At 42.4% G+C, this 144,179-nt stretch overlaps 5 protein-coding genes and 2 non-coding genes across 9 annotated transcripts; 4 read left to right on the plus strand and 3 right to left on the minus strand.

Moving 5' to 3' along the window:
* Positions 1–17,350: 17,350 nt before the first annotated feature.
* ATP5PD (ATP synthase peripheral stalk subunit d) lies at positions 17,351–23,496 on the plus strand. The gene is made up of 6 exons (XM_075277270.1): positions 17,351–17,466; positions 19,547–19,677; positions 20,562–20,658; positions 20,740–20,811; positions 22,446–22,508; positions 23,316–23,496. The coding sequence occupies exons 2-6, from the start codon at positions 19,556–19,558 to the stop codon at positions 23,445–23,447; spliced, it is 486 nt and encodes a 161-aa protein (XP_075133371.1). The 5' UTR covers positions 17,351–17,466; positions 19,547–19,555; the 3' UTR covers positions 23,448–23,496.
* A 4,038-nt stretch (positions 23,497–27,534) lies between these two features.
* On the minus strand, positions 27,535–41,755 carry LOC142209702 (5-hydroxytryptamine receptor 3A-like). 3 transcript variants are annotated; one of them, XM_075278739.1, is made up of 9 exons: positions 41,674–41,755; positions 39,458–39,627; positions 37,035–37,079; positions 36,836–36,945; positions 36,396–36,565; positions 35,689–35,837; positions 31,055–31,265; positions 29,699–29,827; positions 27,535–28,242 (listed from the first exon to the last, which is right to left on the minus strand). In XM_075278739.1, the coding sequence occupies exons 1-9, from the start codon at positions 41,702–41,704 to the stop codon at positions 27,980–27,982; spliced, it is 1,278 nt and encodes a 425-aa protein (XP_075134840.1). In that variant the 5' UTR covers positions 41,705–41,755; the 3' UTR covers positions 27,535–27,979. The 3 variants fall into 3 exon arrangements, with proteins under 3 accessions (XP_075134840.1, XP_075134841.1, XP_075134842.1); XM_075278740.1 differs by lacking the exon at positions 41,674–41,755 and adding an exon at positions 41,240–41,360; XM_075278741.1 differs by lacking the exon at positions 41,674–41,755 and adding an exon at positions 41,214–41,360.
* A 17,323-nt stretch (positions 41,756–59,078) lies between these two features.
* Positions 59,079–59,151, plus strand: TRNAR-UCG (transfer RNA arginine (anticodon UCG)). The gene has a single exon. It is a non-coding gene; the product is annotated as a tRNA-Arg (tRNA).
* Positions 59,152–59,464: 313 nt separating this feature from the next.
* TRNAR-CCU (transfer RNA arginine (anticodon CCU)) lies at positions 59,465–59,537 on the plus strand. The gene has a single exon. It is a non-coding gene; the product is annotated as a tRNA-Arg (tRNA).
* Positions 59,538–65,558: 6,021 nt separating this feature from the next.
* Positions 65,559–69,394, minus strand: MRPL58 (mitochondrial ribosomal protein L58). The gene is made up of 6 exons (XM_075278743.1): positions 69,250–69,394; positions 68,385–68,418; positions 67,757–67,816; positions 66,885–66,967; positions 66,591–66,760; positions 65,559–66,135 (listed from the first exon to the last, which is right to left on the minus strand). The coding sequence occupies exons 1-6, from the start codon at positions 69,376–69,378 to the stop codon at positions 66,051–66,053; spliced, it is 561 nt and encodes a 186-aa protein (XP_075134844.1). The 5' UTR covers positions 69,379–69,394; the 3' UTR covers positions 65,559–66,050.
* A 2,184-nt stretch (positions 69,395–71,578) lies between these two features.
* Positions 71,579–86,951, minus strand: CDR2L (cerebellar degeneration related protein 2 like). Its single transcript, XM_075277234.1, has 6 exons — positions 86,092–86,951; positions 81,703–81,815; positions 80,148–80,296; positions 79,873–80,037; positions 78,582–78,852; positions 71,579–77,190 (listed from the first exon to the last, which is right to left on the minus strand). Exons 1-6 carry the CDS (start codon positions 86,168–86,170, stop codon positions 76,630–76,632), a joined length of 1,338 nt encoding a protein of 445 aa, XP_075133335.1. The 5' UTR covers positions 86,171–86,951; the 3' UTR covers positions 71,579–76,629.
* A 176-nt stretch (positions 86,952–87,127) lies between these two features.
* Positions 87,128–118,502, plus strand: HID1 (HID1 domain containing). The gene is made up of 19 exons (XM_075277236.1): positions 87,128–87,291; positions 94,891–95,040; positions 95,150–95,320; positions 95,693–95,809; positions 96,504–96,610; positions 97,004–97,123; positions 98,631–98,853; positions 98,928–98,984; positions 99,867–100,007; positions 100,102–100,192; positions 100,322–100,473; positions 101,708–101,786; positions 103,536–103,700; positions 103,926–104,153; positions 105,159–105,292; positions 106,514–106,585; positions 113,511–113,602; positions 114,546–114,704; positions 116,593–118,502. The coding sequence occupies exons 1-19, from the start codon at positions 87,226–87,228 to the stop codon at positions 116,654–116,656; spliced, it is 2,388 nt and encodes a 795-aa protein (XP_075133337.1). The 5' UTR covers positions 87,128–87,225; the 3' UTR covers positions 116,657–118,502.
* The last annotated feature ends 25,677 nt before the right edge of the window (positions 118,503–144,179 follow it).

A 144,179-nucleotide genomic window follows, 5' to 3' on the forward strand; every position in this document is an offset into this window, starting at 1 on the left:
ATAAATATTCGAGCACATTTGCCCTCAGATAACTACCATGTATATGCGCGCACATAAATATGCACGCACATAACTACCAGAAATATGCGCGCACATAAATATGCGCGCACATAACTATGCGCCCACATAACTATGCGCCCACATAACTATGCGCCCACATAACTATGCGCCCACATAACTATGCGCCCACATAACTATGCGCCCACATAACTATGCGCCCACATAACTATGCGCGCACATAACTATGCGCGCACATAAATATGCGCGCACATAAATATGCACGCACATAACTACCATATATATGCACGCACATAAATATGAGCACACATACATATGCGCGCACATAAATATTCGAGCACATTTGCCCTCAGATAACTACCATGTATATGCGCGCACATAAATATGCGCGCACATAAATATGCGCGCACATAAATATGCGCGCACATAAATATGCGCGCACATAAATATGCGCGCACATAAATATGCGCGCACATAAATATGCGCGCACATAAATATGCGCGCACATAACTACCGTAAATATATGCGCGCACATAACTACCATATATATGCACGCACATAAATATGAGCACACATACATATGCGCGCACATAAATATTCGAGCACATTTGCCCTCAGATAACTACCATGTATATGCGCGCACATAAATATGCACGCACATAACTACCAGAAATATGCGCGCACATAAATATGCGCGCACATAACTATGCGCCCACATAACTATGCGCCCACATAACTATGCGCCCACATAACTATGCGCCCACATAACTATGCGCCCACATAACTATGCGCCCACATAACTATGCGCGCACATAACTATGCGCGCACATAAATATGCGCGCACATAAATATGCACGCACATAACTACCATATATATGCACGCACATAAATATGAGCACACATACATATGCGCGCACATAAATATTCGAGCACATTTGCCCTCAGATAACTACCATGTATATGCGCGCACATAAATATTCGAGCACATTTGCCCTCAGATAACTACCATGTATATGCGCGCACATAAATATGCGCGCACATAAATATGCGCGCACATAAATATGCGCGCACATAAATATGCGCGCACATAAATATGCGCGCACATAAATATGCGCGCACATAAATATGCGCGCACATAAATATGCGCGCACATAAATATGCGCGCACATAAATATGCGCGCACATAAATATGCGCGCACATAACTACCGTAAATATATGCGCGCACATAACTACCATGAATATGCGCGCACATGAATATGCGCGCACATGAATATGCGCGCACATGAATATGCGCGCACATGAATATGCGCGCACATGAATATGCGCGCACATGAATATGCGCGCACATGAATATGCGCGCACATGAATATGCGCGCACATGAATATGCGCGCACATAACTATGCGCGCACATAACTATGCGCGCACATAACTATGCGCGCACATAACTATGCGCGCACATAACTATGCGCGCACATAACTATGCGCGCACATAACTATGCGCGCACATAACTATGCGCGCACATAACTACCATATATATGCGCGCACATAAATATGCACGCACATAAATATGCGTGCACATAACTACCGTAAATATATGTGCGCACATAACTACCATATATATGCGCGCACATAAATATGCACGCACATAACTACCATATATATGCACGCACATAAATATGAGCACACATACATATGCGCGCACATAAATATTCGAGCACATTTGCCCTCAGATAACTACCATGTATATGCGCGCACATAACTATGCGCGCACATAACTATGCGCGCACATAACTATGCGCGCACATAACTATGCGCGCACATAACTATGCGCGCACATAACTATGCGCGCACATAACTATGCGCGCACATAACTATGCGCGCACATAACTATGCGCGCACATAACTATGCGCGCACATAACTATGCGCGCACATAACTATGCGCGCACATAACTATGCGCGCACATAACTATGCGCGCACATAACTATGCGCGCACATAACTATGCGCGCACATAACTATGCGCGCACATAACTATGCGCGCACATAACTATGCGCGCACATAACTATGCGCGCACATACATAGGCGCGCACATACATAGGCGCGCACATACATAGGCGCGCACATACATAGGCGCGCACATAAATAGGCGCGCACATAAATAGGCGCGCACATAAATAGGCGCGCACATATATAGGCGCGCACATATATAGGCGCGCACATATATAGGCGCGCACATATATAGGCGCGCACATATATAGGCGCGCACATATATTGGCGCGCACATATATTGGCGCGCACATAACTACCATATATATGCACGCACATAACTACCATATATATGCGCGCACATAAATATGAGCACACATACATATGCACGCACATAAATATTCGAGCACATTTGCCCTCACATAACTACCATGTATATGCGCGCACATAAATATGCGCGCTCATAAATATGTGTGCACATAACTACCATATATATGCGCGCACATAAATATGCGCGCACATAAATATGCGCGCACATAAATATGCGCGCACATAAATATGCGCCCACATAAATATGCGCGCACATAAATATGCGTGCACATAAATATGTGTGCACATAACTACCATATATATGCGCGCACATAAATATGCGCGCACATAAATATGCGCGCACATAAATATGCGCGCACATAAATATGCGCGCACATAACTACCATATATATGCGCGCACATAACTACCATATATATGCGCGCACATAACTACCATATATATGCGCGCACTTAAATATGAGCACACATACATATGCGCGCACATAAATATTCGAGCACATTTGCCCTCAGATAACTACCATGTATATGCGCGCACATAAATATGCACGCACATAACTACCAGAAATATGCGCCCACATAACTATGCGCCCACATAAATATGCGCCCACATAACTATGCGCCCACATAACTATGCGCCCACATAACTATGCGCCCACATAACTATGCGCCCACATAACTATGCGCCCACATAAATATGCACGCACATAAATATGCACGCACATAACTACCATATATATGCACGCACATAAATATGAGCACACATACATATGCGCGCACATAAATATTCGAGCACATTTGCCCTCAGATAACTACCATGTATATGCGCGCACATAAATATGCGCGCACATAAATATGCGCGCACATAAATATGCGCGCACATAACTACCGTAAATATATGCGCGCACATAACTACCATATATATGCGTGCACATAAATATGCACGCACATAACTACCACATATATGCACGCACATAAATATGAGCACACATACATATGCGCGCACATAAATATTCGAGCACATTTGCCCTCAGATAACTACCATGTATATGCGCGCACATAAATATGCACGCACATAACTACCAGAAATGTGCGCGCACATAAATATGCGCGCACATAAATATGCGCTCACATATATATGCGCGCATATAACGCACATAAATATGCGCGCACATAAATATGCGCGCACATAAATATGCGCGCACATAAATATGCGCGCACATAAATATGCGCGCACATAAATATGCGCGCACATAAATATGCGCGCACATAAATATGCGCGCACATAAATATGCGCGCACATAAATATGCGCGCACATTTGCCCTCAGATAACTACCATGTATATGCGCGCACATAAATATGCACGCACATAACTACCAGAAATATGCGCGCACATAACTATGCGCGCACATAACTATGCGCCCACATAACTATGCGCCCACATAACTATGCGCCCACATAACTATGCGCCCACATAACTATGCGCCCACATAACTATGCGCCCACATAACTATGCGCCCACATAACTATGCGCGCACATAACTATGCGCGCACATAAATATGCGCGCACATAAATATGCGCGCACATAAATATGCGCGCACGTAACTACCATATATATGCACGCACATAAATATGAGCACACATACATATGCGCGCACATAAATATTCGAGCACATTTGCCCTCAGATAACTACCATAAATATGCGCGCACATAAATATGCGCGCACATAAATATGCGCGCACATAAATATGCGCGCACATAAATATGCGCGCACATAACTACCGTAAATATATGCGCGCACATAACTACCATGTATATGCGCGCACATAAATATGCACGCACATAACTACCAGAAGTATGCGCGCACATAAATATGCGCGCACATAAATATGCGCGCACATAACTACCATATATATGCGCGCACATAACTACCATACATATGCGCGCACATAAATATTCGAGCACATTTGCCCTCAGATAACTACCATGTATATGCGCGCACATAACTATGCGCGCACATAACTATGCGCGCACATAACTATGCGCGCACATAACTATGCGCGCACATAACTATGCGCGCACATAACTATGCGCGCACATAACTATGCGCGCACATAACTATGCGCGCACATAACTATGCGCGCACATAACTATGCGCGCACATAACTATGCGCGCACATAACTATGCGCGCACATAACTATGCGCGCACATAACTATGCGCGCACATAACTATGCGCGCACATAACTATGCGCGCACATAACTATGCGCGCACATAACTATGCGCGCACATAACTATGCGCGCACATAACTATGCGCGCACATAACTATGCGCGCACATAACTATGCGCGCACATAACTATGCGCGCACATAACTATGCACATATATGCACGCACATAAATATGCACATATATGCACGCACATAAATATGAGCACACATACATATGCGCGCACATAAATATTCGAGCACATTTGCCCTCAGATAACTACCATGTATATGCGCGCACATAAATATGCGCGCACATAAATATGCGCGCACATAAATATGCGCGCACATAAATATGCGCGCACATAAATATGCGCGCACATAAATATGCGCGCACATAAATATGCGCGCACATAAATATGCGCGCACATAAATATGCGCGCACATAACTACCGTAAATATATGCGCGCACATAACTACCGTAAATATATGCGCGCGTAAATATATGCGCGCACATATACATGCGCGCACATATACATGCGCGCACATATACATGCGCGCACATATACATGCGCGCACATATACATGCGCGCACATATACATGCGCGCACATATACATGCGCGCACATATACATGCGCGCACATATACATGCGCGCACATATACATGCGCGCACATAACTACCATATATATGCGCGCACATAAATATGAGCACACATACATATGCGCGCACATAAATATTCGAGCACATTTGCCCTCAGATAACTACCATGTATATGCGCGCACATAACTCTGCGCGCACATAACTCTGCGCGCACATAACTGCGCGCACATAACTCTGCGCGCACATAACTCTGCGCGCACATAACTCTGCGCGCACATAACTCTGCGCGCACATAACTCTGCGCGCACATAACTCTGCGCGCACATAACTACCATATATATGCGCGACCACATGTAAATATGCGCGACCACATGTAAATATGCGCGACCACATGTAAATATGCGCGACCACATGTAAATATGCGCGACCACATGTAAATATGCGCGACCACATGTAAATATGCGCGACCACATGTAAATATGCGCGACCACATGTAAATATGCGCGACCACATGTAAATATGCGCGACCACATGTAAATATGCGCGACCACATGTAAATATGCGCGACCACATGTAAATATGCGCGACCACATGTAAATATGCGCGACCACATGTAAATATGCGCGACCACATGTAAATATGCGCGACCACATGTAAATATGCGCGACCACATGTAAATATGCGCGACCACATATAAATATGCGCGACCACATATAAATATGCGCGACCACATATAAATATGCGCGACCACATATAAATATGCGCGACCACATATAAATATGCGCGACCACATATAAATATGCGCGACCACATATAAATATGCGCGACCACATATAAATATGCGCGCACATATAAATATGCGCCCACATATAAATATGCGCGCACATATAAATATGCGCGCACATATAAATATGCGCGCACATATAAATATGCGCGCACATATAAATATGCGCGCACATAAATATGCGCGCACATATAAATATGCGCGCACAAAACTACCATAAATATATGCGCGCACATAAATACTCGTGCACATTTGCCCTCAGATAACTACCATGTATATGCGCGCACATAAATATGCGCGCACATAACTACCAGAAATATGCGCGCACATAAATATGCACGCACATAACTACCAGACATATGCGCGCACATAAATATGCGCGCACATAACTACCAGAAATATGTGCGCACATAAATATGAGCGCACATAAATATGAGCGCACATAAATATGAGCGCACATAAATATGAGCGCACATAAATATGAGCGCACATAAATATGAGCGCACATAAATATGAGCGCACATAAATATGAGCGCACATAAATATGAGCGCACATAAATACCATATATATGCACGCACATAAATATGAGCGCATATATATGCGCACACATAAATATGCGCGCATATAACTACCAGATATATGCGCATACATAAATATGCGCGCACATAACTACCATAAATATGCGCGCACATAAATATGCGCGCACATAAATATGCGCGCACATAAATATGCGCGCACATAACTACCATATATATGCGCGCACATAAATATGCGTGCACATAACTACCATAAATATATGCGCGCACATAAATATGAGCGCACATATATATGCGCGCATATAAATATGAGCACACATATATATGCGCGCACATAACTACCATATATATGCGCGCACATAAATACTCGTGCACATTTGCCCTCAGATAACTACCATGTATATGCGCGCACATAAATATGCGCGCACATAACTACCAGAAATATGCGCGCACATAAATATGCACGCACATATATATGCGCGCATATAACTACCAGATATATGCGCACACATAAATATGAGCGCACATAACTACCATATATATGCGCGCACATAAATATAAGCGCATATATATGCGCACACATAAATATGCGCGCATATAACTACCAGATATATGCGCACACATAAATATGAGCGCACATAACTACCATAAATATGCGCGCACATAAATATGCGCGACCACATATAAATATGCGCGACCACATATAAATATGCGCGACCACATATAAATATGCGCGACCACATATAAATATGCGCGACCACATATAAATATGCGCGACCACATATAAATATGCGCGACCACATATAAATATGCGCGACCACATATAAATATGCGCGACCACATATAAATATGCGCGCACATATAAATATGCGCCCACATATAAATATGCGCCCACATATAAATATGCGCGCACATATAAATATGCGCGCACATATAAATATGCGCGCACATATAAATATGCGCGCACATATAAATATGCGCGCACATAAATATGCGCGCACATATAAATATGCGCGCACATAACTACCATAAATATATGCGCGCACATAAATACTCGTGCACATTTGCCCTCAGATAACTACCATGTATATGCGCGCACATAAATATGCGCGCACATAACTACCAGAAATATGCGCGCACATAAATATGCACGCACATAACTACCAGACATATGCGCGCACATAAATATGCGCGCACATAACTACCAGAAATATGTGCGCACATAAATATGCGCGCACATAAATATGAGCGCACATAAATATGAGCGCACATAAATATGAGCGCACATAAATATGAGCGCACATAAATATGAGCGCACATAAATATGAGCGCACATAAATATGAGCGCACATAAATATGAGCGCACATAAATATGAGCGCACATAAATATGAGCGCACATAAATACCATATATATGCACGCACATAAATATGAGCGCATATATATGCGCACACATAAATATGCGCGCATATAACTACCAGATATATGCGCATACATAAATATGCGCGCACATAACTACCATAAATATGCGCGCACATAAATATGCGCGCACATAAATATGCGCGCACATAACTACCATATATATGCGCGCACATAAATATGCGTGCACATAACTACCATAAATATATGCGCGCACATAAATATGAGCGCACATATATATGCGCGCATATAAATATGAGCACACATATATATGCGCGCACATAACTACCATATATATGCGCGCACATAAATACTCGTGCACATTTGCCCTCAGATAACTACCATGTATATGCGCGCACATAAATATGCGCGCACATAACTACCAGAAATATGCGCGCACATAAATATGCACGCACATAACTACCAGACATATGCGCGCACATAAATATGAGCGCACATATATATGCGCGCATATAACTACCAGATATATGCGCACACATAAATATGAGCGCACATAACTACCATATATATGCGCGCACATAAATATAAGCGCATATATATGCGCACACATAAATATGCGCGCATATAACTACCAGATATATGCGCACACATAAATATGAGCGCACATAACTACCATAAATATGCGCGCACATAAATATGCGCGCACATAAATATGCGCGCACATAAATATGCGCGCACATAAATATGCGCGCACATAAATATGCGCGCACATAACTGCCATATATATGCGCGCACATAAATATGAGCGCACATATATATGCGCGCACATAAATATGTACGCACATAACTACCATATATATGCGCGCACATAAATATTCGCGCACATTTGCCCGCACATAACTACCATATATATGCGCGCACATAAATATTCGCGCACATTTGCCCTCAGATAACTACCATGTATATGCGCGCACATAACTATGCGCGCCCATAACTATGCGCGCCCATAACTATGCGCGCCCATAACTATGCGCGCCCATAACTATGCGCGCACATAACTATGCGCGCACATAACTATGCGCGCACATAACTATGCGCGCACATAACTATGCGCGCACATAACTATGCGCGCACATAACTATGCGCGCACATAACTATGCGCGCACATAACTATGCGCGCACATAACTATGCGCGCACATAACTATGCACATATATGCACGCACATAAATATGCACATATATGCACGCACATAAATATGAGCACACATACATATGCGCGCACATAAATATTCGAGCACATTTGCCCTCAGATAACTACCATGTATATGCGCGCACATAAATATGCGCGCACATAAATATGCGCGCACATAAATATGCGCGCACATAAATATGCGCGCACATAAATATGCGCGCACATAAATATGCGCGCACATAAATATGCGCGCACATAAATATGCGCGCACATAAATATGCGCGCACATAAATATGCGCGCACATAAATATGCGCGCACATAAATATGCGCGCACATAAATATGCGCGCACATAAATATGCGCGCACATAAATATGCGCGCACATAAATATGCGCGCACATAACTACCGTAAATATATGCGCGCACATAACTACCGTAAATATATGCGCGCACATAAATATGAGCACACATACATATGCGCGCACATAAATATTCGAGCACATTTGCCCTCAGATAACTACCATGTATATGCGCGCACATAACTCTGCGCGCACATAACTCTGCGCGCACATAACTCTGCGCGCACATAACTCTGCGCGCACATAACTCTGCGCGCACATAACTACCATATATATGCGCGACCACATGTAAATATGCGCGACCACATGTAAATATGCGCGACCACATGTAAATATGCGCGACCACATGTAAATATGCGCGACCACATGTAAATATGCGCGACCACATGTAAATATGCGCGACCACATGTAAATATGCGCGACCACATGTAAATATGCGCGACCACATGTAAATATGCGCGACCACATGTAAATATGCGCGACCACATGTAAATATGCGCGACCACATGTAAATATGCGCGACCACATGTAAATATGCGCGACCACATGTAAATATGCGCGACCACATATAAATATGCGCGACCACATATAAATATGCGCGACCACATATAAATATGCGCGACCACATATAAATATGCGCGACCACATATAAATATGCGCGACCACATATAAATATGCGCGACCACATATAAATATGCGCGACCACATATAAATATGCGCGACCACATATAAATATGCGCGACCACATATAAATATGCGCGCCCACATATAAATATGCGCGCCCACATATAAATATGCGCCCACATATAAATATGCGCCCACATATAAATATGCGCCCACATATAAATATGCGCCCACATATAAATATGCGCGCACATATAAATATGCGCGCACATATAAATATGCGCGCACATATAAATATGCGCGCACATATAAATATGCGCGCACATAAATATGCGCGCACATAAATATGCGCGCACATATAAATATGCGCGCACATAACTACCATAAATATATGCGCGCACATAAATACTCGTGCACATTTGCCCTCAGATAACTACCATGTATATGCGCGCAAATAAATATGCGCGCACATAACTACCAGAAATATGCGCGCACATAAATATGCACGCACATAACTACCAGACATATGCGCGCACATAAATATGCGCGCACATAACTACCAGAAATATGTGCGCACATAAATATGAGCGCACATAAATATGAGCGCACATAAATATGAGCGCACATAAATATGAGCGCACATAAATATGAGCGCACATAAATATGAGCGCACATAAATATGAGCGCACATAAATATGAGCGCACATAAATACCATATATATGCACGCACATAAATATGAGCGCATATATATGCGCACACATAAATATGCGCGCATATAACTACCAGATATATGCGCATACATAAATATGCGCGCACATAACTACCATAAATATGCGCGCACATAAATATGCGCGCACATAAATATGCGCGCACATAACTACCATATATATGCGCGCACATAAATATGCGTGCACATAACTACCATAAATATATGCGCGCACATAAATATGAGCGCACATATATATGCGCGCATATAAATATGAGCACACATATATATGCGCGCACATAACTACCATATATATGCGCGCACATAAATACTCGTGCACATTTGCCCTCAGATAACTACCATGTATATGCGCGCACATAAATATGCGCGCACATAACTACCAGAAATATGCGCGCACATAAATATGCACGCACATAACTACCAGACATATGCGCGCACATAAATATGAGCGCACATATATATGCGCGCATATAACTACCAGATATATGCGCACACATAAATATGAGCGCACATAACTACCATATATATGCGCGCACATAAATATAAGCGCATATATATGCGCACACATAAATATGCGCGCATATAACTACCAGATATATGCGCACACATAAATATGAGCGCACATAACTACCATAAATATGCGCGCACATAAATATGCGCGACCACATATAAATATGCGCGACCACATATAAATATGCGCGACCACATATAAATATGCGCGACCACATATAAATATGCGCGACCACATATAAATATGCGCGACCACATATAAATATGCGCGACCACATATAAATATGCGCGACCACATATAAATATGCGCGACCACATATAAATATGCGCGACCACATATAAATATGCGCGACCACATATAAATATGCGCGACCACATATAAATATGCGCGACCACATATAAATATGCGCCCACATATAAATATGCGCGCACATATAAATATGCGCGCACATATAAATATGCGCGCACATATAAATATGCGCGCACATATAAATATGCGCGCACATAACTACCATAAATATATGCGCGCACATAAATACTCGTGCACATTTGCCCTCAGATAACTACCATGTATATGCGCGCACATAAATATGCGCGCACATAACTACCAGAAATATGCGCGCACATAAATATGCACGCACATAACTACCAGACATATGCGCGCACATAAATATGCGCGCACATAACTACCAGAAATATGCGCGCACATAAATATGCGCGCACATAAATATGAGCGCACATAAATATGAGCGCACATAAATATGAGCGCACATAAATATGAGCGCACATAAATATGAGCGCACATAAATATGAGCGCACATAAATATGAGCGCACATAAATATGAGCGCACATAAATATGAGCGCACATAAATATGAGCGCACATAAATATGAGCGCACATAAATATGAGCGCACATAAATATGAGCGCACATAAATATGAGTGCACATAAATATGAGCGCACATAAATACCATATATATGCACGCACATAAATATGAGCGCATATATATGCGCACACATAAATATGCGCGCATATAACTACCAGATATATGCGCATACATAAATATGCGCGCACATAACTACCATAAATATGCGCGCACATAAATATGCGCGCACATAAATATGCGCGCACATAAATATGCGCGCACATAACTACCATATATATGCGCGCACATAAATATGCGTGCACATAACTACCATAAATATATGCGCGCACATAAATATGAGCGCACATATATATGCGCGCATATAAATATGAGCACACATATATATGCGCGCACATAACTACCATATATATGCGCGCACATAAATACTCGTGCACATTTGCCCTCAGATAACTACCATGTATATGCGCGCACATAACTACCAGAAATATGCGCGCACATAAATATGCACGCACATAACTACCAGACATATGCGCGCACATAAATATGAGCGCACATATATATGCGCGCATATAACTACCAGATATATGCGCACACATAAATATGAGCGCACATAACTACCATATATATGCGCGCACATAAATATAAGCGCATATATATGCGCACACATAAATATGCGCGCATATAACTACCAGATATATGCGCACACATAAATATGAGCGCACATAACTACCATAAATATGCGCGCACATAAATATGCGCGCACATAAATATGCGCGCACATAAATATGCGCGCACATAAATATGCGCGCACATAAATATGCGCGCACATAACTGCCATATATATGCGCGCACATAAATATGAGCGCACATATATATGCGCGCACATAAATATGTACGCACATAACTACCATATATATGCGCGCACATAAATATTCGCGCACATTTGCCCGCACATAACTACCATATATATGCGCGCACATAAATATTCGCGCACATTTGCCCTCAGATAACTACCATGTATATGCGCGCACATAAATATGCGCGCACATAAATATGCGCGCACATAAATATGCGCGCACATAAATATGCGCGCACATAAATATGCGCGCACATAAATATGCGCGCACATAAATATGCGCGCACATAAATATGCGCGCCCATAACTATGCGCGCCCATAACTATGCGCGCCCATAACTATGCGCGCCCATAACTATGCGCGCCCATAACTATGCGCGCCCATAACTATGCGCGCACATAACTATGCGCGCACATAACTATGCGCGCACATAACTATGCGCGCACATAACTACCATAAATATGCACGCACATAACTACCATATATATGCGCGCACATAACTACCATATATATGCGCGCACATATATATGCGCGCACATATATATGCGCGCACATAACTATGCGCGCACATAACTATGCGCGCACATAACTATGCGCGCACATAACTATGCGCGCACATAACTATGCGCGCACATAACTATGCGCGCACATAACTATGCGCGCACATAACTATGCGCGCACATAACTACCATATATATGCGCGCACATATATATGCGCGCACATATATATGCGCGCACATATATATGCGCGCACATATATATGCGCGCACATATATATGCGCGCACATATATATGCGCGCACATATATATGCGCGCACATATATATGCGCGCACATATATATGCGCGCACATATATATGCGAGCACATATATATGCGCGCACATAACTACCATATATATGCGCGCACATAAATATTCGCGCACATTTGCCCTCAGATAACTACCATGTATATGCGCGCATATAAATATGCGCGCACATAAGTATGCATGCACATAACTACCATAACTATGCGCTTCACATAACTATGCGCGCACTTAACTACCATATACATAACTACCATATATGCGCGCACAGATATATGCACGTACAGAAATTTGCGCGCGCACATATATGCGCGCGCACATATATACGCGCGCACATATATACGCGCGCACATATATACGCGCGCACATATATACGCGCGCACATATATACGCGCGCACATATATACGCGCGCACATATATACGCGCGCACATATATATGCGAGCACATATATATGCGCGCACATATATATGCGCGCACATAACTACCATATATATGCGCGCACATAAATATTCGCGCACATTTGCCCTCAGATAACTACCATGTATATGCGCGCATATAAATATGCGCGCACATAAGTATGCATGCACATAACTACCATAACTATGCGCTTCACATAACTATGCGCGCACTTAACTACCATATATGCGCGCACAGATATATGCACGCACAGAAATTTGCGCGCACAGATATATGCGCGCACAGATATATGCGCTCACATATATATGCGCGCACATAAATATGCACTCATATATATGCGCGCATGTCACGGAGCAAAGGTATACGTCTTCCTCCGGATGGTCTTTTGAATCAACACGGACGCAAGAGGTCGGGAGACAACAGCAATTTATTGTAATCCACAAAGTTAGTAGCCGGCGGCGGTCACATCAACCGTAATAACAATAAGTCCACAGAAGTCACAATCCAATGATAGCTTTGGCTCCTTGGTCCTGTAACTAAATCCTGGCTCTCTGCAGAGCTGTGCACAGGCCGGCTAACACATACTAACTGCTGCTACATACATATACTAAGACTGTTACACCTATATCTGTGGGTGGGAAGGGCTGAGTCACAGATCCTTCCCCCCTCACCTATACCAAGGAGAGCAGACTCCCTGTCTACTATGGACAATGCACCATCCAACATCTTCTTGGAGACACTGATCAGATTATCTCCACCCATTGTCCTCACTAGTTAGAGGGATTTGCATACAATGTGCTAACACACTAGACCATAATCAGCCAACTGCACATTGATGTATACAATAGGTTAGAGAATACATTCCACATGAAATATATATTACACATTGCCTATAGTATAGACTCTAACCATCCCGTGACAGCGCACATATCTACCATATATATGCGCGCACATAACTACCATAAATATGCGCGCACATATATATGCGCGCACATAACTACCATAAATATGCGCGCCCATAAATATGCGCGCACATAAATATGCGCGCACATAAATATGCGCGCACATAAATATGCGCACACATAACTACCATATATATGCGCGCACATAAATATGCGTGCACATAACTACCATAAATATGCGTGCACATAACTACCATATATATGCGTGCACATATATATGCGCGCACATAACTACCATATATATGTGCGCACATATATATGCGCGCACATAAATACCATAAATTTGCGCGCACATAAATACCATATACAGTATATAACTACCATAAATATGCGCGCACATAACTACCATATATAAGTACCATATATATGCGCGCACATAAATATGCGAGCACATAACTACCATATATATAACTACATAAATCTGCGCTCACATAAATCTGCGTGTACATAACTACCATATATATAACTACCATAAATATGCGCACACATAACTACCATATATATAACTACCATAAACATGCGCGCACATAACTACCATATATATAACTACCATAAATATGCGAGCACATAACTAACATATACATAACTACCATACCTATGCGCGCACATAACTACTATATATATAACTATGATAAATATGCGTGCACATAACTATGCGTGCACATAACTACCATACATATAACTACCATAAATATGCGCGCACATAACTACCATACATATAACTACCATAACTATGCGTGCACATAACTACTGTATATATAACTACCATTGTCACGGGATGGTTAGAGTCTATACTATAGGCAATGTGTAATATATATTTCATGTGGAATGTATTCTCTAACCTGTTATATACATCAATGTGTAGTTGGCTGATTAGGGTCTAGTGTGTTAGCACATTGTATGCAAATACCTCTAACTAGTGAGGACCAGTGAGGACAATGGGTGGAGATAATCTGATCAGTGTCTCCAAGAAGATGTTGGATGGTGCATTGTCCATAGTAGACAGGGAGTCTGCTCTCCTTGGTATAGGTGAGGGGGGAAGGATCTGTGACTCAGCCCTTCCCACCCACAGATAGAGGAAGTAACAGTTTAGTATATAGTTGTAGCTTGCAGTTAGTATGAGTTAGCCGGCCTGTGAACAGCTCTGTAGAGAGCCAGGATTTAGTTACAGGACCAAGGAGCCAAAGCTATCATTGGATTGTGACTTCTGTGGACTTATTGTTGTTACGGTTGATGTGACTGCCACCGGCTACTAACTTTGTGGATTACAATAAATTGCTGTTGTCTCCCGACCTCTTGCGTCCGTGTTGATTCAAAAGACCATCCGGAGGAAGACGTATACCTTTGCTCCGTGACAACCATAAATATGCATGCACATAACTATGCGCGCAGATAACTACCATATATAACTACCATAAATATGCACGCACATAAGTACCATATATATAATTACCATAAATATGCGCGCACAGAAATATGAGTGCACATAACTACCATATATATATTTATATAGTTTATGGAAATGAATAAGGCTACAATGCCAGACACAACCTATGGACAGGTGTGGAGCTATTATGGAAGCCATGTTTTTCCTAATTCTCTACAACAACTTTAACACCTTGCTGAGGTGTCACACCTACAAGTGTAGGATATTTGCATCGACCAGATTGCAATTCAAAGACATGCAGTTTTCTTACAAGTGCATTATATAACCCATAAAGCATTAGTTTTCACTAGTGGAGTGTAATGTGGACTCATATGCAGAAGACATATTGTTGTCTGCGAGCCCTTACTCTGCATTACAGAAAGGCCACAGGTAAAATTTGCAGATTTTATGTCCAATTGTCTGCGGTCAAATCAACTAAATTACATGCAGCATATGAGACTCTTTCCCAAAACGGCAATCCCCCATATCCTGCAATGATCTTCATTCCTGACCCAATGCCACCCATTACAATCACACCATAATCATCACACAACCGGCAGCTACACACAACTACTAGACCCCGCCCAAATCCGCGGAATTTATAGCGCCAGTGCCTGACGTCATGACGTCGCCCTCAAGGTCATGACGGAATCTTACGTCCAGTTGTCGGTCTCATGGTATGCAGCAGCCAATCCCCGTTCCCGTTTACTTTGACAGCCCCTCTCTCATTGGCTGTAGCGTGTTGTCCCGGAGGACGTGATTGGTAGATGCGAGGAGTTGCGGGAACGTCACTCTCGGCGGTGGCCATTGCAGTGTCCCGGCAAGTGAGGTTGGAGGTCGGTGAGCAGGCAGGTGAGAGCGCGGCGGGGCTGTAGCTGGCGATGTGCTATGGTATCGGGGTGACTCCTACCATTGTATAGTGCTGCAGGCGGGCGTAGTGGAGCGGGTGTGAGGTTCCGATAGCAGGGTTATGGAGAAGTCCTTGAAGCCCCGTCTCCTCGTTGTGCCCGTGTTCTCAGCAGGCTGGTGCACTGTTCTTATCACATTATATGCCATGTGTGCAGAGTGGGCATAGGAGCCTGGGGTGAGGGTTTGTAAGCTTTGGGTTGGATGGTAGTTCTGGGAACCTTCACCTCTCCCTGCACTGACATTGTGTCCTTTAGGCCTGGGCTTCAGTCTATGTGCTAGTTGTCCTGCAGCATTACCACTCATAAGACTGTGCACACCGATCATGTGATCCCAGCACCAAATGCTACTGCAGTGGATGGGTGCAGAAATGGCTCTGCTCCTATCTATACTAATAGTCAGAGCTCTGATGTCAGGGAACTGCACCTCTGTGCCTATCACTTCAGGGCTGCTTTTGGCACAGGGATCAGCTGATCTGTGCAGGGGCTGGGTGTCACCAATTGGTTACTAATGACCTACCTGTGGATGGATCACCAATGGATCACAGTCGTGTAAACTCCTTTAGGCTGAGGCCACATAATGCAAAATGGCTGCTTTTTTTTCCTAATTTTTTTTGAACCAAAGCAATTAGTGAGTTTAGCAGAAGGGAGGCGTATAAGAGTTTCTCATATATTTCCCAATACATATGAAGCCACTTTTGGCTCTAAAAATTGCAGCAAAATCTGAAACTCAAAAAGCAACGTGTGTCCTCAGCTTTAAGCACTGACCTAGTGTGTGCCCTTGTCTTTCACCTTAGAGGAGTTTAAAAAAAATATGTATACATAGTTGATGGGGTTGGATAAAGATATTAGTCCATCAAGTCCAACCTATAACCCTACAATCCCTACAGTGTTGATCCAGGGGAAGACAAAAAAATGGCGGCTTTCTTCTAAAATAATGCCACTTCTGTCCACAGATGCCAGGTTTATGGAAATGAATAAGGCTACAATGCTAGACTCAACCTATGGACAGGTGTGGAGCTATTAATGGAAGCCATGTTTTTCCTAATTCTCTACAACAACTTTAACACCTTGCTGAGGTGTCGCACCTACAAGTGTAGGACATTTACATTGACCAGATTGCAATTCAAAGACATGCAGCTTTCTTACAAAGTGCATTATATAACCAGATTGGACATTCATCTTGGAGCTAAAGTTAGTGGACATGACCTATAAAGCATTAGTTATCACTAGTGGAGTGTAATGTGGACCCACCATAGCCTTTCACCATAGCTGTTCATGTGTGCGTCAAAGTGATTTTCCAGGACTTGTATGTGGATTACATCTTTGACCCTACTGATCAGCTATTTGAAGAGGTTGTGACCTTTAACTTGTGCTGATGATATAATGTATATCAAGTGAATAGGGCTGAGCTGCATTACCTATGCAATGTACAGCATTGTGCTAGGTATTCAGTGAAGAGATCCTAGCTCTCTTCCAAATGCTGCAGTCTCTTCAAGCAGCTGAACAATGGGTGTCCTGGGTGTTTGACCCTCTCCAAACACATATTGATGACCTTGTCTATGGATAGGTCATCACTGTGTAAATCCTGGAGAGCCCCTTTAAAGAGAGAGTCGCTTTTTGTGCTGTAAACCCCTCTCCCCTGGTCTTTTGTGGGTTCCTTGCTCTTGATTTTTGGACAGTATGCAATCTCTTTATTGACAGTTCTGGCAAGTCTCGCTGTGGTGACTAAAAAGGTTGTGCCCTTGATTACGGTAAAAGTATCGATAGTAACATTGGCATATAATAGTACATGCTGGACGCCTATTTGCAGTACCATAGAACAGCCTAGGAGAAATTGGATTTTATGTATCTGTGCAGTGATAGTTGTACACTTTGCTGTTGCATCGGTCTCCAACCTGTGGCTCTGTCAGTTGCAAGGTTACAATATGATAGCGACAGTAAATACTGTGCTTAAGATGACAAATATTAATGACACTTTTTTTTTCTTTATATTCATTCTGGTCTTTTGTGCTTTTGGTTTTCAGATCCTAATCATGGCTGGTCGAAGAGCTGCAATCAAGGCTGTGGACTGGTTGGCATTCGCAGAAAGGGTTCCCCCCAACCAGAAGGCAATGTTCAATGCGCTGAAGACTCGCAGCGATACCATAGCCGGAAAGTAAGAATTTGTTACCTGACTCAAAACCCTTATGTTATTTGGTGGTACTCGTAAAGGGAACCAGTCACTAACTTTTGAGACACTAAACCACCCACAAATACTTATGAAATGCAAATAAAGCTTTATACTTGTCTAGAAAGGAATCCAAGGAGTCTCTTCAAACTTTCTGATGCTCCAAATTTGGTCAGCCCAGCCAATTAGATGTATATGGCCTATCTTTAGAAAACGAAATTCTGGGACTGCCCCTTTAAGGATTAAGTGTTGTATCATCAGTCTCTTTATGATAAAAGTTGTTATCCCTGGACAACAGCCGATTTTCCCATTGGAAACCACAGCCTGTCTTTCACTTGCCAGGCTGCATATGTGGCAGTGGAAATGTAGCGTTGCATAGCGGCCATTCAGATAAATGACTCTTTGGACCATTCAAGCCCACCAGTCAGAGCTGTCTTTCCATTGAGTGCCAGAATCTTTTTATATGCACTTTGTCTGATCATGGGACTGCTGGAATCCTCTGCAGTCATGTAAATGGGGATTCCTGAGTTTTCTGTGTGAATGGAGCAATGGTGGGACTGCATGACCACTGCACTATTTTCAATGGGACTGATTTAGATGGCCAAGTAGTCGAGCAGAGCTCTGTCAGTCTCATATTTAGTGAATGGAGTTGTGGCCAAATATTCGCACTACTACACCATTTTCACAGGGGACCCTATATTGTGGTTGCTGATCCTCACAATAGAGCTAACCCATTGCAAAGTTAAGATGTACATATTGTTATGATAGGCACCAGCCTCTTTGGCATATCATTTACTTTCCATTTAGTGCTTTAACAGTCCTTTTTTTTCCAGTAATCAATATTATATAATCCCTTTGCTTTATCTTTTCAGATTGACTTCTCTCCCAACCAAGCCTCCTACCATTGACTGGGCACACTACCGTACTGCAATAGCCAAGGCCGGCTTGGTGGATGAGTTTGAGACTAAGGTATCGTGGGCACGCTGCACTGAAGTTTGGGTATTTTAGAAATGTGGACATGTGTTTCAATAGAATGTTTGTGTTTTTCAGTTCAATTCCACTACTGTGCCAGAGCCTAAGGATACTCAGACAGAGAAGATTAACGCACAGGAGCAGGAAGCTGTGAGTAACCCACATGAACTACTATGAAAACATTGTGTAGCCATGAGATGATGTAGCATAGATCATAAATATCAGATTGATGGGGGTCGACACCTGTGCTGACCAGCCAATATGGAGAGCTGCTGAAGCTGGAAGCAAATCGCTCTACCTGCAAAGATTGTGATAATGCAGCTTTCATTTGAATGAGAGCAAATCCACAGTGAATCATCAGGACCACAACATAACGGACAGAACACTATTTTTGTCCGCTATATAATTCTGTTGGGTTTCTAGGTGTTAGACCCGCATTGAACTGTACGCAGGACTTTTTCTTCCTTTACAAAAGTAACAAACATGACACAAGAAAGTGTCTGTCGTTTTTTTTCTTTGTTTTTCTAATGTGAACCTACCCTTAGGCTGGCCATAAACCTGTCTACCAAATGCGAGTGGCTGCAGCTTATATCCCTGTAAGCTAAAGCATCAGATATGTTAAAAGAGTGTTGTGAAAGTTTTGTATCACCTCTCCATAGGTTATGTTATCAATATCTGATGGGTTGGGGTCCGATACCCAGGATTCCCTTGAATTAGGAATTCTGTCACTAGTCTAGAGGTGCTTTACTGCTACAGACTGACCATGGTTGTCAGTCATTTATCAAGTAGCCTTGAGTCGGGTTGTGAAAAAATAGTCATGAGTTAGTAATTTACCATTCTGGCTACACAGTCCTGGTACATTTATTCATTGAATATACCACATTGCTCACTGTGGTCTCTTCAAGCAGCCAGGACCACTGCCAAACTGATAGAGATGACCTATCTTAAACAATACCTTTCATGTCCTCATAGATGTATGATGTAGATACTTTTAGAAAGTCGACAGTGCGCTAAATTCAGCACACTGTTGGCTTTCCCGGTATTTGCCCCAGTGCTGAAGATATTGGTGCTGTTTCAGCACTGATGTCTTTCCACTGTCAGAAGGGCAAGCCTTACAGCCTACAATCATCGCTGGGCTTTGAGGAATGCTACCCCTGACAGTATTCTTTCATAGACTTGTACTGTCTGGAAGGGGCGTTGCTCATGGCCCACCAAAGACACTAGACTGTAAGACCTGCCCTTCTGACAGTGGAGGGATGTCAGTCCCGAAACTGGCAACACCAATATCTCCAATGTGACACATACCGGAAGAGCCAACAGGGTGGCTTTCTTGCAATATATAATACCACAAATCTATGAGGACGTGAAAGTTCCTCTTTAAGGGTAGATCATCTTGTTGCAATCTCAGAAAACCTCTTTAAAATTGAAGATACCAGATGCTTCTCTTACCTGACCCTCCCACACACACGTTAAGCTGGGTTGACACATCTGCACTTTTTTTCCTAAATCGATGGACAAAAAAATGGACCCCATTATAGCCAATAGGATCCCTGATAGCTCAGTTTGTGTCCACAATAGGATGAATGTGTGAGCCCAGCATTAGATGTTTGGTTGGTCCCTCTAAAATCAGCAGGTACAGATAACATTCAGCTAATGTTTATGCCCACCCTAAGGGTAAAGTTTGTAAACGTAACTCAGGTTAATGTAAAAAAAGAAACTTCATTTAAAATCTCATGATTCATTGTACACTTTTATTTATTACTTTCCCTTATTTTATTTTAAAGACTAAAGCTGCTTTAGCCTATATTGAGGAATCGAAAGCCAGGGTGGCACATTACGAGAAAGAGGTGAGTAGTATCGCTTCATGTCTGCTGCGACATTGATGCCACCATGTGTCCAATGTAAAAATAAGGGGTTAATGGATAAGAAAGAAGAAATAATACTGATGTAGTCTTCTGTTTGGCTGTACATCTCTTGGTATGTTGTATGCTATCTTCCCTTTTCTATGGGTGGACACTAATGGGGAAACTCAGAGTTTTTTGGAAACTGTTTACCTCCTCCCAACATCTATCGTTATGGCATAGTGGATGTTCATATTTTCTGAGCACATGGATTCTTTGTTGTAGCCATCCAGCCAGCTATATAATGTCTATAGAGTGTTCTGCATCTTCCCTGACTGCACAGGTCTCTTCTCATTGGGGATAAGAGTTGTCTGGCTGCAGTTTATCCGTCTCTGTAGTGAGAACACGTCGGCCAAGCTAAATTTGAGAGTACCCCCGACTGCTATCTATTGTGTATGGTTAGCTGCATTAACCATGTTTCTGTACAGTATATGTTACAGCATTTGGGTTTTTATCGTCAGGGGAGGGATGTCGTTCGGTTTCTTTTTGTACAAGAAACACATGCAAGTTCAAGTCTGATGGTGCCAGCCAGTCAGAATCAGTAAAAATGTAAGAAATGGCAGGTGACTGAGAGATATAGGTAGACAGTGCTGTATTTTCAATGATATCCCATATATCCTTTTCAGCTGGATCCCAAGCACAAGATAAATGTGATGGCAGCGATAGATTACATATAGATAGATATTGCAGTCATTTTGTTATTGATTCTTCCGATCTGGAGTCTAGCGTCTGACCATGTCTCATATCTTGCAGCTGGCCAAGTTCAGGAACATGATTCCCTTTGACCAGATGACCATTGAAGATGTAAATGAGGCTTTCCCCGAGACCAAGTTGGATAAAGAGAAATACGTCTACTGGCCACACAAGCCCATCTCTGAGTTATAAACTGTACTGTACATCCATACTAGAAGTCAATAAAACCTGTTCTAATGTATGGAGTTCCATGCATCTTATTCTGTTGTGTTCATATACGAGTTTACTGTATATACTCAAGTATAAGCTGAGGCCCCTAATTTTACCACAAAAAACTGGGAAAACTTATTGACTCGAGTATAAGCCGAGGGGGGAATTGTAGCAGATAATGGAAAATTTCAAAAATTAAAATGGCTGGAGTTTTTGGGTGCAGTAGGTGCTGGGGAAGGGGAGGGGGTGTTTTGGTTGTCTGTCTGCCCCTTCTCTGAGCTTGAGGACTGAGATTTTTCACCCCCTTTGGAATTCAGCCTGGCTGAATATAGGGTATCTGCTGTGCTCCTATTAACCCCTTCCTGACGCAAAAGGAGCACTGCAGATCCCCTATATTTAGCCTGGCTATAGTCAGACTGAATTCCAAGTGGGGGGGGGGGGGACCCAGTCTCAGTGAAGGGGCAGTTACACAACTTTTTTTTTCCAGCTACGGCGTTTACTGTACAGGAAAAATATTTTTATAGATTTGTAGAGCGGGCGTTTTCGGACACATGGAGACCTAACATGTATGTGTTTCACAGTATTAGTTTTTTATATGTGTTCAAGGGGGAGGGGGGGGTGATTTGAATTTTTTTATACTTTTTTTTTTTTTTTTTTTTTTTGCGTTTATTAGACCCCCTAGGGGTCTGATCACTAATGCAATGCATTACAATGCTAATGCATTGCGATACATTACAAAAATCGTCTTTTCTTTTGTAGGCTGCATAGAGCCGGGGAGCCTTTACAAAAGCGCTGAGGGGAATCCCCGGCAGGAGCACTGAGGGGCGGACCTGAAGGGGAACTGTGGCCGGCCACCGGCAAAAGTGCTGAGGGGAATCCCTGGCAGACTCTGGTGCCTGGATTTCCCCTCAGCGCTTCTGCTGGCGGTCGGCCGCAGTTCACCTTCAGGTCCAGCGGCCGAGGTCTTCCTTCAGGTACGCGCTCCTGCCGGCAGCCGGGGATCTCCCCTTCAGCTCCCGAGGCCGGGGATCTCCCTCAGCGCTTCAGGGCCGCATTTGAGAGAGTGGTCGCGCCCGCTCCCTCCTCTCTCCAGGGGCATGGTGGTGCCTGCCACTTCCCCACAGCGGAGGGCAACTCCACTGTAACTCCAGTGCTCAGGAACTCCAGCATTACCACTGTAAGAATTACAGTGGAGGTGCCGATTGCAATGGCGACCGCTCAGGAGCAGAGCGGCGCCATTATAGCTACGCACCACTACAGATTACAGCTACCGTAGTTAGGTACAGGTACCGTAGTGCCGGGGTGGCAGCATCGTCATGGCGATGCTGTTCATTTCAAACTACAGAAGTACTTACGGTACTTCTGCTAGAAGGCCCTGGTACTTATGCCTGGAGCATGGAGATGCTGCGGCTTGCCCCCTTGTCTGTATGCTGGGTCTGTAACTACGGTATTACTGTAATGACTCGATTATAAGCCGAGGCGGACTTTTTCAGCACAAAAACTGTACTCGAGTATATACTCGAGTATATACGGTAATCTTTAAAAATGAAAAATTCCAAAACTCTTTCCACTGACTGATGATTAAAGCGGTTGTATCAAGTTTTGAAGATAATGCCGTGATTCATGATCAGACCCCCACCGATCATGAAGTTATCCCCATGTTCTGTTGATGGGGGACAACTTCAAAACCTTGTACAACCACTTTAATCCTTTGAACCAGGCCAGTTTTCACACGGTTAGCAACCAAATCCAGATTAAAACAAAACAAACAAACACCTCAGATTGTCAGCATTCATTGCATACTTGGGATAAGCAGTAATAGATTGTAGCGGAGGTGATCATAAAGGATTTGTCATTTTCTGAGGTTGAAATGGTCAGACTGAACCTTATATATTATGCATAGAGTTTGTTGTTATAGTGGTCAGCGGGTTTGATATAACTCGTGTATTTGGCCTGCAGTATATAGAAATAGCACACAGAAAGTATTCAGTACACACACAATGCCTTACTAGTGAAGAATTTTATTAAACAACACTAGTGCTCCAAATGACACATGTATATCACAGATTTATATGTAGTTAACGGAGATAGGAACAATATATGTACTGCAGCGGATGATGTCATCCACCAGAAACTCATATGTTTGCATATCTGGATTATATAGATAATATATATTGCATATATTACATTGCACTAATACAGTCCTATGAAAAAGTTTGGGCACCCCTATTAATCTTAATCATTTTTAGTTCTAAATATTTTGGTATTTGCAACAGCCATTTCAGTTTGATATATCTAATAACTGATGGACACAGTAATATTTCAGGATTGAAATGAGGTTTATTGTACTAACAGAAAATGCGCAATATGCATTAAACCAAAATTTGACCGGTGCAAAAGTATGGGCACCTCAACAGAAAAGTGACATTAATATTTAGTACATCCTCCTTTTGCAAAGATAACAGCCTCTAGTCGCTTCCTGTAGCTTTTAATCAGTTCCTGGATCCTGGATAAAGGTATTTTGGACAAACAATTCAAGTTCAGTTAAGTTAGATGGTCGCCGAGCATGGACAGCCCGCTTCAAATCATCCCACAGATGTTCAATGATATTCAGGTCTGGGGACTGGGATGGCCATTCCAGAACATTGTAATTGTTCCTCTGCATGAATGCCTGAGGATTTGGAGCGGTGTTTTGGATCATTGTCTTGCTGAAATATCCATCCCCGGCGTAACTTCAACTTCGTCACTGATTCTTGAACATTATTCTCAAGAATCTGCTGATACTGAGTGGAATCCATGCGACCCTCAACTTTAACAAGATTCCCGATGCCGGCATTGGCCACACAGCCCCAAAGCATGATGGAACCTCCACCAAATTTTACAGTGGGTAGCATGTGTTTTTCTTGGAATGCTGTTTCTTTTTGGACGCCATGCATAACGCCTTTTTTTATAACCAAACAACTCAATTTTTGTTTCCAAAATGAAGCTGCCTTGTCCAAATGTGCTTTTTCATACCTCAGGCAACTCTATTTGTGGCGTACGTGCAAAAACGGCTTCTTTCTCATCACTCTCCCATACAGCTTCTATTTGTGCAAAGTGCGCTGTATTGCTGACTGATGCACAGTGACACCATCTGCAGCAAGATGATGCTGCAGCTCTTTGGAGGTGGTCTGTGGATTGTCCTTGACTGTTCTCACCATTCTTCTTCTCTGCCTTTCTGATATTTTTCTTGGCCTGCCACTTCTGGGCTTAACAAGAACTGTCCCTGTGGTCTTCCATTTCCTTACTATGTTCCTCACAGTGGAAACTGACAGGTTAGATCTCTGAGACAACGTTTTGTATCCTTCCCCTGAACAACTATGTTGAACAATCTTTGTTTTCAGATCATTTGAGAGCGGGCTGTCCATGCTTGGCGACCATCAAACTTAACTGAACTTGAATTGTTTTGTAGAAAGAAATGTTCCAAAATACCTTCATCCAGGAACTGATTAAAAGCTACAGGAAGCGACTAGAGGCTGTTATCTTTGCAAAAGGAGGATCTACTAAATATTAATGTCACTTTTCTGTTGAGGTGCCCATATTTTTGCACCGGTCAAATTTTGGTTTAATGCATATTGCGCATTTTCTGTTAGTACAATAAACCTCATTTCAATCCTGAAATATTACTGTGTCCATCAGTTATTAGATATATCAAACTGAAATGGCTGCTGCAAACACCAAAATATTTAGAACTAAAAATGATTAATAGGGGTGCCCAAACTTTTTCATAGGACTGTATATGTATATATATCCCACAGAGGACTGTTTAAAGGGAACCTCACACATCTGCTTCAGCACCCAATCTGCAATGTCAAGGAGAGCTGGTTGTTTCATATTAGTAGTACTCTAGAAGTATACTCCATAATGTCTATAATAAGTTTCCGGCATTGTATGAAACTGACCAAGAAGGAGCCTGCTGGGCCTTTTTATATATTATTATATATATATATATATATATATATATATATATATATATATAATTTTCTTTTTTTTTATTATTTTTTTTTAACTATTTTATTAGCCTTCCCTAGTTGGCTTCAACCTGCAGTCATTTGATTGCAAGTTCCTTAGACTGCAATACATGTGTATTTGGAATTGTATAGCAATACCTCCTTTTTATGCTGGATGATGTTTTCAGCATCTGCCAGTAACTCTATTGTAGGTAAGGAAATCAGGCCCAATACTGGTGCACTTGCAGGCTGGGTTACATATCCATAAAAGAGAATTATCTCCACAGTGCTTCATCAGTTTGTTACCACAATGGTGTGTTTCTGCTCCTCTTAAAGGCCCCTACTCGGCAATATTATTGATTTGAGAGGCATTTTAGACCTGCAGACTTACTTTAAGGCTTTAAAGGTTTTGTTTTGTTTTTAGCTTGGTCATTGTATGGTGCCAAGCAGATTTCTAATGCACTTTGTATTCCAACAACTCCTTAACCTTGCTGTGGCATGCCATGTCCCCTTCTGACATTTTAGTCACCATTTCCACTTAAAGAAAACTAACATATAAAAAGTAATAACAAGCACTGTATGGCCATAAAACACAAACTTCTCTATCCTTTCCTGGAACTTTTCACGTTCTGCCTCCAGATTTTCCTTTCTTTGCAGAGAAAGGATCTGTTGCCTCACCATGTGCATATCTCTGCAGATCTTTTCTAGTGCTGAGGCTACTCCATCTTCTGGTACCGGCTCCTCTTCCTTTAACTCATCTTCATTGCAGCTAGACTTCAGCAGGAGTCCTTAGAAGGCAAAAAAAAAAAACCTTAAAAACAACAATCAGAAACTTAGACTTACAGGCCCTACTGTTATACATCACTGAGGAGGATACCAGCTTGTGCCTGCCCTCCATCTTACACTGCTTTCCTGGGTGCTGTCCAGACAGCTCATCCTCCTAGAAGAAAGCTTCTCATAATAATATGGTGTTTTCTGTGCCTTATCTAAAAGTTATGTGACAACTTTATACCCAATCATATTATGTCAGTTATACAAAACGCACCTTCTCTTTGTATATACATTGTATAAGCACAACTACAATATACTGTATAAAAACCTCACCCCTTCCTCCATTAAAGATTCAGGATCCATTTTAAAAACATTATTCTAAATGTGACTGTGTCATTCTCTAAGCCGGTTCATATACCACTTGCACTAATTTGGACTTCTATATGGTCATAGTTAGATACACAGTCCAGTCATATTAATGTGACCACTGCCTACTTTTGTCGTCAACATTAAATAACCAATCGCAGAAGGCACGTGTCATCAGCCATCTGGGTGCACTCATCATTGTGGAAGGCACGATGGATCAACACAAGTATGCATCTATTCTTGCAGACCATGTTCACCCCTACATGCGAATTGCTTTTCCTCAGGATGATGGCATCTACCAGCAGGACAATGCGACGTGTCATAAAGCTCGCAGTGTACGTGCGTGGTTGGAGAAGCACCAGGATGAGTTTACTTTATTCCCTTGGCCAGCAAATTCCCTGGACTTGAACCCAATCGAGAATATGTGGGACCACCTCGATCGGGTTGTTCGTGCCATGGATGCTCAACCGCGTATAGCGCAGCTGGTCACGTACTGGATTTGGCATGGCTCAACACCCCAGTGATCATCATCGCAACATCCCCTCTCTTCCTGCACGCCTCGCAGCAGTCCGCTCTGCCAAAGGTGGTTATTCTGGATTTTGACAGGTGGTCACATTAATGTGACTGGACAATGTATTTTATGGAGTTGTAAGAGGGACCAATGCAAAGTTATGGGTTAGAAGGAGGGAGCAGACTCCCTATGTCACCCCACTGGTACCCCACAAATTGATCATGGGGTACTAGTGTGGTTCCCCTGGCCTGCTATTGGTTTATTCTGGATAAGCTATGGCGGTTTATCACTGTACTGTAGTAAATTTTCAGTATTAGAAATTCTAAGATTTTTTTTTCTTCTATGCGCATGTACATTGCTCTGTTCACGTTACCATCATGGCTTCCTTTCCTTGCTGAGCCATTAGATAACTATGATGGCTTAATTTATTTATTTAATCAAATGCCAAAATCTATCATTTCCTCAGATTTCTGTCTTTTTTAATGTGTTAAAAAAATTGCTGCAGTCTGTGACCATTAAACTGTAAATGAATCCTTAGGCTGAAAAGTCCTTGACCACATCATTATCCTTATACATATGAAGTATGACTATAGTACCTTGATATAATGGGAATGTCCCAGCAGCAGTCTTATCTGACTTTTGGGTTCTACCTCCAATGTATGTAATGAATATGGTTTCTACGATCCCAATAGCCATGAGACTCATTGTACCGATAAAGAATATTACTGCAACACAACAGAGGAGAAATCTATAAATGCACAGATAACACAGGGATAAGCAGATCATAAGCCCATAATTCAGTCATTCTATGAGATCACAAATGATGAAGGTCATTGATATCCTCTATGGAAACTGTTAGATCAACTATGTTAATTTTCCTGAAGATCCTATTTTAAAGGATCAAGAGATAGGTGATTGCCAATTTTGCCGCCATTCACATTGAAAATACATTCATTGAGAAAAACAAGCATGCACCCAGGTAGAAATATTGCTGCAACTCAGTATGACCTCCATTAGAGAGGATTGTTTGATCCCCTTACAAGCATAAGTAGCTCCTACGGCTTCCTTCTCCAACATCCAGACACCGATGGCACCTTCATTACACACCCCTGTCTCTGTACTCACCAGTTTCAGGCACTTAACAGAAGGAAATTTGAAATCTGCACTCATTACGTGTCCTGCCTTTGACAGTCTACTAGCATCTCTTTTGATGGTAGCGGTGTCGTGAATAAGAAACTTGGATTGCTACAGTCTAGAATTGTTTCATCTTTAGCAACAAATCTTGGCTCTATATGGTATCTCAGGTCACATTAAATTTGAGATTGGTCTGGGAACTCATTCATTTTGTGGTCTGTTCTCAAGTCTGAATTAATTGTGGATTTGGTCTGAGGTTAGAGTTATTGTAGGGCTTTGGTGTGGAGTTTGATTAGTTTTAGGATCTAGTCTGGTGTCTAATTTATTTTCGTACTTTGTTGGGGGTCTGTTACACATCATTTTCTGCCCCTGCATTTATTTGTATCCTACTTCTCCAGCACTAGAATTTTGGTACTATAAAGCATTGGGCAGACATATAGGTACGTCAATGGGCACCTGGGAAAGCAGCAGGCTTGTTATTGGTGGTAGCATCTGGATAACGTGTTAAACAACTGGGGTTGTGTTGCTATAGAGAATGGGAATGGGATACAGAGAAGAGATGCCAAAAATGTCTGGACAGCAAGCTCTGCAGTTGTTGGGAGAAGCAGTCATGGCGAAAAAGAAGCAGTCAAGAAAGAAAAAGAAATGTGAACAATTTGAACCAGAGCAGATATCATCTGTGATCCCTTGAATGTAAGACATTCTTTTACAGCCAGAAGCTTTACTTGAGGACATACAAAATGTTTCTATGAAAATATAGAAAAGTGCATTTTACCTTTATTTTAAAGTATCAGTGAAAGCAGTCATGTCCCCCTTACCAATTATAGGAGGTTGATCAGAGGATGCAGGCAAGAAATCATTCAGGAGGAGCATGAGAACAGATATGCCCAAGAGCAAAGTGATCTTGAAGCCGATTTTTTCATTGTATGCTTTGGGAACAAAGTTACTTAACAGGTCCAGAACCAGAAGAGCCATGGAAGGTAAGATTAAGGCAAGTATGTATAGGCTCGATTCTCTCTGTATGGTCGCCTGGGGAGTTACAAATATATAAAATCCAAATGAAGATGATAAAATATGAACTTTATTTCCAAACCCTAACTAGTTCCTACATCTCTTTTTTTTCCCCCTACGCCCTACAGCAGCACAAGATGGGGTATTCCTGCCCCTGTGTGCTGTTAGGACAGGTGGAACTTTTAATTAGCTAACAGTTTTCCCCTTATAAGAAGCTGAGAGACCTCCTTCCCCCCTGTGTTTTTTTCTGTCCTGTGTGACTGGACAGGTGGAGGAGGCTGTGGCCTCCTCTATGGTTTAGAGTAAGGTGTCTTAGATCCTTTTTTCTCTTTCTCTTCCTTTCTGAGAGAAAGATCTATGTTTATACTGCAGTCTCTTGTCTAACGCTAGGTTCACACTAGCGCCCGGAGTCCGTTCTGAGCTTTCCGTCTTCTGCATCCAGAAGACAGCAAGCTGTCAGACCAGGTCCGGCCGTGTGCGCTGGTGAGCGTTTTATGCTTTCCATCGTGAAACCGTTTTTTTTAAACTGGACACAGAGTACTGCATGTCCGACTCTGTGTCCGATTTAAAAAAAAAAACGGTTTGTGGCGAAGAGCATAAAATCCTCACCGGCGCTCACGGCTGGACATCTTTGAAACCCATTCAAATGAATGGGTTTGAAAGAGTCCTGCAGGTTTCCATCTCCTGCTCAGTTTTGTGCAGGAAACGGAAACCTGCATGAACGGAGACCGGGCGCAGAGGTGAACGATCCCTAGGTAGTGGCCCCGGTCGTAGCCACCCTGCGCCTCCAAGGGATCTTTATTGTCCCATACCTAGATGACTGGCTCCTAAAAGCCCGGTCAAAGGAGGTTCTTGTCACACAGTTGGAATCCACTGTGGCTTTCTTTAAAAGAGCTGGGCTGGCTAATAAACTGGCAGAAGTCAGTAGTGGTTCCATCTACCCGGATTCAATTTCTGGTGTTTATCCTGGATTCTCTCAGCATGACTATCTCCCTGCCTCTTCCTCGGAAGGAGAAGATTGGTCAAGCAGCTCATCACCTGTCCATAGCCCAGAAGGTTATTATCAGGACTGCCATGAAGCTCCTAGGTCTCATGTCCGCAGCCATCAAGGCAGTTCTGTGGCCCTATGGCACATGCGCCCCTTACAGTGCGAGATCCAGAGAGTCTGGAACCACAGTCCTTCAGGGCTACAGAAGCCTATCCAGTTATCCATCAGAACCCGTCGATCACTGGCTTGGTGGTCCCAGCTCAGAGACTGGAAGTCCACGGTCCAGACATCCTGGACCCTGTTGACCACAGATGCCTTCCTCACAGGTTCACGGTTCTGGGGGAGACCCCGGTACGTGGGACCTGGAACCAGCTAGAGAAGGCTCATTCGTCCAACTGGCGAGAGCTCACTGCGGTGCACCGTGCGCTTCTAATGTGTGCACCCCACCTGCAAGGGAAAGCTGTGAGAGCGAGAACAGACAACTTAACAGCAGTCCAATATATCAACAAACAAGCGGGGAACCAGATCACCCTCGCTTCTGCAGGTGACGAATCTAATATTCTCCTGGGTGGAGAGGAATCTTTCACAACTATCAGCAGTTCATATTCGAGGTCGGCTGAATATCCTTGCGGATCAGCTAAGCAGAGGCCTGGTGACGGCAGGTGAATGTTCCCTAAATCCAGACATCTTTCATCATCTCACCGAGATTTGGGGTCTCCCCAAGGTGGATCTGATGGCCACCCAGTACAACGCCAAAGTGAGGAAGTTTTGCTCCCTCTACCGGGAAAACAATCCTTTGGCAGTAGATGCCCTGTCAATACCTTGGAGGTTCAAACTAGCATACGTTTTTCGTCCGATTCCCATGATTCCGAAGGTATTGGTGAAACTCAGGCACGACCAGACTTCGGCAATGGTGATCACGCCGTTCTGGCCAAAGAGGGCATGGTTTACCCACCTCATCTTGATGAGTCCAGGGACCTACTGGAGGCTTCCACAAGTCCAAAACCTGGTAACTCTAAACAGACAGCCCTGCCTGGACCTGGACAGGTTCAACCTCACTGCCTGGAGGTTGACTGCACCGTATGCAGAGATAGAGGATTGGCCCAGGCCGTTCTAAGAACTTTGGCCCATTCAAGAGCGGATTCAACTAACAGGAGTTACCAAAGGATCTCTCGGATATTTCAAGATTGGTGTGTGGATAGGTAGCTTAACAACTCTGCTATCGAATCGGTCTTGGAGTTCCTACAGAGTGGCCTGGATAAGGGGCTAACTCCAGCTACCCTGAAGGTTCATGTTTCAGCACTTTCCGCTCTTCTGGGGACCCGGTTATCACAAAATCCTCTAATAAAGCAATTCCTTAGAGGGGCCTCTAGGCTCCGCCCTCAGGTACAGCCCCCTGTCCCGCAATGGGACTTGGCTGCGGTTCTCCAGGGGCTTTGTTCTCCCCCCTTTGAACCCTTAACAGAAGTGGACTGGAGATATCTCTCCTACAAGGTAACCGTCTTGTTGGCAATTACCTCTGCCAAAATGGTTGGAGAATTACAAGCTTTGGCTGCCTTGGAGCCATTCATTACTTTTTTCCCTGATAGGGTTCAACTTAGGTTCATCCAGGGATTTTTACCTAAGGTCCCTACCTTTGGTAATATAAATCAAGTGATATCGCTGCCACTTCTGAGTTGGAGGAGAGGATGCACAAGTTGGACTTGGTCAAAGCATTGCGCATATATTTGGATCGTACAGCTTCCTTTAGAAAAACCTGCTCATCAATACCTATGGCCATAACAAAGGTGTTAAAGCCTCTAAAGCCACCCTGTCAAGATGGATCAGGGAGGCCATCGCTTGCTCTCTTCACGCTCAAGACCTACCAGTACCGGAATTTGTGCGTGCCCACGCTACCAGAGCTGGACCAACTTCTGGGCAGAAAGACGCTCGCTCTCCTTAGAGCAGATATGTTCCGCTGCTTCCTGGAGTTCTCATTTGATGTTCGCCAGACACTGCAGATTGGACTGGCGCAGCTCAGAGGCCGCAGCCTTCAGACATTCTGTCTTGGCATCTGTTTGCCAAGATCTCCCGCCCTAGTTGGTATTATACTTGCTAGTTCCCCATCTTGTGCTGCTGTTGGGCGTAGGTGGAATGGAAGATTATAAGGATAATCTGTTTTCCCTTAGCCCAAACAGCAGCACAAGCCTCCCTCCTATTGTTTATGGTAATGTTTCTATTGTTATATTGCCTTTTATACTAACACAGGGGGAGGAGGTCTCTCCAGCCTCTTATAGGGGGAAAAACTGTTAGCTAATTAAAAGTTCCACCTAACAGCACACAGGGGCAGGAATACCCCATCTTGTGCTGCTGTTTGTGCTAAGGGAAAACAGATTATCCTTATAATCTTCCATTCTATTCCTTATCCTTACTATTTTGTGTAGTCAGGGGCGTAACTACCACGGTTGTGGCTGCCACAGGGCCCGGGTCATTAGGGGGCCCGGTGGGCCTCTGATGTTTGTTTTTTTATAGTATGTTACCTGCTGGAGTAAATCTAGGAGGCAATGAGCTCTATTTACTAACCGATTCCCACTCCTGCTCACAGCGGCCTGCGCTTCTCCTTCTGTGGAGGCGACTGTGATCAGGAGAGGGGATCAGTAAGTGAGGCCTTGGGCCCACAAACCCTAACAAACACTGCTATAATTATACTTTGGGGTCTTTTCAAGTCCCAGAGTATAATGATTGGAGACCCAGGGGAAGTGAGGGAACATAAATATCACTGTAACTTACCTCTCCGCAGGCTTGTTTGGTGATGTTCCTAGACGTCATGTGGGTCAGGCCTGCGTCGCAACAAATAATGATGATTCCGTAATGCCTGTTCCAACATTGAACATCTCCAAAATCAGTGGGGAGTGTGCCAGAGCCAGGGAGAGGCAGGTAACATTGTTTTTAATGTTTGTATCCTCCCCTGGGTGGGGATTGGTTGGGGTCAGGGGGAGAGAGGGGGGTCCCCATGTCAAATGCTCAGCCATTTCTAGCTACACCACTGTGTGTAGTACTTGAAGAATTAGCTAAACCATCAATCGTATTGTTCCAGCATTGCCCAGATCTCTGTTTCCTGGTCCCATCTAGGCACAGAGGATGTGCCGGACAATGCCCTCTTAGCCAAAAACTGATTGTGGGCATTGTCTGTGTGTTGAAACAGGAGCTGGAAGTGGAGACCAGCTGTGAGCAGAGCAGTGTGAGAACAGGGACATACAGTAAAAGGGACTTGAGAGTATTCGTTGTTGTAAAAAAGTTTTACCTACTTTGGCCATTGCCGCAAATTTTATTCCCACTAGAATACCACTTTTACAATTAATATAACATCTACAACCAGATTTATAGATTTAAACTAATATATAATAAATAATATAAACATATTAACGCGAGCCAAAATGGTTTAGGGGAAACTGTAACTGTAAATCCCATTACCGTGTATAAGAGCCTTGAGTAGCCATCCTGTGGTTTATATTCCACCGTTACTTCCAGTGGATGCCACTCTCCATTGTCAACAAAGTACTTAAGACGTTCACTGTTCACGTCAGAGGAATTCTTCTGAGACGTCAATATAAGACTATTTTCTAGAAAGTACAAGATTGTGATACCTTTATATGATACAGGAAAGGAGAGTTGGGACAATATATCCATGTGTACTGTATATATACAAATAATCTCGGGAAATTAAAGGGAGTCTGTCACCAGAAGCCAAGATATTAACTGAGCCTTGCAAATAGATAAGTTAGGGTCACCTGAATCAAACAGTGTTTTCCCCTTGTGAATCTGTGTCTCTTTTGCAACATGCCATCAGCAATAGAGGCACCGATTTACAAGGGGAAAACACTGTTTCAGGTGATACTAAACTATCTGTGGGGTTGGATTTTGGATAGAGACTACTTTCAAATTCCAAGAAATTTACAGAAATGCTGAAATGAAAATCTTGAGAGTTTGAGCAAATAAAAATATGCATAAAAAGTATTTTGTAAAAGGACTTGACATACATGTTTAAGACACAAATTCTTGCATTATGGAATAGCAGCAAAGACACCTCAGCTGTGTATAGTAAGAATTTGGGATCTTATTTGGTATCCATTGAGAACATCTAAAATTGTGTTGCACAATGACTTAACAAGGCGACTCACCTTTATGCATGGCACTGATAAGGGTTACAGAACATGTCTGAACATCAAATGGAAAGTAGTAAAAGTCCAAAATACATGTGCTTGACAAATGCGTGGGTTTAACAGCTGTAATCGTGCCGTCATGGCTTAGGTTGGCATACTTCATCCAAGAGGTCGAATCCTCAATAACTCTGAGGACAGAAGTAGATTGAAACTAAAACTTTACAAAATTTTAATCCACAGATGGTTAAAGTTAAAGGGGTTATCCAGTTTCTAACATTGATGGCCGAGGCCGGGTTCACACAACTTTTTTTCAATATGGAAATATGGTGTTGTGAATTGCAGCAGATACTACTATGGATGTGTTTGTGTGCTCCATTATACAAATAGACAGCATATGAACCAAAAATATACTCATGTCAGATCGATTCATAATCGGGGTCTTAGAATACGTTTCTTACTGTTCAACGTAGTAGAGGTCCGGCACCCAGAAGTAGGACAATGGAATTGTTGTATGGCTTATATTACAGAATTGTTCAGGGTCCCATGATAAAAAATCATTTTTCCATGTCTACAGATAAATAGTTATATTTAGAAAGCAAAAAAGCAAATGTTTTTAACAAAGACATAATAAATCATTTGAAAAAAAAATCTATTTACCAAGTAAATCCAAAAATATGTAGTTATCGTCTGTGTCTTCTCAACCTGTGGAAGTAAAATGGACACATGATAACAGATTATTTACTACATGCTAGAAATCTTTGGGATTAAAGGAGTTCATAACCCTTCAATAGCATTTGGCCCAAATCTCATCCATTCTTCCCAACTTTCCAACACACATGCATATTTAGCTTGGTTGAGAGCAATGTGTTCTCAATGGTGAGATGGGAGTAAGCCACTGACCGCCAATGGTGGCCTCTTATCTAGCAGCCTACTACCTGCACCAAGTACAAAGGGTTGGGCATGTTGACAATGGAACATGGCTGATCCTTCTTTCTCCTGACACATAAAATTGTTGTCCAGTCTCACCAAAATTGTCAGGAGTTAGGGTCTCCCCAAATTGTCAGTGTCGACTGCCTTTAACGTTTATATAAACGGGACTATTTTGCAGACCAGTTGTGGGGATGACCACTAGGACCTGTACCAAACATGAGAATGGGGATCCCATTCCCCTGTCTGAATGGAGCACTGTGATAAAGTTGCTCTCTCAGGTAGATTGATTCAGTATAGCCAAGAATAATCCAAACACACACAGGTAGGGAGTTTAATGCAGATTGTTTGTCTATATTAAATGGCCTGGTCATTACCCTTGAAAGTAGCTATGAGAACTGCTTTGACTGGGTCAAAGAGCATCCAGTCAAGTGGAAAGGTTCTCAGGATGACTTTTGTGGTCTCAATATCTTCAATTTTCCAATATATTTTAAAATTAAGAAGTATATACTGTTCATACAAAATAGAGTGAAGTCATTGTACAAAATTGTGTAGCTTTACACTTTTTTTTTTCTTTTGCATCTACCGTATTATTACAGCAGATGTCTGGACTTTAATCATGGTGACCACTCAGATCCTATGGGGCCACCATACCTGTTGGGTTTCCGCTGTATAAACCCTTCTGATGCCTTAGTCAAACCTGACCTTCTATTACAGGCTGCCAAAGCAGCCTGTAATCGAAGTCTACAGTATATATTTTACTTTACATTGCAGTGCATTAGCATTGCAGTTATTACATTAGCAATCAGACCCCTTGGGGTTCAAGACCCCTGGGGAAAGGGGGGTCCAAAGATAAATGTAAAAATAAATCAAATATCTAATCTTTCCCTAAATAAGATACATCATCACATAGTTACATAGTTACATAGTTACATAGTTGATGAGGTTGGATAAAGACATTAGTCCATCAAGTCCAACCTATAACCCTACAATCCCTACAGTGTTGATCCAGGGGAAGGCAAAAAAAAAACCCATGAGGCTTATGCCAATTGCCCTATTTCAGGGGAAAAAATTCCTTCCCGACTCCAAATCTGGCAGTCAGTATAAAACCCTGGATCAATGTGTCCTTAAAATCTACACATAAACTACAATTATAATCTGAGGACCTCTTCAGACCAGCAGAGTAATATTAGCAGAGGCCACAGGGAGGTATCAAGCTTATAAACAGTGTTACTTAGCTGTCCTGGGGTCCGGTGCGGCTCCCCGTGCTCCTCTGGCGTACACATGGGTCACGTAGTGTAATGACGCATACCCTATGTGACTGCCTGATGTCAACTCTGTAGGCCAGAGGTCATGAGGAGCAGCACCGGAGCTCAGGACAGGTAAGTAACACTGTTTTATGTTTGTTTACTTCCCTGTGGCTTCTGCTAATATTACTCTATGGGTCCAAAGAGACCCTCGGAGTATAATTGTAGTTTGTGTGTAATTTGGATTTGGATGAACTCTAGAAAAATGTGGGTTTGGCTGAAGCCAATATTGTAAGAAAATCTCTATGTATGTGTGATTTAATTGATGTAGTTGCATGGGGGCCACTGTGTGACATTATACTTCATGCAGAGCCCACTATGGGGCCTTACACTGTATGGGGCCGCTATGGGGCATTATACTGTATTGGGCCTCTATGGGGCATTATACTGTGTGGGGGCCACTATAGGATAGTATACTGTATGGAAGGGCCATTATAGGGCTCTATACTGTATAGAGGGGCCTTCATGGGACAATATACTCTATGGAGGGGCCACTACGGGAGATTATACAAGTATGGGGGCCACTATGGGACATTATACTATATGGGGGCTGCTATGGCACTGTGGGAGGTTCTATTTTAAATGTGGAGGCCATTATATTACATGAGAGGGACACTGTGGGGGTCATTATATGATATGTGGGGCACTGAAATGTGAGGGCCATTATACTACATGAGGGGGAACTGAGGAACCTTTAAAGCAATGCATGGACAACCAGCTTTTGGACTCTAATTCTAATGTTCACCGGAGGTCCCAGCTGACACCTCCTATTGTGTGGATAGGGGAGTAACTGCAAATAAGCTGAATATTCCTTTAATTTTCTTGTTCCCTAGAATATGATCTTACCACAGCCAGGATGGAAATAAATACTATGTCCACTGTGATTATTAATGGCTTTGTCCAGTCATTTTTAGGCATTGTCATTAATAGCTGATGTTCACGTTCCGTTATATTGAGATACTCGATCACATCGTACTGCTTGCATGTCTGATGTAGCAATGCTCCTGGGAGGTTATCTAGATGGGAAGAGAGATAATGGATAGTATTAGCGATGACCGCAACAAATGTGGCGATTTTAATACATTTTTTGACTTAGGTTAAATGTGAACAAATATTTTCTAAAATAAAAATGTGCGATATCTCTAAAAAGCCGTATTGGTACAAACTGGCCCTATACAGCTAAAATTATAAGTACATTAACCACAGCCTTGAGAATGATAGAAATATCATGGTGGATCTGTGCCATTCCTCTAGTTAGTCTGTCCAGTCAGTGTGAACAGTGTCAGAATTTGTAGGGACACCAAAGAGAATAGTAACACCATATTTGACATCGGATATCAAAAAGCGGAGTAGAAAGTTTTTGGCCTTATGGTCCACCCATTTATATAAGATACGCCCCAACCTATAGCATTTGAGTCACAAATAGTAAATACAGCCATTACAGACTAATTAATACAGATTTACAGAGAGCCCCCCCCCCCCAAAAAAAAGACCTTTATTATAAAGACCACACACCAGATCCCCTTTAGTACAGACCCCAAACCAGGTCTTCTTTTAATTCAAAAACTCCCTTTATGCAGAGCACAGACCAGACAAGTATATACCGTATACAACCTCCAGTCCTTGTACCTTGGAGCACCACAAAATGAATAATACTACACCCACATGAACTGTTACAGATCAAAACCTATGAACAAATACAGACCACATATTGGACCCCATATAAAAATACAGACCATGTACATAACTGCAGACCCTGTACACAAATACAGACCCCAGACCATATCCCATAAATACTGCATACTAGACCAAACATATTCAGACCCCCTCAGTTGCCATAAAAAAATTTGCAGGCCCCCAAATAAATTCAGAATCCCTATACTAATACAGATGCCAGAACAAACTCCTTTAGGTAAACACACTCCCTACAGATCCCAGACCCCTAAGTAAATACAGACCCCCGATGAGACTTGTTAAAAAAATATAGAACTGCCCCGGGTGCTTGTGGGACTGCCCTGTGGTATAACAATTCTGGCACAGGGTGGTGACTTTTTGGACTCGGTAGAGGAGAAAGTAAAGTTGATCCTTCTTTCAAAAGTGGGAAAGTTTCATAACCGTATTGCCGCCCCAAAACATGGAGAAAAGACATCAAACAGTGCTTTGTCTCCATGACCTGGAGGTAGGTATAGAGCCCTCCAGGGCTGGGATGGGTTGGCGCAACTGTTCTGATTCAGACCAGAGCATTCATAGGTTTTTCTTTGGATTGTTGGTATTTACTAACACAATTGCACCCTGTAAACAATTGACACCATTGTAAGGAACTGGAATCCCACTTTGGGCTGTATATGGATCGTTTTTATTATCTACGTACCTACCGTCTTATTATATGATAAACATCACATTGTACTTCATTGTATGTTATAACATATCTCATGGATCCCACTGACTTGTACATAGTGTTTCTTTTTTTGTTGTGTTGTTTGGCTTATTGGAAAATCTCAGTTAAAAAACATACAAATCTCAGACCCCCCTCCCCTTATTGCAGACCCCCCAGACTGCCCCTTTATACACACCTCAAGCCAGATTACTCCATTATACAAACCTCCGAGTTGTCTTGTAGATACTCACCTTTCTTCATTCACTGCTCTGAAAACAATGTGCTGATGTTGGTCCATGTGTCAGGAGTGAAGATGGGTTCAGGAATGGTAAGGTTATATAACAGTGACGTCTTGAGGATTTGCCTGCTTTTTCTGAAGTCTGGAAGATTGCCCAGTTTTTGGTAGTCTCCTGGGCAACCCAGGAGAGCTGGCAAGTGTGGGTAACATTCCTTAGTCGATGTATTCATTCATTATCGGGAGGAATACCATAACGACATATAATTCTAATGATCCAGTATGATTATTACATAGAGAATACAAGCATTTGCTAGAACAGATGTCAGCAGATATACAGGTCCTTCTTACCAGATAATCCTGGCAGACACAATGTAATCCACACTGTCAAGCAGAAAACACTACATTGCTGCAGAAACCATATGAATACATAGAAAGCATTATACATACCCACAAGGAGATACAAGAGCAGCATCCACATTGCTCCTGGATTTCTGGCAGTCTTCAGTGAGGGAGTGATGGCGCATTTATACTGAGCAGCAGGAAGCCTCCTTAATAAGTGTATCACGTTCAGTCCCCTGTGTATTGTCTGAACATTTCCTTTTATGGATTTTGCTTATCAAGACAATTTTTTAATGTTCTGAAGATGTTAATACAATTTACAACCTCTTAGATTTTGAAAAATGACTATTATGGATAACACTGGACTGAAGGTTTTTTTCCCCAGATATTGCTCAGTTTGAAAAGACATAGACGTAGATTTACTATGAATAGATATGAATGGATTCTGGCATAAAAGACACCAAAATGTAACTTTTTTGATGCATCTTGGTGCATTTTAGTATCTAGTGTGAGATCATTTTTTTTCCAGACAAGCAGGTATGAAGTTACAGGAAAATTGACAGGGCTCTATTCAGAAAATGCAGTAAACTGCGGCAAAATTTTGGCTCCAAGTAAGCCAATTAAGGGGTGGCATAAATATATACCGTATATACTCGAATATAAGCCGACCCGAATATAAGCCGAGGCCCCTAATTTTACCACAAAAAACTGGGAAAACTTATTGACTCGAGTATAAGCCTAGGGGGGAAATGCAGCAGCTACTGGAAAATTTCAAAAATTAAAATGGTCGGAGTTTTTGGGTGCAGTAGATGCTGAGGAAGGGGAGGGGGTGTTTTGGTTGTCTGTCTGCCCCTTCCCTGAGCTTGAGGACTGAGTTTATTTTACCCCACTTGGAATTCAGCCTGGCTGAATGTAGGGTATCTGCAGTGCTCCTATTAACCTCCTCCTGACGGAACAGGAGCACTGCAGATCCCCTATATTCAGTAGACTGGGCACTTTCAGACACAGGGATACCTAATGTGTATGTGTTTCACAGTCATTTTCTACTTTTGTATGTATTCTAGGGAGAGGAGGGATTTAGAATTTTTATTTTCTTTAAATCTCCTTTTTTATTTTATTTTTTGGCTCTATTTTATGGGAGATTCTATATGCTGGTCATAGACCCCCCCCCCCCCTTTAAAAAAAAAATAAAAATTTTTTTTTTTTTTTGCTGACTTGAGTATAAGCCGAGGGGGCTTTTTCAGCACAAAAACTGGGCTTTAAAATTCGGCTTATACTCGAGTATATACGGTACATTAGATTTTAGACTGATACCCTTTGTCTCAAACAAATGTTCATCGATGCCTGTTCCAAACCACAAATAGCAATGAACATTCCATCAAAGTTCATTTACCCTAACACAGGCTATTTAGTAGATTAAAGTCTGACTATATAAGGCTGGGTTCACACCAGTGCTTGCATTCCATTCCAGAATTTCATCCCCAAATCCACTTGAATAATGTAGAGAGAAAAATCCTACATATAAAAAGTTCTTTTGTGAATTTTAGATGAGGTTTCTGAAAAACAATACAATACACAGGTCTGTCAGTTTCGCTTATATGCATATTATTACAGACTACGGATGGCCGAATAAATCCAACACATCCGATTTTGGTTGTGACCAACTGTAGTTGATGGTCGGATATATGGAAAGAAGATTTGTAGGCTTATGTACAAACAATTGTTCACCGAACGTTCAAAATTTGCCATGTCAGCAGTTTAACATCTAAGGGTGCATTCACACTACGTAACGCCGGGCGTGTATGAGAGCCGTACACGCCGGCGTTACAGCAGGGCTGCCGAACACTTCCCATTCACTTCAATGGGAGCGCTCGTAAACGCCGCTGTTACGAGCGCTCCCATTGAAGTGAATGGGAAGTGTTCGGCAGTCTGCCGTAATGCCGGCGTGTACGGCTCTCATACACGCCCGGCGTTACGTAGTGTGAATTCACCCTTAATGTGTAAGGCCAGCTACAGACTAGAGAGTCTAAAGCTGCACCAGATTTACACAACATTTTAGACTGCTAATGTGACATATGAACACTGGGCGAAAAATGGAATATTCCCCCCATACAGCCAACATAAACTAATTCGGTTGTAATGGTCTTCTTTGGCTGGCTGTCAGCTATAATAGTTTGTTAATGGGCTAGATTGACAAAATTATGCCCGATATTTGCATGACGGGCACATCCATAATTAAAGTGTATGTCATCATTTCATTGGCATTGACCAACTTTCACATGTGAACAAATGTTAACTGAAATGTCTGTTGTTTGTGTGTTGGGTTCAGTTCAGTTGGGCCAGTAAATGCGGCTGATACATGGACGATGGTCTGAAAACGGCCGTGTGAAGCCAACTACTAAGATTTTCTATCAGTCACACAGAGTTTTTGGGGGGCTACAGACACTTTGTTTGAGTCACAAGTGGTGCTTTGAGCCTGCTTATTCCCACAGACCACACAACTGTGATGTGTATAGTGTATGTAACCCCCTTAAATTGGACTTTTCACAGCCTTCACCAACTCCATAGGCATCTATAGTTCTTGAAATCCATTTGGAGGAACTGTGGGAGGTTCAGGATCGGTAAGCCACCTAAATGTATAACTCTGTAATGTATAAGGCCAGGCTTTTAAGATGATTTGATGTGGGAATAAAAGCGATGTAAGCAATTTAATGCTTAAATTGCTTGCATTGCTTTTACTAGGGATGCTATCAGTGATTTTTCAGGCCACAAAACTCTGGGGTCACTTCTCATATTAATAATTTAAAGCCCCGACCACAGGAGCCCTTATTGCTTCACTCTGCAACATCTAAGGTGTGTAATAAAGTTCTGCAGCATCTGAGTTGTAAGTTATGATGTTCTGCAGCAGCTGAGGTCCTTCATCTGTAGTGGTGTGTGTGTTATTATGCTCTGCAGTACCTGAGATGTGTATTATGAGGTTCTACAGTCTCTAAGTTGTATATTTTGATGTTCCACCGCAGGTAAAGTGTACATTATGAGGTTTCCTGCATCTTGGGTGTGTATTATAAGTGCGAGAACAACAGAGGAGTATATTATGATGTTCTTCTGCAGCAAAGGGGTGTATTACTATGTTCTGCCGCATATAAGGTATGTATGATAGGTTTATGTAGCTGTTGAGGTATGTACATTGTTGGCCAAAAGTATTGGCACCCCTGCAATTCTGTCAGATAAGACTCAGTTTCTTCCAGAAAATGATTGCAAGCACAAACTCTTTGGTATTAATATCTTCATTTATTTTGCTTGCGATGAAAAAAAAACAAAAGAGAATGAAAAAAAAAATCAAATCATTGATCATTTTACACAAAACTCCAAAAATGGGCCAGACAAAAGTATTGGCACCCTCAGCCTAATACTTGGTAGCACAACCGCTTCCGGTAACCATCAATGAGTTTCTTACAAGGCTCTGCTGGAATTTTAGACCATTCTTCTTTGGCAAACTGCTCCAGGTCCCTGAGATGTGAAGGGTGTCTTCTCTAAACTGCCATCAAGAGACCTCTCCGCAGGTGTTCTATGGGATTCAGGTCTGGACTCATTGCTGCCACTTTACAAGTCTCCAGTGCTTTCTCTCAAACCATTTTCTAGTGCTGACCTGAAGTGTGTTTTGGGTCATTATCCTGCTGGAAGACCCATGACCTCTGAGGGAGACCCAGCTTTCTCACACTGGGCCCTACATTATGCTGCACAATGTGTTGGTAGTCTTCAGACTTCATAATGCCATGCACACGGTCAAGCAGTCCAGTGCCAGAGGCAGCAAAGCAACCCCAAAACATCAGGGAACCTCCGCCATGTTTGACTGTAGGGACCGTGTTCTTTTCTTTGAAGGCCTCTTTTTTTCCCCTGTAAACTCTATGTTGATGCCTTTTCCCAAAAAGCTCTACTTTTGTCTCATCTGACCAGAGAACATTCTTCCAAAACATTTTTGGCTTTCTCGGGTAAGTTTTGGCAAACTCCAGCCTGGCTTAAGCAGTGGGGTCTCCCTGGGTATCCTACCATACAGTCCCTTTTCATTCAGACGCCAACGGATAGTACGGGTTGACACTGTTGTACCCTTGGACTGCAGGGCAGCTTGAACTTGTTTGAATGTTAGTCAAGGTTCTTTATCCACCATCCGCACAATCTTGCGTTGATTTTTCTTTTGCGTCCACATCTAGGGAGGTTAGCCACAGTGTCATGGGCTTTAAACTTCTTGATGACACTGCGCACGGTAGACACAGGAACATTCAGGTCTTTGGAGATGGACTTGTAGCCTTGAGATTGCTCATGCTTCCTCACAATTTTGCTTTTCAAGTCCACAGACAGTTCTTTGGTCTTCTTTCTTTTCTCCATGCTCAATGTGGTACACACAAGGACACAGGACAGAGGTTGAGTCAACTTTAATCCATTTCAACTGGCTGCAAGTGTCATTTACTTATTGCCACCACCTGTTAGGTGCCTCAGGTAAGTAACAGGTGCTGTTAATTACACAAATTAGAGAAGCATCATATGATTTTTCAAACGGTGCCAATACTTTTGCCCACCCCCTTTTTTATGTTTGCTGTGGAATTATATCCAATTTGGCTTTTTGACAATTCTTTTTGTGGTTTTCCATTGAAGACAAATTAAATGAAGATAATAATACCAAAGAATTTGTGATTGCAATCATTTTGTGGAAGAAAATGAGTATTATCTGACAGAATTGCAGGGGTGCCAATACTTTTGGCCAACACTGTATGATGATGTTCTGCAGTCATAAACTCTTTTGTGGCAGTAAAGTCTAAGTTCATGAGAAATAGGAAAAAGGAAATCCAGCTCCATTCCTTAGATCTCAGCAATATGGAAAGGATCTAGAGCGACAGTGCTCACTACATACTCTGGATTTTAACCAATGTAAAATAAAAGCTATGTTTTAAGAGGGACCTAAGGAATGGAGCTGGATTTCCTTTTTCCTATTTCTCTTGGACATTGCCCAGAGCCGATGGGTTCAACTTCCGTGCAACCTCCGTCCCAGTATATTTGGCATTTACCCAATGGAAATCACTTTATCCAAGAAGTTCAAGTAAGTGGGCTGTGAACCTTCCCCTACCCATTTCCCTTTATTACATTGTATACAAGTCTATATTCATATCTGTGTTGGAGATTCCTCTAGGAGCCACAGATTCCGATACACGATGGATCCCATTATAGTCAATGCAGTCCATTGAGATCCATACCATTATCAGTCATACAACAGATCTGTTCTTATTAGAAATGTAATTATTTATTTTTTCTCTTATAAAACAGAAAATTGTAAATCCCAATGGAGATGTGAACACAGACAAGTTAGCTTTCTTGAGAAAAGTTAGTGTTCTGTAAACCTTGAACTTTCTGAAGTTCAACATAGTTGAGCTAAGATGAGAAGTAAATGTTGGTGGGGGGAAATTACTGCTTTTTCTCTCTTTTGGCCAAATTCCCTACTCCCCTGCGTAATACTTCCACACATCCGCCCTAAACCTAATAGAAATATTGGTAAAGCATTGTTGAGATCTTGCTGTCTGTGTGGGGGATACCATAGGGGTTGGGACAAACATTTATCCACAGGTGAGCCCTATGATATTACTGAGTTGGTACATATAACGTCACAGGTGTTTGTAGTTTGTTACAGCCTACTTACCAATTGCAGTGACATATACACTCACCGGCCACTTTATTAGGTACACCATGCTAGTAACGGGTTGGACCCCCTTTTGCCTTCAGAACTGCCTCAATTCTTCGTGGCATAGATTCAACAAGGTGCTGGAAGCATTCCTCAGAGATTTTGGTCCATATTGACATGATGGCATCACACAGTTGCCGCAGATTTGTCGGCTGCACATCCATGATGCGAATCTCCCGTTCCACCACATCCCAAAGATGCTCTATTGGATTGAGATCTGGTGACTGTGGAGGCCATTGGAGTACAGTGAACTCATTGTCATGTTCAAGAAACCAGTCTGAGATGATTCCAGCTTTATGACATGGCGCATTATCCTGCTGAAAGTAGCCATCAGATGTTGGGTACATTGTGGTCATAAAGGGATGGACATGGTCAGCAACAATACTCAGGTAGGCTTTGGCGTTGCAACGATGCTCAATTGGTACCAAGGGGCCCAAAGAGTGCCAAGAAAATATTCCCCACACCATGACACCACCACCACCAGCCTGAACCGTTGATACAAGGCAGGATGGATCCATGCTTTCATGTTGTTGACGCCAAATTCTGACCCTACCATCCGAATGTCGCAGCAGAAATCGAGACTCATCAGACCAGGCAACGTTTTTCCAATCTTCAATTGTCCAATTTCGATGAGCTTGTGCAAATTGTAGCCTCAGTTTCCTGTTCTTAGCTGAAAGGAGTGGCACCCGGTGTGGTCTTCTGCTGCTGTAGCCCATCTGCCTCAAAGTTCGACGTACTGTGCGTTCAGAGATGCTCTTCTGGCTACCTTGGTTGTAACGGGTGGCTATTTGAGTCACTGTTGCCTTTCTATCAGCTCGAACCAGTCTGGCCATTCTCCTCTGACCTCTGGCATCAACAACGCATTTCCGCCCACAGAACTGCCGCTCACTGGATGTTTTTTCTTTTTCAGACCATTCTCTGTAAACCCTAGAGATGGTTGTGTGTGAAAATCCCAGTAGATCAGCAGTTTCTGAAATACTCAGACCAGCCCTTCTGGCACCAACAACCATGCCACGTTCAAAGGCACTCAAATCACCTTTCTTCCCCATACTGATGCTCGGTTTGAACTGCAGGAGATTGTCTTGACCATGTCTACATGCCTAAATGCACTGAGTTGCCGCCATGTGATTGGCTGATTAGAAATTAAGTGTTAACGAGCAGTTGGACAGGTGTACCTAATAAAGTGGCCGGTGAGTGTATAGTGCATAGGCATAGTTTATACCATACTTGTCCATATTTGTCAGATTGGATCTGATAGAGTGTCCCGTAAATCACCTTGCAAAAATTATGGGGTTTGTGCATGTCCCTTTTCGTGATGTGGTTAAGCAATGTGTTGGTTACACCCCTTTTATGGTCAAAGTCACAGATAGCTCAATGAATGTGGCAGCATTCCGCTTGGCCAAGGAGACTTGCCCACTCTTCCAGGAGTCTGGGACGCTTTTCAAGAGCCTCCTGAATATTTCTGAAGAATTGGCAAATATAGCTTATACGGATCTCAACCAAATTGTCCAAACCAGGCCACCCCGGCAGGTTCAGCTTGGGACCCGTATTTTCATCATAGAAAGTCAGAAGTTTTAATTGCTGGGGTCTGGGAGCTATGCCCACCATTAGCTGAAAAGAAGATGCTGATGTGCTTACTGTGGGAAGTACAGACTCATATACTTCCCAACTTTCAAGTTGTTAATATAGGGATGTGGAGGATGCCAGCTTGTGGCTGTTCTCCATTTTAGATTCCTTGCCAAGGCAAGCGTGTAGCCATCTTAAATTCCATTTCTTTGTTCTGCCCAGATAGCTCATCCTCCCTTAGAAGCTATAATGGGATATGGCTCCTATTGTGCCTTATCTAATAGCCATGTGCCAGAACTATGTTACAACTTTACAGCCAATCAACTTATGCTAATTATATTAATTCCACCTGTTCTTTGTCTATACCAGTGATGGCGAATCTTTTAGAGACCGAGTGCCCAAACTGCAACCCAAAACCCACATAGTGTTACAAAATGCCAACACGGTAATTTAACCTTAATACTCTGCGGATCTACAATTACACACAGTTATGGACCCACAAAATACAGTCATATAAATGGGGCTTTACAGAGCTTTCAATAATACAAACAACTTTGTACTGAAAGGTAATAGTTTGCATTTGGTACATTTTTGAACAATTTATGTTATTATTATTATTGTTTATTTATATAGCACCATTAATTCCATGGTGCTTTACATTTGGGGGTTTACATACAATACACAAAATATACAGGTAGATATAATACTAAGGGCTCGTTCACATCTGCGCCCGGTGTCCGTTCTGCAGGTTTCCATTTCCTGCATAAAACAGAGCAGGAGACGGAAACCTGCAGGAGTCTCTCTCACCCATTCATTTGAATGGGTGAGAACGCTGTCCAGCCGTGAGCGGCGGTGAGTGTTTTATGCTCTCCGCCGTGAAACCGGGTTTTATAATCCGGACACAGAGTCGGACATGCAGTACTCTGTGTCCGGATTAAAAAAAACGGTTTCGCGGTGGAGAGCATAAAACGCTCACCGACGCTCACGGCCGGACCCCGTTTTTAGTTTCCATCTTCTTGCATGCAGAAGACGGAAAGCACAGAACGGAGACCAGAACGCAGGTGTGAACCTAGCGTAACAGTGACTGACTGGCACAGTGGGGTAGAGGGCCACTGCATAAGATCTGTTTTATAGTGATTGTGCAATGTTATTACAGCTTGTACTAATATCATGTCTACTATAGAACAGATACTGAGATATTGTGATATCAATAGAGAATGGGTCACCAGACAGTACAATGCACTCCACAGTGGCCCCCGAGACGGTATTAAATGCTCCAGAGTGGCCCACACAGTATTAAATGCTTGACAGTGGGCCCCCACACAGTATTATATGCTCCACAGTGGCCTCCGCATAGTATTATACGTTCCACAGTGGCCTCCCATAGTATTATACGCTCCACAGTGGACCCCGGCACAGTAATATGTGCTCCACAGTGGGCCACCACACTCTATTATATGCTCCACAGTGGCCTCTTCACAGTATTATACGCTCCACAGTGGACCCCGACACAGTAATATATGCTCTACAGTGGGCCATCACACAGTGTTATACACCCCACCATGGTACCCACACAGTACTGTATTCGCCACAGTGGGGGACAGTGAAAGAAATTTTAGAAAATCGTACACTGCTTTTACTGAGGTTCTGATACCTAGCTGCGTGGTCCAGTCCTTTTGGTCCGTTGTTATCTTCTGGCAGAAACATGTGACCACCACGTGTGACCGCTGAGGGCAATCAATGGCATCAGCGAAGAGCATGTGATGTTTCACTACCTGTGACATCCTGGATCATTTCCTGAGGCCGCTGACACCTTGCAAATGTCAGACGTGAATTTTTAGGATTCCATGAGAGCTTAATGTTATAGGGTTGATGTAGGGCATCTATTGGGCACAGAGAGACATGAATGGGAATGGGCAGAGTGAATGGGGGGGGGGGGGGGAAACATATTGGGATTACAATACCTAAATGTGTGTGCTGCAGATTGTCCCTTTTTCAGTGCTTTGAAATTTGGAAGCTACATGAAACTTTTAATCCATAATTTGAAACAAACAATTATTAAAAAATGATTGTGGTTAACCAGAAATTGACTGAGGTTATAGTATTGCAATGAATCCATTGTGCCAGACTCATATAATTACATCCCTTCAATCAACATCTCTAGTAGGAGAATTAAAATAATTATACATGTGACATATAATTAACTTTATATTGGCAAAAAATAAGAGCTGTCTCCAAGTGTTTTGATTCATCTACCTAAAACAATGTCTCTCAGTCGCTAGGATCCAAGTAACTAGATCATAGGGAAACATTCTTGTTCACATCACAAGGATACAGGTGAAAATATCAGCAATAAAGGAATTATTAGTATACATATATTCCAAGGGATTACAATATAAAATCAATTTATTATTAGTAAAGACTATAATGATTATTTTTCTTCCTTTTGTTTAGTATATAAACACTTATATTGTTATCCATAAACCATACTGCTACGAGCTTCAGGCTGGATTCACACCAGCACTTGAACTCCGTTTGGGGCTCCGACCCCAAACCCGCTTCCAAAATGTGGAGAAAAAAGTCCTGCAAGTAAGGACTACTGGTAAGTAGCTCGTAAGTCACAAACCACTACAAATATCGTCCAACTGTCACAGATTCTGCGGGACAGTCCTGGATTTGGGGTTTTGTCCCGCGGTCCTGGTCGATGGGAGGTATGTCCAAGATTCAACTCATCTGCGTCTGGAAAAGACGAGGATGAGTTGAATACAGTGGTGAAGCAGGAGCAGACAGCCCCCGCCTCACCACTGTGCCCCTCTGCTCGGTTGTGTCCTGAACAGAGTAGCTCCTGGTAAGTATGATGTCATGGGAAGGGGCGGGGCTTCTCCAAGGAGGGCGGGGTCTCCTCCACAGCTCTGTGCTCTATAGAAGAAGCAGGAGTGGAGCACGTGTAGATGGAAAACAGAAGGCAGTGAGGTGTTTTGTGGTATTGGATGATGGAAGGGGAGTGATAGGATTGTTTTACATGGAACTGCATGTTGGAGGAGGCTGAAGGGAGGGAGTGATGTATTTACAAGGGACTGCATGTTGAGAAGTTGAACAAAGAGTGATGTTTTACATGGGACTGTAACCTGGAGGGTCTGGGGGATTGGATTGATGTTTAGCGTGAGATAGGAGTTCTTGGGGTTTCATTGGCATCGAGGGATACAGGGTCTTTTGAGTTTTGCTGGCATCTGGGGGGCAGGGGTCTTTTGAGTGCTGCTGATATCTAGGGGGTCAGGGATCCCTGTTGGCATCTAAAGGGTTGCTTTGCTATTGGCATCTAAAGGGTGTGGGTGGAGGCACAAGTCCTTGTGGTGCTGCTGGCATCTGGGGGGCAGGGGTTTTTGTTGTACTGCTAGCATCTAAGGGGGGCAGGGGTGCCATTGGCTTCTAAATATGGGGGCCTTCGACTTTAAGGTGGTTCTGCTATCTAAAGGGGTCCTTGTGGTGCTGCTGGCATTTTAAGAGTGGCATGGGTCCTTGGGGTGCCGTTGGCATCTATGGAGGATTCTGCTGGCATGGATAGGAGGCAGGGGTCCCTGGTGCGTTTCTGGCAACTAAAGGGGGTGGAAGAAGTGGTCATGACGTTCCAGATGGGACAAGAGACAAGAAATGTGAACAATCACAGTTAGTAACGTCACGTATAAGCAGCTACATTGTTCTTGTACTGTATTTACCTAAATGGTCTTTATAGATCTGTGTAGAGCCGGTATAAACCACTATATGGTCATCATATAATGATAATATTGGTATATTTGAGTTGAGGGCTCATTTAGATGTGTTTGCTCTCCCTGTGCTGACCCCTTAGTTACGCCTCTGGAGAACATACAAACTCCTTACAGATGTTGAATTTGGTCAAATATGAACCTTGGTCTCCCGATCTAACCACTGACCCACTGTTCTTTCATACAGTACCATTACCTATTGAATCCACAGACAACCACTCATCAACTTTGAGGCTACAAATGAAATATTAATTAGAGATAAGAGAGTACTGTTCGGATCAGCCGATCCGAACAGCATGCTGGCATAGAAATGAATGGACGTAGCCGGCACGCGGGGGGTTAAGCGGCCGGCCGCCGTCAAAGCGGAAGTGCCAGGTGCATCCATTCATTTCTATGGAGCGTGCTGTTCGGATCAGCTGATCCAAACAGTACTCGCTCATCTCTAATATTAATCATAAATTGGTTAGTGTAAAGAGGCAACGAGTTATCTGCTACCTGCTCAAACAGTGCAATTGTAATAGAGTTAGTAGCAAAGTGTATACAAGATCCATCTGCCATTAACAATATTGTAAATAGCATGGAGAGAGTTTATACCAAAGCCATAAAATGCAATCCATTTACAGGAATATCTCTTAATCTAGTCTTATGCGAAGCTAAACTATGACACATTTTTTGACATCTATAGTTTTACAATAATCTTGCCCAGACAATACCTGATCACACTTCAAAAGCAAAATCATTGGCATGCATGGGCTAGTTAGGACCTAATAGTGGCCATGGAAATTTTTTTTTTTTAAAGTGGCCCCATTTATGGGCTCAGTCCAAGTAGGTGGAGTCAATATAAATAGGCAGGGCCTGCACAAGTAACTCCTCCATGTACAGCAGTCCTGAGTTCATGTCTTTTACTTTGACATGATACAGCTAGAGCAAAGCTGATGAAGGCTGATGAAGGACAGTTGTAGATCTCACCTGTGTTACAGTACTTTTCACTGTCAGCTACGGTTAGTTCCTACGTTGGCAGATTGGTGGCACTTTATTATGGCCCATAAACCCTCCACTTTAACTTTAAAACAAATCAAAAGAAAATCCACTTACAGCAGGTGTGACTGCTGCAGATGTCTTCAGCGATACTTGGAAAGTCCTCTTCCATCTAGCTTGGAAGAACCTGGCAAGATGTCGCCTGACCACTAACCAATCACTAGCATGTACAGTAGACACTGGTGCAGATGCTGGCGTCCTGGTCTGGAAGTGAAGACCTGCTTATGTAAATCCGTTAGTATCCGATGTAACTGCATAGGTCAAAGGTCCATGTGCCTTAGACTATTGAGAAGAAAATATAATCCAGTCTTAGGGTCTGAAGCGTATCTCGAAGGGGGACAAGTTCAGAGGTTTGCAGGGTGTGTACTTCATATTAGTGCCAGAGTGAATCCTTAAATCCATTTTAACCCTGTCTGTTAGCAATTTTGTTCTTCACTGTAAAGTTATAACATTAACCTTACCACTTGCAGTAAGATAATAAGTTGTGTGCCAAGGGTCTGCCATATTCCACTGCATTACCTGTCCGGTGAAGTGTGGACACCGATCACTGACTGTTATCTGTCTCTGAGGCCCCAAATCTATAGATAATAATCTCTGACAGTAGATTCTTGGTAGTAGCCGGGGCTGTAGCCTTCCTCACAGGCCTCTACCTACTCCAATAACACATTCTCACACACAAGCACGTCTTCATATACGTCACACTTTAGTTATTGTATGAAATTGATTTACATCCTCTGGGATGGACACTCTGCTTTTGGCAAGTGCTTTTGAGAAGCTTGCACAGATTTAGGAGGGATGATGGATCTGTATTAGCTCTATCATCCCTCCTCTAGAGACATGTGTAACACCATAAGACTAGCAGCCAGGTAGGGGAACAAGGATGTGGGAGCAATAGGACGCTGGTCAGCTTGTCTCCATACTGAGGTCCCAAATAATTCTGAGTGGGAAACAGCCCTCCTGTTCTCATGATCTACATCCAACTGCCAAGACAGATGACTAAAGATCAGAGAGGACCTTGAGCGAGAAGACATGCTGAGTTACATCCTGTATAGTAAACAGGAAACAAGACCTGTCCTCCGAGAGTTTGGAGATGCGACACAAGTCTCTTTACTACCTCCTTAGCAAACACTTTCGCTTTATATTACACATAAGTTTGTGTAAATGTACAATAACAATGACCAACACAGTACCTAGAGCTGAAAGCTGGATAGGTAGGTGGCCACCGTCACTACAGCCTGGTCATTGACAACTACATAGGCTGGGTGAGGGACGCCCTGCTTATCATAGAGTCTACAACTGTCTATAAAGGATAGAAGATCATTGGAGCCGTGGAGGAAAGGAAGGAACAGTTCAATAATCTCATAGATGTCATATTAATGGAATACCATAATATAATAAATAAAATAAAGATTGTTCATATGTCATACAACTTATACAGTCATGTATCATACAACATATACACTCACGTATCATACAACTTATACAGTCATGTGTCATACAACTTATACAGGGTAAGGGGATATCGTCACTTCATAGGGAGAGACCACCATTTAGGTGCGTGGAGTCTTATTAAGCCATGAGCGCTCCACTGTGCAAAGGAACATGGGAAGAATATGCAAATCTGACTTCTATGATGTAATTAGGAAGCCAGTGCCTCAAGTATGCACACCAATAGAGGGCGCTGACTGAGACTGTGCATATTCTTCCCACAACGTATACATTCATGTATCATACAACTTATACCATCATGTATCATACAACTCATACACTCATGTATCATACAACTTATACCATCATGTATCATACAACATATACACTCATGTATCATACAACTCATACACGTATGTATCATACAACTCATACACGTATGTATCATACAACTTATACAGTCATGTATCATACAACTTATACAGTCATGTATTATACAACTTATACAGTCATGTATCATACAACTTATACAGTCATGTATCATACAACTTATACAGTCATGTATCATACAACTTATACAGTCATGTATCATACAACTTATACAGTCATGTATCACACAACTTATACACTGGTGGTTTACGCTGGGTTCACACCTGCGTTTGGGGTCTCCGTTCTATGGTTTCCGTCTTCTGCATGCCAGAAGACGGAAACCATAGACCGGGTCCGGCCGTGCGCGGCGGTGAGCGTTTTAGGCTCTCCGCCGCGAAACCGGATTTTTTTATCCGGACACAGAGTACTGCATGTCCGACTCTGTGTCCGGATTATAAAACCCGGTTTCACGGCGGAGAGCCTAAAACGCTCACCGCCGCGCACAGCCGGACATCTCTCTCACCCATTCAAATGAATGGGTGAGAGAGGCTCCTGCAGGTTTCCGTATCCTGCCTGTGTTTTAGGCAGGAAACGGAAACCTAAGTACGGAGTGCCGGGCCGCAGATGTGAACGAGCCCTTACTTGTCTTATGTAAAGTTTATCATAGTGCACAGTCTTTCATCCCTGTAAGGACACCCTCCTCCAGCTGCATTCACTCTCCCCCATGTCTGCATTTTTGTTATCTCTCATTGTACTGCAGATCCCAAGGCCAAATTAACCATTTACTTATTTTCTACTACAGCTGGCAAAACGTTCTCTATTCCATCCCACAAACCGACATTTAATATATCTAGTCCACTCATTATAAGATATCACTGTACGATTATCTTTTTTATTTCTCCGCTTTCAGAGCCATGTGAGGTCTTAATGTTTGGGGGACAAATTGTTCTTGATGATGCCACCATTAATTATTCTGTATAATGTATTGGGAAGTTGGTAAAAAAATTCAGAATGGGAGGATGTAAAAAAAAAAAAAAGTGCATTTGTGCGACATTCTTACGGGCTTTGTTTTACAGCGTTCACTGTGCAACCAAAATGAAATGTCACCTGTATTCTATGTTTCGGTATGATTCCGAGGATACCTAATTTATATGGTTTTATTTACAGTTTAACATCTTAACAAAAATCCAAAACTGTGCCAACATTTTTTTTTTCTAAAAGTTGCCATAATCTGACATGCGTAACTGTTTTATACTTCTGTGTACAGGGATGCATAGGGCGTCTTTTTTTGCGGGTTTGGGTGTACTTTTTAGTTATAGTATTTTGGGGAATCGTTATTGCTTTGATCACTTTTTATTCAGATTTTTATTAGAGGCAAAACAGTGAAAAAGCGTTGGTTTTGCAATTTTGCCTTTTTTTCCCACTTCAGCGTTTACCGTCCGGGAAAAATATTTTTATAGATTTGTATTCGGACAGAGGGATACCTAATGTGTGTGTGTTTCACAATATTTAAGTACTTTTATATATATACAGGGAAAGGAAGGGGGGGGAGGTGATTTGAACTTTTATTATTATTACTATTTTTTACTTTTAAATTTTTTTTTATTATTCATTTATTAGACCCCTAGAGGTCTTGCACCCCATGGGGTCTGATCACTAATGCAATTCATTACAATGCTAATATCTCCTGCGGGGTGGGGAATATTCTGGGTCGTGCGCCTGAATTGAAATCTACACTATCTCATAGCTGGAGCAGATTTCAAGGATCATTTGCACCAGTAAATTAGGGTAAATGATCATAAATCTGTTGGGGCCAGCAGCAGCCCTGCCCACAACAGACCCCTCACTATGCCCTCTTCAAGAAAGGTAGTAGAAGGAGCGAAATAACAGCATCGCTTCTGCCGGGCAGGAGCATAGCGATGTTGCAGGCACCTGTGCCGGCGTCTACACTCCCCGGCATCCGCCTCTCTATTACAGCGGATGGGATGCCGGGTCTTTATTCGCATTGTGAAGGCTAGTGACTGTTCTCACTATCTATGAGCGTGCACGCAGGGCCAGCGGCATCTCGCCGCTGGCTTTGCATATTTAACCCCGCCCACCAATGACGCAACAAAGCCGGAAGACAGAAGATTTTACAGCAACGAAGACTGGTGAGTATGCGACGTGGGACAACCCCTTTAATTAGGCGCGAATGACTGGGCCTAATTGGGAGTGAGTCTCTAACCGCGGACTCCGCCGCTCAGTCAGCCATGGAATCTGCGGGAAGGTAGGGCGTGTCGCTTCTTTTTCCCGCTAACTGAAAAAAATTCCTAGCAGGAAAAAAAAAGCAAGCAACTTCTGTTGAAATGAATTGGAGCCTTTTTTGCAGGTGGATTTTGCCTCAAAATCCATCTGCAAAAAACTTTGTGTGAACATACCCTAAGCGGCCATTCACACGGAGCAAAATGGTGCAGATATCGCGTGTATTATGGCGCTCTCCCGTCCAGGATTGGCGGCAGAGTCCACGTGGTAAAAAAGCCTGTCCATAGAGTTCTATGGGAGGCTGTTTTACCACACGGACTCTGTTGCCGATCCCGCACGGGAAAGCTCCATAATACACACGGTATCCGCGCAATTTTGTTCCGTGTGAATGGCCCCTAAAACTTGAGGCTACTCCTGTTGTGCAATCAAAGATCGTCAAGTCTCCTTGGTGCTCCTTCACTAATATTACGGAATGGAGTCGCATTGCGGCCCTGGGGGTGAACATGAGAGAGTCGCAGGGCGACACAGCAATGGGAGTTGTAGCAAACAAAGAGGAAAAAGTCACAAGTCTGGGAAAAACTGCAATTGCATCTTTTTCATGCCTTGTATTACCGAAAAGTTATGTACAGGGCATGATAATAAATTCCCTTCAATAAGATATTATGTGGGTGTTTTCTGACTGTTATTTTGATGGGGAAACCGGGCTACTAATCGGTGTACACTGTGGACTTGGTGCCCGCAGATACTGAACAAAAATCTGCATGTGAACATATCCCTAATCCTATCCAACCAACTTCTACAGAAGTATCAAATGGATAAAAGGATCCGCGCTTACCAACCGTAGTTCTTGTTGCATTCGTTTATTAAAGCCTCACACACAACGCGTTTCGAAACCGGAAGCTGGTTTCTTCTTCAGGTGCACAACGGACATAGATCTATGTCCTTTGTGCACCTGAAGAAGAAACCAGCTTCCGGTTTCGAAACGCATTGTGTGTGAGGCTTTAATAAACGAATGCAACAAGAACTACGGTTGGTAAGCGCGGATCCTTTTATCCATTTGATACTTCTGTAGAAGTTGGTTGGATAGGTCCTTTTCTGTATAGTACCATGCATACGTGTTTTCACGGTTAAGATCTGCCAGCTACTAGCCATTTTGTCTATGAAGTGATATTTGAGTGCTGTGATCACTTCACAGCGCTTAAAAGGTGATTATATGTTGAATAATACTTTGTGGAATCACTTTAAAAGGGTAATGCACAAGGTGCCGTGCGGTGCTCTCTCTTCTGTTTTCATATCCCTAATCCATCACCTCATGAACAGGCACATAGAGGCGGTGCTCGGGCTCCATACAGCTTGTAGCGTGCACTATCCTCACTGACCGCGTGGCCTAATGGATAAGGCGTCTGACTTCGGATCAGAAGATTGAGGGTTCGAGTCCCTTCGTGGTCGACTTTTTGCAGCATCCAGTAAATTGGTTGCAGCTTTTTTGTGTGCTTGCTCTTTTATGGAACATGTCTATAAGGTTTAACCAACGTCTTTCTTTTAGTTTTTCTATATCACATGCTAGTAAGTGAATATGAGCAGGGGACGCTTTCCCGGATCACTCACATCATGTATACAGTAGACCACTCACATCATGTATACAGCAGACCACTCACATCATGTTTACAGCGGGTCACTCACATCATATACATCCAGAATATACAATAGAACGTCCTGTTTGAATGTCAGATAGAGATTTGGTGACTCAATTCTATGTGCAGCCCCAGTGGCCTAATGGATAAGGCACTGGCCTCCTAAGCCAGGGATTGTGGGTTCGAGTCCCATCTGGGGTGGAAGGTTAATTTTCTTTGTCAAATTTTATTTTTTAATTGCATTCTATCATGTTTAGTTGTATTAATATGTTAAGATCCATCATTGCCCAATTTTACAGATTATTATATCGTTTACATTCTAAACCTCGAAGATTGTTGTGTATATCTATTGGGCTATAGCACTGCAGCGCCACTAGAGGGAGTCCATCACTCATACTAGAATTTTACATGATGAATGATGTGTACGCTGTGATGCCACTATATAGCGATAATGCAGGGATACTATACATAGTGATGTCACAGTACAGGGATAATATAAACACTGTGATGTCACAGCACAGGGATAATACACTGTGATGTCACAGTACAGGGATAATATAAACACAGTGATGTCACAGTACAGGGATAATATAAACACTGTGATGTCACAGTACAGGGATACTATACATAGTGATGTCACAGTACAGAGATAATATAAACACTGTGATGTCACAGTACAGGGATACTATACATAGTGATGTCACAGTACAGGGATAATATAAACACTGTGATGTCACAGTACAGGGATAATACACATAGTAATGTTGCAGTAAAGGGAAAATACACCTGATCCACCCCATTATACTCAATAGGGTCCATTTGGACTCGTAGGAACAGAGGTCATATTCTTCTGTCAGTGTAATTTGCAGTCCTGTGGCCTACACTGACAGTTTTCAGGTGTATATGCATTTGAATATACGGGAAAAATACAGATACATATTCACCATATGGCAAAAATATTTTTATAAGTTTGTAGAATGGGCATTTTTGGAGACAGGGATAACTAACGTATATGCACAGCGCTTCACAGTGGTTTTTAATAGAGATGAGCGAACACTAAAATGTTCGAGGTTCGAAATTCGATTCGAACAGCCGCTCACTGTTCGAGTGTTCGAATGGGTTTCGAACCCCATTATAGTCTATGGGGAACATAAACTCGTTAAGGGGGAAACCCAAATTCGTGTCTGGAGGGTCACCAAGTCCACTATGACACCCCAGGAAATGATACCAACACCCTGGAATGACACTGGGACAGCAGGGGAAGCATGTCTGGGGGCATAAAAGTCACTTTATTTCATGGAAATCCCTGTCAGTTTGCGATTTTCGCAAGCTAACTTTTCCCCATAGAAATGCATTGGCCAGTGCTGATTGGCCAGAGTACGGAACTCGACCAATCAGCGCTGGCTCTGCTGGAGGAGGCGGAGTCTAAGATAGCTCCACACCAGTCTCCATTCAGGTCCGACCTTAGACTCCGCCTCCTCCGGCAGAGCCAGCGCTGATTGGCCGAAGGCTGGCCAATGCATTCCTATGCGAATGCAGACTTAGCAGTGCTGAGTCAGTTTTGCTCAACTACACATCTGATGCACACTCGGCACTGCTACATCAGATGTAGCAATCTGATGTAGCAGAGCCGAGGGTGCACTAGAACCCCTGTGCAAACTCAGTTCACGCTAATAGAATGCATTGGCCAGCGCTGATTGGCCAATGCATTCTATTAGCCCGATGAAGTAGAGCTGAATGTGTGTGCTAAGCACACACATTCAGCACTGCTTCATCAAGCCAATACAATGCATTAGCCAGTGCTGATTGGCCAGAGTACGGAATTCGGCCAATCAGCGCTGGCCAATGCATTCTATTAGCCCGATGAAGTAGAGCTGAATGTGTGTGCTAAGCACACACATTCAGCACTGCTTCATCAAGCCAATACAATGCATTAGCCAGTGCTGATTGGCCAGAGTACGGAATTCGGCCAATCAGCGCTGGCTCTGCTGGAGGAGGCGGAGTCTAAGATCGCTCCACACCAGTCTCCATTCAGGTCCGACCTTAGACTCCGCCTCCTCCGGCAGAGCCAGCGCTGATTGGCCGAAGGCTGGCCAATGCATTCCTATGCGAATGCAGACTTAGCAGTGCTGAGTCAGTTTTGCTCAACTACACATCTGATGCACACTCGGCACTGCTACATCAGATGTAGCAATCTGATGTAGCAGAGCCGAGGGTGCACTAGAACCCCTGTGCAAACTCAGTTCACGCTAATAGAATGCATTGGCCAGCGCTGATTGGCCAATGCATTCTATTAGCCCGATGAAGTAGAGCTGAATGTGTGTGCTAAGCACACACATTCAGCACTGCTTCATCAAGCCAATACAATGCATTAGCCAGTGCTGATTGGCCAGAGTACGGAATTCGGCCAATCAGCGCTGGCCAATGCATTCTATTAGCCCGATGAAGTAGAGCTGAATGTGTGTGCTAAGCACACACATTCAGCACTGCTTCATCAAGCCAATACAATGCATTAGCCAGTGCTGATTGGCCAGAGTACGGAATTCGGCCAATCAGCGCTGGCTCTGCTGGAGGAGGCGGAGTCTAAGGTCGGACCTGAATGGAGACTGGTGTGGAGCGATCTTAGACTCCGCCTCCTCCAGCAGAGCCAGCGCTGATTGGCCGAATTCCGTACTCTGGCTAATCAGCACTGGCTAATGCATTGTATTGGCGTGATGAAGCAGTGCTGAATGTGTGTGCTTAGCACACACATTCAGCTCTACTTCATCGGGCTAATAGAATGCATTGGCCAATCAGCGCTGGCCAATGCATTCTATTAGCGTGAACTGAGTTTGCACAGGGGTTCTAGTGCACCCTCGGCTCTGCTACATCAGATTGCTACATCTGATGTAGCAGTGCCGAGTGTGCATCAGATGTGTAGTTGAGCAAAACTGACTCAGCACTGCTAAGTCTCTGCATTCGCATAGGAATGCATTGGCCAGCCTTCGGCCAATCAGCGCTGGCTCTGCCGGAGGAGGCGGAGTCTAAGGTCGGACCTGAATGGAGACTGGTGTGGAGCGATCTTAGACTCCGCCTCCTCCAGCAGAGCCAGCGCTGATTGGTCGAGTTCCGTACTCTGGCCAATCAGCGCTGGCCAATGCATTCTATTAGCCCGATGAAGTAGAGCTGAATGTGTGTGCTTAGCACACACATTCAGCTCTACTTCATCAGGCTAATAGAATACATTGGCCAATCAGCGCTGGCCAATGCATTCTATTAGCTTGATGAAGCAGAGTGTGCACAAGGGTTCAAGCGCACCCTCGGCTCTGATGTAGCAGAGCTGAGGGTGCACAAGGGTTCAAGTGCACCCTCGGCTCTCCTACATCAGAGCCGAGGGTGCGCTTGAACCCTTGTGCAGCCTCGGCTCTGCTACATCAGAGCCGAGGGTGCGCTTGAACCCTTGTGCACACTCTGCTTCATCAAGCTAATAGAATGCATTGGCCAGCACTGATTGGCCAGAGTACGGAATTCGGCCAATCAGCGCTGGCCAATGCATCCCTATGGGAAAAAGTTTATCTCACAAAAATCACAATTACACACCCGATAGAGCCCCAAAAAGTTATTTTTAATAACATTCCCCCCTAAATAAAGGTTATCCCTAGCTATCCCTGCCTGTACAGCTATCCCTGTCTCATAGTCACAAAGTTCACATTCTCATATGACCCGGATTTGAAATCCACTATTCGTCTAAAATGGAGGTCACCTGATTTCGGCAGCCAATGACTTTTTCCAATTTTTTTCAATGCCCCCAGTGTCGTAGTTCCTGTCCCACCTCCCCTGCGCTGTTATTGGTGCAAAAAAGGCGCCAGGGAAGGTGGGAGGGGAATCGAATTTTGGCGCACTTTACCACGTGGTGTTCGATTCGATTCGAACATGGCGAACACCCTGATATCCGATCGAACATGTGTTCGATAGAACACTGTTCGCTCATCTCTAGTTTTTAACTTTTCTATGTATTCTAGGGAGTGGGGGTGATTCATTAGACCTCCAAGGGTCTCATCACCAATGCAGTGCATTACAATGCATTGCAAAATATCGGCATAAGGCAGCCTGTCATACAAATGCATGTCAGACAAGCCTGGGAACCTTCAATAAAATCCAGGATATCATATCAAATGTGATGCTGGACCCGGATCTCGCTCCAGATGCCGGCGATCCCCAGGTACCACTGGCAAAGTGCGGGCACTGTTTGCTGGCATTAGTGCCAGGTTTCTGCCGAATAATACAGCAGAGATCTGTCAACTTTGGCGGCTGCTCAGCTCCATATTTAAATATCTGACATCCTCCATATTATTATATGAAAAATGGCCGTGTCCTTATGTGGGTTTAGAAAAAAGCCATCATTTTTTTTTTTTTTGTGCAACATAAGATACCGTTTACAGCTACTTGACATTGGGTAGCGTTATGTTACTATTAGGTTAGTTTAGTAGCTGCAAGAACCTGCCCCTCACCCTGCAGATTTAGGTCCAATGCACACGACCGAGTGTGCTTCTGATGTGGAGCCCAACTTGCAGTAGATTGCAGATGACACTCAGGTCTTCCGATTCATTTTGTTCTGATGGCACGGCCTAGGACAGGACCTGCTCGATAATCATCTGTGTCATCTAGTGGATATGCAAATGGATATGTTTGCTCAGTATTTTTTTTTGTGCATTTTACTTGCTGAAAACCATGTCATAAACTACCTGCATTAAAATTTCTTTATTTTCAATGGGAAACCACACCATTGGGAATTTTTTTTTTCTGTGTATGGTTTTATAAACCACATAAAAATGAAGGCGGTATGTCCAAGCTTGGCATAATGTCTGCGGTAAAACTGCAATGGGTGGTCACAGATTATTCATATTGAATGGGGCTACCCAGTGTGAAGACCCATGCCAGTCAAAGGGTATGTTCACAGAGTTTTTTGCAGACGGATTTTGAAGCGGAATCCGCCTGCAAAAACATCTTCCATTCATTTCAATGAGAGTCACTCGCATTTTTTTCCACTAGCGATTTACTAGCGAAACTTACCCAAACTACAAACCGCAGAAGGAACTCAAGGCCATTGTAAAAATACAGGTGTGTATTTCTGCCGTATGAACATATCCCAATACTTTATTTAACCACTTCAGTACCGGGCCAATTTGTGGTCCAGGACCAGACACATTTTAGGTTTATTTTGTATGTGCGGTTTTGAGGGCTGTAACATTTTTCCCATATGTCTCAGTCAACTAATTTTTGCGTCTTTTTTCGGGGACACATAGGGCTTTATTTTTATGTTATCTTTATTTTCGAATGTGTTTTAATTTTTTTTATATCTGGGAAAATATAAACAAAATAGGAGGGAAATTGTGTCTGGTTTTCAATTTTTTTTTTTTAAATTTAATAACACAAAGTGTCACTGAAAAACTTTATAATATAGTTTTTCCTCTCCGTTACGGTAATTTTTATTTTGTATGGTGTCGTCGGGGGTGGGGCTATAACCTTTAATAACGGCGTTTTATTAGCGTATTATTTATTTATTTTTTATTATTTTATTTACATTTTTTAAAAACTTTTTTATTATATTTTTTTTTCAGATTGTGTCCCCATAAGGTAATAAGAGACCTTTGGGGACATCTGATCACTTATTTTTTTGTACTTGAGGCTGATTTCTCCTAGAACTGGGGCTGCTACATTTAACCTCAGATACAGGAGGAATCCAGCCTCCTGCACGCTGTATACACAGCTTACTGAGCTGATCTGAGTCCTGTAGGACCCAGCAGCTCTTGTAAGACTCTGCTCCCGGTGGATCACGTGTCCGCTGGGTCAGAGGGCAGCTGAATTATGGCTGCGTCCATAGCTGTGTATACAGCGCTCATTGAGCGCTGTATACACAGCGATCGAGAAGGCAGGGGAGGTAATAAATCTGCCCTGTCTTCTCTCTGGGAGCTCCGGCTAAAGTTACAGCCGGCTCCTAGTGAAAGCAGCTGCACGATCTCCGTGCAGCTGCTGTGTTCTGACTGGACGTAGAGGTACGTCCGGTCAGAACTAGACAACCACTTCCCGGACGTATATAGTCTATGGGCGGTCCGGAAGTGGTTAATAAGCTTTCAGACTTGTCTCAGAAACTGCCAGATCTGCATGTTGCTGGTTTTCTCTGACATTTACAATATACATCATGCACACTTTTCAAAAATTTTGACACAAACTTTCCATATACATAGGTTTATTAATTCACTTTTATTGGCAATAAATCTTAGGTCTTAAGGTGTGGATACCACATGTTCAATCATTTTATTACCCAACAGTCCTTAAAGGGAGTCTGTCAGGTCCAAAATATCTTCTAAATCAATAACTGGACATGTAGTAGGCAGTAATAGGAGCAGGAACATATGTATGTAGCCACAAACCAATGAAGCCATGAAGAGATATTCATCTCTGATTTGCACAGCAATAAAAAAATATCTGCGCATTATTTTGTTGGTTTCTGGCCACAAAAATAAGTTTTTGCTACTATTAATTAAATCCTCAATACACAGCGCTATTGCTGTTTGGGAGACATACTGGACCTGACAGATTCCCTTCAACAATAACATGATGAAAAAAGGACTTCAGATTTGGGAACAAGACAAGGCTTCATAACTGTCATTTTCCACTTCGAGGGGGAAACCATGTCGCTGTAAAGTAAGAAGATGTGATCCTTGTCCAGCATCAGTCCAAGCTTACACTACGAGTCTGTTTTATTGAGGAATGGATTTTCTTCTGTCGCAGACGTTCTCTGTTCATAGATTCCAACCTATAGACAAAATACGATAAAACAATTACATACAGCAAACATAGCTGGGATCAAATTATCCCTATATCTCACAGAGCTCAGCTTCTCTTCCTCTATCGTATACTCCTATGTATCACAGAACTCAATTTGTCTCCCTCCATTATATAAACCTATATATCAGAGCTCAGCTTCTCTCCCTCTATTATAAAACCCTACATATCACAGAGCTCAGTTTCTCTAACTATCATATACCCCTATATATCACAGAGCTCAGCTTCTCTCCCTCCATTATATACCAGAACTCAGCTTCTCTTACTATAACATAAACCTATATAACACAGGTCTCAGCCGAATCCATCCAATGGCAAGTGACAAGTATCAGCTCTAAATGCTTATACGCAGTTAATTAAGAATGTTACCTATCTCTATGCAGAAAACAAGTGGATCCATATCTAGCCCTCTAGTAAATTACATACCTGGCTTGCCGTAGTTTAATATCTTCCTCCGACACAGGCTTCGGCTTCTGGCTGGCTTCAGAAATCATTGTTCGGATTTTCTCCAGACAGTCGGCCATGTTGCGCATCTGGTACCGGCTCACTTCCGAGGTTACAATTAGTTCTCCGTTCCGGTTTATGCGGTTTTTGTTCTACAGAATGCAGGAGCGGACAATGTAACACGCCATGAAACACAAGCATCTGATAGATGCAGCTTTTAAAGTGTTTTCTAATGTTCTGACCATTGTCTGAACACCTCAAGCAACAATCCATTACCTGCAGTGAGATCTTCTGTCTGACATCTTCTGGGATCCAGTCCGCTGAGGACAAGTGGAATCGGATTTCAGCCTTTGTGTTAACTGTGCGAACACAAAAAAAAAAAATAAGCAAACTGGCATCCTCCCAGGTATGTGATTATACATACATAGAGGCCAATCTGAACACGCAGTGTAAAGCATGGGGCAAAAGCCTGAGCCTCTGGAAACACAAAGGTTTTGTTTAAAGGCATTGCCCCAGTATAGAGAATTATCCTCTCAGAACAAATTCAGCAAAGGATATGCAAGTCCCTTATGCTCCATTCATTTCAATGGAACTGCTAAACACAATCTAGTAACAGCGTCCAGCTCACTGTGGCAGCCTTATACAGCTGAATGGAAAGCAAGGGACATGCACAACCCTAACGCCATTCATCTAGAAAGTAAGAGTAACTTCCATTTTTGAGACATTTACCAGTCAGACACAAACTATGGATAAAAGTATTGAGTCACAGGTGTTAAAGGGGTTTTCCAATCCAACCTGAGAACCCAGGAAGGGTTGGGTTCAGGATAAAATAAAAAAGGCAAAACTCATCTGCCCACAGTCCTCCATAGCGGCATGCACCTTCCCCGATTCCAACATCTCCTTCTGGTCCAGAAGTGAGGTGGCAAGGTGATTTCACTGCTAATACTGCACCAGAACCCTGTACATGACCCATGAGGCCAGAGATTGGGCACAACAGATACTTAAACGGCCTCAGTGTGTGCACAGAATGGAATAGGTGATTATGGCTCCCCTTTTTTAAATTGTATTGTTTTTTCTTTAAACTGATTTCCATTTTGAATTGAAAACCCCTTTAATCACTTCAGTCACCTTCATACACATTCTCTTACCTTTGTTGACATTCTGTCCTCCTGGACCGCTGCTCTTGCTATACGAGACGGTCAAACGATCTGTGGAAATATATATTGTTAATAAGTTACCAAGTAAATCTCTTAAACTTCAAATTAAATCTTAGTCATCTTGGATGTTCTCTTGGACCATGGCATACATTTTTCTTGTAATATGGCAGTTTTACTTCTATGTTCATACATGGCGATAGTTCTGTACTTCCATTTGAAGCCATGGTTGCAACTTCTTAATTAATTACATTGTCCCAAGATTGACACGTATTACCTATTCACAGTATAGATAAGTATGTGATTGGTGGGGATCAACCTCTGAATAACGGTCTTGGCTGCTCTCTTCAAAAACTATGCTTGGAGACTACTGCTCTTTTATTGCCAGCAGTCCCATAAAGATGAATGGAGCAGCAGTGCCCATGTATGAACGCTGCTCTATTCAAACAAGGACAGATGGATTTTCCCTTTGATCAAACATTCTTCATCAATTCTGTGGACTGGTCAAAAGCTTAAGTATTAGAACAATCCATTTAATACCTATCCTTTCGGTATAGGTATAGGTATACAACTACGGTATAGGAACAAACTATATAACAAAGGGTCACAAGGAACAACTCACCCACGGGAATGTCTATAAGATTCTGTCTTTTTACCTGTAGTAACAATAAATGAGAGAACGTTAGAATAAAATGATATATGTAAAAGTCATTACAGTTTAGATATCAAATGCACAGACAAGTAGAACAGTATTACCAACTACGTAGGATTATCTACTTATATAACAAACGTAAAGAGGGCCTTTTATGTCCTCAATTATGTGTGGTATTATTTGATGCTAGAAAGCCAATAGTGTACTAGATTCACATGCACAGTTGGCTTTCCCGGTGTGTACCCCGGTGCTACCGTTAATTTCGGCACTGATGTCTCTCCACTGTCAGAAGGTCGAGCCTTACAGCCCTTATAAGTAATTCCTATGTATTTCCCATTCCTTTTTTAGCCCATCAGCTAGACTGCAAAGCTAACACACCCGCATCAGGCTCAGCACCACTACCGGACCTACATACAGTGGGAACCTCCTAGGAGGGTTTTTTTGGTAAAATTAATAGACCTGGACAACCTCTTTAAATCTCTATAGGGTTCATGGAGATGGCCTTGTACAGCACTCAGCCATTTTACTTAGTCCCATACACTTTGAATGGCTAGCCTGCCCATATACATGTGACTATGACTCTATTCAGAAGGGGCCCCTTGTGATCAGACATTTATCACCTATCCTGAGGATCAGCTATTACCGTAGACAACCCCATTAATAATGTGGTGTCCTGTAAGTCTAACACCCTAATGTATAGCGCTGATCTCCAATGTCACCCCCATGTGAGCAGCTCCAGCAGGTCAATGACAGGCCGGAGGACGCTCCTCATTGGTGGAGCCAGCTGTCAGTCACACACCACACACAGCTTGTCCCTCCCCCAGCTCCTGCTCACCTCTGCCGTCCGGTTAATGCCGTCTGGATATAACTTCTCTAAGCTATAGACGCTCTGAAAGCCGGAGGAGTACCGGATACCGAGAGCACGAAACACCGACAACCGGGGCAGCAAACTGGCGGGTGCCATATTGGATGTAATGAGCTTCCTGTGTGTAGTGCAACACAATAATCTTCCGCCTGTAAACTAGAGCGCCGAGCACTTAGTTCCGCCCCTAGAACACGGGCTGTTGTATGGCTGCTCTGCGGGAATTGGAGAGAAGAGGCCTCATGTGAAGCAGTAGTCTATAGAAACCAGTCAGCCTATAATAGTCCATAGAAGCCAGTCAGTCTATAGCAGCCCATAGTATTCAGTCAGTCTATAGCAGTCCATAGAAGCCAGTCAGCCTATAACAGTCCATAGAAGCCAGTCAGTCTATAGCAGTCCATAGAAGCCAGTCAGCGTATAGCAAAGTTTAAAATAACAATGGTACCGCACACTCCCGTGTAAAAATGGAGGTGCAAGCAAAAATAGGGTCCTCCGACTGTCGACATCCAGAAAGAAAATTCTGCTGCGCACTCTAATTTTGCAGTGAAAGGCAAAGTCTTTTATTGTAGATATAATAAAAAATTGATGCGCCATGGACATAAAGACATATATATGTGCAAAGTAGAAAGACAGATCAGTTGGTAATGGGACGTTTCGGTCATCTGACCTTCCTCATGCCTGATCTATGTAGGAAATGCAAAGTGCTCCCATGGCATTAGTGGAGCACTTTCCTACATAGATCAGGCATGAGGAAGGTCGGATGACCGAAACGTCCCATTACCAACTGATCTTTCTTTCTACTTTGCACATATATATGTCTTTATGTCCATGGCGCATCAAATTTTTGTTATATCTACAATAAAAGACTTAGTCTTTCACTGCAAAATTAGAGTGTGCAGCAGAATTTTCTTTTTGGATGTCGACAGTCGGAGGACCCTATTTTTGCTTGCTTGCTTTCAGTGAATAGCAGTCTATTTCTTTGTTCCAAAACATCCTGGGTGTCCTGCTTCTCTCTGTACTTCTTGGTTGCTCTCACAGACATGTAACCAATCACGGTCAGGTCCACTACAGCTAGGTGGTCCCATTTCTGTGTCATGGTGGACCAGGAAGTACAGAAATAGAAGATCAGGAGCAGCAAGGAATGAGTAGATGTATTACTTCTTATTTTTAGCATATTAGGGTTTGAAAGCAGATGGCCAACCCCTTTAAATTTTGGTCGAGTCTATTTCAGCAACAATTCTGCAGAGCAGGTTATGTTCTGGTAGGAAGTAAGGTGTGCACCTGTGAATGTTATTTGGGGTGGGGTGGGCTTATAAGAGTCAAACACTTTAGATTGTATGTGGCAAGTATTCTAGACCAATGAACCTATGGGGTGGGGCAATCATAGGAAGAATTACTAATGGGCATTCTGATGTTGACCTATATACCGGTATAAAATAGTTTTTTTTCAAAACCTTTCGTTAAAGTTGACTAATGGGTTCTGCAAAACCGCATGCAGTACTATATAGAGACATACAAACTTGTGCGCAGCTTCTTCCATCGACCTACAGACATTGAATGGAAGAACAGGCTGCATGGTCTACTGTCGCTCCATTCAAGCTTCTCAATGCTATCGTACAGAGAGGAGAAATGGGACTGCTGGGATCACTAGTGATCTGACTTGTACCTCTTATTGAATGGGGCTGAATCCTGTGTGCATCCGCCACATGTGAAACCACAAATCTATGGCAGAAATCCGATTGTCAGTTTCAGATTTTGCTGCAGATTCCAAAGTGTCAGACATATTTGTCAGATGGACCTGCGATTATCAAGGCAAGTCAGAAAAAAATTCCCACTTTGCTTTAAAAATAAATTGATTATATTCCAAAATTATTAATATTGTATAATTAATAAGCAGTATAGGTTGTTGCATATTTACTTTCATAGGAATTCCATTTAATGAATGAGAGGATATTTATTGCTACTGACTGGCTCTGCATAGGGACCCAAAAACCATAAACCCAATCCACTTAAAAAGCGGTTACCCGCGGACCCATAGACTATAATGGGTTTCGACGTGAAAAACGCAGAGAGAGAAGTCTGCATTTTTCAAGCGGAATGGGGGACAGAATCTCCAAATGGAAACAGAGCGCTAGTGTGAACGCAGCCTTACCAAGGAGTTGGACTGTTTATAAATCGAGGAGTTGGAGTGAGTGGTTTGGCCTATGGACTCCACAGCCCTGGCAATAACTACTTGTATAGATTTGCTGTTACTACTGTACTTATTTATAACAAAGAAACACAGACACCATACTTAGTTATATTCTAGTATATTTATTACCTTAAAGCAACTTTACGTAGAAGAGTAATTAAAGTTCCCCTTTTATGGCCTTCATTTATATAGAAATGGCCTGTTTGAGGCTAATACTGAGATGTCACATTGTTCCAGATCATACAGTAGGGGCATAGATAACACTGACCTCCAGGAGGAGAATGTCACCCCAACCTGAGAATTTTGCACATACATATACAGTACGTATATGTAATAGTCTTCACATGCCATCTTTAGCAGAAGAGCGTCCAACACCTGAGCATCACTCACAAAAGCTACCGATGCCAACGGTCATATGGACTTCCCGTACCTTATAGAATACATGTCAAGAGGCAAGTGACAATATATAATAATTCTTACCTATATATTACAGAATAAATAATATTCAAACCCAGGACGCAATGTATATTAAAAAGTTTGGACTAAAATGGCTGACCAATTCGGTTCGAGTATGGTTTTCCATGGCTGTATAATGCCCTCCAGCAGGGGGTGCAATAATTACAAGCTGATAATACTGATGGGTACATCTGCCAACCTTCAACATTCCAGTGAGTGGTGAAATTCAAGGCCCATAGACATTGGCTAGGCATTGGTGTATATGAAATTTTGGGGTTGCATATTTTCCCCCAAGGTTATAGGGTAAGGTGGGATAGCTTAGATATTTCTAGTATAGTTTTTTTTATTAATTCCTTCAGGATGAGAAGTCGCTTTTCTTCTTTCCATAACATTTCCATACATTGTAAAACAAATCCAGTGAAAGCTGGAGCTTCCCATTGTAGTAAGGAGTCAGCACTAGGATATTGATTGCCGTGGCCTCATCACTACTTTCCACCACAGAGCCGTACATTATATGATGGCTGTGCTTGGTATTAGAGCTCAGTCCCAATCATTTTAATGTAGCACAGCCATCAAATGGCCATGTCACCAATGGACGTGATGTCACTGCCTGAGAAGAGGAAATGGAGTTTGGTATCAGAGTCCCAGACAACCCTTTCACGTTTGCATAGCCACATCTTCTGCAGCATGTGGTTGACTTGGCAGTGCCTTCATGGGCAAGGTGCTTTGCCAATTGCCATGTATTTCCTAGTTGTCCCGGCCAACAATTAGACTATGTCTATTGTAAATGGGAGTCAAGTATCACCGTGTGAATTGCTAGAAGTTGACAGATGTGAGCGGTTAGGCAAATATTAGTAGTCAGCTGCCTCTAACTGGTCCCAAGCAAAGCATAAAGGTACTTTCATACATGCCCTAGTTATAGGATTTTCATCCCTGCAGTTCTTTACTGCAATGACAAATATACTTTTGTCATACACGGAGTATTTAATAATGGGATTAACACAATGAGAGCAAAACTTTGTCAATTTCACAGCATGCTATGCAGCACCAATGAAACAAATGAAAAATAAAGCAACTTTCCAGTCATGTTGAGTCTACAGCGCCTACGTGTCTGCATGGTAACAGACTACAATCAAACTCTATAGTCTGATCCTGCAGGCACATGTACAATACGACATATCTATCCTATACTTCTTTCTTTTCTTCTTGTCCCCTGTGTTAGGCCCCGTTCACACGATAAGCAGATTTGCGGATTTTGGTCCTGAGAGTGACGCGGGAAGCCGCGTCAGAATAGGGCCAAAATGCACCTGCCACGACTGTTGCGACTTTCCCCTCCGGAGTAGGCTCAAATGAATGGGCCTAGACCGGAGGGTGCTGCCGCGAGGCGGACGCCATTGCTGAATCAGCTGCGGAGTCCGCCTGAAGAAAGGGCAGCTCGCTTTTTTTTTTTCCCCCCCGTGTGCGACATTGTGACCTCCATTGTGAGGGGCCGGATTATGACGTGGATTCAGCGCCATAATCCGCCCCCTCTTGCCCTGTGTGAACGAGCACTTAGGGTTCTGTTTTACTTGTACAGGATCAGACTACACCGTTTATTTGTAGTCTGTTACCAAGGAGACATCAGAAAAAAAAAAAAAAAGGGATTTTGATTCATTGGCCAAAGGTGAAGCTATTGTAGAATGCCACTTTGCAGATCGGCCATGTTTTTTGCATGATTTCATTAGGTAAAAAACAAAACACAGATAGCTTTTTTTTTTTTTTGCCTCGCACATGTACTGTATAAGCATCTTAAAAACTAGGCAACCATGTATCAAGCATAAGAAAATGTAAAAAGTTGTGAGGCACAACGCACCATCTACGCAAATGAGACAATATTTGCCAATTATCTATGGCAAAAAAAAATACACAAGCAACAAATCTCTGAAATATTACCTGATATTTCAATAAGTTTGTTGCCAACGATAAGTCATTTCTAAACATTTCTTGATACATGGCTCCCAAAGGCCAAACTTAAATGTCACTCTCAAAGGGACATTTAAGGGTCCTAAAAGGACTGTCTATCCTCACAAAAACTACAACAGAATAAAATGAGGAACAAAAGGAGGAATTCTCAATTAACCAACCCACTGCCATTCCTGTTCCAGAGTCCCCGACAGTCTCTGTTTACCCGTCTCTGTCAATGAGGCCGCTTCACATCTGCATTCGGGCCATTTCGATCCCACAAGTGCAATCAGCACTTTTCTCCCCGCATTTTTTGTGTGGAAACAGCACAGACCCCATTATAGTCTATGAGGTCCGCAGGTTTCTTAGGTAACCGCTTTTTTAAAAAAAAATTTATTCGGATAGGTTCTCGTTCAAGGGGTCCCCAAACGGAAACCCGAACGCAGATATAAACCAGACCCAACATTGACCACTACAATAAGTCAACATGTGTAACAGACCATATGCAACTACTACAGTCTGTGAATGGCTTTAGCAATCAGATATCAAGTCAACATGGAAGCACAGAGACCTAAGGGGGGGCTTGTAAAACATCACCAGATGAGCAGCTGGGGTTGGTACTGTACTGGGTAATTCCCTTTGTTATTTTTATAGAATTGTAAGCTGTCTGTAAAATTAAATGCATGGGGCAGGTCAAGCACTTTTAAGGGTGTGTTTACACATTCAGGTTTTCTAATGCAATTTTTGAAGTCGTGTGGAGTGCCGGATTCACTTTATACGTGTACATGTCAAAGTTTTTTGTTTTTTTTATTCAGACTCAGGGCACCCTTGGAACAAAACAATTTCCTAGGGGTACCCCTAACAAATAATTTTACAAAAGACGAAAAATAAATAAGGACACAAGGTTGCATGAAGTCATCCTCACAACCACAGTGTTGAGGCCCCATGGGAGGTTTTCAAGACACCACAGCACCCCTGTTTGGAATTGCTGGTATATATACTTGGATTCTATCCGAGCACCAGATTCACGGTTGGGTGTGCCGTTTCAAAACCAATATGATCAATAGGATGATAAGGGAAGAACACATAAGAACAGGTAGTAGTACTTTTTTGAATCCATCTACTCTTTGGACTTCAAAAACTGCATTTATAAAAAAAAAGAGAAAAAAAAAAAAGTCCATTTCTAGTAAATGAATCTGCAGGGTATTTGTTGGCAAGTGCAATTACATTTGTAAGAACAAAGCAGTGATGTGAGTATATTTGTAGTGAATGACGGTCAGCTAAGATGTGCGCACAGGGTCTTGGATAACATGTTCAGAAATACACAATAAACCGCCATCTTATTGCATACAAGATTGGGCTCCCGCAGTACATCTACGACATCTTTTAACTGCTTAGATGCTGGAAGCATGGCTTTAATAGGGTGATCACATGATGTTAATGTTCATATATTTCTGGTAGTCTGGTTAGCTGCTCGGCAATGTGTCACAGTGACAGGTCCAGGGACGCTGTGAATGTGGAGAGACAGGGCCAGGCCCTCTTCACCTGCAATACTAGGTAGATCACAGTTGTGGTACCTACCCTTTAAAGTTGTAGTTTTTTTTATTTTTTTTATAAAAAGTTATAAATGGCCTTATGTCCATGTCACTGCTGTTTTTTGTAGTTGCAATATTAAGTTCTACCTGGGTTTGGAAGGGAGAGACATACTCACAGAAACACAAAACGTTAAAGGAGAATACATGTAGCAGCACAACGCAGAGACAAGCCCTGCAGAGCTTTAAAACACTGATGCATATCATCTCTGCAAGCACAGCCAACGTTACAGCAAGAGACCTATCCAAAAAAACCTTCTTATACGAGATGTATGCCACACAACAGACATGCTGTGTATACCTGTAAGGGCAACTCCAGCCAAAAATACATGGGCTGACAGTGACATCATTGGATGCCATTATAGCGTGCAGTCCATTACGGCTCAATCACAGATCTCTCCCCCCACTCCAGTATAATATCAAACCCTAGCCCCTGTCCATGAGGGGACGCATTACACAGGGGAATCACAAGCCCTGGAGATCCCCCAGCAACAAAAGGGAGCATCAGCACAGTTAAGGCAAGTCATGTGATGAGAACAGGGGGTACACTGAAGACCAGATGACTGCCAGTGGGGTACGTGGAGGTGACACTATGCTTACGGCACGGTTTGTGCCTGACAAGAAGAAACACTGGGTGACGGGAGGGTATATAGCGTAAATGTCCCAGGAGACTGCACACTATAGTAGTGCCCACCTTTGTTTATATCTATAGTGTTGTATACTACCTGTAGCTACATGGTAAAGTAGTGTTGCTTCTATATAAAGTGAACTAATGCATGTTGATTTCTACGATATAGAGTAAGTAGTAGGTACTGTTCTATATTATGTACCAGACAATTCTTTCTTGGACACCTCAGACCACTTTATGGGGTGAGGGGGTAGCAGGTCATACCCACTACCTATAAGACAAGTCTAAAGTGAACCTGAGCTGCTGTTCCTTTTGCAGCTTTGCTATAGTACTGGTATTATACACATCTACATTAATAATGCATTGGCTGTGTATTACAAAGCTTATTCAGAAAACTGGGCACTGGATGATTCATATGTGAACACTTAAGGAGTGTGCCAATGTCACTTTGCGATGGGCAGTGAAAAAAGTGCTCCGCAGGCTACCATTGGGAGTACATAAGAGTGCAGGGGGTGGTTAGTGTTTACATTTGGACTCAACAGGCCTCACTTGCCACCAGGTCCCTTCTCAGCACTAACATCTTGCTTGGTTCTCTGGATGCGGTTAAATATCTCTTTAAACAGAGCCTTGTATTCTGGTTGGCTCTGTTCCAGCCGTCGGTCAGCGGCCTCCAGCTGCAGTGTAAGCGCCTTCTCTGGTTCTACATCCTCTGCAGGGAGGTCTCTGCTGGAATTGTCTCTGGACACCGGACGAGAAGTCTGCACTCCAGCATGGCAGAGATTGTCCTCATGTTTCCTGCATTTGGCCAACAGCTCCTCATAGCGTTCCAGCAGTGCATGATATTGCTCATCCACTTCTCGCAGAATAGACATGCCACGGCGTCTGGTGTTGTTGGCATGTAGGGTATAATTTCCTTCATGTCGGCTGGCGGCATCACTCAGTGCTGTGTCGCTGCAGCTTTTTCTGACATTTGGAGATGCTGGATTCTTGCTCATATCATCGTCCCCCTCTAATGGCTCAGGGTCATCAGTTTCTGGGGTCTTGTTGAGAGGCTCCAGTAATGCTTGTGAAAGGCTATCTCCCCGGCTTAGGAGATAACGCTTGACCTGTGTGAATATACAGTATATATGAAGTATACAGTATATACATTGCTGTAAAGGCAGAGAATTCATCTAGTGATCAGATATTCTAGGCTGCCGCCACTGCCTGCGCAGATGTTAAAAACAAAGACATCTTTGATTGCTCTTTGTCTTTGTACAATTGTCTTTCTAAGACACAATTACAGCTCTTGTTTATAGGCATAGACTGGGGAAGAATTATTAACCAATTACGTCATAATTGCAGGGAGGGAAAGAAAAGGCACTAGGACTGAAAAATATGTTCAAGGACACTTGTGCCAACATTGGGGGTAGCGCATACCCCATTGACTTGATACTGATGGCTGTATCTGGGCCCAGGAGTCTAAGTTCACACAGGGCATTTTGGTCAGGATTTTGAGGCTGTATCTGCCTCAAAATCCTGACCAAAAAGACAGCTCCCATTGAAATCAATGGGAGCCAGTCAGTTCTTTTTTCTGGGAGTGGTTTGTTCTGGCTCCCAGAAAAAAGAACGGGCATGCTCAATCTTCAGGGGAAGTCACCTCGCGAATCCACCTGAAGACACTCCCTTCTCCTGACTAGGCTCATTCATTTGGGCCTAATCCAGAGCAGAGTATTTTGGACCGGAACCTGAGGTGGCCTCCACCTCAGGTTCCGATACAGTACTTTTGACAGGTGAAACATATTTTATGCGTGTAAAATAACTAGATATATTCTTTTGATGCAGTTTCAGCTACAGTTTCTGAACATACTGTTAGGCTGGGGCCCCCTGTTGTGAATAGGTGGTGTTGTTGTATTGCAGTACATGCAAAGTGGATGGGATTCTGGGTAATCCCATCCACACATTGCAGAAAAAAAAAAAGCAGTTAAAATGCTGCAATTTCAAAAACCATTGCGTTTTTGTAAGTTGCAGCATGTCAATTATATCAAGAGAAACGCTGGCGGTTTCCATATAGGTATAATAGAGACAGAAAGTTTTCCTCCTGCAGTGTGTTTCAGTCGCAGTCTTTTCCACAATGTTTTTTTCGGCTGCAGCTTCCTATGTGGAGCCTAAGGCTAAGGCCCCACGGGCCGGAAACACCGTGCTAAAGCGCTGTGGGAACAACTGCGGCGTGAACGCAGAGTTTTCCTCCGCGGACTTTCTGTTACAATTATACCTATGGGAAAGCCACTGGCGTTTCCATAGATATAACTGACATGCTGCAATTTTCAAAACCGCAACGGTTTTGGAAATCGCAGCGTGTCCGCGCTGTGATTTTTTCCGCAACGTGGGCATGAGATTCACATGAATCCCATCCACTTTGCAAGTACTGTAAAACGTCACGATTTTTCCCGCAGAGTTTCCGGCCCGTGAGGCCCCGGCCTTATATCGATCTTTGCTTTCTACTGAATGAACGCACCTGCTTCATCTGCTGTAGTTCCTGCAGTTCATTCTCCAGTTCCTTTATTCGCATCTTGCAGTTTTCCATCTCACATGCCCTTTGCTCCAGCTCAGCATACTCCTGGATGACAACCTGGTACTCTTGTTCTGCTCTCTCCTTCCGTTGTCGTTCCTCTGCCACCTGTGCCCGCAACGCATTTACAGCCATCTGCAAACGCTGATTTTCTAGCTGTAAAGGTCTCTGAGACAGATCCAGACAGGAAGCATGCTTGCTGACTGTATCTTCATACCTGTAGACAAGAATGAGAAACTATCAACGATACTAGGATGACATTTCTACTGTGCAGAGGTTAATTATTTTTATGCACAGCCACACTAACTTGTATGGTCGGTTCAGGTGGTTGTGCATATGTTTCACTTGCTCTGCTATGATCCACAGTATGACGCTGATGTGGAAACTGATGTAGCAGAGCTGGATTTGAGTCAGCTTGCATTACATACAGAGGTAAGGGACCCCCTATCCCATCCCTTATCAGCCAAATTCAATTAAACTGGCTGATAAGTGGAAAAGCTGAAGATAGACAGCACAGTAATCCCAGAGCTCTCATCTCCTCCTCCCCTATATGAGGAGCTCCGTTGCTTGTCATCCCCCCCCCCCCCAGAGAGCAGGCAGCTACCTCACTTGACAAATGAGCAGATAATCCCAAGGGCCAGTGTCAACAATGACGTGAATAAATTAAGATAGCAGCCAAACAAAGCAGTATTGATAAAGCAATGTATTTAGGGAAAAGTCTTATATCCACATAAACTAGAAGTATAGATAGGATCCTTGTTATGGGACAACCCCTTTAATGCAAAAGAATAGGCCATGTTGAAATGTAAGATGCCCAAGCTCTTGCCTCCCTGAAAACATCTGTCAGGGAGACTCAGGAAACCCCATAAACATTAGATGGTCGCTTCATCCAGGTGGCATAATGTGTATGGCCAGCTTCACTTCTATGTCATTCTCTTCATGTGCTCTTTACTCATAGGCATTATCTCCATGCCAAGGAATGCGTTGGTGCTTAGTAAAAATCAGATCAGTTCATCTCATTGGGGTTATTTTTGTGGAAAGCACGTCAATTTCTACAGAAATTATAGGACAGTTGCAGAGATCCTGCTACAAACCTACCAAATATGAAAATATTGTAACAAGAAGGTCATGTGACACCAGGCAAGAGAAATGGGAGTTGTTGCATACTAAACACTCGTCCTGTCAGCCCAATGCTAAAGAAATGACCATTTTCTTGTAGACAGATCTTAGTACTTACCAGCTGCTGGAGCACAGTTCACGCACACAAGGAAAGGTGTGGATAGTGCGACGTCTTTCTCTTTTTTCCCTTCTGCTTCGTACCTTTTCCATGCCTTGCAATTCCTCAACCTGTCTCTGCAAATCTTCTACCTGCTTTTGTAGACCATCTATTGTATCTGTTAAACTAGAAGTAAAGGAGATCTAGAATCAGGTCTAGAATAAACAGCAATGCTTCCCTACACTCATGGTAAACTGTTCCATGAAAAGTTATCAATAGTCAGCAAACCTTCACACCTTTCTATTTTTTGCTGAGCCACCTTGTTTTCCTGTACAAGCTGGACATTGGTGGCTTCCAGGTCTCTTGCTACAGTGTCCAGTTGTTCGTAAACCTTGGCGTGCTGCTCATTCACCTGGCGGAGCATCTCCAGCTGTTTACTAAGGTACTGTGGAACCAAAGAATAGAAAAATTATTTTTAAAAAATCCTTTTGGTCTTGCTGCATACTGATGTCCTGGTGATGGAGATCCAGGACCTGCACACCTGGTCTTTACCTACATGCACAACTACCTCACAACCAAACAAGGTGAGCAATTATATATTACATATCTTCATTACATCTCCCCCCCCCCCCCAAAAAAAAGGAAAACTAATTTTTTGCTATTATAATGTGTACACAATGTGTAAGCAGAACTAATAGGCTACAATAGGGCAGCACTACATGCTAATCCCCAAATAGTTGGGGGCCCCAATATTGATGGCCTAGCCTATGCTGTGGTCTGGTGTGTTCCTGATCACATGGTAGCAACAATGCGGTGATTCATGTAATCACATCATGTTCCATCTGCCGGTCCGATCTCCTCAGACTTCTGATATTGTAGTCTGAGTGGGTGGGCCTAGCATGATAGCTGTTTTAGGGGGCTGAAATCTAGAGGACCGATCCCCTCAGGCATGTGCCTCCCAAATTCTAAGGTGCTGGGACTAGCAGGAGAGTAAACCATGTGATCAGCACATTAGACATCACACCATTCCAGGAAGCACTACATTGTTCCCGTGACATGACCGGAGGACATAGTGGTTCTTGCAGCCAAATCTGGTTTGGAGCTACTTCAATCATGCTCATAAAGATTTACACTTCTTTTTTGGCGAGTAGACAACCACATTAAGTGCGATTAACTATCTTTTTAGCCAAATATTTATTCACTAAAGCTAGGGCTACATGGAGATTTTGGCCATGATACCGGTCACATGGCCAAGAATTGAGGTGCAGCGCTGTCTTCATCGTAGCTAGTAAAAGTGAATGTTATGACTGATAGACTTCCACAATTTGAATTATTTGCAAGCATTGTGTTGCGGTAACTTGTGAGTAGCGGCGCTACTGCATACACTTTTACTAGCTGTTAGGAAGGCAGCTCTGCACTGTGCTCTGTGCGCCAAAGTCTGCATATAGCCACAGCCTTAGGGCTAGTTCACACGTGAGTATAAGGGGAGGTTTTTGACAGCGGATTTCGCGTCCAAAACCTCCCCTTATAATGGTGGTCTATGGAGACCGCCGGGCTTCTGTTCTCCGCTAGCGGCGAGCTGCTGCTAGCGGAGAAAAGAAAGGACATGTCCTTTCTTCAGGCGGAAGCCGCGCAGGTTCAGCCGCGCGGCTTCCGCCCCCGGCAGCTCCCTCCTATGTCGGCTCATTCATTTGAGCCGACAGCAGAGGGTTAAGGCGTGACAGCGATGGTCGCGGCGGGCAGGTTTTGACAAGAGAGAGACGCGGCTCGCCGCGTCTCTCTCTGTGTCAAAACCCGCGCGGGCAGTTCACGTGTGAACTAGCCCTTAGAAGTTTGGTATTCTACTGTTACCTCAATCTCTTGGACCTGGTCCTCATTGCTCAGGTACATCTGCTGCAGAGATACTTCTAATTCCTTGTTGCGCTCCAACAGCGTCTTCCCCAATTCTGCCGCCAGATGCAGATCTGACAAAGGGAATAAGAATTAATCACATCCTATTACTTGATATACTCCTGGAAAATACAAATATATTATTCATATTTCTAATACGAACGCCTCCTCCCGAGTTGTAGTCATATCTCACAGTCATGTGTTCTTGAAACAAAGAATGGATCGTTGTTGTAGACTGTCAGGCACCGCACATTCATAATTCATTAAAGAAACAATGGCTAGCTCTAAGGTAAAGATCGGCTGCAAGTACATAGCGGATATAGAAGGGTCTCCGGGAGCTCAAAGAATAAATGTGCTTTGAAGTGACGCCTCATCGTTGGCTTTCTTCTTTATAGCGTGCCGCCACTTACAATTCAAGTATACATTAATAATAGTACAGGTGACTATAACAAACGCTGGTAGAAAGCGGATTATTTGCTGAATTTTTTTTTGCTGGTTAGTTTTGGCACCGATATGTCCCCACCGTCAGAAGGGCAGGACTTACAGCCTAGCATCATCACTGGGCTGTGAGTAACTCCCCTCCCGACAGTAGAAGCCTTTGGAAGAATACTATGGAGTGGGAGGAGGCGTTCCTCACAGCCCAGCTATAAACCCTGCCCTTCTGACAGTGGGAGAAATCGGAATTGGCGATATCTCCAGCTTCGGGGTGCATACTGGGAAAGCTGACAGTGCTCTGAATTCAGAGCACTGATGGCTTTCTACCAGTATATAATACCACACATGGATGATACATAAAAGCTCCTCTAAAGAAATAAGATTTCTACTCCCCTTATCAGGCTGTTTTCCTCCTCCTTCCTTTTGTCCAGATTGTTATATGTAATAGCATCCCTATATGTATCCAGCCTATCACACAGAAGTCTATGGAGAAGGAAGAGGTTGCTGCCAGCTAGTAAGTGATTGATTGCTCCACCTGTATAGTAGTAGAGCATTATTGTAATAGATATAGTAAATAGAGGAGTTTATCAGTTGCAGTATGTGTGTCTCCTTTCCAGCAGTCTTCTCTTCCCCTCTCCATAGACTTCTAGGTTAGAAGTAACTTAACTTTATAGATGGGACTAAAGCATTTTTATTTAGCAAGATAGATTATAAAATTTCTTATATTCACCTGCACTACTAGTCTATAAAAAGTTGTTATAATTAGCTGTATACTAGGAGTATAAAAAGGTGATGCAATCCTTCCATGGTTTATGCCACTTGTCTAGTCAGTGCTTGTCCCTCTCTGGCAGGTCTAAATATGGTTGCCAGTAAATCCCTTGCAAGTAGTTACCTTAAATAAATATATTACTTTCTTAAGCACAAAGAAATCCTCACAACCACTTTTCTTGGCTTTGTTGTAAGGCTACATGCACACAAAGAAGTGCACGTGCCAGGTTTGTGATAAAACATCGAGGATGGCAAAGGCTTAGATTGGCCCACAGGAGTACCCTCTGAGCCTGGTGGGCCCCCAGCTCATGTAGGCATGGTACAGTGCACTTATTGTATTTCATACAGATACTCATCATACAGCATCTCAACCAGGCTATGTGTCAGTATAATATAGTGCTAGATTATTTCAGAAATTACCCAGTGTATTTGATTTACAGTACTGTAGACACACAGGGCAGCTAAGATGGCATCAAGGTCCAGAATCAGGCCAGCCGGGGCCCCAGTCACCGACCATCTTGCAGCATCTTTCTGCTACCTGACATCTGCTGCTGAGTGTGCACATATTCCCAGCTCACAATGCTAAGAGGGCCCTATGCAAGAGTCAGGCAGCAGCAGGGGCTAGGCTGTACGATACTACTGAAAAATACATTTATGTTGTGGATATTCTAGGAATTTGGGAATATTCAGGTAATACTTGCATGTAGCTGTACAGCGGGCCTCTAGAATTTTTAAATATTTTTTTTACTGGTGGGTCCTAGGCTTGCAGTATGACATTGAACCATGTATCTGTGCATATAGCGTAGTATATAATATATGCCAGGAAAAACTACAGGTGTATACTTTAACATTTTCATAGGTCTCCAAGCACCAAACGGATACCAATAAGTGTCTGGTATGTGCAGATTGCTTCTCTTGGTGACCTCCACAGGTAATTGTTATAATATCACCCCATGTGTGACAAATACTCCTGTATCCATCAGACACACGTGTCCTGATTGTATACGCCCGATGAAAGGCTAAGGCCGGGGCCCCACGGGATGTAAACGCCTCGATTTGCCCGCGGCAGAAACTCTGCGGGAAAAATCACAGCGTTTTACAGTGCAAGCAAAGGGGATGGGATTCATGCGAATCCCATGCCCACTTTGCAGAAAAAAAAAAACGCAGTGCGGACATGCTGCGATTTGCAAAGCCGTTGCGGCTTTGCAAATCGCAGCATGTCGATTATATCTACGGAAACGCCGGCGGCTTTCCCGTAGATATAATGGGAAGAGAAAGTCTGTGGAGGAAAACTCCAAAACTTTCTCTTCAAAGCGCTGCGGAAAGAACCACAATGCGATCACGCAGCGGTTCTTCCTGCAGCGCTTTATCACTGCGTTTACGGCCCGTGGGGCCTTAGCCTAAAACACAAATGGGGAAAATTTAATATCCCATTTATGCCAGTTTTCAGGTGTATGCCACCTCCCCTGTTCTGTGCCTTGCTCACCACCCACCACATGAGGTGGGAATGCTTCAGCCCAACATATTTGTTATAACTCATGCCAGTTTACATGAAATCTACGCCAGTCCCCGATAAGCAGAGATTCTGGCACATGGACATGACCCTGAATTATTAAGAGGTCGGAGCCTTTAGATAAATCAGGTATGCCCTAAACTTGTTGGGGCTTTGGTATGAAACACCAGTATTGATAAATCCTCCCAAACACAAAATAGAGGCAGAGGTGTAACGTATTAATGTAACATGACCGACCCCCTACTATGCCATTTGTGATTTGTCTTCTTATGTGCCAGATGGGTCTGCATACCCACCATAGCCCTGGTGTGACTGTGACCTCTGCACCCCTATAGCTTCACCCCTGAGCCAATGTATGCAGTAGAGGAGCTCGAGGTCTCTTTCAATATAGGTCATTGCTCCCCCAACCTTTTCTTCATTTGTGCTACATTCAACTTTATTGGTTGAGAGCCATGTTGTATTAATAAATGATAGAGAAGTAAATGATGAGACTGCAGATATCTTACAGTAATTATACTAGCGGTATTATATTATACCATCTAAATTGTCACTATGTTCAGATACAGATTTAATATTGCCAGTCTTTATGTCATATTTTAACCAGTGATTTTGACGACTACTAAGGGCTTCCATGGCAAGACAAACATGGGGGTCACAAGCCACCCGGCTCCCAAGCTTCTGGTTGTGGACCACTAGTATAGCAGCAAAAGGAATCTTCTAAGCGAAAGCCAAGAATGGCTACAAAAGGAATGAGAAGTATATAGGAAGCTCTTATACTTCTCCCGTCTGCTCAATCCACTCTTGCCTTTGGCTAAAAAAAAAAAAAAACCCAGCAAAATCTGCAACAAAAAAAAATAGCTGTTTCCACAACACGAGGCTTTAGCCTCAAAGAGGATAGACTCCCTCTCCACATACCTGCCAATACTTGTATTCTACATGAAATAACTCGAGCAAACATTTACATTGTATCGTCCCTTTTTTTGTTCCTCCTAGAAATTTATGAATATATTGACAACTGGGTGTTACCACTCCTGGTGTCTGTCAAAGGGGTGTGTCTTGTCTGATACTGTTATCACCAATTGGGCAGTGCAGGGACAAGCCCCAACTGTCAAATTATTCATAAACTTCTAGTTGAAATAACAGGACGGTACAATCCATACTTATAGAAAAAGAAGTTTTAGTGAATAACCAGATGTCAGGTGGGGGAGAGGGGCAGGTGTTCCTCACCTACACGGTGACCTAATAATTGATTTTAACCCTTGAGCTACACCTGCAGGGTCCACAGGAATACCCTTAGTTGCAACTGTCACTCAATAGTTAAAATCCATTAGTAGCGCTACAAAAAGTGGCAGTGTAGCCCCAGCCTCATAGGGAGAAACAGTGTGAACCTGGCCCGACTAGGGGGGTCCTCTGCTGGAGAAGCTCTTTTGATGGTCCGCAGATCTGGCTCCTGGAACCCTGGTAAACTCTTGCCCGGTGCCCACAGGAGTAAATGGACTACCAGGGGTTACAATTTATTGTCCCTCCCTGTGGTCCTAAGCTGGATAAACCTTCCATTATATCTGGTGTATGAATAGGACATATAGATGGCGGTTATACATAACTACATAAAGTGAATGGATTACATCTCTTACCTTGCTCCAGATCATGGTGGTCATACCAAGGCTCGTCCTCCTCACTATGGAACTCTTCCATTCTCCCTGCTCCCAACATTGGTCCTGCCGGATAGCTGTGACTAAGTACGTAATACTGCTGGGATGACCAAAGTACGAGCAGTTTTTACTTTATATTTTGTCCCTAGGATAACACTTCCTGTCAATCCCGTCAACCAGTGCTCTAGGTTATTACTGAGATCCGGCTACATATGCTCAAGCCTCTATCACTAGCCATACATGTCATAGGTGTGGATATCGCATGTAATCGTATGACTGCTAGTGGTCAGGAGATGACATGTTTCATGGTCTATTTCTAGATCAATACTGTGGAGGTGACATGTAAACAGATGACAAGGGCAGCAAATTGTTAAATTGCACCCACTACAATACTGGAAAGCCCCCTATGGCACCATGTAAATAGACTGCACCAGTGACCAATGCCAGCTACGTATGATGGAGGCCCTGGCACTGACTACAATGCCCAGCAGCTGGCTGCAGTGTGAGGCAGGCACTATAGCAGAGGAATACTACATGGACTGTACCATTGTGTTACAGGAGCCCCTCGCTCTCTGCCTCCCCCAGCTTCCTGCTGGTATCCCTCCCGTGCCCAGCTCTTCCCGGTCCTCGTCCTGTATCCCGGCTCCCCGTAGCATCCCGTCACATCCCTGGGCCTGGACCGGCTAAGCCCCGCCCCTTACATCCAAGCTGGCATCTGATTGGAAGCCACGCCTTCCTCCTTCCCGCATCATCATCCGGGCCTCCTGCATCCTTAACTCCTGCGTGCCCGCCGTGCTCAGCGACAACATACATGTCAGAGCCCAGAACTCACGTGACTACCACAGGGCTAGTCATGCACACGTATTTATATGATGAAGAGGGCGGGGCCTATACGTCAATGGGCGGATTTACGCCTGTAGGTGGAGTCTAACGAGGTCACCGTGACCAGCTGGAGCACAAACGCCAGCTAGGGGGGAGGGGCGTGTCTAATGACGTAAGGGGGCGTGGTATTGTGTTGATTGACTGATCCGGTTCCCTAGCTGCTGCAGGCGGATCTAGTAGAGATCCGGACCGGGCCGAGGACAGGCGGAGCTTACAGCCCCGGCCGGCACCGGGATGGGGAACACGGACACCAAGCTGAACTTCAGGAAAGCGGTCATCCAGCTGACAACGAAAACACAGGTACCGGGGAGGAGGGGCCGAGCGGGCACACCTATAGCTATAGGACAGCACAGAACAGGTGTATAGGAGTTACATATGGTGGCCTTACATAAGTGTATATCATACTGCTGCAAGAGGAATATACTGTGCAGTGTGTGTATAGTATGTATATTGTATATACCTATATATCATACTGCTGTAAGAGAAATATACTGACATCATATAGAAATATACTGTGCATAGTGTATATATCATGCTGCTACAAGAGAAATATACTGATGTTGTATAGAAATATACTGTACATTGTGTGTATATTGTATATACCAATATATATCATACTGCTGTAAGAGAAATATACTGACATATAGAAATATACTGTGCATAGTGTATATTTCATACTGCTACAAGAGAAATACTGATATTGTATAGAAATATACTGTACATTGTGTTTATATTGTGTGTATATATATCAATATATATCATGGGTGCAAGAGAAATATACTGTGTATAGTATGTCTATTGCATGCGGCATATATCAATATATATCATACTGCTGCAAGAGAAATCTACTGAATATATAGTGTGCATAGTTTTGCATATTGTGTATATCTATGTATATTGTATATGTGTGTATCCATATAGGTCACACTGCTGCAAGAGTAATATATATATATATATATATATATATATATATATATATATATAATATGCATTATATACGTAGGTGTATTACGTATGTATATTAGATACAGATATAATATATGTATACTGCCATCTGATACAAATGCAAGAGGTACTGACTGTGCAATATGTATGTATGTTATATACGTAGCTATAGTGGGACACTATATACAGGTTGCACATTGGAAAGATCAAATGAACCATGTAATGTGTACGCTTTGTGTGTGTGTGTGTGTGTATATATATATATATATATACACACACACACACACATTGTATTTGCTTGGATTTTAGGTGGATCTTCTATATAACAATGTTATAATATAAAGTAACAAAAGTAAGGTTGAATTCACACTGCATTTGGGTGCAGTTGTGTAGTTCAAAAAAGAACTACATGCAGTTTTTAAACGCATTTATTTAACTTGTTTTAGCTGTGAAATAAAAAAAAATCAATCTGTACTATAACTGCATGCAGTTTTTCTGCGGATTTTAACTGCACCCAATCGTACTGTGTGAATGCACACTAATACTCACCTTATTGATTTGGTCCTACAACCTCAATGCAGTTTATACGAATGCTGTTTTATCTGCATCCCAGAGCACTGTCTGAATGCGCCCTAAGGTTAAAACCCCATGCAATTGCTAACAAATGTTACGGGGGGAAAAAAATTACTGCAAAAACATGCTGCGTTTTTTTTTCAGCAAAGTTTTTGCTGCATTTTTAATTTTTTTGTGTTTTTTTTTTCCCTCCCCCTATTGATCTATAGGAGGGGCCAGGAGCCTTTGTGGTCCCCATAAGCACTGGTATTGAGATTGCAGCTTCCATCTGGTCCATAAACCAAGGAGACCCTCAGATTTCTCTAACCACATGGGGCAGATTTTGACAGCAGATTTCACCTCAAAATCTGCCTCCATATAATGGTGGTCTATGGAGACTTCTATTTTTTTTTTTTTTTCTGCTTGCAGAAAAAAGAAGCGATATGACCTTTCTTCAGGTGGATTCCGTCTGAGGAAAGCAATAATAGAAGTGAATGGGAGGCAAAAAACGCCTAGCGTTTTTTTGCAAAAATACCCGACTGAAAACGCCTAGCGTGTTTTTTTTTTTTTTTTTACAGTCCATTCACTTTAGAGGACGGGAAAACCACCTGGTGTTTTCTGAAGCAGTTTTTACCAAAACAAGACTTTAGTTACGCCATTGACTATCCCTTTAATAAATATTGCACTGTAATGGACAAATCCAAGCACAGATTATCTTAAAAACATTCTACATTTTCAGACTTTTTTGTTTTCTCTACAGAAAGTTCCAAATTCAGTTATATTCAATAAAAACCTTACAGTGAAGTCACACCTTGCAGATTTGCATGCAGAAAATCCGCAGCATCATACAGTATCTGCTAAATAGACTCTGTCAGACTTGCAGGACTTTTTCGCCTGGCGATTTTGAATGGAGAGTCCAACGGTGGTCTGAGCCAGGCCTTAATATAGTTTGTTTCTTGCCTTAATACATATATATATATATATATATATATATTTATTTAATTGGGGTTTTTTTCTTAGTTTTCACAAATGTTTTTGTTAGTTTTGCAAATAAAATGTAGATTTCCCGCTAAAGAAAAAATGAAGAAAAAAAGTTCTGGCTTTCATTCAAGTCTCTGCCTCAGAGCTGTCCCCTCTCCTAACATGCCTGAGGCCTGGTTCATATCTGCGTTCGGCAATCAGAATACCAAACGCATTGACAAGTGGGAAGCAATGACGGCACACGGACTCCATAGACTATAATGGGGTCCGTGTGTTTTAGGCACGAGTCATGCGGAGAGCAAAGTAGTTAAGGAAGTACTTTCCTCTCCCGATGATTTGTGCAGAAAACACATGGACCCCATTAAAATCAGTGGATTCCGTGTGCTTTCATAAGCTCACTGCTTGTCAATGCATTGGTTTTCTGTTTGGGGGGGTCCCCGATGTCGCTTGATCCATAAATTTCTAGGAGGAATAACAGAGGAACGGCCGAGTAATAGGTAACAGTGCTCCAGAATTGTTATTTCATGGTCAAATTCTAAAAAGAGGTGACAGATCCTCTTTAAATTTCTACTCGGCCATCTTTTACTAATATCTTGTTGGGCGCATAGACACATTTAGGTTTCTGAAGCTAAATCAGGTTCGGCTCATAGTGGGTGAAATTACAATGGACAGATGGTGGTTTTGGCTTCCAAAGCTGCATGCAAAAGACCGAACATGTAAATGCACCCTTACTGAGAGAAGTGAGTGATTATCAATCTGGCTGGCATATCGTCTCCCAGAAGAGTTGTCACCCAGCTTTTCCAGACCCCTGAATAAAAACTTCAGTGTAATATGTACTACCTATTACAGAAAAGCTTTTAGAAAAAAACAAAACAATAGAAGGTTTTGTTTTTTTTTACTTCTGTTTTGACAATGCTGCTACAATCTGCCATAATATAACCACTCAATACCTTTAGTGTGAATACGGCCTAACCTGACTTACGAGAATACTGCACTACGTTGTAATGCAGTGGGAAAGGCATGCTGTGAGTTGTAGTTTTGCAACCAGTGTTTTAACACCGTATTGGGTTTGATATGCGGCCTGGGTTTCTTTTTCTTGTCACACGTGTTCTTTTGCCTGTTCACCTGTTAAAGAGGGGGAAGGGCATTCACTTTCCTTATTACGCAGCAAAGGACAGGCCTGTAGAACAAGTTTCTAGCTCAGGACACCTCGCCAGACTCCATCATGATAGATCTTATCACACAAGCAGTCCCCACTCCTTTCTATTAGATCAGCTGTCATCCTAGGCAGGCTGGTACAGATGTAACATGGAGGGCAGTATTCATGTCCGCACACTTCTCTACACCCACACCTTTGTTTACCCATCTGCAGTGTTAAATGGTATGGCAGCTGCAGACGTCTGATACAGCATGTGTATTGTGTGCGTCATGTCTGCGTCACCGCTCTGAACGCACATTACATAGACGCCGCTCTGGCTTCTCATCCTGCTCACTGCTTCATTAAAGCACCAGGAAACATAATGGACATAGAGAGGGCTGCTAGTATCCCTCATATATTATGTATAACTAGATATATACACATATCTATAATGTATGTGTGTGCGATAATGGAAAGTTGTCCCTGTTTTGTGGCCCTTGCAGGACAGGATTCCTGGGAGATTGGTGGGATCACCGAGGTTCTTGTTGGGCCTCCTATGTATATGTATATTTTAGTGGTGGTGTGAGGATTCTGGCCTATGTGGGTTTGTTGCGCCTCACGGCAGTGCTAGGTGAGTTGTCGCTTAATTAGTGCACCTCTTCGGTTGTAACAAAATGCGTTTTTTGTAGGTGTTGTGACAGTACAACACCTTTTTATCTTTCATCTATGGAGGTGAAAGCATTGTTCACTGTCCTGGTTTTTGTCAGGACCCAGCCTTGTATGTACCTGTGTGGTTTCAGTGTGATGTCATGTGTTGCACCTTGGCCAAATAGTCAGTCAGATCCTGGTGATTTTATCGGAAGCACCTCCATTGTCTCCAGTCGGTCTGTTATACGCATACACCACAAGCCCCAGGCCCCAGACAATAACCCAGTCACCTCTAAGTAGATTCCCTTGGTTTCCCAGCGAAACATGGGTGCAAACCCATTGGGGTTCCCATGCAGACATGAGAGATGGAAACCCGAACATTAGTGTGAACCTAGAGTAAGGTTATTAACCCCCCCACCGGCTCATGCCTTGAGGCACCGTATCACCATGGCAGATATGGTCCTGGGCCGCAGCTACAAAAAACAAGCCCGTGGGCCTTGTGTCTGACATGTGATCTAAGATACGCCAGATTTGTCATCCGCATCAACATGTTTGCACTATTATTAAATCTGGGTCACAGGAGGAGGAGAGCAGCCTGAGAAGTGGTGAAGGAAACAGGTCTCCTTAATAAGATATATGTTGCAAAGTTTCTTATGTTCACCTGTACTAATCATTTATGAAAAGCTGTTTTATAGCTCTAGATATGTCTTTAAAGGGGCAGTAATTTGTTCCTGGATGACTTTGGAGCCATAATAATGCTCAGAAACAGCTTCAGAGGTTGAGCTACAGTATATTTCCCTGATATGTGTTTTAATGGCTAATGGATGAGATTTGGCACAGCGTATACAGTACATACCTCCCAACTGTCCCGATTTCCGCGGGACATTCATGATTTCGGTGACGTGTCCCGCGGTCCCGGTTGAAGGGAAGTAAGTCCCGATTTCAACTCAGATCCGCGTCTAGAGGACGCGGTGGGGGAGCGAGGAAAACGTGAGTTTAAGTGGTTTTTGTGTGTAGACATTGAGGTGGAACATGAAACTGGGGGCAGGTGAAGGAGGGGACGGCATGACACTGGGGGCAGAGATGGGGGAACATGATTCTGGGGGCAGAGATGGGGGACATGAATCTGGAGGCAGAGATGGGGGGACATGAATCTGGGGGCAGAGATGGGAGGACATTAATCTGGAGGCAGAGATGGGGGGACATGAATCTGGGGGAAGAGATGGGAGGACATGAAACTGGGGCAGAGATGGGGGAACATGAATCTGGGGGCAGAGATGGGAGGACATTAATCTGGGGGCAGAGATGGGGGGCATGAATCGGGGGGCAGAGATGGGAGGACATGAAACTGGGGCAGAGATGGGGGAACATTAATCTGGGGGCAGAGATGGGGGAACATTAATCTGGGGGCAGAGATGGGGAACATGAATCGGTGGGAAGAGATGGGGGGCATTAATCTGGGGGCAGAGATGGGGGGACATGAATCTGGGGGCAGAGATGGAGAGGACATGATTCTGGGGTCAGAGATGGGGGGACATGAAACTGGGAGCAGAGATGGAGGGACATGAATCTGGGGGCAGAGATGGAGGGGGAACATATAATTTACAGCTGACTGTAGGAGGATTATACTGTGTGGGGGCACATGAAAAATAAATGAGAATGGGCGGAGTCAACATAAAAGTGGGTGGAGCTAAATTTGCCATGGAGGTGTGCGTATATCGCTCCTTCTCTTCTACTATTTCTGTGCATATCAATGAATGTTGCTTCTCCATAGACTATAACAGCCATCTATGCATTTAAAGGGGCTCTATCAGCAAAATCATGCTGCTAGAGCCCCACATATGCGTGAATAGCCTTTAAAAAGGCTATTCAGGCACCGTAAATGTTATATTAAAGTACCCCCCCCCCCCCCCCCACAGTGCACGATCCGTAAGTAGACAACATTCTTTTTTAGGGTTTTATTTTAAAACGAGGGGGGGGGGGGGTAGTTTAATATAACATTTACGGTGCCTGAATAGCCTTTTTAAAGGCTATTCACGCATATGTGGGGCTCTATCAGCATGGGTATGTACATAAAGGTCTGTGAGGAGAGTTTATCATGTCTCACAAGGACAAAGGGTTTGCATGCTTTAGTGACTATAGTGCCTCGCACCCCATGTGAGCTTTCTTCTGGCTATTTTCCTAAGCTCATAATGGAGTTATTGTCATCTTAGTAGATACAGTTTGTATACTCTTTTTCTGCTAGGCATAAACAACATCCACCTTACTTTTGGCTTACTTTATGTCAGAACCATGGGAAGAATATGCAAATCTGTCTTCCATGATGTAATTAGGAAGTCAGAAGCTGCCTCATTGTTGCAAACCAATAGAGGGTGCTCACTAGAATGTGCAAGCCTGTCTTCCCTGATGTAGTTAGGATGACAGGATTCCAGTGAAATAACCCAATAAAGGCTGCTCCCTTTAGCATCATGCCCGACCTTCCTAGAGGCCTTTATTTTGCAATGACGCTGGGATTATTACCAGGTATACTCTCTCAATTGGTTTGCAACAATGAGGCAGCTTCTGACTTCCTAATTACATCATGGAAGACAGATTTGCATATTCTTCCCATGGTTCCTTGCGAAGTGGAGTGCTAAAGGCTTAATAAATCTCCACACACCTATATGGTGGTCTCTCCCTAAGGAGTGACAATATTTATGTCAGAAGAAAGTCTATCACCTCCCCAAGCATAATTTCCTGCTCAACACTGCATTACAGAGCACATTAGTGACAAACTGCATACCTCTGTTATGTTTGTCACTTTTGTAGATTTGGTAGCAAACAACTTTGCAGCTGAGGCAGTTTGGCGCACTGGAGGCGGTCCTTCGGCTCTGGGAGCACTGCTCTTGTTACTCAAGCAGGATAGGTGGTTTGAAGCCAGTGGGAAGATCAACTCAACTCCCACTTCATAGATGATGCAGGCAGAAGTTGGTAGGGGTCTGAGTAGCAAGAGCAGTGCTCCAATGAGCTGAAGCCACACCCCCAGTGCACCAACTGCCTTATTTCCTTAAGACTACAAAATTGTTTTTTTCTAAATCTACAAAAGTGACATGCATAATTTATCACTGTAATGCGGCAGTGCTACTTGAGTATGCTTGGACTTAAGCCACACCTAGTTCTGGTACATGATACCTCTTCTTGGATGAGTCCCAAAAAAGTGTCTAAAATACATGATAAATATGATGTTGGATACGGACATTGTTTTTTTAGGTGCAAGTTACACCAGAATTCTGCTGTATTTTCATTAGTTAATCTGTCCCACTGGATTCAAAGATATTTTTCTTATTACATTTTGATATTTTTATGGTATCAAAAGATGTGCATAGGATATATGTAGATCCTTTTTCTATACTTGTCAGGTGAGCTGGCACGTGCTAAATACAGCCCTATCAGAAATTCACTCTGTAGAATTTCACTTCAGCCATGACCTTTCTCATAAATCTGCTTTTTTTTATGTATTTGCTCAGAAAGTGACATTTGTGTTATTGAATTTGCACCCTTTTTGTACTAGGTGGGACCAGTCTTGCGACCAGTGTTTGTCAGACATGTTTGCAGAAGTATTGATTGATCATCCACTATATTGTTGTGTCTTACAGCCAGTCGAAGCTACAGATGATGCCTTCTGGGACCAGTTTTGGTCAGACTCGGCCACCTCTGTGCAGGATGTATTTGCGTTGATCCCAGCCGCTGAGATTCGTGCTGTACGAGAAGAATCGCCATCGAACTTGGCAACATTATGTTACAAGGTAATTGATGATAAAAAGCTAATGAAACCCTTGGCTGTCAGTCAGTATTATGAACATCTGAGAACTTTGGAGATATGTTCTTCACGTATTTACTGTCTGTGCCCTGCAGGCAGTGGAAAAACTGGTGGCGGGTGCCGACAGCGGATGTCACTCAGACAACGAGAAGCAAATGGTGCTGAACTGTGCCCGGCTGCTGACACGTGTACTACCCTATATCTTTGAGGACCCGGACTGGAGAGGATTCTTCTGGTCTTCAGTTCCTGGTGCTGGGCGTAGCCAGGTAACTGAATGAAATCTACCAGCAAGATGTTTCAATAACCATTGGCTAAACGCTACTCCAGACCCTTCTATGTGGGATATGGGTATGCATATGTTCTCAGTGAAGAGAGGGTAGTTAGTTGCTTCTAGGCGCCTCTGATGGCAGCTTTTTCCCATGAGAACAAAAGATCAAGTGTGTTGTATTTCATTTACTGGAGGAAAGTTTCCCCATCCCCATATCCATAACATAGTTGGCTGGTTCCATGGAAATGGGTGGGTTCGCCAACTATGTTCTTATATGTATGGACATCTTTATTTCTCTTAACCTTACCCTCTGTACATATTGGTATGTGCTATAATCTTTCAGCCATAGCAATGAGGATGTCTCTTTCAGGATGAAGATGATGAGGATGATGGATCGCGTCCATTAGCTGAATCCCTGCTCCTCGCCATTGCTGATCTTCTCTTCTGTCCTGATTTTACAGTACAAAGCCACAAGAGAAGTGGAGCGGTAAGAGCTGTCACCGTCTAGTTTATTCTGGCCATACGTAGTCTTGATTCTCCAGGTTCCCCTTGTATAAGAGTCCAACTGTCTCGGACCCTCACCTGTCCCCAGAACAGCGGCGCTGTTAGCCACCACATTCAGGCAGAGACTGAATAAAAAGGTGACCACACAGGTCCACAGCTCTTTCTGTCTTCTATGGCCGTCACAGCATGAATGCTTAGCTATCTCCCATTGAAATGATCAGAGAGAGTTATGCACATGCACAGTTATTTCTCCATTTATTCTCAGCCAGTAGCCACCTCACCAGGCTGAATGGACAATGGGGACCCCTATTTTGGAGCCAGAGGTGACTTAATCTATCAAGTATTTATGGCATTTCATATGTAAATGTTCTGCAAATTCAAAGCAACTCCACAATGGAATGAGCATGCCATGGATTTGATAATAATCGTCATGTTCTGATTAAGTGTGGAAATTTCTGTATAAATATGGAGGGGCTTTGAAAATCTCACCCACATTTATTGTACTGTAAACCGCTGGAGTTTCGCAGTATGGAATCCATACCATAAATCCTTTGCGTCTGGACCTGGGTGAAGATGTAAATAACCCTTTATGGAGAGAGGTCCAGGCAGGACAGTACTTGGATATTTTCTACTACAATTTCTTCATAAATCAGTGCTTGGATATTGTTTCTCTGTAGGATGCGGCAGAAGACATCCACACTCTTGACAGCTGTGAGTACATTTGGGAAGCTGGTGTTGGCTTTGCTCAATCTCCAACACCCAACCACACGCATGATCTCAACAGGTGAGCATCTCTCCATGAAAGGAGTCTTACCAATTTTACGAGTAATCCCATATCAATAGGGTAGGGGATAGCTTCATCATCTGATGAACCAGACCCCCACTGATCCCAAAAATAGGGGTTCAGTTACTTTACTTTAGTAGGAACAATGCATAAGCTGTAAGTAGAATTAACTCCAATGGGGTAATCTATGATTCATTAAACCCGAATACCATAGTCATTATTTTGATGCCCCTTATCCCCATTGGCATTCTCATTCCCAAAATAGTCATCAGGGGACACCATGGAAGACTGACTTCTGCCATCAAGACTTCTGCCCACATGGCAAAGGCAGAGACAGAGGGCTTATTCAAAAAATTGATAGATAAAAATAAATTGCCCATCCTTCTCTTTTAGGACCGAACTTCTTAAACTCCTCCTGACATGTTTCTCCGAGGCAATGTACCTTCCACCATCATCGGAGAACAGCGGTACAACCAACCCATGGGTACAGTTTTTTTGCTCCACAGAAAATCGGTATGTGAATGTAAATTCTGGAAAACTTTTTTGTTTTTAGATATTAGTTTATTATTTTATTGATTTGAATGATGAGTACTGGGGATTCAGAGCAAGGATCATTGTGATGCCCAAAATTGCCAATTTGGAGCAATAGGATGGGAGGCTGTGTGAACAAAATGGAGCTGGAGAGAGAGGTTGAGGATGTTGCTGTTAGTGGAGGATGTATGCTGGGAGCAATAGACACTGTAGTTTTTGAACAATAAGATGCACCCCAGATTTAGACAAGAAATATTTGGAAAAAATCTTATTAATCATATTAATGTAAGCTTCCCTAGTGCTATTTACTGCAGCTCCTATATACAGTTGCTTGTATATAAGAAACAAACTAAGGTCTGGTACATATCTGCGTTCGGGGATTCTGTTTGGGGAATACCTAATGCATTAAAAAGCGGTGAGCAATGAAAGCACACAGACCCCACAGACTAGAATGGGGTCTGTGTGTTTTCCGCGCGATGTCCGCACGAATCATGCGGAGAGGAAAGTACTTCAAAAACTAATTTTCTCTCTGCATGATTTGTGCGGACACCGCACTGAAAACACATGGTACCCATTATTGTCTATGGGGACCGTGTGCTTTCATTGCTCACCGCTTTTTAATGCATTCGGTATTCCGTTTGAGGGGTCCCTGTGCGTACTCCCCCAATGGAATACCGAACACACATGTAAACCAGGCCTGAGTGGCTTTATCCACAAGCTTTACACTAAATCTTATGTTATGGGGTCTTCTGTTTGGGAAGGCAGTATTGTAGCATTTAGAGGTTAGCGTGTGTGCTCCTTATGGGAGATGTCTGTGTACGTTCCGTATGTTAGCTGGAAGTGATGGGAGAAAAAGGTGGGAGTTATGATGGATAGTTTAGATTCTTGATATGACCTGATTAAAAGGGAACAGGGTCCGTCAGGCTCTGCTGGTTGCCAACATAGACAGGTCTTGTTTATAGCTAAAGGGTAATATACTGTACATGTTGCCTCTTGGCATATGTTGTAACATAATTGGGATGATCTAAATGACAAGAGATTTCCGCAGGTAACTAATGTATTAGTAGCTCTCACTTCTAAGGTCCCCGAAGTACAATTATTTCTTGTTTTCCCATTTTGTCAATGAGTAAAGGCTCCAACTGTATCCTGTATTTAGTGTGCAGAGTCTTTAATGTTAAAGGGGTTTTCAAGGCTTCTGATATTGATGATCTTTCCTTAGAATAAGTCATCAATATCAGATCAGTTGGGCTCCAATGTTGGTGGCACCAAGTCTATACAGTGGACGGAGCCAGAAGCAGACCGCTCCATATACTGTGTAGTGCATGTGTCTTGCTGCTGCAGCTCAGCTCCCATTTGTAGAGATACGCTGAATTTCTCAAACTTTGTGTGGCATATGATAAATTTGGTGGACATCACAGCAGCGCACACTTCAGCAATTTATTGTGTTTTAATTTTTTTTTTGTTTTTGCTTTTTTCCCTCTTTCTGCAGACATGCCCTCCCCCTCTTCACATCCCTCTTGAATGTGGTGTGTGCGTATGATCCGGTTGGTTACGGAATCCCTTACAATCATCTGCTTTTCTGGGATTCACGAGAACCATTGGTCGAGGTCTCTGCCCAACTGCTGATTGTCACATTAGACTCTGACTCTGCCACCACCACTAGCCCCAGCATGGATGGAACTACCACTAGTACAGCAATGGATGAGGGTGATGTACGTTACCTCATTACATGTGGCTCCTTGTATACTTAGTGTAGCTGACATACTAATCCACTGTTCTCTTATAGAGCCCAACACCAGACAATCTGTTTGTGAATTATCTGTCACGGATCCACAGAGAGGAGGTAAGAAAATGGTGTGGCATGTGCATTGGCTATCTTCATCAGTCCCACAGACATGAAATGGCGTTCAGGTCACGTGTGATCATTGCTCTATTCAATTGGAGCGACATGGTTTTCGTGCTGGACGCTAGTCCCATTAGTGGGAACCCCACTGATCAGGCTCTTCTCACCTATCCTCTGGATAGGTGATCAGTTGTGATCCTGGGTTAACCCCTTTAAAGGAATATTCCAGGATTAACAAGTTGTTGCATATCGATTAGATATGAGATAAATGCTAGATTGGTTGAAGTCTGACTGCTGGGACCCCTTAATTACAAGAATGGGGATCCCAAGTTCCCGTGTTTGAATTAACTCACAAGCAGACATGAATAAAGGATCTTCTAATCACTTCTATAACATACCTCTGTATTACAAGCTATGATGCTTTTCAGTTTTATATTGATAGATAGTCTATAATGGGCCTAATTGGCCTCTGTACATGGCAGTCCTGGAAGCCTTTGTTGGGCCTCAGGATGCTATGACAGCAATTGTAGGTTTGGCTGATGGCAGTGTTAGTTAGTCTGTCAAACCCCTTAGACGCTGTAGTCGATATTGACTACTGCATCTAAAGAGTTAAATGGCCTGGAATTACGATGTTTTCAATCCCAGCTGTTGGAACCCAGTTGTCATTAGACATCAAGCACCCATTATACCTGGCATGGGATACCTGGGTTGGACTACTAATGCAGGGCCATAAAAAGGTACATACATTGGACTAAGGCCTCTTGGTGATTACAATAAAAAGTCTTATCTGTAGCCAGTTAATGAAGGACTTGATGAGCCATCTTTATGTTAAAGTATTTTTTATTTTATTTTATTCTGACTCAATCCCTTATTATCTTCCAGGACTTCCAGTTCATCTTGAAGGGACTTGCCCGTCTGCTCCTCAATCCGCTCACTCAGACATATCTGCCAAATTCTACCAAAAAGATCCAGTTCCACCAGGAGCTGCTGGTTCTTTTCTGGAAACTGTGTGACTTTAACAAGGTCAGGACGCATTCTTACAATCTCTGTATTCAGTGTCTGACTGGTGCACTGGGTGCTCGGCTTCTCACCATTTCCATCTCTCTCACCTCCACAGAAGTTCCTGTTCTTTGTACTGAAGAGCAGTGACGTCCTGGACGTTCTGGTTCCAATTCTGTACTTCCTGAACGATGCGCGAGCGGACCAGTGTGAGTCGGCACTCCTTTTATTTCCCTCCACCTTAGTTTTATCATCTTCACTCTCTTTTCCCTTCATTTTGATGGTTTTGTGATCTTACGTAAATTTGTGCCTGCTGTTCACTATGTTTCTTCTTGCAGCTCGTGTTGGTCTCATGCACATTGGGGTCTTCATTCTTCTGCTGCTAAGTGGTGAGAGGAATTTTGGAGTTCGTCTCAACAAGCCATACTCTGTGAGAGTCCCGATGGATATCCCAGTGTTCACAGGAACACATGCAGACTTGCTTATTGTGGTGAGTGAGGCCTATACTATATACCTTCAGTAGCTGTCAGCCTAACACTCACTTGGCCATTGTCTGTTCCTCTCAGCTCCTGCGTACACCTGCATGCTAGGCTCATCTTAGTGTGCATGTATTCTTAATGAGAGAGAGAAAAAAACTTCCCCAGACCTCACCGTTGGCAGTTTATCTCCCACGAGGATAAAGGATTGGTCATGATAAAATTCAGCATGCCCAATCCTTCCTTCTTTCCCTGACAGATAATGTCATAAATTGGAATCCCCCCATAAACAAGATGTACAACCTGAGTTATATAAACATGTAATGGCTGCCTCTATGATAGAGGTTTATTGTACATTTTACGCCTATTTATGTATTTATGGTGTGAAATGTGTGATAACAGTCGTACTTGTTGCATGGCTGTATTTCTGCCAAAAATTGTGACTCTTCACTTTTTTTAATTTTTTTTAATTTTTTTTATTTTTTTTATTTTACAGCTCACATAGTGGGCTTTAATGGATAAAATCTATGCCAGTACCTAACTAGTGTAGATTTTAGCTTCTGGTGCACAGACCACCCAAGATGCATCAAAATTGTACCAAATTGTGTGCACCTCTTAATAATTTTGGTGCATCTGAGGCCAGCACAGAATAGATTCATTACTAACTCTATTAAACTCCCACCCAATACACCACACCACATTACAATATACCACATCCATTTCTTCTCAGTATTCCCTCCCGTACGATACACGTCCCCCCCCCCATTTTTATTGCCATGTCCTTAATCTCTAGACCCTACCCCTACTCGCCATACCACCTCACTTTCCTATATTCATCACATCACATTACTATGTAGCCCATGTTCTCCCCACACTGAGTTGAGGGCTCAACACCACCCTTTCCCCCCTATCCACAGTCTTTGGGGCTGAACATCAGTTCCACCATGCTCGTAATTGTGGATATTCCCACTCCTGTAATAACTGAGCTTACCAGTTAGGTATGTCCTCAAACATACTACTGTTATGTACCTTAACTATGATGTTCTCAAGTTTTGATTTCTTGTTGCAATGTTCCTTCCTTTGTAAAATTGTGGAAAAACAATAAAAAAAATTTTGAATAAAAAATGCCCCAAAAAACGGTAGATTAAGATGAATGTAATAAACATCAGTTTTATTAAATTATATGAAAAATCCCTACATTTGCAGCTGTACTTTTATTTTTTTAAATCTTTTTATTTTTCTACTCAGGTTTTTCACAAGATCATCACCAGTGGACATCAGCGCTTGCAACCATTATATGACTGCCTGTTGACCATCATAGTGAATGGTACAATGATGGGGATAATTGAATGGGAGCAAATTGCATGTTGGGTTTTTTACTTTTATGATTTCCTCTGCACTTATAGCTTTATATACTGAAACATTTTCAGCCAGTTGCATGGTGCCCATGCCCAGGGCAACTGCTAACACATTGGCCAGCTGTTCTGCCTGACTCCCTCGACAAATGCACATTAGACTTGCCTTTGTTTTTTGTGGGATTGGGGGAGTAAGCCGCTGTCAGACACCTCTGGTGTTGGCGGTTTATCTACCCTAAGGACATATGGATCAGGTGGTGAAGTTCATCATGCCTGGCCCTTCTTCCCCCTTTGAGTCATCTGCAGCAGAAAATTACACTCCTAAGATAGTTGGCTTATTCTGCAGAAAGCAGTTGGTTCGGCTAACTCCGTGTAAATCTGGCCATAGACATGAGACAGTAGCAGTTGACTGCTGTCAGCTTTGGGGCCCAATGAACTGCAGACTCCTCATGTTTTTCTTTAGGAAAATCTTAAGACTAGTGAAAATGTTTTTTGTTTTTTTTTAAGTATTCCAAAATCCCCTCTGATCGGCCCACTAGAATACCTTAAGTAGTTAAATTCTAAAAAATGTAGGTGTTACACTGAGTAAAGCTTACTACATGTGAATTTATAATTGAGGTCAATGTTAGCTATGCAGTGAGTGCCATCTAGTGGTGGCTGCTGGTAAACAGCATGGTATTGTATTACTAGGTGTGTGATGGTAGACAGGTGATTTGGAGCACTATATTATAAAGTCCCAACCCCAGTAAAGAATTCTGGACACATGTAGATGAAATTAAATCAAATGCAAATTTGAAACCCCTTTTAAACATCTTCCATTTGCCCCAGTTTGCTTTGCAAGCATGCTTAATTTTGTCCACTAGGTGGCAGCTGGAGCAAAGTTGTTGATATAATACAGTTTTTAGAGCCATTCGAAGTTATTATACTGGTTCAATTCGGATTTCTTCAGCCAAGAATATAGCCTTAGCTATTATTTGCTCTTGGCTCAGTCTTATAAATATTCTTTTTTTTGTATATGTTCTTTACAAGTTTACATATCAAAGCTCTATTTGCATTAGAAGACTTTTCAGAAATATCTGATAGCTGAGGCCCAGCCACTGAGAGAACAGATGTCCTCTTGCTTGGAAAGGTTGGCTTACACTTGAGATGTTATACTTGTTTGATAGCGATAGCTCAGTCCCATTCAAGCTGCATTACCAAGCACGGTCTCTGTGTTATGTACGCCATAATGCCTTGTATTCCATGCAGAGGCCACTGCACTTGCCAAGAATGCTGCAGCCTTTTCAACCACCCAGTTAGTGAGGGTCCCAAACATTGGACCTCCATTGATAACATATTGATGACCTAAGCTAAAGACCTGGCAGATTCTTGCAAAAGGCACTTAGCAGGGGAGACCAAAATTGGTGCACCCATCCAGCAGTGTAGAACTGTACCTTACAGAAATGGTCCAGCATTCAGTTTGCCAGACAAATATATTATGGGCTTTTTTTTGCTTTTGTGTTATAGACAAGTGGGTCATCTGAACCAGACCCCTACCGTGCAGTTGGGTCAGGGCATTCTTCTGTAATATGCCCATAATTCAATTGTGCAAAACTAGTCTAACTCTCATAGGCTTCAGTACATGCTTGGTCTAGAATGTGACCTCCATCATGGAAGATGTCTTTGATAAAGTTGCCATACTCTGTGCTGTTCACTTCATGCTCGCTCTCTTTCTTGTGCAGTATCCCCATACTTGAAGTCTCTGTCCATGGTAGCAGCTAACAAGCTCCTGCACCTTCTTGAAGCTTTCTCCAGTCCGTGGTTCCTCTTCTCCTCCCCACAGAACCATCATCTCGTCTTCTTCCTGCTTGAAGTTTTTAACAATATCATCCAGTATCAGTTTGACGGTGAGTTTCATGTACTTGTCTGGATTTTTTTTTGTTCATGGTGACCTGTCCAAAAACATTATCGTGGCTTCAGGTCCTGCACCACCACCATTTCCTAGGTTAAAGGGGCCATTTCTTCCTGACAATTATTGCCAGTCTCGGCATGTCTATCATTTGTGCTCTGTTTGTTTTACATTCATATCTCTGGATTCCTTACTAAACCTTGTTCATTTCCAATATTTTCAGGTAATTCCAGCCTAGTTTACGCCATCATCCGGAAACGTAGTGTATTTCACCAGTTAGCCAACCTTCCATCAGACACCCCATCCATCCAACGTGCACTTCAGAGAAAAAAGAAAACCGCAGAACCCATTTCACGTACCAATTCTCAAGACGGCGCATCAATGGAGGGGTCCAGACCTGCTGCCCCAGCAGAACCAGGCACCCTGAAAACCAGTCTAATAGCCACACCTGGTAAATTTGATTGACCTTTGCCTGTTTCCACTAAGACCAGTAATCTTTTGTTATTGCACATACTTTTTGTAGTGACCACAGGAGTCCCAGAATTGGCGCTTAAAGCTATCATACATTTGTCACCTACCCTGTGGATAGGTGATAAATGTCAATTGTTGGAAAACCCTTTCACTGTAAAGCACAAATGTCCCCCTGTGATACCAGATGATCATTGGGATTGGTGCAGACCTGCAATGATCAGTGCTGCTTAAAGGCATCCTATCATACAAATGCTTTTTTTTCTCATTAACACGTCGGAATAGCCTTTAAGAACGGCTATTCTTCTCCTACCTTTCATTGTCTTCTCCACGCTGCCGTTCCGTAGGAATCCCGGTTTTTGTTGGTATGCAAATGAGTTCTCTTGCAGCACTGGGGGCGTCCCCAATGCTGCGAGAGAACTCTCACCAGCGCCGCCTCCATCTTCGTCAGCAACGTCCTCTTCTTCCGGCGCAGGTTTCAGGCTTCTAGGCCTCGGGCAGAGCAGACTGTGCCTGCCCACAGGGCACGAGAAAATGGCCGCTTACAATACTGTGTAAGCAGCCATTTTCTTGTGGCCTGTGGGTATGCGCAGTCTGCTCTGCCCGAGGTCTAGAAGTTTGAAACCTGCGTCGGAAGAAAAGAATGAAGAGGATGTTGCTGACGAAGATGCAGGCGGCGCTGGAGAGAGTTCTCTGGCAGCATTGGCGAAGCCCCCAGTGCTGCAAGAGAACTCATTTGTATAACGACAAAAAACGGGATTCTAACGGAATGGCGGCGCGGAGAAGACAATGAAAGGTAGGAGATGAATAGCCTTTCTTAAGGCTATTCCGATGTGTTAATGAGAAAAAAAAAGTGTTTGTATGATAGGATCCCTTTAATTCTAAAATTAAATTGAACAGATAAGAGAACCTCAGTATGTTTGTATGATCTTGTACTGAAAAGTTAAAGATTTAGGTTAAGTTTCACTACGACTATTCATTCTGACAGGTATAGAGAAGCTGACAGAGAAATCTCAAGTATCAGAAGATGGGACTTTACGAGCTGTTGACCCTGAAGTTCCTTCATCACCCAGAGAGAGCAGCCAGTCCCGTCCATTGAGTGACACAGAGTCTCAGAGCGGGGTGCGTGAACTTAATAGGATTCCTTACATTTTCCCTATTCTTATAATCATTGCATTTTACTCTAGTATCTTTATGGACTCCTAAACTGTACAAAAGACATATAAGGAGATTCACTGATCTAGCCAGCATTGTCTTGTAGAACAAGTCTCCCAGTCACTTAACCCCTTGCTGCCGCAGGCATTTTTAGATTTTCATGTATGACTCCCCGCCTCCCAAACCCCATAATGTTTTTTATTTTTCCAGTCACAGAGCTGTATGACGGCTTGATGTTTGCAGGACAAATTGTACTTCGTGTGTGTATCATTAAATTTTTCATAAATGTGCCAGCAACTGGGACAGAATTCAGAATGGGGTGGAATAGGAGAAAAACTGTGTTTATGCAGATCTCTTACAGGCTTCGATTTATGGCATTCCCAGTGCAGCCAAAATGTATTCTATGGGTTGCTACGATTCCAGGGATACCAACTTCTGACATTTGTAACTTTTTCTTATATTTCTGTGTATAGGGATGCATGGGATTTTTCTTTTTTTTTGCATGGCCAGTTTCACATTTTAGCTATACTATCTTGGGGACTGTCTATTCCTTTGATAGTTTTTTTCAGATTTTTAAGAGTCAAAAAAGGCAGTGATTTCTCTCCGCCCCCCCAACCTTTGTAAAAAATTATTTGTAAGTTTGATGAGGAGAGGTGTATTTGGACACAGGGATTCCTAATGTATATGTGTTTCAATTTACTTTTTTGTGTGTTCTAGGGAAAGGGTGACAATTTGAGTTTTTAATTGCTATTATTTTTTGTTCTTAATATTACTCTATTTATTAGACTCCCTAGGGGTCTTGAACTCCAGGAGGTATGATCACTAATGCAATGCATTGTAAAATGCCAGCAGTTTTATTACAGGCTGCGTAGAGCAACCTGTAATAGAAGATAATACCAGACAAGCCTTGGAGCTTTCAATAGGCTCTGGGCTGTCATGGCAGTAGATCGCTGACTCAGGATTTTTTTCCAAGTAACAGCAATCCACCCCAAAATGGTGGCGTCTGGGCTCTACTGAGTTCCCGAGCAGACACCAACTTTAAACACCCAACGTCTGCGGTACTATTTTGGCAGATATCGGGAAGGGAATATCTATTTGGTCTGGGCTGTTAGAGCTGTAAATATACTGTATCTGCAGTCATGTATTTTAATTCTAATATCTGACCTTGTCTCCTATTACATCCTGAAGGAAGTTGCACAAGGCCGGCAGAGCAGACGTCACTCCAGCAGCTCCTCTCAGTGGAACCCATCTACAGACTGGGTGAGTTAGAAGGAAGCAGACATGTATAAAAGGAAGGGTATTAGTGACCTGAGTGGTTTAAAGGCATATTCCTGTCTCAGACGTTTATGGCATACTAGCTGGTACCCGCGACTTCGTCTGCGGTGATTGTAGAAGTGGGTATATACAGGCGCGGGTAAGGTTTTCGTACTGTGTATAAGGTATGGGATATGAAATTTAACTGTGTATCTTGTTTTTTTTGTAATTCTCAGAGCACATGAGGTTTTTTTGTTGAATGTAATTTGTATTTCAGCTGCTATACGGTGTTGGTATAAACTGTACATAGTGTCTTTGGGACAGAGGTATTTCAGGTTAATATACTTCGATATACGACATTGTATGATTTGTTATTTTCTGCCAGTACATGTCAGTTTTGGGCACAGGATACTCTCGAGCAGCCACATAAAGTCTGGCCCTGTGCATGACAGTTTAGTAACTCCATGTGCCTCTTATTAATAGCAATTAACCCCATCATGTCCCTCACATTAACCCTTGTGTAAGAGTTACTGATATGTGAGAGACTTGGAGGTAACAGTTAAGTATCTTCATTATTGAGGTTTATTAGTAACCCTTATATGGGGCCCACAGGGATTAATATGAGGGACATGATGGGGTTTATTCCTATTAATATGAGGCACACAGGGGTTAATATGAGGGACATGATGGGGTTTATTCCTAATAATGTGAGGCACACAGGGGTTAATATGAGGGACATGATGGGGTTTATTCCTATTAATATGAGGCACACAGGGGTTAATATGAGGGACATGATGGGGTTTATTCCTAATAATGTGAGGCACACAGGGGTTAATATGAGGGACATGATGGGGTTTATTCCTAATAATGTGAGGCACACAGGGGTTAATATGAGGGACATGATGGGGTTTATTCCTATTAATGTGAGGCACACAGGGGTTAATATGAGGGACATGATGGGGGTTATTCCTATTAATGTGAGGCACATGGAGTTACTAAGACTAAACTAATAACCCCAAATGCCGGACATTATTGAGAACAGTAATCCTATGTACCTGTGTGTTTTTCAGTGTCACTTTGCTAGCAGCTTCCTCTTCTCCTCGGGGAATGTTAGCAGGATGCAGACCACTATAACAGGCACAGACCTGAGAGATTAAGCTCCACCCCCTGGGTTTCCCGCACCCCTCTCAAAGGGGAGTGTCCTTATGCTTGAGCTCTAGCAGCCCACTGAAGAGACTCGGACTTCATTTAACTCTTGCAGGTCCTGGGCTGCTGGTGTGCCAGTGAAATATGGCAGGAGTGCCACTCTTGGCATGCTGACCTCTGCTGTAGAGGGTAATATGAATTTTGTGGCTTGCTATGGTCCAAAGTGTGTGAGATTGCAGAAATAGTGATGTGAGTTTGGGTTTTGTGGGGGTCCTGGGAAAAACGTATGTGTGCTATTGTGACGAAAAGTAGCCTATTGCGCAATCGAGTGTAGTGACTATGTTTGTGGAAAATTTCAGCCAAATCGTATGGTCGAAAGTGTGTGAGATTGCAGAAATAGTGATGTGAGTTTGGGTTTTGTGGGGGTCCTGGGAAAAATGTATGTGCGCTATTGTGACGAAAAGTAGCCTATTGCGCAATCGAGTGTAGTGACTATGTTTGTGGAAAATTTCAGCCAAATCGGTGGAGCGGGTTTTGCGTGATTGAGGAACAAACATCTAAACATCCAAACATCCAAACTCACAAACTTTCACCTTTATAATATTAATAATAGGATTTACAGTATGTCAATAGTGTTACACTGTAGAGCTAAGTAAAATGCAAAAGAAATATATGACAACCATTTTGCTTTATGAGAATCTGGTTTATCACCATTAAAGGATGATCTTTTTATCCTATTAATATTATAAATGTGAAAGTTTGTGAGTTTGTGTGTTTGGATGTTTGTTCCTCAATCACGCAAAACCCGCTCGACCGATTTGGCTGAAAGTTTCCACAAACATAGTTAATACACCCCATTGCGCAATAGGCTACTTTTTGTCACAATAGCGCAAATACGTTTGTGCCAGGACCCCCACAAAACCCAAACTCACATCACTATCTCTGCAATCTCACACACTTTGGACCATAGCAAGCCCCAAAATTCATATTACCCTCTACAGCCTAGCCCCTAACCCCACACAATCACATATACATATACTTTACCACTTTGCCCCTCACCTTAACAATACTCCAGGAGGCTCTCTTTAACGCTCCGGAGCAGTCATGTTTGCCGACCCCCACCGCTCTGACAATCCGCGACACCGCCCACCCATGTCAATACCCCTAGGCAGTCTAATAAATGCAAAAACAAAAACAAAAAAAAGGGGAAAAAAAATAAAATAAAAAATACAAAGTATTACAAATTCAAATCACCCCCCTTTCCCTAGAACACATATAAAAGTAGTTAAATACTGTGAAACACATACATGTTAGGTATCTCTGTGTCCGAAATCGCCCGCTCTACAAAGCTATACAAATATTTTGCCTGGACGCTTAACGCCGTAGCGGCAAACATACTGAAAAGTCCAAAACCGCTGTTTTTTCACTATTTTCATTATCATACAAATATCAATCAAAAGTGATCAAACCAATAGCATTTCCCGAAAATGTAACAACTAAACACTACACCCGGCCCTGCAAAAAAAGACATCCCCCGACACAGACAAATAAAAAAGTGACTGCTGTCAGAATATGGAAACTTTTACAAACAAAAAAATGTCAACACACTACTGGCAGAAAGTACCAAATCATACAATGTCGTATATCGAAGTATATTCACTTGTAATACCTCTGTCCCAAAGACACTATGTACAGTTTATACCAACACCGTATAGCAGCTGAAATACAAATTACATTCAACACAAAAGTCTCACGTATTCTCTGAATTACAGCAACAACAAGATACAAACTTACTTTTCATATCCCATACCTTATACACAGTACGAAAACCTTACCCGCGCCTGTATATACCCACTTCTACAATCACCGCATATAGCGGGTACCAGCTAGTGTGTGTGTGTGTGTGTATATGTATATATATATATATATATATATATATATATATATATATATATATATATATATATATATATAATGCCAGGGAAGGTGAAACAAAGACAACCATACTCGCCTGTCCCCAGTGCTCCGGTCTCTCCCAGTGTGGTTCGGTCCTGCTGCTTCAGTGCTTTTTACTGGTGTAAGTCCCTGCCGCACATGACTCCGTAGGCCAATCAGTGGCCTAAGGAAAGGGTTCCAGGAAATCACAGTGCAGAAGGAGGGACTTCTGCCACAAGAACACATCGAAGCAGCAGAACCGGACCATGCTGGGAGACACTACAGCATTGGGGACAGGTAAGTATGGTTTCTTTTTTTTTTTTTTTTTTTTTTAAATTCACCTTCCAAGGCTTAATATTAAAAAAAAAAAAAAAATTATCCCGCACAACCTCTTTAAGGGAGCCCTATTACATTTCAGAAGAGCTGGGGTGTCAGTGTTGAAAAATGGCTCAAGCTAATGTAACAAACACACACAGAAGTGTATGGAGAGGGGAGGAGGCTGATGTATTTCTTGCCTCATTCTGTGTGTTGGTAGAGTCTTACCTTCAAGATATGGCAGCTGCAGCAATTTCTGTATCTTTTCCAGCAGCCTACTCTTCCACCCTCCGTAGACAACATAGGGATAGAGAAGAGGATGAGAAGGGAAAGTCCTGCCATGCAAACAGGCCCCACAGAGAGTTAGGCAAGGTTTCCAATAGAGTAGGTGGAAGTATAGTGATGGGAGACACTCGGCATTAGCAGATTCCCTCATGATCCGTCCAACAAGGGGAAGAACTTTGTACATATCAAGTATCAGAAGGAAAGCGGGTGGGGTGGAGGGATGATGAAGAAGGAGGAAGGAAGTAGACTCCATAGATTTGTATTTAGAAAAACAAAACACCTGTCTGATAAGTGGGGAAGGAAACCTATTTCTTTAATAACGCTAGATTCACACCTCTGTTTGGGTTTCCATTCTTTAGGTCCACTTGGGGACCTGAAAAACGAAAACCCAATCCACTTAAAAAGAGGTTACCCATGGGAACCTGCGGACCCCATAGACTATAATGGGGTCCACCGGGTTTCCCCATTTAGAGAATTCCCGTATGCAGGTTTAAGCCCAGCCTAATACCGTATATATTATAAAGTTTCTTAAATTCTCCTGTCCTATTTGTGAAAAGTTGTGTTACCATTGGAGGTACAGTTTAAGGTTGTGATTCTAATATCTATAATCTTTGTTAAATGAACAACCATATTGGACCCTTACTATGTACCTTTATACATATATATATATATATATATATATATATATATATATATATATATATATATATATATATATATATACACACTAAAAGTGTGAATGTTTGACCTCTCTTTGCAATGTAGCAAGTAAAAGGTCAGAAAGCTGCCGGTCACATCTCACAAGTGTGCTGAGCTGTTATAGAAGTGATATGTGAGAACCAGACATCATTTACAGCATAGATTGTGGATATACCATTAATATGCAATATGGCAATGCACATTTAATGACTGATAAAGGAGAGCTGATATGGCTGAGAGTAATGGCAGTAATACATCTACTTCCGTTCACTTTGCCAGAGATGTTTGCTGCAAATATCCAGGCGCTGATACCATAGATAAAGGCTCATCCATAGATATACAGGACTAGTCATTTCAGTAGACAAAGTCCAGATGAATCAATAACTGAAGTGCACACTGCACATACAACTGCGCTCCATCACCTACTAATATGTATTAGAAATATTGCACTATAGAATACTGGACATATTTAGTGAATACAAACTTTTGAGGCAATGTGTTGAAATCAGATTTACAAAATTTTGTATAAGTAAGGTTATTACAATAATGCCCAGGAATGTACCTATAACAAGATGGCATCCCTTCATCTAGAATGAAGGGAGGTCTCGTCATCATTATAGTGGGGGTTCTACACCGTAACAGCAGGGAGACACAAAGTCGCCATGGTGAATTCAGTCGTGCGCCACATATTTGTCTCCTCAGTAAGTGAGAGATGATTTGTGTCTGCTTAGGTTGTGCCAAAAATTGTTTGGTTTTTGATGCGTGCGTCAAATATTTGTTCCTTACATCCTGCCAGTTATGGCTTTGGCTACATCTTTTGCGTCAAATATTTGTCTCATGGTGACGCTTGACACTTTTAGTCAGATGGTATTTGAGTCAGAATTTTGGAGCTTCTTAAAGCACTCCATATTTATGAAGGTCTGTACGATAGTCATTGCTAAGCTGTGAGAAACATCCCCCCTTCTGACAGTACAAGGCTATGTTATAATACAGTCAGGGGGGTGTTTCTTACAGACCAGTGATGACGTTAGGCTGTAAGCCCCGCCCTTCTGACAGTGGGGAGATATTGGTGCCAAAATTAACAACAATGATATCTCCACCACCAGGGCACATACCAGGAAAGCCAATGGTGCTCTGAATTCAGCTCACTGTTGGCTTTCTAGTGATATATAAAACCGCACATTGATGAGGACATGAAAGGTCCTGTCTAGTATTTGAAACTGGACAAGGCCTTTAAGAATCGTGCATGGCCTAAAGATGGCCTTCTTTTAGAGCACCATGTTGTATACCACCATGGCTGCAGGGGTGGGTGTAGACGTTGCTTGGTAGGACTGTTATTCCCAGGCTTTGCCCATCAGTGGTGTCCTTCATTTTATGACTATGTTTAAAATTTCAGCACTTATGCATCACTTCTGAAGACAGGTATATGACATACTGCTATCATAAATTGTAGCACATTGTGTACTTCACAGCCTCCCTCATCACTTTAGCAGTAACTCAGTCCAACAGTTAAAAAAACAATGTGTCCTAATATAGCCAAAGAGGAAGTGCAACATGTCTGCCAACAAAGCTTAAAAATATAAAAGTGCTATTTTCATAGACTCGTCTCTGTTCACATGACATTCCATATGAAGAATTTGTGTTGGGAATATTTTTTGCGCTGTCCCATACTTTTTTAAAAAAAAAAATTGGAACTGTATGTCCTTTCCCACTAGTCTACTGTATACCAAAAGTATGCTTTTGTGGCATACGTTGAGTGAATGGATACCTATGGATATGCATGTTAGGGTGCCTTACTGACGCATGTACTAAACACATTACATTTGTATCAAAGCTTACTGGGTTAAATTGATTTCCCAGTAACAACACTTCTCCTCTATCCACAGGGATAATCCATTAGGGCTACCAGCATCTACAGGAATGGGTTTCCACATGTTTTGTGTGTGTAGAGCGGTAATGCACATGTGTGACCATTGATGTATTCACTTCAGTGAATGTGACTGAGCACTGTACCTGGCTTCCTCTGTCAGACCCATAGAAGTGACTTGAATAATGGCCGCTTATACCACATAATATCAATTCTATTCAATGTCTTCTCTATAAATAAAAAGCATTACTGAATACATATTATACCTTATCTAACCAGCACTCCAATAAATCTCACAATTGGGATGCTAATCAGTAAATACACACTTCTTTGGAGGCTGGGAAGGAGACTCCCTCCTGTCAGATGTGCTGCCTGCTGTAGTTGTTCTGGTCACATATCTCTACAGTGCGTGTATAAACTATACTCAACAACAGGGACGGGGTCTATACTTATTGTAATATATCTCCTAGAATCAGAATGAAGGAAAATTGTTACAATTATTATAATAAATGAATACCGTGTCCATCTGGGCCTATTCTCCCACACAATTGGATATGGAGAGACACAATATCACACTGGGCACAACAACTGTGAGAGTTGGATCTCTCCACAGATACCTGTAGAAAGTAAGTGTAATATTAAGTCTTTGATGAAAATATATTCTATATGCTCTTTTGTCAACAGGTTATGTCTTGGAAGGTGAAGCTGCCCCTGCAGACAATCATGAGGCTGTTACAGGTCTTGGTTCCACAAGTAGAGAAGATCTGCATTGACAAGTAAGCTTGGTCCTGGTGACAGATGTGTGCACTTTGTAGGATGGAAGTGCGTAGTTGGGTCTTGTTTTCCATCTCTGCACTCCTCTCTGCATTGTTTCTTTTGATGTGAGGCTGCAAGCTTTGAGCTTAGTGGATTTTCCCAGCGGTTTGCGTCTTCTTTCTCACCTTTCTTCCTCTAGCCTGTGTGATTTGTTTTCCCAATCTGTAGCAATAGAGCACCAGCTACACCAATCTAAGGCACTTAAGTCCGCATATGAGATGTATGCACAGAACAATAGAATATTTTAAAATTTAGATAATATACAAAGTTATAGTGGAGATTCCTGCAGACACTCCCAGTCCACTAGCAGCTTCCTGCACCCAGAGACTTCATAACAGGTGATCTGTGCGGGGTCCTGGTGTCACACTCCCATAGATCATACTGACGAAAATGGACCGGACAAACCGAGGAACACTGCGCTCAATCCGTTGTTCTCTTGAAAACTCACTTTATTTAGGAAAAGTACACACTTTTCCTAAATAAAGTGAGTTTTCAAGAGAACAACGGATTGAGCGCAGTGTTCCTCGGTTTGTCCGGTCCATTTTCGCCATTACCTACCCCTAGGGTGACGTGGATTCTGCTGGCTCTCCTCCAGGGGTACAAGACCTCCCCTCCCCAAGTGGTCTATATACTGCTAAAAAGGTTGTGATCACAACCTTTCAAGGTGAGGAGTATTCTTGTCATATTAACCTCCGTATTTTACGGTACTTCACTATGTGCAGCTCGGTGCTGTTTTTTGTCTATCTGCATAGATCATACTGATGGATAGGTCATCAGTAATAAAAATCCATTTGGGGTCAGAAAACCCCGTTTAAGCTATCCATTTAGTTGCTGGTGTGAATGGTCAGCACAATTTATAGGGTTAAGATCTTAAAGTAATCTGAGTAATTCTACACTTTGCAGGGGACTGACTGATGAGTCTGAAATTCTGAAATTTCTCCAGCATGGTACCCTGGTGGGGTTACTGCCTGTGCCTCACCCAATTCTGATCCGCAAATATCAGGCCAATGCTGGCACCGCTATGTGGTTTCGCACATATATGTGGGGGGTCATCTACTTGAGGTAAGAATATTATGGAAATGTAACTATCTCTGTGCATAGTGTGTATGAATGGGATGTACACAAATTCAGACTTTATTGCGTGTGATCCACATATTAAGCAGTTCATAAACATTAGATGTATTGTAGCCAAGCCTAACTCGTCTAATGTGCATGGGTCTTATGGTTATGATCTCCAAAGTAGGTATCTCGCCTAGATCAGAAGAGACTCTACCATATGTGGAATCCTCTCTGACCCCACCTAGCAAAGCTTTTAAGACATGAGAAAATGGCAGAAACAGCACATGGATCCGTGTGCCGTCCGAGACCACCACAAGCCCATACATTTTATTAATGAGCTTGGGCCACAAAACAGACCGGAATAGGACCTGTCCTGAGTTTACAGCCCCAGGATGATACATGAGCTGGTGGATGGACCCATAAGAAAAAGAATGGTTCAGTGTGACTAGCATATGGATGTGTACATGATAGCTAATTCATACAAACTGCTCTGGGCCTTGCCCTTACGTATCTTATCCAGTGAGAACGGTGCAAATACATGATGACTGGTAAGGACATCCTACCCTATACAAAGACAAGTATATGTACAAATAGGAAAAATCCGCAACCTATTATACATTGATTAACATTGACTAAAAGAAGTGAAATTATGGTTAACCCTATATGCTCTCCAAACTACTTTCAATGGTGTTTTCCTGACTCTCCATTAACAAATGATGTCGGAATAGATAAGGATCAGGCAGATGCATTTTTACCTCTCCTATACAATATACATACACTGCTTGGCAGAGCTGAGCACGCATATAAAAAGGGAAGGTGAGTGAACTTGCTGTCAGCTTCACACGACAATAAATAATGGCCGTGTGACAGACAGTTATTTTTTAATGGACGTCACATGTCAATGTCAATAAATGGGGGGCTATTCACCTGTTGTCACCTTCAAAATAGAGGTCATGTCCCTGTAATGGACTCTTTTCACACCTGTTTTTCACCTGGGTCATCTGAATGTAGTCTTATTCTTGTTTGGGTGACAGCTATCTCATCTTGTATGGCCAGCTTCAGACATACATAATTGTCCCTGGCTTAAAATGATGACCTCTTGTCCGTTACAATCCACAAATCTTCAGTATAGGGAATCTTAGTTATTTCTATGGTGAAGTTATTTCCTAGAAAGGTTTGTGGGCAAGTTATGATAACTACAGAACCTGAGTATATTGGCTGTCTACGTGAAGCTATCTGTAATATGCCCCTCTTCCCCATGAGTCTCAGACAATCTAGTTTCACCCAGATTCCCGAATGTTATTGGGTTTTTTGTACACTTTAACCACATTGGATCTTTAATACAAGGGATCAACATGTGGATCTATATCTGCTGCAGACCATTGTGTCTATGGCCCATGGTCCTTCTATAGGAAGCAGGAGTGTTTTAGGCTTGGTGGCAAAAGTTGGAATTGCAAGATTTTTTTTTTCTAATAAATATATTAATTTGGAAAATGTAACAGATTTTTATTAAATTTTTGGTAATATTGTTTTTAACGTAATATGTGATTTAAACAATAGTACACTTTCTCTTTAAATTGGCTCTTCTGTACTACAGAATGGTGGTGGTTTGGGTCTCTGCACCCCTTCTGATCAGCTGAATGATGGCTCATCCCCTTAAATATCACAGCTCCATGCTTTTGGTAGCCGCTGTGCTTGATGTTATAGCTTAGCCCCATTCACATGTGCTGCAATACCAGGCTCAGCCATTATTAAAGGTACAGTACAGTTCCTAGTAAACAATGAAGGGGATGTGACACTGTAGCTGTTTGGGAAGGCTGCAGAGAGTTGGACGCCCTCTTATGTGATAGTTTTGTACATTAAAGATGCTGACTCTGGTTTTCATTTTCAGGAACATGGATCCTCCTATTTGGTATGACACTGACGTGAAGCTGTTTGAGATCCAGAGGGTTTAGACATTAACCATTGAATATTAACAGCTAAGCACCTGTCGTACATGAAGTCATCCCGTCTTGTCATAGGATGTTCCCTCCCAGGCGCTCAAGTGTTTGCACAAGTTATTGACTACTACATACCAAACCACTCTCTGCTTCATGGAAAGACAGCATATCATATACCATGTGTACTACTGATAAGCTTTTGTTACTTTTATATTTTTGTTTTACATGTTGATTTAATTTGTAGTAGAGAACTTTATAGCTGCTTATAAATTATGATTCCTGCCGGTATCATAATGGGCCACATGTCACCTATGCCAGGTTTACATAATGTTCTTGCTACATCTGTATTGTTTGCCATGTTGTCCTGTCCTATAGCTAGGTGTTGAGCCTGTGCTAAAGAGCAATTCCTCCTGTTAATGATATTTATACCTCGTGATCTCTCCTGGAAGGTGGTTCATATTATAGTGTGGACAGTACCTGGACCAAATACCGTAAGAACAGATAAGGAGTGTCTGAGGACTAGAATCTCTCTGCTAATGACTAGATTGGGGGCTTGAGCCCCTGTTTGTCCCCTCTGCGCAACTGGTCACCATTTGTGGACTGACAGAAACAGCCTAGCACCATGCTCATCTGTCTCCATCAGCCTCATACACATTGAATGGAGTGTCTGAGCACATGTGAGACCACTGCTCTCAAATGTCTCCTCACTACAGTCATACAGTTAGAAGAGACAGGAGGATTGGGGCTGTATTATAGCGATCAGAATGTATCACCAGTCCGATAAAGGACGTCTACCACTGACCACTTGTTCATTTTTATATAGACATGCTATTCATAAAATGTTGCTGACCTTCACTACACTAATACTTTATATGGCTTATACTGATCCTGAGTTACAGCCTGGAATATAGACTACAACTAGTTGAACATACATCATACATGTCAACAGACATCCTGCAGCACTTAGCTGACCCCTGTAGTGCAGTGGCACACTACAACTTGTCATTTCCAATAGCCGTTGGTCAAACATGTGTTTGTCTGATGACTATCCCTCCTGACCCAAATGCACATGCACACTTGACGTGTCTGGGTGTGCATGTGCCCTGATTAGTAGAGGGGCATAACTTGCCTGAGTGCAAAAGCATTGGGCATGTTCCTCTTTTACCTGACACCAGCTATTGGGTAAAGTCAGGACATTGTTGTACAAATGGTCAGCTGCTCCTGCCAAAAGCAGTAGGATTGCCCAACAGTCTTGTAATGTGTATAGTTAACTTTATTATTTTCTACATTCTATTACTTCAGTGCCTAATATAAAGATTGCACTTCCCAATATGCAGATCAACATAGCAAGCTCTGGTAACATAGAGTGCTCTGCCGAAATGTTCATGCAGTTCTAGATCCTAGTACAGGCCATAGCATGAGAAATAAATAATACAATCCTTTATTACTTGACTTTTTCTGCTAGGAGATTTCAGCTCTACAGAAATGTTAATGCTGCTTTAGCCTTGAATACAGGCTGTAACACAGGAACAGATGTAATGCCATTTTTAATTGTGACACCTTTTTCTGTGGATCAATAGTCAGATCACCACATTCTCCCATGATTTATGCCCAGAGCTGATGTCCCTTTAACCTCCCTTCATAGAAGTGAGGGGAATTGAAGGTAAAGTGTGTTTCTGCAACATTTCCGGACAATGCAGATGACTAATGTCCTAATAATATGTAAATGCTGACCAAAGCTGTGTATAACTATGATCAGGGAGGAATTGCTCTTTTCATCTCCAGTTAATAGCACTACATCTCCTGTATGTGAAATCAAAAGTAATCTATTAAATTATATTAATAAATTGATCTATAAATATTAATGGCCATCACATGTCTGTTCTTAATAGCGAGCCAAAGGTTGCAGAGCTGCGGTATACTTGCAGCTCTATAAATCCATTACCCTGATGACCAGATCCTGACACTTGCTGGTACGCTGTTGTCTATTTGCCTATATTTGTATTTGCTAACGACTTCATCTCATGCATAATGCAGACCTATTGAATAACATGGGACTAAGTGATCCTTGTGCAGATCTGCTACATACAGGACATTCACCCAGAAATCCAAGTGAGGGCTTCTGATTCCTGGTGTGGATCTTCTAGTAAAATATGTCATATTTGCTTGTGTGAACATACATAGCTTTAGGACTAAATCTGGTAGAAGTAAGGTAAAAAAAATTCTCTTACAGAGACCCTAAACTTAGACCCCTATCTGTGTGTGTATGTCCTAATGTGACTTATAGTTTAGGATATTCAGGTTGGCATAAAGGTTTTTTTTTTTTTTTTTAACTATTATTAAGGGGCTCTGCCCACTTTTATGAAATGTCTGGGTTAGTAATTATTAGTATTGATTACATTATACAATGTTGGCCAAAAGTATTGGCACCCCTGCAATTCTGTCAGATAATACTCATTTTCTTCCATTCTTCTTTGGCAAACTGCTCCAGGTCCCCCCTGAGATGTGAAGGGGGCCTTCTCCAAACTGCCACCAAGAGATCTCTCCCCCACAGGTGTTCTATGGGATTCAGGGCTGGACTCATTGCTGCCACTTTACAAGTCTCCAGTGCTTTCTCTCACCACCATTTTCTAGTGCTGACCTGAAGTGTGTTTTGGGTCATTGTCCTGCTGGAAGACCCATGACCTCTGAGGGAGACCCAGCTTTCTCACACTGGGCCCTACATTATGCTGCACAATGTGCTGGTAGTCTTCAGACTTCATAATGCCATGCACACGGTCAAGCAGTCCAGCGCCAGAGGCAGCAAAGCAACCCCAAAACATCAGGGAACCTCCGCCATGTTTGACTGTAGGGGGGCGTCTTCTTTTCTTTGAAGGCCTCTTTTTTTTCCCCTGTAAACTCTGTTGATGCCTTTTCCTACTTTTGTCTCATCTGACCAGAGAACATTCTTCCAAAACGTTTTTGGCTTTCTCAGGTAAGTTTTGGCAAACTCCAGCCTGGCTTTTTTATGTCTCTGGGTAAGAAGTGGGGTCTTCCTGGGTATCCTACCATACAGTCCCTTTTCATTCAGACGCCGATGGATAGTACGGGGTGACACTGTTGTACCCTCGGACTGCAGGGCAGCTTGAACTTGTTTGGATGTTAGTCGAGATTCTTTATCCACCATCCGCACAATCTTGCGTTGATTTTTCTTTTGCGTCCACATCTCGGGAGGCTAGCCACAGTGCCATGGGCTTTAAACTTCTTGATGACACTGTGCTCAGTAGACACAGGAACATTCAGGTCTTTGGAGATGGACTTGTAGCCTTGAGATTGCTCATGCTTCCTCACAATTTTGCTTCTCAAGTCCTCAGACAGTTCTTTGGTCTTCTTTCTTTTCTCCATGCTCAATGTGGTACACACAAGGACAGAGGTTGAGTCAACTTTAATCCATTTCAACTGGCTGCAAGTGTGATTTAGTTATTGTCACCACCTGTTAGGTGCCTCAGGTAAGTAACAGGTGCTGTTAATTACACAAATTAGAGAAGCATCACATGATTTTTCAAACAGTGCAAATACTTTTGTCCACCCCTTTTTCATGTTTGGTGTGGAATTATATCCAATTTGACTTTTTGACAATTCTTTTTATGGTTTTCCATTGAAGACAAATTAAATGAAGATAATACTACCAAATAATTTGTGATTGCAATCATTTTCTGGAAGAAAATGAATATTATTTGACAGAATTGCAGGGGTGCCAATACTTTTGGCCAACACTGTAAATGAAATGACATCAGCTATTCTTAGAATTCAGTCATTCCACTCCTCTGTTACTCCTCATGGAAATGCACACACACTAATCAGCCACCATAGTACATTGGGTATTGAACTGTACCATAGAGCAATGGAAGAAGGTGGTATTATGGAAAGAAGGCAAGTTGGCAGAGGCAGTGTGATTCTCGGTGTTGGGAAACCTTGGGTCCTGGTATTCAAATGGATGTTAACAGGACACATACCACCAACCTAAATATATGCAGACCAAGTACAACTCTTCATGTCAATGGTATTGCTCAATGGCAGAGGCCTGTTCAGCAGAATCATTCACACTACAAAGTGTGTCCAAGATTGGTTTGAAGAACATGACAAAGAGTTCAAGGTGTTGACTTGGCCTCCAAATTCTCTAGTTCTCAATCTGATCAAGGAGATCTATATGATATGCTGGATATTATGTCTGCTCCATCAAAGCCCCACATTGTGTCTTACAGGAATTAAAGAATCTGCTGCTGATGTCTCCTCCATTCCTGGACGCCACCTTCCCATTGTTACTGCAGGGACCTCCGTCATTAGCCATCATGCAGTATCTATCAGTTTTAGGAGGTTGCAAATGGCAGGTAACATTTGTATCCACTTGTACGGTGGGCCTTCAGGATATACAGTATTTCAGTGGTCGGCCCTAGACATCCTAGTCCCACACTAATGAGAGGTCTTGTGGAGTATATACCTCGATGAACCAGAGCACAAGAGGAGAAGAGAGGTGGTATGAGAGTTATGGCTGACTTATGCCTGAATAAATTGATAACTTATTTGACTATACAAATCTGCCTTCCATGATGTAATTAGGAAGACAGTTGCTGCCTCAGTGTTGCAAACCAATAGAGGGCGCTCACTGGAATGTGCAAGCCTGTCTTAAGACAGGATTCCAGTGAAATAACCCAATAATGGCTGCTCCCTTTAGCCTCATGCCCGACCTTCCAAGAGGCCTTTGTTTAGCAATGAAGCTGGGATTATTACCAGGTTATAGTCTCTCAATCGAGGACAGCTGTTTCGATCTGGTTGGATCTCTTCAGCCCGATGTAGAGAGGACTATAACCTGGTAGAGGTGAGAGGCTTAGACAGGGTTCGGGGGATATTGTCACTCCTTAGGGAGAGACCACCATATAGGTGTGTGGAGACTTGTTAAGCCTTTAGCACTCCACTTTGCAAAGTGGAGTGCTAAAGGCTTAACAAGTCTCCACACACCTATATGGTGGTCTCTCCCTAAGGAGTGACAATATCCCCCGAACCTTATTTGACTATAGTGAAGGAAATATTTAATGGCTTTTAAGAGGTTAAGCATTAGCGCTTGTTTACAAGCATCCTACTTCATTATCTAATGTGTACCCAAGAAATATACCCGGAGCCAACATCTCCCTGCCTTACACTGAAAGCAGATCATATCATGTACTGACAAAGTCCACAATGTTCAGATGCCAAATGATCATTTATGTAACTCACTACTGGACAAACAAATGGTTGACACTTGCGCATGTAGCCTCATTGCTGAACACTGGCCTGTCAGCAAATGTATCCCAATTGGCCTCCAAGTTTCTATTGTTGGCTAGCTTCATCTCCTGAAAAAGATTGCTCACAGTACAGACATTTCATAAGATATGCCATACCTATAATTCTATACTAGTCAGCCTGGTGAACTAGTGGATGACGCTTGTAGATTGCTTGAATTCTGTTCACTGTCTCTTCCCAAGTCTTCAGGTTTTCACAACAGATCCCATTCTTGAAAATTCCAACATGCCAAAAGCTTTTTCTTGTATGTCATACTATGCATTCCCCATTTGGACCCGTCTGCAACCTGTAGTGAACCATTGCTTCATTTGACATCAGGTAAATATGGCTTCTTTGTCAGTGATATTTGGTAACCCTTACAGCTGTAAAGTCAAAGAGAAGAACATTGGTTGTGTAGACCCCATAGTCCCGATATTAGATTGCTGTCCTGCAGTCCCGGACAGCTTACCGCATATCCCGCTATGTCCCTGAAGTGTTTTGCGTGTTAAGTTTTTCCCCGATCACCACCCGTTCTTATCCCAGTAAAAGAATGAATACTGCACTCAGAAGGACCTGTCTGACATCAGACGGTCATGTGACTGGGACGTCCCATGCAGTGGAGGAAGATGCACAGATGTGGGGCGTAAGTTACTGTGTGGGCTGGAGAGATTTGGGGTGCAGGGTGCACTGTGTGTGGGGAGGGGAGATGTGGGGTGCAGGGTGGACTGTGTGTGGGGGATGCAAATCTACCAAGACCCGGCCGTCTCTCTAAACTTTCATCTCAAACAAGGAAAAGACTGATCAGAGATGCAGCCAAGAGGCCCATGATCACTCTGGATGAACTGCAGAGATCTACAGCTGAGGTGGGAGAGTCTGTCCATAGGAGAACAATCAGTCGTACACTGCACAAATCTGGCCTCTATGGAAGAGTTGCAAGAAGAAAGCCATTTCTCAAAGATATCCATAAAAAGTCTCGTTTAAAGTTTGCTACAAGCCACCTGGGAGACACCAAACATGTGGAAGATGGTGCTCTGGTCAGATGAAACCAAAATCCAACTTTTTGGCCACAATGCAAAACAATATGTTTGGCATAAAAGCAACACAGCTCATCACCCTGAACACACCATCCCCACTGTCAAACATGGTGGTGGCAGCATCATGGTTTGGGCCGGCTTTTCTTCAGCAGGGACAGGGAAGATGGATGGAGCCAAATACAGGACCATTCTGGAAGAAAACCTGTTGGAGTCTGCAAAAGACCTGAGACTGGGACGCAGATTTATCTTCCAACAAGACAATGATCCAAAACATGAAGCAAAATCTACAATGGAATGGTTCACAAATAACTGTATCCAGGTATTAGAATGGCCAAGTCACAGTCCAGACCTGAATCCAATCGAGGATCTGTGGAAAGAGCTGAAAACTGCTGTACACAAGCGCTCTCCATCCAACCTCAGGGCCCGTGCACACGATGTAACACGGCGTTGATTCTGACAAATTCGTGTCAGAGTAAGCGCTGCAAAACAGAATCCCATTCACTTCAATGGGTTCCGTTTAGTGCGCGTAACACATTGGCTTTTTAACCCATTAATTTCAGTGTGTTACACGAGCTAAATGGAACCCATTGAAGTCAATGGGATTCTGTTTTGCAGTGCTAATTCTGACACGAGTTTACGTGTCAGAATCAACGCCGCGTTACATCGTGTGAACGGACCCTCACTGAGCTCCAGCTGTTTTGCAAAGAATAATGGACAAGAATTTCAGTTTCTCGATGTGCAAAACTAATGGAGACATACCCCAAGCGACTTGCAGCTGTAATCGCAGCAAAAGGTGACGCTACAAAGTATTAACGCAAGGGGGCCAAATAATTTTGCACGCCACACTTTTCAGTTTTTCATTTGTTAGAAAATTTTAAAATATCCAATAAATTTTGTTCCACTTCACAATTGTGTCCCACTTGTTGTTGATTCTCCCCAACAAATTAAAATTTGATATCTTTAGGTTTGAAGCCTGAAATGTGGCAAAAGGTTGAAAAGTTCATGGGGGGCTTTCACAAGGCACTGTACAGTCCTATGAAAAAGTTTGGGCACCCCTATTAATCTTAATCATTTTTAGTTCTAAATATTTTGGTATTTGCAACAGCCATTTCAGTTTGATATATCTAATAACTGATGGACACAGTAATATTTCAGGATTGAAATGAGGTTTATTGTACTAACAGAAAATGCGCAATATGCATTAAACCAAAATTTGACCGGTGCAAAAGTATGGGCACCTCAACAGAAAAGTGACATTAATATTTAGTAGATCCTCCTTTTGCAAAGATAACAGCCTCTAGTCGCTTCCTGTAGCTTTTAATCAGTTCCTGGATCCTGGATAAAGGTATTTTGGACAAACAATTCAAGTTCAGTTAAGTTAGATGGTCGCCGAGCATGGACAGCCCACTTCAAATCATCCCACAGATGTTCAATGATATTCAGGTCTGGGGACTGGGATGGCCATTCCAGAACATTGTAATTGTTCCTCTGCATGAATGCCTGAGGATTTGGAGCGGTGTTTTGGATCATTGTCTTGCTGAAATATCCATCCCCGGCATAACTTCAACTTCGTCACTGATTCTTGAACATTATTCTCAAGAATCTGCTGATACTGAGTGGAATCCATGCGACCCTCAACTTTAACAAGATTCCTGGTGCCGGCATTGGCCACACAGCCCCAAAGCATGATGGAACCTCCACCAAATTTTACAGTGGGTAGCATGTGTTTTTCTTGGAATGCTGTTTCTTTTTGGACGCCATGCATAACGCCTTTTTTTTTATAACCAAACAACTCAATTTTTGTTTCCAAAATGAAGCTGCCTTGTCCAAATGTGCTTTTTCATACCTCAGGCAACTCTATTTGTGGCGTACGTGCAGAAACGGCTTCTTTCTCATCACTCTCCCATACAGCTTCTATTTGTGCAAAGTGCGCTGTATAGTTGACCGATGCACAGTGACACCATCTGCAGCAAGATGATGCTGCAGCTCTTTGGAGGTGGTCTGTGGATTGTCCTTGACTGTTCTCACCATTCTTCTTCTCTGCCTTTCTGATATTTTTCTTGGCCTGCCACTTCTGGGCTTAACAAGAACTGTCCCTGTGGTCTTCCATTTCCTTACTATGTTCCTCACAGTGGAAACTGACAGGTTAAATCTCTGAGACAGCTTTTTGTATCCTTCCCCTGAACAACTATGTTGAACAATCTTTGTTTTCAGATCATTTGAGAGTTGTTTTGAGTAGCCCATGATGCCACTCTTCAGAGGAGATTCAAATAGTAGATCAACTTGCAATTGTCCACCTTAAATACCTTTTCTCATGATTGGATACACCTGGCTATGAAGTTCAAAGCTCACTGAGGTTACAAAACCAATTTTGTGCTTCAGTAAGTCAGTAAAAAGTAGTTAGGAGTATTCAAATCAATAAAATGATAAGGGTGCCCATACTTTTGCACCGGTCAAATTTTGGTTTAATGCATATTGCGCATTTTCTGTTAGTACAATAAACCTCATTTCAATCCTGAAATATTACTGTGTCCATTAGTTATTAGATATATCAAACTGAAATGGCTGTTGCAAACACCAAAATATTTAGAACTAAAAATGATTAAGATTAATAGGGGTGCCCAAACTTTTTCATAGGACTGTATATAAAGCCTACGCCCAAAACTCTGCAAAATAAATCTAGGGCTTATATACAGAGTAGGGCTTATATACAGAGTAGGGCTTATTTTTGGAGAAACAGGGTACATGTGTTTAGTATTCAGCCCTTAGCAGCCCAGATAAGAAACTATCCTGAAATTCAAGGACTTTTGGCACAGGATGAATCCTTTAAGATTTTGGTATTTGCTGATGATGTTCTTTTAATTTTACTACCACCTTTCCAAATCTCCAAATACCCTCTTGCTGGCCATCCTCTTTTATACTTTATGCACATGACAGGGTGTATTACCCTTCATTCACATCTGCATTCGGTATTCCATTTCGGGAGTCCACATGCCCCCCCCCCGAACGGAATACTGAATACAACTGCAAGCGCTGTGCAGTAAAACCACATGGACCCCATAGACTATAATGGGGTCCGTGTGCTTGCCGTGCGCTACCCGCATGAATCATGCGGACAGGTAAAGTAGATTGTTAAGTAGCAACAATTGAAGAAAAAAGTTCACATCTCACCAGATCTTCCAAATAATCTGTTTATTTCATCTTAAAAATGTTGAAAAACGAACAAAGTTCAAAGTAGGAGAAACATACAAATAGTGCTAATTTAAAAAGTAGCTGACGCGTTTCGGGGTCATGGTACCCTTTAGTGACCTATGACAAAGGGGTACCATGACCTCAAAACGTGTCAGCTACTTTTTTAATTAGCACTATTAGTATGTTTTTTCCTACTTTGTACTTTGTTTGTTTTTCTACATTTTTAAGAAGAAATAAACAGATTATTTGGAAGATCCGGTGAGATGTGAACTTTTTTCTTCAATTGTTGCTGCTTATCTACGCTTTGCAAGTCCAAAAGCTTGGTTCAGCACCCCGAACTCTTCCCTAACAATATGTGGTAAGCGAAAGCCAACACTTTTTTGTATTTTGCTATTACATTGTTAAGAACTTTCCTGTCTGCATGATCCCTGTGGAGATCTGGAGGCAAGCACATGGACCTCATCATAGTCTATGGGGTCTGTGTGCTTTCACTGGCACACCGCTTGCAGTTGCGTTCAGTATTCTGTTGGGGGGGTCCCCATGCAGACTACGATGGACTACAACGTTGATGTGAACGAGGCCTTATATGTGTACTAGACATGTTTTTTGGCCTGGGGTGAAACTCAGGACAGGACCGCCTGTACATATGGTGTGAACAAGTGGTTATATATCTGGGAGTTCCCATAAATTCGTTAAACTCTACCCTCTTCTAGGCAAACTTCCCTCCATTAATCTCAGATATCAGGAGGCTTCTAGTTAAATCAAAGTCATTAAAATGATTCCTCCTTGGCAGAATAGTGTCTATAAAAATGTCTGTTCTTTCTAAATATCTTTCTAGAAAGTAGGTTTGTTGAATTTTATATGACACAAAACACATGATGTGTATTTTCTTTATAGATGCAATAGGTATTGTAGTATAATGCCTGCACTGTCATCTGTAGTGTACTGCACTGATGTTATAGTATGTCAGACTTTTTTCTGCCTTTTTATTATGTTTTTGTCTAAAATATACAAATAAGTAAAACATAGCTGTATAAAGAAAACAAGCGTTCAGTTACTATGACATCACAGGGTTAATGACATCATAGGTTCCATGTGACATCACAATTGGTATGGATTGTGTAAAGTTCTTAGCCTGAGCCATCTTGGCTCACTTGAGCTTGATAGCTTGAAGAGGACGGTATGCTCAGGTATGTGATCTCCACTCAATGCTGAGGCCTCATTCACACATGATGTATGAGGGGCAGGGGGTTCAGAATCGCACCATTAACCCTCCAAAAATGTTAGCAAGAATAAATGTGTGTCCTGTTTCTTGTTCTGATTATCAGGGCGAGTCAGTAAATTGGATACACCGTGGAGAATATTTATCCTCTATCCATCAGATTGAGGATAAATATCTGATTGGCGGGGGTCTGATCACTGAGACCCCCACTAATCCTGAGAACAGGGGTGTATGACCCCCATTGTACATTCAGCAGGACTGCAGAAGAATTAATATACTTGTATATTATTCAGTAAGTGATATATACGTATGTACTTTATACAGCAATAAACAATCCTCATATAGCAATGACAAATACTGAAAAAAGGCCTTTATTTATTTACTGACTTCTATAGCGCCATCATATCCCACAGCACCTTTCCTATATAGTCAGCACTGTCCCATATAGCGCACACAATCTAAATCCCCCATCAGAGTCTCTTAGGGGTGCGGGAGGGAACCTGCCAAGGAAGTACTGGCACACAATGGGTTAAATCCCCAGCTACATAGGTCAGCATGGTAACTGCAGCCAATAGGATTGCTGGATCTGAGTTTGAAAGCCCAGTTGTCTGCCGTCAGTTACTGGTCAGTGATGGGAGACGGACGTCTGTGTGATCGGCTCTGCCGCGGCCATCACTGTATGGGGACGTCTTTGGTCACAGGGCCAATCCTAATACTGAGGAGCATTACTTCTACTATATGTGAGAAAGTCCTGGGTGAGACTACTGGGGTCTCCGGACCACCAGAGGAAGTGATTGTGGCTGCCCCCCCTCCGTCTATACAGGACATGTGTATGGCCACCAGTGTGTCTGTCATAGACTGATTCCGTAACTTACATCATTTTATCTTTGTTTCTTCATAGGGCAAAGTATAATGGAGGCAACAGGGGTAGTATCAAGGTGGCATGTATGACGGGTTCGCTGTGAGTAATCAACATATATATATTTATATATATATATATATATATATATATATATATACACATATATTAGAGTATATATATATGTATATATATATATATATATATGTGTGTGTGTGTATAAACATGTCTATATTTATTTCATTATATTCTTGTATTTAGATGTTTCTGTATTTAGATGAACTACGTAGGAACTTCATTTTATGTCATTTGTTTCCCTCTATGTAATATAGGTAAGGGCTAGTTCACACGAGGCTCCACATGATCACTTTCCGTCGTGGCTTTCCGCTCTGGATTAGGCCTAAATGAATGGGCCTAGTCCAGATGGTGGTGTCACGAGCCGGACGCTGCGGTTGAATCAGCCGCGGAATCCTCCTGAAGAAAGGGGAGCTCGCTTCTTTTTTCCATGAGCGGGAGCAAACTGCTCATGGAAAAAAGAATGTTAGCGGTCTACACAGACCTCTATTGTGAGGGGGCGGATTTTGAGGTGGATTCGGCGTCAAAATCCGTCCCCTCTTGCCCCGTGCAAACGAGCCCTAAGGAGTGTGTGCTATGAATATAGATTTATATTTTATATATTTAGTAGTATATATTTATATAGTCATGTAGTGTGAAGTATTGTTCACATATCTTTATATAAAGTATACACTAAAAGCTGTTAAAGAGGAGCTTTCATGTCCTCATGTATATGCGGTTTTATATACCGCTAGAATGCTGACAGTGCTCTGAATTCAGCGCACTGTTGACTTACACAGTCTGTGCCCCAGGGCTGGTGATTTCAGTACCGTTAATTTCGGCACTGATCTCTCCCCACGGTCAGAAGGGCGTTCATGACAGTCTAGTGTCATTGCTTTCTAGCAGCATATAAGACCACATATCCATGAGGATGAGGACATGAAAGGTCCTCTTTAAGGCTAATGCTCCACATAACAAAACGGAGCAAAAAACGTTGTGGAAAAAACAGCAGATACACATCACTTGTATTTCCACAGAGTATTCCTATGCAGATTTTCTGCCCCTATCATACCTATACGGGAAATGTTAGCGTTTCCGCAGGTATAATTTTTTAAAACAAAGCTTTTCAGCTGTGGATTTTTTTCTACAATGTGTGGATGGTTTTAGCCTGAATCCCTTCCACTTTGTAGGTCCTGTGCAAAATACAGCATTTGTTTGCCACAGAGTTTCCGCTGTGGCCAAAACACTTTGTTTTTGCAACATGGGTCTAAAAGGGGTTTTACTGCCAAAGCAAGTTATTCACTCAATAACCCTTAAAAACCCATATCCACCTGTCCCTGGTGCTCCCGTGTCTCCCAGTAGGGGGTGTCTCACAGCACCTAATAATATTAAAAGAGTGGTTATCCTGGACAACCCATTTTAAGTATATTTAACTACAGTTTTTGTAACATTTATACTGTATATATATTAATATATAGATGTATGCCAAGTTTTACATCACTTTTAACATGTAACGTAATTGTTACAGTCCTATGAAAAAGTTTGGGCACCCCTATTAATCTTAATCATTTTTAGTTCTAAATATTTTGGTGTTTGCAACAGCCATTTCAGTTTGATATATCTAATAACTGATGGACACAGTAATATTTCAGGATTGAAATGAGGTTTATTGTACTAACAGAAAATGCGCAATATGCATTAAACCAAAATTTGACCGGTGCAAAAATATGGGCACCTCAACAGAAAAGTGACATTAATATTTAGTACATCCTCCTTTTGCAAAGATAACAGCCTCTAGTCGCTTCCTGTAGCTTTTAATCAGTTCCTGGATCCTGGATGAAGGTATTTTGGACCATTTCTTTCTACAAAACAATTCAAGTTCAGTTAAGTTTGATGGTCGCCGAACATGGACAGCCCGCTCTCAAATGATCTGAAAACAAAGATTGTTCAACATAGTTGTTCAGGGGAAGGATACAAAACGTTGTCTCAGAGATTTAACCTGTCAGTTTCCACTGTGAGGAACATAGTAAGGAAATGGAAGACTACAGGGACAGTTCTTGTTAAGCCCAGAAGTGGCAGGCCAAGAAAAATATCAGAAAGGCAGAGAAGAAGAATGGTGAGAACAGCCAAGGACAATCCACAGACCACCTCCAAAGAGCTGCAGCATCATCTTGCTGCAGATGGTGTCACTGTGCATCGGTCAACTATACAGCGCACTTTGCACAAATAGAAGCTGTATGGGAGAGTGATGAGAAAGAAGCCGTTTCTGCACGTACGCCACAAATAGAGTTGCCTGAGGTATGAAAAAGCACATTTGGACAAGGCAGCTTCATTTTGGAAACAAAAATTGAGTTGTTTGGTTATAAAAAAAGGCGTTATGCATGGCGTCCAAAAAGAAACAGCATTCCAAGAAAAACACATGCTACCCACTGTAAAATTTGGTGGAGGTTCCATCATGCTTTGGGGCTGTGTGGCCAATGCCGGCATCGGGAATCTTGTTAAAGTTGAGGGTCGCATGGATTCCACTCAGTATCAGCAGATTCTTGAGAATAATGTTCAAGAATCAGTGACGAAGTTGAAGTTACGCCGGGGATGGATATTTCAGCAAGACAATGATCCAAAACACCGCTCCAAATCCTCAGGCATTCATGCAGAGGAACAATTACAATGTTCTGGAATGGCCATCCCAGTCCCCAGACCTGAATATCCTTGAACATCTGTGGGATGATTTGAAGCGGGCTGTCCATGCTCGGCGACCATCTAACTTAACTGAACTTGAATTGTTTGTCCAAAATACCTTTATCCAGGATCCAGGAACTGATTAAAAGCTACAGGAAGCGACTAGAGGCTGTTATCTTTGCAAAAGGAGGATCTACTAAATATTAATGTCACTTTTCTGTTGAGGTGCCCATACTTTTGCACCGGTCAAATTTTGGTTTAATGCATATTGCGCATTTTCTGTTAGTACAATAAACCTCATTTCAATCCTGAAATATTACTGTGTCCATCAGTTATTAGATATATCAAACTGAAATGGCTGTTATAAACACCAAAATATTTAGAACTAAAAATGATTAAGATTAATAGGGGTGCCCAAACTTTTTCATAGGACTGTATTTATATGTATATATATATATATTTATACATGTGTGTGTGTAGATAGATATGACTGTGAGTAGTGTCCACTTCTGTATTAAGTACTGTATTTGTTGCTTTATAAGATGCAGTTTTTTTCCTGTCCATGGTGGGGGTAAAAAGTCAGTGTGTCATATAAAGCAGACGTGCCAAAAATCACAATCCACAAACCATTATTATACACTGGGGCTTCTTCAGACCCCAGAGCATAATGAGCAGTGGCCCCGAGGAGGTGCAGAAATATAATAAACAGTGATAGTCACCTCTCCTGGGCTTCAGGCCTCTTCTGGTTGCAGAGATGTCACGAATGATGCCAATGTAATGTCATGTCCATTGCACTGCTGTCACTTTGCGTCATGATGACAACGTTACATTGTATGGGAGATGCCAATATTTTAAAATGCAGTATTTGTTTGCCATAGAGTTTCCCAAAACGCTTAGTTTTTCTCAACATGGGACCCCTGCTTAACCCCAACTTAACATATGGGCGACGCCAACATTATATTGTGCGTACTATGGGACATTATTCTTACAGTGGTTGTCCAAGAATTGATTAAAAATATTGAACCAAAAGTTTTTTGGATCAAAATTTTTTTTTCTTACCTTCCTCCTCCTGTATCATATAAAACAGAAAATATGGTATATATGAATACAGTTTGTTTGTAAAGTGCATACTGTATATATATTTCTATATAGGTGTATGGCAAGTTTAATATGACTTAACGTATTACTTCAATGGTAGCTATACATATGTGTGTGTGTGTGTGTGTGTGTGTGTGTGTGTGTGTGTATATATATATATATATATATATATATATATATATATATATATATATATATACACTCACCGGCCACTTTATTAGGTACACCATGCTAGTAACGGGTTGGACCCCCTTTTGCCATCAGAACTGCCTCAATTCTTCGTGGCATAGATTCAACAAGGTGCTGGAAGCATTCCTCAGAGATTTTGGTCCATATTGACATGATGGCATCACACAGTTGCCGCAGATTTGTCGGCTGCACATCCATGATGCGAATCTCCCGTTCCACCACATCCCAAAGATGCTCTATTGGATTGAGATCTGGTGACTGTGGAGGCCATTGGAGTACAGTGAACTCATTGTCATGTTCAAGAAACCAGTCTGAGATGATTCCAGCTTTATGACATGGCGCATTATCCTGCTGAAAGTAGCCATCAGATGTTGGGTACATTGTGGTCATAAAGGGATGGACATGGTCAGCAACAATACTCAGGTAGGCTTTGGCGTTGCAACGATGCTCAATTGGTACCAAGGGGCCCAAAGAGTGCCAAGAAAATATTCCCCACACCATGACACCACCACCACCAGCCTGAACCATTGATACAAGGCAGGATGGATCCATGCTTTCATGTTGTTGACGCCAAATTCTGACCCTAGCATCCGAATGTCGCAGCAGAAATCGAGACTCATCAGACCAGGCAACGTTTTTCCAATCTTCAATTGTCCAATTTCGATGAGCTTGTGCAAATTGTAGCCTCAGTTTCCTGTTCTTAGCTGAAAGGAGTGGCACCCGGTGTGGTCTTCTGCTGCTGTAGCCCATCTGCCTCAAAGTTCGACGTACTGTGTGGCGTTCAGAGATGCTCTTCTGGCTACCTTGGTTGTAACGGGTGGCTATTTGAGTCACTGTTGCCTTTCTATCAGCTCGAACCAGTCTGGCCATTCTCCTCTGACCTCTGGCATCAACAACGCATTTCCGCCCACAGAACTGCCGCTCACTGGATCTTTTTTCTTTTTCGGACCATTCTCTGTAAACCCTAGAGATGGTTGTGCGTGAAAATCCCAGTAGATCAGCAGTTTCTGAAATACTCAGACCAGCCCTTCTGGCACCAACAACCATGCCACGTTCAAAGGCACTCAAATCACCTTTCTTCCCCATACTGATGCTCGGTTTCAACTGCAGGAGATTGTCTTGACCATGTCTACATGCCTAAATGCACTGAGTTGCCGCCATGTGATTGACTGATTAGAAATTAAGTGTTAACGAGCAGTTTGACAGGTGTACCTAATAAAGTGGCCGGTGAGTGTATATATACATATACAGACCATGTATCCCATTTGTGGGTTAATATGTGGGGCAATGCTTTCCAAATAAAGGACTATCAATTTCCATCAATCTACAAGTTCCTGATGGATCAGATTTCTTTCTGGTTTGTAGGTAACCCTGGATTGGGGGTCTGCCGTTCTACTTGGGGAGATTTATTTTTTGTGCTGATACAAAATGACTTTCTTTAAACGATGTGTGTATAGATAGATATGGCTGATAGATAGCACCTAAGGTGTTACACGCCATTTAATTCAATTGTATGTAATGTGTTGAATGAAGTTAATGTTTTCTGAGTCGAGTTAATGTTTGCTAGATCTGTATATATATATATATATATATATACACACAAAAATATGGCTGCAGCTAATAATTTAATAAGAATCTCTATATATAATAGAGCCCATCAACCACTTAGTGGCCTTATTACGATGGGTCCCTACACTAACACTTTAGATATGGGAGGGGAGATCACCTTCCAATAGACTCACTGTTACAGAGTCTCTATGAACTTGATCTCTGGGGTCTTATCTATAGGGGGAGTACAGCATTTCTTATACAAGTAAAGTCTTAGGGTAGGGACCCATCTGAATGAGGTCGCCGTGACGTGGCAGATGGGCTCGCACAATTGACCAAACTGTGCGCTAAGAACCTCACATTTCTACTCCTAGTCAGTGATACATGAGTTTAGGCAAAGAATTTTGTCTTTTAAATATCCACATCAAAAGTATAAAGTCACAGAATTGATTGTAGTCTCGAAATGGCTTCTCTAAAAGCTATTCTGGGTGTATCAGTCCTCATCTAATCTACCTGGTCTTTTAATTTCCCTCCACTAATTAACCTCTTAGTTTGAGTTGAAGAGTTATTCTAGCAAGTAGCATTTGTTACCTATCCACTGGTGTGATGATCTGGGGAGCCATCGCATAGGACAGTCGCACACCCCTAATAGTGATATGAGGGACACTAACAGGTCAGCGATATGTGCAGGACATCCTATGTTGCCTCTCATAACAGGGCTTCCAACTTCCAATTATTTCAACAGGATAAAGCTCGCCCGTACACAACAAGGGTTTTCCAGAATTGCATCCCTTGATCTAATATTGTAATCATTTACCAGCTGCAGAACGTCCGTCATAGCAGCCATGCTATGGGGCTCACATCATTAGGGTGCCTGAACCTCTGCGGTCTTTTTTTTTTTTTTTTATAAATAGGAGGCCGTTACCTACTAGATTTCCTGCAGGTAACATCCAATATTCACTTACCCATCCTGCTCCTGCCCACAGTCTCCTCCATCTCTCCTTCAGCCTCCAGCAGTTGCTGCACGAACGAACGAACGAGCACTTACTACTGTATGGGGATAAGTGAAGGGACAGTATACTGAATGGGAACCAAAAGAGGAAGCAACATACTGTACAGGGACCAATAAATAGAACTGTATACCTGTGGGGGCAAATAAAGTGGGCAATATACTGTATGGTGGCCAATAAAGGGGTTGTATACTATGTGGAGTATAAAAGAGGCCATATACTGTGTGGAGGCCAATAAAGGGGCAATATACTGTGTTGGGGGTCAGTAAGGGGGGTTCATATAAAAGTCATAAGTCTGCTATTGGGTCTGGATTTTGAGGCGGATTCAGCCTCAAAATCAGCACCAAAAAACTCAGTGTGCACTGACCTTTATGGTGGCCTTTACATACGTTTCGCCTGCATGAAGCTTGACTTCCTCTGGGGGAGTGACCCCCAGGAATCAGACGTCCTAAATAGTATCAGAGATAGAGATGAGCGAGCAGTAAAATGTTCGAGATTCGATATTCGTTTTAAGTAGCCCCTCAATATTCAACTACTCGAATCGAATATCGAACCCCATTATAGTCTATGGGGGAAAATGCTCGTTTCAGGGGTAGGCAACATTCGAACAAATTATACTTACCAAGTCCACGAGTGAGGGTCGGGCTGGATTCTCCGAGAAGTCTTCTCCTTGCAGCGTCCCCGCGGCATCTTCCGGCTCTGAATTCACTCTACCAGGCATCGGGCCTGGGCAGAGCCGACTGCGCATGCCCGCACTACAAGCGCAAGCCCGCTCTACCCGATTCCTGGCAGAGTGAATTCATAGCCGGAAGACACCACGGGGAAGCTGCACGGAAAAGACTTCTAAAGGTAGGAAAAGAACCAGTGTTGATTGGCCGACTGTATAGCATTCGGCCAATCAATGCTGGTTCTGCATCGAACTTTTCCATTCGAACAGCGAGTGGTACTCGATCAAGTATGAGTATTTAGAATACCGTAGTATTCAATCGAATACCTACTCGATCGAATACTACTCACTCATCTCTAATCAGAGATGATTTACATTAAAATCTCTCAATCAGGATGCACAAAGGGAAACTACATAGAAAATATAGCTACATTGTTACTATAATCAGACCCAAATAAACGGGTAAATGACTTATTCTGCAAATAAATAAATGAAAAAATTACCAAAATGTAACAACTATGTCAGAGAATGAGAACTATAATTATAAGGTTCTGATAAAAGTAGCTATGACAACAACTTTTATAACAAGCAGCCATGCTTTACGCAGGCAAAACGTACGCAGAGTTATCAGGTCACGGCCTTAGATCAAGAAGGTTCTATCTCCACTTTTTGTCAAAAACGAGTTAATAGTGGCACGCAGTTCTTTGTACATCAATTTACATGCTGTCTGAGCGGTATAGCATTATCTGTTATATTCGCAGAGAAAACGTAAATACAAAATGGTTTAATCTCCAAATTTTTTATCCATTAAGAGTTAAAAGGTTCTATCTCCTTCCACCAATAAAGCTGCTGTCTGAATCAGCGTGGGCATGCGCAGAGTCAGACATTAGCTTTCACATAAGGATTCTGTTGAAGAGGCCAACATGGCGTTTCGCAGGCGTACATGTGATGCTGCTGAAATAATTGAGTATTTGGAAGAATTCTCTGATCTTATTGGCACATCTGGATCTGAATATTGCCCATCAATAGATGAAGACACTGAGAGCTGTTCTTCGTCAGAGACAATTTTCCTCCAATGTTACAGTTGTGATTCAACCACCGGGTGTCAACTCTCGTAAGAGATTGTAAGTACTGCAATGTTAGGCCTGGTTCACATCTGTGTTCAGGGAGTCTGCTTGGGGACCCCCAAATGGAATGCCGAACACATTGACAAGCAGTGAGCTTATGAAAGCACACGGACCCCAATGACTATAATGGGGACAGTGTATTTTCCAACGGCAAAAAGGAGCACGAAAAAATGCGATCCAGCAGCAAAAAGTTATCTGAGATGAGTTTTCCCATTCATTATGTTATTACAAAGCAAAAAGGTTCTATCTCCACAGTAAAAGTGACGACATTTGATGTTTTCTGAAACAATAAGGTTCTATCTCCAAAAGTCATTGCTTATATTAATTAAAGTATAAACAATTTAGATGAAAAAACTCTTCCTATAATCACTTTAATTACTTATGTAGAATTTAAAAAAAATCAGCCGAATTCACTTATTTATTTAACAATTATAACTTTCAAAACTTCAAGATCGATTTTCCGAAAAATATGTTGTGTGGAGATAGAACCCTTTTGATCTAACACATTGAAATGTATCCCAATTGGCCCCCAAGTTTCTGTTGCCGGCTATAGATTGCTCACACTGCAGACATTTCATAAGATCTGCCATACTGTGGTTTGTGACCCCTGTAGTTCTGTACTGGTCAGCCTGGTGGACGCTCAGGACTACGCTTGTACATTGCCTGAATTCTGTTCACTGTCTCTTCCCCAGTCTTCCGGATCCCGTTCTTGCAAATTCCAACATGCCAAAAGTTTTTTTTTGCTTCAATGTCGCTATCATATGCAATACTATGCAATCTCCATTTGGATCCGTCTGCACCCTGTAGTGAACCATTGCTTCATTTGACATCAGGTAAACATGGCCTCTTTGTTAGTGATATTAGGTAACCCTTACAGCTGTAAAGTCAAAGGGAAGAAACTGGACTGGGCAGATCACCTGGAGGCGCTTCACAGAAAAGGTCACAGCAGGCTCTACCTGGTCAGGAGGTTGAGGGCCTTTGGAGTTCAGGGGACACTTCTTAGGGCCTTTTTCAACTCTGTGGTTGCTTCTGCCATCTTCTTCGGAGTGGCCTGCTGGGGGAGCAGTATATCAACCAGGGACAGAAATAGACTTGACGGGCTGATTAGAAGGGCCAGCTCTGTCCTGGGGAGCCCCCTGAACCCAGTACAGGTGGTGGGTGTCCGTGGTGAGCTCCATGCTGGAGAGCCTTGCCATGCATGAGATCATGACAGCACTGGGCAGTACTGTCAGTGACTGACTGCTTCACCCCAAGTGTGAGAACGAGCAATATCAGAGATCCTTCCTCCCAACCGCGGTCAGGCTACATAAGGTTAAGCGAAGATCACTCTGCACAGAGAACTAAATGATCCTGAAGTCCTCTTTTTATTTTTTGTTAGCTGCTATGACTCCTAGTATTTTCTCCTATCTTCTATTCTGAGCTTATATGTGTCTCCTTCTGTAATATATTACTGTTATTATCCTGTATCCGTATTATCATGCTGCTGTAACACACTGAAATTTCCCATGGTTGGACTATTAAAGGATTGTCTTATCATATGAGCATTGGTTGTGTAGAACCCATAGTATATGGGTTAGCCATCAGTGGCAATCCCGTTGCCTCCTTCTCCCATGGGTAAAGTAAAAAAAACCTGTATAATATGTGTAAGTGTAGAAGTATCTTTTTATTTCTTATGTATCTACATGAATTCATGTACAATAATTTAGCATCTTCCATATGAAGAAACTCTATCTTACCATTTACTTTATTTAGACACATAACCTGGCTCCTCTCCTGACATGTCTGTTGTAGCAAATACAACTATTCTTTATGAAATAAAAACACACGTTTAACTCATGGAATGCAAACCAAATTGAAGCAAATTTGAAGAAAATCCAGCACTGCAGTCAGGTATCCGTATAAAATAAAACTTAACTTTTATTGACTTGTAGTTGCTACATTAAAAAATCTGTGTGCAGCAATAGGAGTAGCAGAAGCCTACGCGTTTCGGGATAGACCCTTACTCATGGCATACAGAGCTGTAATATGCTGCAATCTTATATAAAAATAAAAGAGACACACATAAAATCCAGGCCCCTCCCATCTGCACATAGACAGGAAGTTAATTAATTAAGCAACATCTGTGATACATGCGATAAGATGCAAGTGAAACAGGAACGAAAGCAGACAAAGTTGGCTGATTGTAGTCAAAATAGTTCAAACAGGTTAAGGTAAATAAGTAAATAAATCATAATTTTTAGTGACATAGATAAAACGTGACATGACCAAGAGATGTAACATCTTCATTACATAGTTGTGGCACCATACTGAAGAAACATAATGACAACATCCCTTTCTATGGTGCATAATGCACCAGGAGGATAGAGTACGTATTATACTGAGAAAAAAAAAAAAAAAAAAACCACTGAGCTGAACACCGTACTGGAACATGAAAGTGTGATTTGTGTATGATGCTCCAGGAGGATAAGATAAGTATAACTACATTAAGAATTGCATGTGTATCATACTGGAAAGAAAAAGGAGAGAAAAAAAAAAATTGGAAAAAATGAATAAAAAAAAAAAAAAAAATAGGGAATTTTTTTATTTTATTTTTTTTTCTTTTCTTGAATAAATTTTTTTTTTTTTTTTTTGAAAAAAATAAATAAAATTTATAGAAAAATAATAAATATTTGAAATGTATAATTGATGCATAAAGACTATAGGAATATAGGATGAATTGTTGCAGTTAGTACAATTAATAAATAAAAGCTAAGTCAGTACGGAAGTTCATTCCGTGGGGGAATCTAGTTTTGAGCATGAAAATCCAATAGGCTTCTCTACGTAAAAGTTTTTTCTGCCAATTTCCCCCTCTGACTGGTTTGTTAACCCTCTCTATCCCGTATGCTTTGAAGGTGGTAGTGTCCCCTCCGTGTATTTCCCGAAAATGCTTAGATGCCCCTGAGCAATGTATAATATCCAAATTGCTACTGTGGTATAAATGTTCTGCTAATCTCACTTTCAGTTTTCTAGTGGTACATCCCACATAGTATTTCCTACATTCTTCACAACTTACAATGTATACGATGTGGTCTGTATTGCAATTGATGAAGGATCCAATCCTAAAAGTTTTATTACCCTCCGTGTTGGAAAAGGTTTTTGTTTTTTTCATGAATCTGCAGATGTTACATCTAGTTTGTCCACAGTGGTATGAACCCGTGATGCTTGATCTGATTGGAAAAATTTCTGTAGGTTGTGATCTGCTTCTAAAATAACTGGGAGACACGTAATTGCCGACAGACATTCCCCTTCTGGCAATATAATGACATCCTCCATCTAAGATGTTGCCTAATGTCGTGTCTTGGTATAGAATGTATAGATTCTTTTTGATGATTTTGATCACTTCCTTGTAGTTATCACTGTAAACTGTTGAGAAATAGATTCCTGTCTGCCTATTGTCATTGCTGGGTGCTTTGGTGCTGAGTAAATCTGATCTATTTCTTTTGTGTACAATGTCTCTGGCTCTCTTAAGATTCCAGTTTGGATAGCCCCTTTCTTTGAGTCTATGACATGTGGCTTTTGCAAATTCATCATAGTCCTTGGGGTCTGAGCATATTCTCTTAACCCTTGTCAGTTCACCTACAGGGATTGCTTTGCAGCTGTGGCTAGGGTGGTTACTGTGCGCGTGAAGGATGGTGTTGCCCGCCTGTGGTTTTCTATACAGTCTGGTTATAACTTTTTTGGTGTTGATATCCCCTTGCAGTGTAACATCTAGGAAGTTAATATTGGTGTCATGGAAATTGGAAGTAAACTCAAGATTAAATGAATTTTTGTTGAGATAGTCAGTGAAGGAATAGGTTCTCAGCACTTCCCCTGACCACACAATCAAAATATCATCGATATAATGGCCATAATATTGTATCTGATCCAAACACGGGTTGCTGGGGGAAAAAATATAGAATTCCTTCCACCATGCCATCGTTAAATTCGCAAGGGAGGGTGAAAAACGCGCACCCATAGGCACCCCACATAGCTGTAGGTAGTGCTCTCCATTAAACATAAAAAAGTTATGTTTTAATAAATAGTTAACCACTTCAATGATGAACTCACAGAACTCCTCTGTGTAGTGTGAATATGTGTATAAGTGATATGAGAGCGCCTCTACAGCTATGTGGTGTGGTATCCTTGAGTATAAAGAAACAACATCATAGGACAACCATTTGTAATTTTCTTCCCAGGAAAACCTGTCAAAAATACGTAAAAGATCTTTGGTGTCCTTTATGTACCCTGGGACTCGTGTGACTAGAGGTTGTAGTATAGTGTCAACCCACATGCATGTTCGTTCATTGAGCGAGCCAATCCCTGAGATTATTGGTCTCAGGGGAGGAGGGAGGGTGTCTTTATGTATCTTCGGGAGGCCATGGAATATAGGTATTATTGGTTCCCGTACATAGAGGTAATCAAATTCTTTTTCAGTAAATATGCCTAAACTGACTCCCTCTTGAAGTAGATGAAAAAGTTTATTAGAGAAGATATGAGTTGGATCACCGCTTAATTTTTTGTATGTATTGGTGTCTTGTAAGATGGTTAAAACACTGCTGTTGTAATCTGTGCTGTTCATGATGACCACCTTCCCCCCTTTGTCAGCCATGCGTATGACTATGTCATCCCGTTGTTGTAAAAATTTGAGACTATCTTTTTCTTGTTTAGTTAAATTGTGTGATCTTTTATCTGCCGAGGTGTGGTGTAATTTAATCAGATCACTTTCGACAGCAGTCTGAAAGTGGTCTAATGCTGGAACCCTTGCAGATAATGGGTAATAATCAGGATTTCTGATATTAACTTTTTTCTACTGAGATATCAATTTTCAGTTGAGATGGTTTCTAAGGATTTTAGGTTTGCCAGACATACCTGTTCTTTTTAAAAGTCAGGCTGTCATATTCATTGGGTATTGTCTCAGGTAAACTATCTGTGATGGACTTAGATATTCCATTATTGTAAAAGTGTCTCTTGACAGTAAGGGCTCTCACAAACTTGTTGACATCTAGTAAGGTGTCAAACATATTGAATTGCTGTGATGGCACAAAATTCAAACCCTAACTTAGAAGTTTATAACAAGACTCAGGTAAGGTTACAGAGGATAGGTTAAGGACACTGGAATCATAACTAGATGCAAAATTAATTTTTTTATTATGTACGTTCGAGGTATTGTCCAACGTATCCGTGGTGTCACTAGTGTGTCCAGTTATGGCTTGTTGAGGCTCCGTGTTTTGTAGACCTGATCTCTTTTGATGTTTCCTTCCACCCCAGCGTTTTTTATTTTTTTTCTTGTACCTGTTGTTGTCGTTAAGGTGCTTGGAGTTCTTAACGGTGACGGATTGCTTCTTGGAGATAAAAAAGAGATAGATTCAGTGTCTGTTATGTCCGTGTCTCTTTCTGAGGAACTGAAAGAGACTCTCCTGTGGTTGTCTTGAGTATATCTATTGCGGCTTCTGTTGGAGTTCCTTTTCAAGATGGACTTTGGCGTGTTGGTACGAAAATCCTTCCAAGAGTACACAGAATCCGTGTCATAATCTTTGAGATTTCTTTGGAACTTGTTTTTTTTAGTGGTAATGACCTTTTCCTCTAAATCTTGTATCTTTTTATGAAGTTTATCCCAGTCCTCCTTAAGTTTAGGTGTATTGAGTAAAGGAGTTATCTGTTCTTTAATAGTGGAGATCTCCACTTTAATAGATGTGAGTCTGTTCTCTTCTTCCTTTACTATGAGTTGCATTAGTTTGATGGAGCATTCCGATAGAGCACTTTTCCACTCTTGTTTAAAAGTGTTGCTATATTCAGTTGTGGGGAATTTGTTTAATCTTAAACCCCGGGGGATCATTTGCTTCTCTATGTAAGAGGTTAGTGTTTTATGATCCCACCATGTTCTCATTTCTCTGGACAATAGTTTTTCATACGTGTGCAATAAATGAGATGTATTGTCTTGGTTTTGTGCTGAGTGATTGTCACTGCCAAAAACTTCAGCCAGTCTCTTGTTTCTGCTTTCTTCCATATTGCAATCCATAACTGCTTTGTCACTGTCGAAAGTGATCTGATTAAATTACACCACACCTCGGCAGATAAAAGATCACACAATTTAACTAAACAAGAAAAAGATAGTCTCAAATTTTTACAACAACGGGATGACATAGTCATACGCATGGCTGACAAAGGGGGGAAGGTGGTCATCATGAACAGCACAGATTACAACAGCAGTGTTTTAACCATCTTACAGGACACCAATACATACAAAAAATTAAGCGGTGATCCAACTCATATCTTCTCTAATAAACTTTTTCATCTACTTCAAGAGGGAGTCAGTTTAGGCATATTTACTGAAAAAGAATTTGATTACCTCTATGTACGGGAACCAATAATACCTATATTCCATGGCCTCCCGAAGATACATAAAGACACCCTCCCTCCTCCCCTGAGACCAATAATCTCAGGAATTGGCTCGCTCAATGAACGAATATGCATGTGGGTTGACACTATACTACAACCTCTAGTCACACGAGTCCCAGGGTACATAAAGGACACCAAAGATCTTTTACGTATTTTTGACAGGTTTTCCTGGGAAGAAAATTACAAATGGTTGTCCTATGATGTTGTTTCTTTATACTCAAGGATACCACACCACATAGCTGTAGAGGCGCTCTCATATCACTTATACACATATTCACACTACACAGAGGAGTTCTGTGAGTTCATCATTGAAGTGGTTAACTATTTATTAAAACATAACTTTTTTATGTTTAATGGAGAGCACTACCTACAGCTATGTGGGGTGCCTATGGGTGCGCGTTTTTCACCCTCCCTTGCGAATTTAACGATGGCATGGTGGAAGGAATTCTATATTTTTTCCCCCAGCAACCCGTGTTTGGATCAGATACAATATTATGGCCGTTATATCGATGATATTTTGATTGTGTGGTCAGGGGAAGTGCTGAGAACCTATTCCTTCACTGACTATCTCAACAAAAATTCATTTAATCTTGAGTTTACTTCCAATTTCCATGACACCAATATTAACTTCCTAGATGTTACACTGCAAGGGGATATCAACACCAAAAAAGTTATAACCAGACTGTATAGAAAACCACAGGCGGGCAACACCATCCTTCACGCGCACAGTAACCACCCTAGCCACAGCTGCAAAGCAATCCCTGTAGGTGAACTGACAAGGGTTAAGAGAATATGCTCAGACCCCAAGGACTATGATGAATTTGCAAAAGCCACATGTCATAGACTCAAAGAAAGGGGCTATCCAAACTGGAATCTTAAGAGAGCCAGAGACATTGTACACAAAAGAAATAGATCAGATTTACTCAGCACCAAAGCACCCAGCAATGACAATAGGCAGACAGGAATCTATTTCTCAACAGTTTACAGTGATAACTACAAGGAAGTGATCAAAATCATCAAAAAGAATCTATACATTCTATACCAAGACACGACATTAGGCAACATCTTAGATGGAGGATGTCATTATATTGCCAGAAGGGGAATGTCTGTCGGCAATTACGTGTCTCCCAGTTATTTTAGAAGC

Source organism: Leptodactylus fuscus, chromosome 6 (assembly GCF_031893055.1).
Source record: "Leptodactylus fuscus isolate aLepFus1 chromosome 6, aLepFus1.hap2, whole genome shotgun sequence".
Classification (NCBI taxonomy): domain Eukaryota; kingdom Metazoa; phylum Chordata; class Amphibia; order Anura; family Leptodactylidae; genus Leptodactylus; species Leptodactylus fuscus.

Bases quoted from the DNA above. Each gene is read 5' to 3' on its own strand.
- LOC142209702 (XM_075278739.1), bottom strand. From the start codon at position 41,704: ATGTGGATGCTGCTCTTGTATCTCCTTGTGG. The intron at 35,838-36,395 runs GTGAGTCGCCTT...TGTACTTTCTAG, and splicing joins TATCAGTGCCATGCATAAAG to AAAATAGTCTTATATTGACG. The intron at 29,828-31,054 runs GTAAGGGGGACA...GTTGTGTTGCAG, and splicing joins TGATCAACCTCCTATAATTG to TAATATTCTTTATCGGTACA.
- ATP5PD (XM_075277270.1), top strand. From the start codon at position 19,556: ATGGCTGGTCGAAGAGCTGCAATCAAGGCTGTGGACTGGTTGGCATTC. The intron at 19,678-20,561 runs GTAAGAATTTGT...TTATCTTTTCAG, and splicing joins AGCGATACCATAGCCGGAAA to ATTGACTTCTCTCCCAACCA. The intron at 22,509-23,315 runs GTGAGTAGTATC...CATATCTTGCAG, and splicing joins TGGCACATTACGAGAAAGAG to CTGGCCAAGTTCAGGAACAT.
- HID1 (XM_075277236.1), top strand. From the start codon at position 87,226: ATGGGGAACACGGACACCAAGCTGAACTTCAGGAAAGCGGTCATCCAG. The intron at 96,611-97,003 runs GTGAGCATCTCT...CTTCTCTTTTAG, and splicing joins CACACGCATGATCTCAACAG to GACCGAACTTCTTAAACTCC. The intron at 98,854-98,927 runs GTACGTTACCTC...GTTCTCTTATAG, and splicing joins CAGCAATGGATGAGGGTGAT to AGCCCAACACCAGACAATCT.
- MRPL58 (XM_075278743.1), bottom strand. From the start codon at position 69,378: ATGGCACCCGCCAGTTTGCTGCCCCGGTTGTCGGTGTTTCGTGCTCTC. The intron at 67,817-68,384 runs GTGAGTTGTTCC...ATATTTCCACAG, and splicing joins TCTTATAGACATTCCCGTGG to ATCGTTTGACCGTCTCGTAT. The intron at 66,136-66,590 runs GTATGTAATTTA...TTTTGTCTATAG, and splicing joins ATTAAACTACGGCAAGCCAG to GTTGGAATCTATGAACAGAG.
- CDR2L (XM_075277234.1), bottom strand. From the start codon at position 86,170: ATGTTGGGAGCAGGGAGAATGGAAGAGTTCCATAGTGAGGAGGACGAG. The intron at 80,297-81,702 runs GTAACAGTAGAA...TTGGTTCCACAG, and splicing joins ACCAGGTCCAAGAGATTGAG to TACCTTAGTAAACAGCTGGA. The intron at 78,853-79,872 runs GTAAGTACTAAG...TCTTGTCTACAG, and splicing joins GAACTGTGCTCCAGCAGCTG to GTATGAAGATACAGTCAGCA.